Source organism: Amaranthus tricolor, chromosome 7 (assembly GCF_026212465.1).
Source record: "Amaranthus tricolor cultivar Red isolate AtriRed21 chromosome 7, ASM2621246v1, whole genome shotgun sequence".
In the NCBI taxonomy this organism is placed as follows: Eukaryota; Viridiplantae; Streptophyta; class Magnoliopsida; order Caryophyllales; family Amaranthaceae; genus Amaranthus; species Amaranthus tricolor.
Window position 1 is genome coordinate 19,998,099 of NC_080053.1, and position 144,179 is coordinate 20,142,277.

The 144,179-nt window shown below is 33.1% G+C and overlaps 8 protein-coding genes, 2 long non-coding RNA genes and 1 pseudogene across 18 annotated transcripts in view; 8 read left to right on the forward strand and 3 right to left on the reverse strand.

Annotated features, from left to right (window-relative positions):
- The first annotated feature begins 3,280 nt into the window (after positions 1 to 3,280).
- LOC130818951 (cyclin-L1-1) lies at positions 3,281 to 12,746 on the forward strand. 2 transcript variants are annotated; one of them, XM_057685236.1, is made up of 9 exons: positions 3,281 to 3,579; positions 3,821 to 3,975; positions 4,075 to 4,156; positions 4,309 to 4,449; positions 4,658 to 4,827; positions 8,477 to 8,750; positions 8,918 to 9,335; positions 9,761 to 9,799; positions 12,445 to 12,746. In XM_057685236.1, the coding sequence occupies exons 2-9, from the start codon at positions 3,824 to 3,826 to the stop codon at positions 12,513 to 12,515; spliced, it is 1,347 nt and encodes a 448-aa protein (XP_057541219.1). In that variant the 5' UTR covers positions 3,281 to 3,579; positions 3,821 to 3,823; the 3' UTR covers positions 12,516 to 12,746. The 2 variants fall into 2 exon arrangements, with proteins under 2 accessions (XP_057541219.1, XP_057541218.1); XM_057685235.1 differs by having other exon boundaries at positions 3,288 to 3,579; positions 8,918 to 9,347.
- A 1,105-nt stretch (positions 12,747 to 13,851) lies between these two features.
- LOC130818608 (protein BONZAI 3-like) lies at positions 13,852 to 22,416 on the reverse strand (annotated as a pseudogene).
- Positions 22,417 to 24,280: 1,864 nt separating this feature from the next.
- Positions 24,281 to 34,761, reverse strand: LOC130818952 (protein BONZAI 3-like). The gene is made up of 16 exons (XM_057685237.1): positions 34,456 to 34,761; positions 30,317 to 30,364; positions 29,717 to 29,865; positions 29,590 to 29,638; positions 29,330 to 29,386; positions 29,048 to 29,215; positions 28,828 to 28,962; positions 28,673 to 28,734; positions 28,472 to 28,562; positions 28,257 to 28,371; positions 28,099 to 28,175; positions 27,081 to 27,215; positions 26,789 to 26,953; positions 26,477 to 26,590; positions 25,980 to 26,073; positions 24,281 to 25,780 (listed from the first exon to the last, which is right to left on the reverse strand). Exons 1-16 carry the CDS (start codon positions 34,594 to 34,596, stop codon positions 25,635 to 25,637), a joined length of 1,746 nt encoding a protein of 581 aa, XP_057541220.1. The 5' UTR covers positions 34,597 to 34,761; the 3' UTR covers positions 24,281 to 25,634.
- A 9,137-nt stretch (positions 34,762 to 43,898) lies between these two features.
- LOC130818954 (uncharacterized) lies at positions 43,899 to 46,718 on the forward strand. Of its 2 annotated transcripts, XR_009044038.1 has the most exons (4): positions 43,899 to 44,328; positions 44,403 to 44,539; positions 45,222 to 45,294; positions 45,715 to 46,718. It is a non-coding gene; the product is annotated as an uncharacterized LOC130818954 (long non-coding RNA). The 2 variants fall into 2 exon arrangements; XR_009044039.1 differs by lacking the exon at positions 45,222 to 45,294 and having other exon boundaries at positions 45,715 to 46,711.
- Positions 46,719 to 48,348: 1,630 nt separating this feature from the next.
- Positions 48,349 to 69,323, forward strand: LOC130818955 (uncharacterized). 4 transcript variants are annotated; one of them, XM_057685238.1, is made up of 9 exons: positions 48,349 to 48,688; positions 49,699 to 49,772; positions 55,422 to 55,556; positions 55,753 to 55,835; positions 64,559 to 64,752; positions 66,240 to 66,561; positions 67,182 to 68,219; positions 68,342 to 68,491; positions 68,610 to 69,323. In XM_057685238.1, the coding sequence occupies exons 4-9, from the start codon at positions 55,809 to 55,811 to the stop codon at positions 69,042 to 69,044; spliced, it is 2,166 nt and encodes a 721-aa protein (XP_057541221.1). In that variant the 5' UTR covers positions 48,349 to 48,688; positions 49,699 to 49,772; positions 55,422 to 55,556; positions 55,753 to 55,808; the 3' UTR covers positions 69,045 to 69,323. The 4 variants fall into 4 exon arrangements, with proteins under 4 accessions (XP_057541221.1, XP_057541222.1, XP_057541223.1 ...); XM_057685239.1 differs by having other exon boundaries at positions 55,435 to 55,556; XM_057685240.1 differs by lacking the exon at positions 49,699 to 49,772.
- Positions 69,324 to 79,196: 9,873 nt separating this feature from the next.
- Positions 79,197 to 85,825, forward strand: LOC130818956 (probable xyloglucan endotransglucosylase/hydrolase protein 28). 2 transcript variants are annotated; one of them, XR_009044040.1, is made up of 6 exons: positions 79,197 to 79,736; positions 79,841 to 79,941; positions 80,723 to 80,931; positions 82,670 to 83,245; positions 84,348 to 85,616; positions 85,688 to 85,825. XR_009044040.1 is itself a non-coding variant. In XM_057685243.1 (4 exons), exons 1-4 carry the CDS (start codon positions 79,535 to 79,537, stop codon positions 83,160 to 83,162), a joined length of 1,005 nt encoding a protein of 334 aa, XP_057541226.1. In that variant the 5' UTR covers positions 79,197 to 79,534; the 3' UTR covers positions 83,163 to 83,393. The 2 variants fall into 2 exon arrangements, 1 of the variants encoding a protein (XP_057541226.1); XM_057685243.1 differs by lacking the exons at positions 84,348 to 85,616; positions 85,688 to 85,825 and having other exon boundaries at positions 82,670 to 83,393.
- A 31,908-nt stretch (positions 85,826 to 117,733) lies between these two features.
- Positions 117,734 to 118,786, forward strand: LOC130818609 (uncharacterized). Its single transcript, XM_057684772.1, has 3 exons — positions 117,734 to 118,132; positions 118,226 to 118,320; positions 118,378 to 118,786. Exons 1-3 carry the CDS (start codon positions 117,734 to 117,736, stop codon positions 118,784 to 118,786), a joined length of 903 nt encoding a protein of 300 aa, XP_057540755.1.
- A 12,440-nt stretch (positions 118,787 to 131,226) lies between these two features.
- Positions 131,227 to 133,644, forward strand: LOC130818958 (uncharacterized). Of its 2 annotated transcripts, none has more exons than XR_009044042.1 (3): positions 131,227 to 131,418; positions 132,684 to 132,792; positions 133,430 to 133,644. It is a non-coding gene; the product is annotated as an uncharacterized LOC130818958 (long non-coding RNA). The 2 variants fall into 2 exon arrangements; XR_009044041.1 differs by having other exon boundaries at positions 133,440 to 133,644.
- A 627-nt stretch (positions 133,645 to 134,271) lies between these two features.
- On the forward strand, positions 134,272 to 138,544 carry LOC130818957 (superoxide dismutase [Cu-Zn]). Of its 2 annotated transcripts, none has more exons than XM_057685244.1 (8): positions 134,272 to 134,576; positions 135,378 to 135,466; positions 135,555 to 135,656; positions 135,762 to 135,857; positions 136,750 to 136,781; positions 136,890 to 136,965; positions 138,115 to 138,168; positions 138,287 to 138,544. In XM_057685244.1, the coding sequence occupies exons 2-8, from the start codon at positions 135,391 to 135,393 to the stop codon at positions 138,307 to 138,309; spliced, it is 459 nt and encodes a 152-aa protein (XP_057541227.1). In that variant the 5' UTR covers positions 134,272 to 134,576; positions 135,378 to 135,390; the 3' UTR covers positions 138,310 to 138,544. The 2 variants fall into 2 exon arrangements, with proteins under 2 accessions (XP_057541227.1, XP_057541228.1); XM_057685245.1 differs by having other exon boundaries at positions 134,408 to 134,709.
- Positions 138,545 to 139,385: 841 nt separating this feature from the next.
- LOC130818610 (protein MAIN-LIKE 1-like) lies at positions 139,386 to 143,145 on the reverse strand. The gene is made up of 3 exons (XM_057684773.1): positions 142,922 to 143,145; positions 141,827 to 142,385; positions 139,386 to 139,551 (listed from the first exon to the last, which is right to left on the reverse strand). Exons 2-3 carry the CDS (start codon positions 142,378 to 142,380, stop codon positions 139,386 to 139,388), a joined length of 720 nt encoding a protein of 239 aa, XP_057540756.1. The 5' UTR covers positions 142,381 to 142,385; positions 142,922 to 143,145.
- Positions 143,146 to 143,321: 176 nt separating this feature from the next.
- Positions 143,322 to 144,179, forward strand: part of LOC130818959 (uncharacterized) — a 5,481-nt gene continuing 4,623 nt past the window's right edge. The window contains exon 1 of the mRNA XM_057685246.1: positions 143,322 to 143,711. Within this exon, the coding sequence (XP_057541229.1) occupies positions 143,560 to 143,711 (152 nt within the window). The 5' untranslated portion in view covers positions 143,322 to 143,559. The remainder of the gene's footprint in view (positions 143,712 to 144,179) is intronic.

The following is a 144,179-nucleotide window of genomic DNA, read 5'->3' on the forward strand; positions in this document are numbered from 1 at the left end:
ATAATAATAATAATAATAATAATAATAATAATAATAATAATAATAATAATAACATAATAATAGTAATAATAATAATAATAATAATAATAATAATAATAATAATAATAATAATAATAATAGTAATAATAATAATAATAATAATAATAATAATAATAATAATGGTATGGTTTGATCTGATCTGGTCTGGTCTGATCTGGTCTGGTCTGATCTGGTCTGGTCTGATCTGATCTGATCTGGTCTGGTCTGATCTGAAACTTTCTGATCTGATCTGAATAGTTCTGATCTGATCTGATCTGATCTGATCTGGTCTGATCTGATCTGATCTGATTCCAATAAGAATAAATAATAAGTCAAAAAAATAAGTTGAAGAGAACACCTTCTAAGGGAGTATACGGAAAACTAACACTAACTTCTTTTCAACACGAACCTCATATTTATGTAACCTCTTCTTAAATGATTTAATTGTGTTTATTGTGTTTGTTTATTTGTTCAATGATCCATTTGTTTCTTTTACGGGCATTACCTTAAATAAAATTCAGCCGCTGTTATAAGAGACGATCTCTTAAACAGACGTCTCTTAAGTTTTGTCCAAATGTAATTTATTTATAAACACGTGCTTTTTAAATTGTTTTAATTCATTAAAGTTGGTGTTTTAACCTATCAAAGTTGGTATTTCAACCTATTGGAGTTGGTATTTAAACCTATTAAAGTTGGTATTAGAAATTGACATTTTAACCTGTTAATTGTTGCTTTAACCTATTAAGTTGGTATTTTAATCTATTAAAGTTCGTATTTTAACTTATAGAAGTTGATGTTTTAACCTGTTCTAGTTTGTTAAAACACTAACTTTAAAATCCAACTTCAACAGCTTAAAATACCAATTTCACCAAGTTAAACACCAACTTTGATAGGTTAAATAACCAACTTCACTAGGTTTAGATACTAACTTAAATAAGTCAAAATACCAACTGAAGCATCATAAAAAACCAACTTAAACAAGTTAAAATATCAACTTCAACACGTAAAAATACCAATTTAATATTTTAAAATACCAACTTCATAGATTAAAAACTTAACAGCTTAAAACATCAACTCCAAATAGGTTAAAACGTCAACTTTATTAGATTAAAAACCAATTCGAATAAAAGGTTAATAACCAATTTTAATAATTTAAAACACCAACTTCAATAAATTAAAACATGTTAAGAAGCGTGTGTATATTTAAAAAAAAAAATCTAATAAAATATTAAGCAGATCCAAAAGACTTTTCTCAAAGATATTGTCTCTTTCAATAATTTGCGATTAAAATTAGAAGACATAATCTTCTCTTTACTAACAAATTATTGTTTTTGCTCTGATTTTTGGTCAAGACACAATATTCAGGATGGAACTTACTCAAAACATTCTCTAGCCTAGCAATATGTTTTTGACGAATTAAATTGTGTATTAAAATAAAGACAACCCATTTAAAGCTTGCCCCAATTCCATAATTTTTTTGGCCCCACCCATTAAAAGGCCAATCCATTTAGAAAATTAAGAAAACTTGAAAAAAAAATAACTTTTTAACAAAGTTTGTCAAAAATTAAGCATCGGAAAAAATTTTTATCCCAAAATAAACGTGCTTCGCTCTAAAGCTAGATTTGGTATATACTCATTGTTACTAACAGCGAATTAAGAGAATTGGTTAAAAAAATAGTCAAGTCTGTGTTCGCTGTGCGAATAAAAGCAAACTTGATCAAAGTAGGTTAAACCTTTGTTCTCTGTTACTAACAGCGAATAAAGGCTTGACCTGCTTTAACCAGGTTTGCTTTTGTTCGCTGTTAGTAACAACGAACATATGTTTGACTTTTGTTGACTTTTTTTCTATGCTTTGAACTAGGGAGAAGGAGAGCTACTGTATTTAGGGCCGTGCCAGTTTGCCATTACTAACAACGAACAGAGACTTGGTCAAAAAAGTCAACATCTCTGTTCGCTGTTAGTAACAGCGAACACATAATTTGACATTTTTTTACCATAGCTCTGTTTGCTGTTAATAATAGCGAACTAACACCTGACTTAGATTTTAGCACTCTCTTAGTTTGCTGTTAATAACAACGATTAGATACCGAACCTAGCTTTGGAGGCAAGCACACTTATTTTGAGATAAAAGTTTGGCTGAATTTTTTTTTTGACTAGTTTTGTTAAAAACTCATATTTTTTCAAATTTTCAAAAATTAACATGCTTGATCTTTTTAAAATGGGTTTGGGTCATATGCTTTTAATAATGTCCAGTTCGGTGCTAAAACGCTTATTAAACTTTTTTAAAAATTTTTTATAAAGTTTGCACTGAACCGATGTTGACTTTTTTGACCAAGTCTCTGTTCGTTGTTAGTAACGGCGAACTTACACAGCCCTAAATACAACAACTCTCCTTCTCCCTAGTTCAAAGCATAGATAAAAGTCAACAAAAGTCAAACATATGTTTGCTGTTACTAACAGCGAACAAAAGCAAACCTGGTTAAAGCAGATCAAGTCTTTGTTTGCTGTTAGTAACAGAGAACAAAGGTTTAACCTACTTTGACCAAGTTTGCTTTTGTTCGCACAGCGAACACAGACTTGACTATTTTTTGACCAGTTCTCTTAATTCGCTGTTAGTAACAATGAGTATATACCAATCTAGCGTTTTAGCATCGAACCTAAGGTCAGTTTGTGTAAACCCCGGCCCCTCGAACCGCCGGAACTACTCATGGAGACTATAGACTGGCCTCACAGACCAACACAAGTCTTTCCAGCGCATTTTGGCCTCACTCGTGCGCGCCCGGGAAAACTTTCCAAAAGGTCACCCATCCTAAGATTGCTCACCATCAAGCGTGCTTAACTGTGGAGTTCTTAGCAAATGGGCTCCCATGAAAAGTAGATGCACCTTGTTGATATGAGTAGTCTATCAATCCCCTAAATCTGGAGTATTACAGTTTGTCGTTGTTTGATCAGTGAACAATATAAATTTTTGTAAAAGATTTTGTTTGTTGTTAATAACAATGAACATAACAGGCAACAACAAATAAAAAAGAGCAATTTTGAAGGGGCAAAAAACAACAAATAATTTGTTTGCCCTGAAAGATTGTTTTTATTTTTTTGTCTCATCAAACGTTATGACATTGTCTCTATTTTATTTCGTTGTTAGTAATAACTTTAACGTTATTAGTGAGTATTTTAAAACAAAAGATAAATATTGGGCCAGCACAATAGAAATCATATCATCTCAGAATTAGTTTTTTTTTTTTCGCTTAAGCTTTGATTCTTTCAAACCGTTCCCAACCATACGATGGCGGATGGCCAAGACTTCTTTTTTATGAGTATCATTTTACCATACTAGGATCTACTTGGAAGTTGTAAAACCTAATCTCCCTTGTTTCCCTAATTATCTTAATTCTTAACCAAGTTCCCAATCCTGCTCATTGAACTCACCGAAGTCTAAAATCGAAAACCTTTTTCCATCGTTGCTAGAAATTGGTACTGGATCAAAATTCTGCAAAAATTGAATTTCCGTGGTAATTTGTAAAGTCATTATTTCATCTGAGTTGTGTTGAAGCCTTGAAGGTAAGCTTGCCTAACTCTTTATTGCGCAGATATCGAGGGTGATTGAATTTATGTTTGAATTCAATTTTCTGTGAAACCCTAACTGTTTGTACTACTTGTTAAATTGTATTGATTGCTAATTTGCTATATGCCTTTTGCTTGAATGTCAATTATCTGTGAAACCCTAACAACTTTAGTTGATTTTCGCTAGCAATTCGCAAAATTAATATATTGTGTTCGTTATTTAATGGGTATATTTCAGAAGATGATTTACACAGCATTAGACACATTTTACTTGAGTGATGAGCAGCTTCAAAACTCACCTTCAAGGAAAGATAAACTCGACGAGGAAACCGAAACTACTCTCAGAATATATGGCTGTGATCTCATCCAAGAAAGCGGCATTCTTCTTAAATTGTATACTTATTCACTCATCATTTTCTGCAAGTTTTTTCTTATGTGGGTTTTTTTCCCCAGTTTTTATTGATTTTGATGTCTTTAATTGTTGTATTGTAGACCACAAGCTGTAATGGCGACTGGCCAGGTTTTATTGCATCGATTTTACTGCAAGAAATCATTTGTTCGCTTTAATGTGAAGGTTCGTCAGATTTTTCCTTGTTTTGCTGTTTTTGGTTTTTATTCAGTGGATTTTTAGTCTTGGTTGATTGATTTATGCTGCCGATCCCTTTATTTGACATTGTTTTTATTTTGGTTGAGGGGACTTTAAAATATAGTTTTACTAATTTTCAGAGAGTGGCAGCGAGTTGTGTTTGGCTGGCATCAAAACTCGAGGAGAGTCCGAGGAAGGCCAGACAAGTCCTTATTGTCTTCCATCGAATGGAATGTCGAAGGGAAAATTTGCCTATTGAGCATTTGGATCTTTGTTCTAAAGTACGACTTGGGTCACAACTACTAGTTCCTATTTCTCTTTGCCCTTTTGTTTTACACACCTTGTAGATTTGCTATCAGTTAATCCAAAATGAATTGCTTATGAACGTTACTTGAACTTCTGCATCTCTTCTGTAGGAAATTGGATTACTAGTATCTTTGTCGTCTTGAGTTGCACTGATAAGTTGCTTTTTTACATATGTTGTTACAGAAATATTCTGAGTTAAAGATGGACTTGATAAGGACAGAAAGACATCTCCTGAAAGAGATGGGTTTCATTTGTCATGTTGAGCATCCTCATAAATTCATATCAAACTACCTAGCTACCCTCGGGACACCTCCGGAGCTTAGACAAGAGGCATGGAATCTTGCAAATGACAGGTATCTCATGAATTTATTAATGCCATTTATTCTTATGCTCTCCCTGTATGCTATGGTTTCTTTTCCTTTGTTGGGGTGGCACTTGTTGTATCTATATTTTTCCTATCCCAAATTTGTGCTTCTGTATTTTTTTTTAAAATTTATTTGATGTTTTTCTTAGTGTTGTACTAGTTTAAGAGTCTCATAGGTTTGTATAATAATGTTTCATTTTTCACCTAATATTTCTCACGGATTCATAATTCGTTATGTGCTAAAAAAAATATCTAAGATAGGGTCAGTGGTGTATATTTTTAAATACTTTTGCGCGTATTCTATTTCAGATGATGCTATGTTATATGTTGATGTCCCTTTCTGATTGCTCACTTACACATAATATGTCATTCAATTGAGAGAATTGGAGAATGAGTTTTCAGTCCACGTGTGACATGGTCACTTACACATAAGAGTCATGTAGTTTGCACATGTTAGCATCAACTCATAACTCAGAAGGGGAGCTTGAATCGGAGAGTTGTGATACTCATTTATTTGCTTTTTCTTGTTATAACATTATAGTCTTTTTTGTAGATATGCATAAATGCATAACATATAGATGTATTCATTTCTATGTTGTGCGGAAATCGTGAATAAAACGTAAAAATGGGCAAATGGAGAAACACAGGGAATCATATAAACCATCAAGAATGGTATTGAGATAGGTGCTTCTTTCAAACAAATCAAATCTGGCATTATTCGAAAAAAGGATCTCCTGTGTGATGCGTTAGTGTCCTTCGGATCTCCACTAATAGGCAATCTGCCATAATAGACCCAATAAGATGGGAAAAAAACAAACAGTAAACAGATTGGCAGCTGAAAGACTGTGAAGTAGTACAAAGAAACATGAAGGAGGATGGCAAAGAGGAGGATTTTAGCATTTTGCTAGAGATCATAGGTCTTTTCATGTTTCAGCTGAACAGATTTGGAGACTTGAGAGCAGTTGCTAAGTTGATGAGAGCAGGATCAAAGGTGGTAGTTTTCCTGAGATTTTGGCAGCAATTCTGATATTTGGCTGCAGGATTTGAATAGGGAGGCATGTTTCAGTTGAGAGTTAGTTGTCAGTCAAAAGAGCTTTTTGTTTGCTAGTGAAATGGGATTTTTGAGGCATAAAGAAACTTATTTCGTTCTAGATGCAAAATTTTTAATTGTTTCATTTAATCTTTTATCATGCAAATCTGTTTACATACGGGTTCTATAGATGTGTACATCTGCCTAGATGAGTGTTATGCATTAGAGATTAGCTATATACTTTGTTATGGTGGGCTGGGCCTTGTCAAGCCCATGGCCAATTGGTGTGTTGTTTTGGAAGAAGCTTGAAGTCTTTTGAGCTTTTAGAAATGAGCATGCATAGCTTTTTTGTATGATGGTGAAGTCTTTGGAACTTGACATTGTAAAAAGTTGTGATGATCGTTATGCTAAGTTTTACATGAGATTCGTATGAAAATAAGGCAACTTCAACTGAATCAATAATCTCATTTAAGTCTCCTAGAATGTTGTATGTTTGCTTGAGACCCAAGGGAACACGCAAGACTAACTAGTTTCAAAGGATTGAAAGATGAAACAAAGGTGTTTTGTATGAGTTTAATGTATTTTGTGATGGAAGGTTTGATGGTTTGATAGCTATTTTGAGATGGAATGAATGAATGTCATATGGTAATGAATGAAGGTGAGATATTATGTTTTAGGAAATAATATGTTAATGAAATGTGAAGATTACGAAGAGGAACAAATATGGAAATAAGTGTTTGTTGATACAACACCACCACTAAAAGGAATTAGGAAATGTTGTGCTGAGTGAAAGAAGATAACAAATACACCACTATAACTTCTATGAGTTTTATAACTTCCAATTGGGAGTGAAAGTCTTCCTTTGAATGCTTTTTTTGGACATACTACTTAAAATACTTCTTGAAGTTATTCTTGAGAGTAAAAAAAGAGAGTGGAGATAATATGTTAGGAGGAAAAATGAAAGTGGAAGCTATGTAACATCCTTTGTTCTTTTGAATGGTGTTTGTAGTCATCAGAAGCATATATGGTTCTTCTATATCTGTATTGGATGTGTGTGCTAATGCAGGTTCTTTATTTTCCAAACCTTGGAAATCAATCTCTTAGGTATCTACATGTTTTTTGTTTCCATTTATTTGACTTAAAGTAGGGAGGGCGATTTGATTAGATTTGGAAAGATGTTTAGACTAAAGTACAAACTTTCATGTCTCTTTTTCGTAGACTATATCAATTATCCACTAAAGATGATGCGCCTATTTGTGATTCTATTCTTGTATGGAGGGCGATAATCAAGTAGCATGGTCTTTTCTCTTTAAGCACCATTCATTGGAAAGTGACCTTCAATTCATTGTTGATTTGTAATGCATTCAGAATTTTTCCCTATTTTTAGATTTTAGTTCTTGGAGTCCAGATATTTTAGAGCATTCTTTTGTGTTTCTTTTTACTCTTGCTTAGTACGATCTTTTTCCTATTTTAATCTCCTTTTTGTGGCCAAATTAATTTGGAAATCGAAAGTTCCCTGTAAGATTAGAGCTTTGTGTGGTTGGTGGTTTTAGGGAAGATCAATACTATGGAGAATCTTCAAATTAGAATAGCTGACATGTGTCATGTGCTTGTTAGATGTTGAGGATAATGACTATCTTTTCTTGCATGAGTTTCATGAGAGAACGATGAGGCCTACTTTTTTCTTATAAGTGGCAGTCAATGGATAGCTCCGGGGAAAATTAAAGACTTTCTATTTTTTGAATGATCGAGGCTTTAAAAATAAAAGGGAGCCCAAAAGTTTGTGGAGATGTTGCTGCTATGCAATTTTGTGGTCCTTTTGCTTGGAGAGGAATAGGCGAATTTTTAATGATCGTTTCCTACTGTTCGAAATCATATGGGAAAAAGCTAAATTTTTAGCGTCACTATAGGCAAAAGCAAATGGTCTTTTTGAACGCGCTACTCTAAATGGTCTTTGTTGGAGTAATTGGGAGATTGTTTTAGATGTTCTCATTTGGGATTTCTCATCCCTAATCTGTACTTTGTTCGACTGTTTCTGATAAATATAGATTTTCTTTATAAAATAAAGTTCACTTAGTGATGTTGCTACACGAGTCGTAATACAGCGAGGCGCCGCGTCCACGCATAAGGAAATTGACTAACTTGTATTGTAGGTGTCATGAGGATGTGGTGGTATTGTTGTCTTGTTACAATCGAAAATATATTGGAATTTCATCAGAACCAGGCTTGATTTTTACGTATCAGATTTTAACCTAGACAAATGCTTTCCTACCATGTGGCATGTGATGGATCCGCAATCTCTCAACCAACACTAGATCACTTTTTTAATTCCTGTTAGGCATGCATAGAACCAATAGTCCTACCCTACTGCTTCTATCGCCCTATCTATTTATTCATCTCAGCAGGCTGTATTATGCAAGTGCTAAATTTCTTTTTTCTATCATGTGTAAGTAACGGCTATTGTATTACTATTTATATCTTAAAAATTTTATGTTAGAATGTTAATGCCTTAATGATCATGATTAGGCTCTTTGTGATAATTGAATTCTTGTATAATATATTTATAATATATAGTGTTGTAAATTTTTGTTTTATGTTGCCTTCTCAGTTTGCGCACTACTCTTTGTGTTCAATTTAAAAGTGAGGTGGTTGCATGTGGTGTTGTCTATGCTGCTGCTAGAAGGTTTGGAGTGCCCCTTCCGGAGAATCCACCATGGTGGAAGGTTTTCGATGCGGACAAAGTTGGGATAGATGAAGTCTGTAAGGTTCTGGCTCATCTTTATAGTCGTCCCAAAGCTCAGTATATACCTGTCTGTAAGGAGGAGGTTTCTTTCACATCATCCAACAAGAGTTGGGATTCACAGACTACAGCAGTTCCTAATGTAAGTACCTTTGTCATTGGCCTTAGGTCGGTTTCTTCTCCATTTTGTTGCTTTGTTCAGTCGGTTTTATTTGCCTACTTATGCAACTTCAAGTCTTCAAAAACTAGAATATGCGAATACCTTTTTTAATTGCCTTGCTTGTTCATAGTTGTTTCATTGTTTTCCAGGAAGGTACGCTAAATACACCATTGACTAGCGGTGATGCTAGTGTCACAAGGATGGGTTCCAGTGTTGCAAATGTGGACTCTGGTGGATCCAAAGACACACTTGTAATACAAGCTGTAGACAAGCTAAAGGAGTCTAAGAAAAGTGATGAAGAGTCCAAGGATACGGCGACAGATGTGGAGAAGGAGGATTCCATGGCTAAGTCGAAACCTGAACTCAAAATAGAAACAAATGACCGTAGCAGAAATAGGGACAGGGAAAAGGATAGGGTTAGGGATAGGGAACGAGCAAGAGATAGAGACAGGGAAAAGCACAAGTCCAGGGATCGTGAGAGGGCAAGGGATTCTGACAGGGAAAGGGAACGAGATGATTCTGAATGGGAGATGGGGAAGGAGAGAAGCCATCGTTCCAGGGATAAAGGTAAGGATTCAGGTTAGTCATCGGTGCTAATCTTTTCTTTCTACTCCCTTTGTTTGGAATTTTGTAAAGGAGGAGAGAACATAAATGACGGTATTTTTGTTAGCCCCCCTCTATTTTACCAAGTTGGCATCCAAGATCCACTTGTATAAATGAAGCTTTAATATACTTCTACTTGGAAAACATACACCATACATATCAAATAATAATAATAATAATAATAATAATAATGTAAGAACAGAAAAGGTACTTTATGTCGAGCACATCTTGTAATAACTAGGACATATGACATCTAACTTAAAATGGATGAGTTTTTTTTTTTTTTTTTTTTTTTTTTTTTTTTTTTTTTTGTAGACTTTGATCATGTACTTTATATCAAGCACATTTTGTTTTTGGCTTAGCTTTGATCACATGCTTTATCATTGTAGGAGGGCATTCAGACAAAACAAGGCGGCATTCTTCTCGAGGTATTGATCTAAAATATTGCATAAATGTTTTCTTTAGTTTTTTGGTAAATTTTTTTGATTACCAATAAGCTTGCATCCTTACAAAACCATAAGGGGAGGGAGACAAACCATCTGGCATGGACCCCTCCCAAAGCCCTTATGGGAAAGAACCAATACAACATCACAAGGGGATGGACCCTGTCTAAATCCTTATGGAGAAAAATATTCCAAAGGAAATATTTATTCTAGGTACAAAATAACATGGCTAAAAGGAAGCCAAAAAACAAGTAAAAAAAAAAACCTAACTAAGAAGACTAGAAATCCAAGTAAAACTGTTTTCATGCTACTGAAAATGTCAACACTAGTTCTTATAACATTTTAACAAAACCAAGTACCATTTGAGATGGAACTTTATGCTGCCACACGGTCTTATTCCTGCTTTCTCATATCCTATATAGTATTAGCATTCAAACAAGCAACAACATATTTATGAAACTCAGAAAAGGAGCTTTCTACTCTTGAATCACTGCAACACAAACTCAAGTCATTAGTTACCATGGAAAGAAGGTGAGAATTAGTTTCTTGATACTGTTCGCATAATGGAGTTTCCTCAAAAGTATCAACACCAAATTTAACCTACCTATCTCTTGTTCTAAGCCTACCAAGGAAAGCCATCCAACTAACAAACTTATGCTTAGGGACAACACAGCTTGCCAAACACTCCTACACCATTGAGGAGAATCTTCATTAGGCAGAAGCTTTCTATCAACTAAGGCAATATTGTATTCCTAACTGGTTTGCCAAATATGCATATCCAGACTCATCAAAGAGTCCTTAACTTTATGAATATGTTTCATAACCCAGCTAGATTTCACGGTGAGCACTTTTGATATAGTGAGTATGGGACCTGATTTATAATGATTGCTTGTTACAAGTAATACGCCAAATCATTTTTCGAACCGAGCAATGTTATATAAAAGGATATTTCCTGTACCTAGTTACCTACCCCCACTTTTCTCCGGACAACAAACCTTATTCAGATAAACAGGGCATACTTATAGCTAGAAGAAGAGCCAGCATGCATATTGCAATAATCTTTGTAAGGAGCTTGTTAGAGGAGCATAATTTGGGATCACTGATTATTATAGTTATGTTAGTGAGCACAAAGTTCCCCGACTCAAGCGTAGCAATGTAAAAGAGATTTCTACTTGACCAAACTTTTATTCATAGGGTACATATTGAGGCACTACCTCTCTAAATTTGTTCAAGTTATTAATTGAACTAGGAAAAGCATAATCAACATCCATATCAACCAAGATACGAGCACACATTACCGTAGCTTTCAAAGTCATGGAATGATCCAAACTTATTAGCTTACGCAGAGGATAATCTTTGCCATAGTTTTTTCACCCCAATACTTGATTCCAAGATGTGCGAGATGAATCCAAATAGGAAAAATCTTTAGACTTTTCTTATGGTAAGACACATTAGCATCCCACTTTTTTTACCACTAAAGGTTTCCTGTCAAACATCATAGCTAATTCATTCAAAACCAAATCTCTCTAATCAAGAGTGTAAACGAACTAAAAAAAACCCTTCCTCATTTAACATATACATATGATGTAAAATCTTTCCAAAAATTCGTTTAAGAAACCCTTCTATGACCGTCAATGGGCCCAAGAACATAGCAAAGCACAAATAGTCCAATGTCCATCTCTTCTTTGAAATCTTTAAACTTAAGCAGCTCCAAATCATCGATAGAAGCTCTAGGGTTAGGAGGGTTATTAATTCCTGAAACATTGGGGCTTCCAAAAACACGAGGAATTGAATCCGAAGGAATACCACCAAAATTGCATTTCTAAAACCTGAAGCAACACCCTCCCCGCACCCTTACACTGTGTTTGGATAGCAAATAGGAGAGAAAAGAAAGGAAAGGAAGGGAAAGAAGGGAAGGTAAAGGGAAGGAAATAAGTGTTTTCCCTTCAAATCTTTCCACCTTAGGAGAGATTGTATTCCTAACAAAAATTTTCCATAGTTTCCTTCAAAATCCCTCCCCTCCAAATCTCTTTCCTCTCATTTTGTTATCCAAACAAGAGATTTTTCATCCCTCGAAATCCCTCCCCTTCGTTTTCCTCCATTTCCTTCAATTCAAACACACTCTTAATCACATTCAACCATTCAGAAAATTTTCTTCTCTTGGTAATTGACCTTAAAAATCATAAAAGATCATCATCTTCTTAAATCTCCATTGACTTTACTGCCAAATCAGCATTATTTTTCGATTCTTTCATAGATCGAGTCTCCCCCACATCCAAAGCGCACAACTAATTCTTCCTAGTTTACCCCTTCCCCTTGCCATGGCTGATGCACTGAAAGAATGCAAGGTAAACGATGAAGCAAAACCAAGAGGACCCTAACCCACACCCAGGTCATGATGGGAAAGCCAGGGGAAAGTTTTTGAGAGAAACTGGATAGAGAGCACCATTATTATTATTATTATTACTATTATTAATTATTATTATTATTATTATTATTGTTATTGTTATTGTTATTATTATTACTACTACTACTATTATTATTGTGTTTATTTTTATTATTATTAGCGTAAATGTTTTCACCAATGGACAAACTGAAAATTTTCTCTAATGTTTGGTTTACTATTGCAGAACTAGACCGCGACTATCACGATTATGCAGTCCGAGATAAAGATCGCTACAGACATCACATGAAACAATAGTTTCGAGCTCTCCAATTTTGTATTATCAACCTGTATAACGGAAATTTAATGCTAAATTTAGGGTTGATATTTGTAAAAAATAGATAGAATATGACCTATTTAAACCTTTCATACATGAGGATATGCCTTATACGATAATTTTTTTTTTGTCGACACTTTTAGAAATACTCTCATTATTTGGATCAATTTTTCTAAAAGTATATATTATAGACTTGAATATTACTCCCTCCATTTAATTGAAAATTTGAAATAGATAAGATTATTTATCAAAAAAAAAACACGTAAGAAGACACGGATGAATTTATTTCCATTTATAAGCGCGTCCAGTCCTAGAGCTCAGGTTTGATGCAGTTCGTAGTTACTAACTGCGAACAAAGAGAAACTGGTCAAAAAAATCAACACCTTGTTTTCACTTACTAACTACAAATAGAGGAAACCTGGTTAAATAAGGTCGACTCTCTGTTCGCAGTTACTAATTGCGAAGAAAGGATTGATCCTGTTTGACTAGATTTTCTTTGTTCGCAGTTAGTAAATGAGAATAGGCGGTTTGACTTTTTTTAATTTGTTCCTTTTATATTTAGGGACGATGTTATTCGTACTTACAAACTAAAAATTTGGCATATGAAAATAATAATAATATGCCAACTTTTTATCAGCAAACCTGTATGAGGTCAATTTAGCTTCTAAGTGCACACCCAATTAGTGAGCATTGTGCATCCGAGGAAAAAGTCATTGCTTCATAATTCGACTTATAAGCCAGGTTTAATATCATAACCTCCTAGCTTTTTAGCCCTGTACAACCCATAGACACATCAGTGAGGGGGTGAAACCTTCTTTCTTCTAAATATATAAAAAGCAAAAATATTGGAAATACTTCACATATGAGAAAAATCGAACATCGCTAAAAAAGTGAGTTGTAGACTTATATGTAATACTTGATGGGTGTATCTCCTAATACCATATAGTTTTGGGAAAAAGTGAAACTCATCATGTGTTGTATGCAAGTCAACGCTGATTACCCGTGGGTTGGCCCGAGCCTACGAGTGCCCCATAGTGTTATCCACACGAATGGGCCCATTGAGTGATTGTGTGACAAATTGTCACGGCTTGACAAATTACTTCATTTTCTCTAAATAAGTTTGATAATTTATTATAGAGAATATTCACGCCTCTAGATATCAAGAGTGACAGTTTCCTTTGCTACAAAGTTACTGATCTACCGAATACCCCAAGGCTAAGTTAGCTCATTTTGCAGATTGAATACCAACTTTGGAACCAAACAGTCATTTAACAAACCCCACACATCATATCCAGCAAGAAGACTTTTGAGTCAAATCCAAAGACTAATTGTTTCCTACCACATCATCCATACACAAACAAAACCAAGGCTAAATAATAATGAAGGTTGTATCCATTGGCATGTGACCTTTATACAAGAGGATAATTTTCAAGACACCTATTTACACCTTTCATCAACAAACCATCAATAAACAATCCATCTGTACAGTTTTGTACAAATACTACCTAAAAATCTTGAATGTGAGCACGATTCTAGTAACGGTTGCAAGACTAGTCAATGCAAAGGAATTTGCAGTTACCAGAATCTCCAAAAACCTTTACAATGTGGTGGCGATGCAGAAATGTGAACGACATATTACTTGCACATCCATATATCAACATATCCAATAAGCACCATTATTTGTATACACTAAATCGGATGATTCGAAATGGGCGTTTGGGGCCAAGTTGTATTGATGTTCATATTGAGTGGTTTGATGTCTTTACTGCGTATGTAACTCATAAATTGTCCAGGTAATTCTTCCAAAAGCTCTTGAGCCATGGATTTTTGTCCCGCTGCACCGGAAAACAAAAATGCCATTTTAAGCGTAGGAATTTTTTTTTTTTTTTAAATTACTTTGAAATAGTACGATTTTTAAATTTCCAACTTTTACTTCATATTAAAAATAAATTTTTTTTAATCATCTCTTTTAACTGAAAATCTTTTAGACAAGTACTTGTAAAAGAGGCTATACATGGTAAATGAATACGATTACTAAATAAGTTCAATGTAGATGATTTGAACGAAGTCACGAACCTTGAACCTCACCGTGTCGCTATTCACCCTGTAGAGCTCTCCAATTGCTTCTTATCAGCATCAAGTATCTGTCAGGATTTTTAAATTGAACCCACATTTACATCATAGTATTAGATACATCTATATGCTCAATGCATCATGAAAGTAAAGTTATCTTTTCAAATTTTCCCGCCCACATGAAGAGCTAAATAAGAGGGAAGATGGACACCAATGACTTCCGTTGGTCGGGTTTCAAGTATGATATAATTCAGATCAAACAATTTTCTGTTTTTATGTGCATAATCAATATACTAATTCTGTTTCATTTGAAGAAAAATATATTTTGGACCCGGGTCAAGTCATATATGTTGGATCCAGTTTTCTTTTACTCTTTCCACTGTCAAGATTCACATCAGGTCCATTCCAGAATGAAAATTTTTTAGTTCATACAAAAAAATAATTCTTACCTCCATCTGTGTGAAATCAGCAGAACCCACCCCAACAATAAGGATTGATAGAGGCAAGTCAGATGCCTTCACCAAAGCATCTATAGTTTCATGAGTCTCTGTCAGAACTCCATCCTGAGAGAAACGCAACATCGTATCCCAAGTTAACATTTATTAAGGGCTGAAAATTTTCGACAGCAGTCTCGTTCCATACACTTACCGTAATGATTAGCAATACATAATACTTGCTCCTATTATACATAAGGGACTGACTAGCGATTTCTGCGGCTCTGTTGACTACATTACCAAATAAAGTAGGTCCAGAAAGTGCAACAGTTTGGAGAGCCGAATTATAGGCAGCCATGATCCCATCTACTCCTTCCACCTTCATAAAACAAAGAAATTTGTAAGAAAAGACATTTTCTTCGAATCTTTAATTTGTTAAGGCATCATGAGGTGGTAACGAGAGATTGAGATTTTAAGACTTGTAAACAAATTTTTTTAAGATGAATACTTCAAAAAAAGTTTAGTCTGACACAAAGTAATGACTAAACTATGTTGGTGAATGACTAAACTATGGAATGTGAACTTTAGAAAGAAATATACAACCATTTAGGTTCATGATATAAGGCTACCTCAATCTGTTTTTCACTATAGCTTAGGCAATTACACTTGAAAAGTAAGGGAAAAGTTGAAGATTTCATATTACTTCATCTGAGCTTGAACTCAAGTTAAAGAAATGGGAAATACAACCGTCCATCATCCTTCCTCCAAATTCCCATGACGGAATCCGATTAGAGTCATAAAATTGTATAACCTGTCCAACCTCCATTATGGCCTGCACGAAATCCACTTGTTAGTATGTTAACTAGCTAATATTGAATAACTATATGGTGCCAAATGTTGAAGCCATATGGTATTTATGAGAAAATATTGCATGACAGAACAAAATTGATGACACCGTAGTTGCTGTATGAAGTTCACATTTTACACACTTCACTTTAAACCAAAATGTGACAAAGGGCTAGTGGTTGCGGGTACCACCTCCTGATCATCTAGGTTGAGTCGATCAGCTCTCGGCTGGTTTAACCGTTCGTGGTTCTTTGCCGGTTAGGGTCACGTACCGGGGGTTCACCCAATGTGCACACTGCGAAGGGCTAGTGACTGCGGGTTCCACCGACACGAAAAAAATGTGACAGACGTTATGAGTTATAACTAGCCTACACTTTGTAAATGTCTAAAAGTGAACAAGTCTGTCAATGAAAACAATGTGCCTTAATCCCAACAAAAGTATCAGGCAAATAACATGACTTCTTTTTCTTTTTTTTTTGGTGGGGTAGGGTTGGGGGTGGGGGATGTGGACAAGATATGACTTTATACAAAGAGGTTGGTATAATTTCTTTTTTCTTTTGTTTTTTGGAAGTATTACATTAGTCAAACTAGACAATGATGGCTTACCTGCTGGTAAGCATTCAATCTACCAGAAGGGTCTATATAGTGCAACGATTTTGAGTTTCTAGGATTTCCATTTGAAGCTGTCCAAAAACACAGAGAAGAATGACCATTCAGAATTCAGTGTTATAAAAGTTACTTATCAAGCATCAACAGGTTTACATACCACTTACCAGTAAAATCAACAGCAACCATGAAGTTGAGCTTAAAACCACTAGAAATGTAGTCAAGAAAGCTGTACACCTGCTTTTCATGGAATGATTCTACAAGTAGCTGACCTTTAAGGACCTACAGCAACAATCACAGCACCATTATGAGTAATGTATCACAAAAACAGGGGAAAGGTTTAGAAGCAATTAATTCTGAGTTTTTCTCAACACAAGCACCTTATCATGGCCCCGTAGTGGTTTAACATAGTTGATGCCAGTCTTTTCCCTGTGCAGATTTTCTAATGCTGACACAGATATTTGAAGTTTTCTGTTCAAGGCATATTGAACTTGTTAATAGTTTATATGAGAGTGCACTCAAAGTCTCAAATCAAGAAAGCAACAACGGAAAGTAGAAACGGGAAAGAAAAATATTAATTACCCAATAAAAGTATGACTTCCATTGCTGTTAAAATCCAAACACTCGATAATCAATGGATTATCCTGAAAGTAAACAGAATAGTAGATTGACATATAAGATCAACCATACAAACCTTAATGACGGCTTCGTAAATAGTGACATTATAGAAGAGAAGCTCCTAACTTACCTTGCTTCCAAACTGTTGGGTAGTCAGACAAACAGGCTTCCAAACAGGATTTAAGTTGTTGTTAACCACCTCAGTCTTGCATATTGGAACAGCATGCCCTGTCTCAACTATCTTGGATATACGCAGAAAAGGGTCCTAAAGAAGGGATGAAGTTCAGTGAAAATATAAAAAAGTGTACCACAAAAACCACATCATGCTAACTTACACTTTTAGATAAAATATCTTTGTTATCCAGATTGGCACAGCGGAATACAATCAAGGCAGCATCTTTTACTTCACTAGTCTCTTTTGCATGTACACTTAACATGCCTGCACTTTTCTTCGTTTTGCTTAGCAACTTCAAAGTCAAAGTCTTTTCCCGCTTGGTAAAAATCTGCCAAAGAACAACATAAGAAAAATTATGTTGCAGCGTGAGACGATGCCCGACCTCCATCACAGTTGCAAAGCTCATATCTAATGCACAAAGTAACATATTTTGCAAGAAAAACAACTTATTTTTCAAACAAAATAGGAGTACCTCTGACAAGGCGCAATTAGCTTCTCCAATAAAGTCCTGATCCGACAACTTGAGTGCCTAAAGGAAGCATTTGAAGATTTTGTGAGCGTTTGTAGGCAGATCATCACCTAAAACTATGTAATTACCAAAGAAAACTGGAAAAGGGTAAAAACCCATAAAGAGGGAATTTCAGTTTCATGTAGCAGTTTCCTTCGAAGTAGCAAGTTTGACAAAAAAAAACTACCTAGCCATCATTTAAACAGCCTTCCATTACCAAAATGTCACTAAGTGGATCCCGCGTAGGCGGCATTTTTTAATAGATAAAATTTTTAATATAGAAACATGGGATCACACCCTAAAAAAGTACCTTTGTGGGTACATTGTGATGATGTGTATCAATGTCATATAGGTGAACCTGATATTTGAAATGAACAAGCAAATAAGTGAAACAAACTAAATCTGTCTGAGGTTGTACTGGTAGCTGAACTCAAGAAGCATATAATTAATAAATAAAGTCGGAATTGCTTACACTAGTGGCTGAACAATCTCAAATTAGTACGCAATCGATATTTTTTCAATCCAGGCAGGATTCAAGGTGTTCAAGATAACCTCTGTGCGACCAATTTCTTGAACAGTCCCATCTTGTTTCTTCATGTATACTATAGCCATCGGATCACTCTACAGAAAACCGAAGTAACAAGTTTATAAAGATATAAAACAAGCAATCTTTTACAAAAGGTTGTTAGAAGGTTGATATTATGTGCAGAAGTAGTCTCAGTCTATAATATCAAGCATTATTCTCCAACCCAATTCCCCATTAGTAACTACAGAATTTAAAGCCAACAGGTTCTTGTGTATTTTGAGATACTCTCTCTCCCTCTCAATTTGCACCACTTTTCATATTAGTCTGTCCCACTCATTTTACACCCTTTCTTTTATTTGGTTATGGTCTCACTCTCTTTCTTTAATCTCGTTCACAAATTTATTATCTCTCTTCGTCTTAACCATTCATTTCTATCATCTAATTGTTTTTTGTCTTATTCTCCAACCCAATTCCCCATTCCACTTAATTTCACCCAAAAAGTGTTAGGTGCAGGACTGCATTCTTATAGGGACAAAGGGAGTATCAAATCAGCTAATTGAAATTAGTTGTAACTTGTAAAGCAAGAGAAGACAATCAATGACTAATATGAGATGTACCTTTGAGTAGCTTTGAAGCAGACAGAGATAACTGCAAAAAAATTGCAATGTGTTTAGTCCTGGAAGCAAGAATCTAGACATCTTGAACCTAAGAAGGCACTCATGCGTACCCACAAAACAAGACTAATTACGTGCAGCATAGGATGAATAACAAACAAAAAATCAAAATGGAAATAAGGCCATAGCAAAACACTTAGCAAGATTTTAAAAAGGTGTACTTTTGTTTGTCATTTCCCGCTTAGGATGAATAACTTAGATCAAAATGGAAATAACTCAAAGTTTCCAAATTAGTGCAATTTTTATCTTCCTTATACATAAACAAATAAACAAAAATTGTTTTCTCTAGTGTTGTCTCCAATACTTTCGATTCCAATGTCATTTTTTATTTCTTCATTTCAAATATATCGTTTAGGGTATGTTCACACATCCATCTTAAAATACACAACTCAACTACCCCTATCTTCCTACGATCTAACATTGTTTGTTCAATGGTAGTTCAATATATTGCCCTTTAATGGCTCACTACGATCACATAATATCCGGTCGCAACTTTTCCTTTGAGCCATTTGCATTGAATCATATAACTTACATCTGATCAATATTATACTTATGAAAAACTAATCCGACACACTTGAAACACTCACTTAAAAAGACTTCTTTCATATCAATACTTACAATACCACAGATGGTAACAAGTCCTTGGTTGAATCCACCAAAACTCAATTTTAATTTAAGGATTTATGTTCTATTACTTAAGACCCAGGGATATGGGTAAGGTATAGATCAATGAGAAATCAGATTTAAGTTTTGGATATTAATGTGTTAAAGACCCTAACTCAACCTATTAATCACCAATAGATCTGACCCAAATCCAATATAAATTTGATACATGACCCATTTTAGATTGTGGTGTAAATGTCATTTCGATTGTGCTCACTTAGCTATCAATGTGAATGGTTTTACGAACGTTTCACCGTTAGTTGCAATAAGCTCAAAAACTTTTGCAGTATGCAATTGTAGTACAATGATATTGGCAATAATTTATACTACGTAAGTCTTTAAATTCATTCACAATTCATTTTTGACCCATTTTACACTACACCCGATCCATACACCCTTTTTACCCTTAAATCCTAAAAATAGTGGAGTAAGAACAAAAAAGAAATGACATCCACTAATACAATGCCATCAATAACCAACATGCATTATGAAATTTGTAATTCGATGCAAACAAAAACGGTTTATAGCACAGCCTTGATGTAGACTAATCATAATTAGTCTAAGGACTAACACTGATATACTTACATGAAATACCTTTATTTATCATAGCCTTTAAAGTACTTTATTTTACGCTTTGCACTTATCAATGGAAATCATGTCTTTTTTCTTAATAAATAAAATAAGATACTAGGGGAAAAAACATAAAAAAAATGTTATGTAAATTGATAATTCAATGACAGTTATGTAAATTTTGTAATGAGACATTTTATTAGAGTAGGATGGGTAATAAAGCGTGGAAACTTCCTTGAGCTAAGAAGATTAAAAAGATACAAAAGCTATACACTACAATAATGATAAGTCACATCAAGTTTCCAAATAGAATCTAAGCATGCAATACTAGTCATCACTTAATCTCACTTCTCATAATGTCAGATCCTTTTAGACAACACACAAAGTCTACTCAGCTTACAAAAGTACCATAATGCGCAAAAATGTTCTTTTAAGAGGAGTTAGCATCCCTTCTCAAGTTGCCCAAAATTTGAATTAAATAAGTAATTTAATATAAAAGATTTTAAAAAAAGCAATATATAAATTTAATTTTCAAAATAAGCACTTTTTTTCCAGAGTTGAGGTTTGAGTTGTTCACTGTTACAAACAGCGATCAAAGAAAGTTGTTTCTTGTTCGTCGTTAATAACAGCGAACAAGACGTTTGATTTTTTTACCAGGTCTTTGTAGTAAAAGCGAACAAAAAAGACTTAGTCAAACAAGATCAAGCCTTTGTTGGCTCTTAATAACAGGGAACAAAGATTTGACCAGATCTTTATTCGCTGTTAACAACAGCAAACAAAGACATTGATTTTTTTTACCAACCTTCTTTGTGAACAACAAACAACTAAAACCTCACCTCTGAAAAAAAATGTTTATATACATTACTTATTTTTTAAATTTTTTATATAAATTACATAATTAGTTCAAATTTTCCAAGTTCCCAACAACAATGTTTTATGAATTCCATAACACTAGCCTTTGTTTTCTACTTGGACTTTTTGAACTATTTATCCCCAATTCAAACACCATCTCAATAAGACTAAAGAAATGATTCGGAAAATTTAGATTTAGTTGGGGACGATATATAATTAAAATATTTGAAAAAAATAATTAATGTGCATGATAACTAAAAGTGTCTTGATTTCTTATGTAGGTCAAATCAATTTTTGATGGATGTAATTTACAAAATGACTATTTTTTCCGTTCCTTAAAGAAGTTTCCACTTTTTATTTGGAGGTGCTTTATTTGTTGTTTTTATAAAGAATTTTTTCATTTTTAATACAAATTTGGACAAAAATAATCTTACTTATCCTCATTTTAATATTTTAATAATGTTTATGGTCCCTATATATTTTCCACTAACTTTATTTTAACATTTTATTATTTTTTATGGTCCCACATCTTTCCCACTAACTTTATAAAAATATTATTTTATTAGTTGTGATCTCCGTATTTTTCCACTTAACTTTCTTTTAATATTTTTTTAATATTTATGGTCCCTAATTTTCCTCCATTAAATTTATTATTTAATAAAACAATATCTCCATTATCTAAAATATTTTATTTTTCTTAATTCCCGTGAACATTCCTTATAGAACTTCATTAAGGAACGGAAGGAGTACTCCTATTTACTTTACTTTAACCCATTTGTATTTTCAATACTATTTATCAATCACTCTTATTATGTACTTTGTTCTTAATCTATAAATTACAACATAATTATGTGGAATTTTATTTGATTCGTCTTATTGTAAATTTTATGAATATTAACTTTTTATAATTTTTACTCAAGCACAATAAGAGATATTTAAAATTGAAAACATGCATTGATAAGCGTGCCAAAATTAAATAGAACATAACAAGAGATATTTAAAATAAAAAACATACAATAATAAACGTGCCAAAATTAAATAGACATTTAAAATAAATAGGGAGGAGTACTATAAACTCATTTCACCTATTCATTTTTTTAGTCTTTTTCTCCCTTGACATCCAACCACTATATAGTGCTCATACTCATTGACAAATTCTAACATTCTAGTCCCTACAATGACAAAAGTTTAATATAAAAGTAATCATTGACTTAATCAAAATTGTCAAAATAAAAAAAAAAATTTAAAAAGTACCTATGGCCACCACCATCTTCTCCGCTGACCCCACCAACACCCGACTGTCCTTCATTTTCCCATTTTGATATGCAACCACCCATTTCATCTTTTTAAGTTATCCTCTTCAAAAAATTTCCCCCTAATTTTCACAGATTGATAGTTCGACTGATTTATTGATTCAATGAAACTCACTCCAATTCTCGAGAAAAGGGTCTTATGGAGTTATCGATAAGAAACTTTTAGGAAAGTAACTCATAATTTCACAGCCATCAAAAGGCGAGAAAAGTTTAATCTTCTACTCGTCAGAGACTTTTGTTTAGAGGTGATCTCTAAATTGGTTAGTTCATTATTAATTTTTTTTGGTTTGATTAAATTTTAATAGGTTGTACATCTTTCTTTCCAAATTAGTTATAATATTGGCAATAATTGTATTATTCACTCGTCATTCTTAATTTGTAATTTTTTAATTAATTCTTGATTTATAAGTTAAAACATAGTATAGTAAGATCTTGTTTGATTTGTCTTAAAATGAAGATTACTAATATCAAATTTTATAATTTTTTATTGTACATAATTAGAGATATTAAGAAATAAATTAGTGCATTAAACTACGTAAAAAACACAAATATTGCAAGTAATTTGGAACAAGAAAGTATATGAGAGATTGATGTGATTATGCGTGCTAATCTGATGAATTCAATCGCACAAATCGAAACGTGACTCAAACCGGGATATTCCAAGACTGACAAGCAGCTTCTTGATAAGAGCTGGACTGCCAGGCCTCTTTTCAAGACAACCCCGATGAATTCCTTTGATTAATCAATGGAATGATCGAAGTTCTTGGATAGATTGAAGTGCAATCTTGAAGGCTGATCAAGAGGATGCACAATCAATGGAGGACAAACTGGCCCAAGTAACCCAATTGCAAGCAATTGAAGAGAAAATTCAAACACTTGAAATTTTCTGAAATTTGGAATTTTATTCAACAATCAACGTCCATTACAATGCATGAATCAACTATATATAGAGCTAGGAATGAGAGGTAGGCTATTTACATGGATGCCTAACGGTTATTAACGGTCATATCTACACACGTGCCTATACACACGCTTAAGCTTAAAACAGAATACTCAAGACTGTGCAGTAGCTGTTGGCTTGATCTGTTGACTAAGCGACCTTGTGCTCTGATTTCAATGCCTTTCCGTTGACTTTCAAGAGGGCTCTTGGACCATGGTGGCTAGACCCTTGTGCAAAGATTCCAACCCTACCCTCCACGTCAGCATACGGGTTCAGGTCGTGTCTGGATGGGCTTGCCAAGTTGGCCTGGTCAGTGGTCAGAAGCTGTTGCATGTTTGAGCTTACTGACCATGTTGACTGTGTGACCTTTGCCTCACTTTTCCACATGCTTCCAATGATCATGCGTAGAACCTTTGGACCATGGTGGCTAGGTTCCAGTGTGGAGATTCCAATTATGTCCTTCACGTCATCAAATGGGCTTAGGGTTCGTCTGGGTAGGCCCGCCAAGGTGGCTTGGTCAATGGAATTGGTCAGAGGCTGCTGATGTCTCTGATCTTGGGTTGCTGCAGGTCTTCTGTATTCATTTGATGCTTCAAACTCTTGGCCTTGTTTTCCCATAATTAGTTCATGATCTTCCTTATTATTTTGATTTATCTTGATCTCCTTGTAATGTGCATAAAATCAGAAGCTATACAAACTCCATCAAAATCAACATGGTGGTGTTTGTTGCTCTTGTTGTTGTTGAATTCCATTCTTCTTGGGTTGCTTCTTGAGTCTTTGCTGCTATCTCCATTTGAGCCTAGCTGATATGGTTCAGAGATGTCCTTTTAGAGAAACGATTTCTTAGGAGACTGACGGATTTTTATTGTAATTGCTATAAAATAGTGGAAAACACCATTAATTTTGAAAAAATTACTGAAAATAATACAATATTTTCTTAATTTCTCTACAATTATATTAACTTTAGATAAACTATGAACAACATTAACTTTGGGGTTTTTATAATGTTAACTTTAGTTTATTAATTAATTATCAATTTTTTTTTATCATATAATCTCATATACTTTGATTTTTAATATGTTAGAGTTATTCAAGGAAAATACCTACTTCATTATTCATGGTTGATAAAAAATTATTATTATTGTAGAAAATTAGCCAAAAGTTATATTATTTCTAGTAATTTTTCCTTTAATTTTTTTGTTAAAGTTTTAAAAATAATTTAGCTTAATATATGTTCAAAACTAACTTCTTAAATCGTGATAGGGCTTAAATTTAATGTAATTAAATAGCTCAATAAGATGTTTAAGATCAATAAGTTTTTAATCTTGTGATGATTGAGCTAGCTGTTAAAGTTCAAGGTAAATGTTTGAGAGCTCTAGATTTTAGTTATATGAAAAGGCACGTTATATTTACGTATTTAGAAACTATTTGTGTGAGTTTGAATTTTACCCACCATAAAAAGTCAGGGTAAGATTTATGATTTTGAAATGATGACTAATGAAAGATACGAATTTGTGATATTTATTTTAGTGTGATTTGTCTTTATGTAGTAATGTATATTTAATTTAAATGGAGATTATATTTATAATTACTTCTGAAGTATGGTTGACTAATTATGGGTTTAACTCATGAACTGAATTTTATGCATGAAATGAACATTTGGTAGTAAGATTGCAATTAGTTATAAATGAGTGTTTGTGATAGTCTTAGTAGTATAAAAGGGAACATAAGACCAAAAAGTGTATTAGAATTTATGAAATAAAATGAAATAAAACAGTATTCTCCTCCTCTTCACAATTTCTTCTCTTCTTTCTCTTTTTTCTATTTTCATGGTTGTTTGAAATTCAACAATCATAATATAATATTAAATGAGTAAGCATTGTTAAGTTTTTAGAGTAATTCCTTGTCATTTAGTAGATTGATTTGAGTTTATTATAGGAATTAGAAAACTGATCAACATAAGTCAATTTGTGCATGCATATTTATAACCTTAAATCATACTCTACAATTTGAACAAATTGAGGATTTATTTGGTAATCCCCAACAAATATAGACTATACAATATAGAATGAGAATGATTGGAAGTAAAAGAATGAAGGAAATATGGAATCATATCACACCTCTCAATTCTCATATTTAACCACCATTGTAACACCCCTCATCAACAAACCAATGAATAACTTTGACATCAACACACCCTACAAAAGAATATCTATGACAAATATTTGCACTTGCTCAAACCTAAACCATTCTTCTAACCTTGATCTAACTTCAAATTCCAGCATTAATATTTGCTTAAACATTAAAGATGATGGTTCACAAGGGGTGCTTGGTGCAATGTAGTTTCCGTGTTCACGTTTAGTGGCTTGATATCTCTGCTCTGCATGTACGCCACGAATTGTCCAGGCAACTCTTCCAAGACCTCTTGAACCATGGATCGTTGTCCTGCTGCATCAAAAGTACGTCTCTTTTTAAAGTGTACGTGAGTTAAAAATAAACATAGTAGGTAAATCACATATATCCAGTCTAAAAATTGTCCATACCACAGGATTATTGTCCATTTTGTATTAAATTTGGAACCGATGAGTAGAAATGTAAAATGGGAAAAGCATCAAAGATCGGTTGAGTATATGTGACATTAACAAACCTTGAACTTCACGCATAGCGACGAATTGGACAATGTCTCGTGTAGCTATTCGACCTGTAGTGCTTTCCAATCTCTTGGTATCAGCATCAAGAATCTGTCACAAATCACAATGTAAAATTTTTCCATTCACTACAGGTAGAGGTGTTCATTCGGGTCATCGGGTTGATTTTGAGCCGGTATTTAGGGTCAGTTCAAAATCGGATTTTGCGTCCACATTGATTCTTACATTATTTTAAATTCATTTTAAAGTCGAGTTTGGTTATAGGTCGGGTAAATATCGGGTTGAACACCTCTAACTACAGGTTACCAAGAAAACGTAGTGTACGTAGGTGTAGCCATTTCACTTCTTTCTGCATATCTCACCAAGTGAGAATCTAGCAAGACTAGCACCGTTTGCTTGATACAAGATCCAAAAACGATTGCACAAGAGAGATCTGTTGCTCTTTATAAATCGGTGAATTTCAATATGTACAAATTACGCAGATAGTTAGTTTTACCTCCATTTGCGTAAAATCAGCAGCACCCACTCCAACAATTAGTATTGATAGAGGTAAATCAGATGCCTTTACCACAGCATCTATAGTTTCTTTTATATCTGTGAGAACTCCATCCTGAAAGAAAAGCAAGAATTTTGAAGGGAAGAAAAAGCCACATTAAACCCACCCAAAGTAGACATTTCTGACATGCACCCTCTGTTTCGTTCTAGCTCGAGAAAATATGTGAGCCTTTTGGTCAAACTATTAACAACAAAAAAACTCAAGGGATTCGTAATTATAAATTGTATCTGCAGTTTCATTTCATGTATTTACCGTAATGATTAGCAATACGTAGTACTTGTTTCTAGTATGTAGAAGGGACTGGACAGCAATTTCTGCTGCTTTGTTGACTACATTGCCAAATAAAGTAGGCCCACTAAGTGCAACAGATTGTAGAGCAGCGTTGTAGGCAGCCATAATCCCTGCAATGCCTTCAACCTAAATGAGATGCGAAGATGTATAAGAAAACAGATACATCTATATTTCATGTTTTGGTACATCATGAACATGTGTAGCAAAAAATTAGCTCCAAGGCTAGAAGTAAATGTTGCACAAACCAAAATACCTCATCATAAGGGCTTCCATTCAAGTTAAAGCAATGGGAAACACTGCGGTCCATTAACATTCCTCCAAAACCCCAAGCAGGAAAACGCCGGTCAGAGTCGTAAAATTGTAAAACCTCTCCAACCTCCATTATAGCCTGTAAAAAATCCAATTGTGAATAAGTTGTGCTTCTATTCCTTTAGAGTAGTAAGGACATCCGACAAGATAAGACTCATAAAATGAAGTGTGGGTGGCAAAAATGAAGCGCGAATATTAGAATATTATGTAATCGAGGTGTTCTCTTAAAGTTGAAGGGAAAATTTTATCGAACAACTATTAAACCAGCGCAACTTTATTGATCAAATGTTGGCTTTTAGAAAGGAATATAATTGAAAGATGGGAGTAGCAAAAATTCGACTGCTTCAATGGATAAGTGGACATACTTTCAGGGATAAATTTCGAAACGAAGATATAAGAACGGATTTAGGAGTTGCAAATATTGAGGAAAAGATGAAAGATAATTGTTTAAGATGATTTGGGCATGTGAAAAGATGTGGTATTAGTGAACTGGTATGGAAGATAGAAAGTTAGAGCTTAGGAGAAGAAGGAGAGGAAGACTGAAGATAACTTAGAGGATAGGAGCAGAAAATGATATGAAGGATCTAGATTTACAAATTGAGATGGTAGAAAATCAAATTAATGGAGAAGAAGAATTCACATGGACGACCATTGGAACTGAATCAACTGAAAGATTGGTTCATGTACCCGATCCCAATCTTTTGGGCATTGTCTTTGTTGTTGTCTATTGTTCTAAGTATGCAACCATGGAAGCAAATTTATACCTTCACCCTCGACAAAATGAGAAATTCAAGGCAGAGTATGCAGCATAAATCGACATTTTGGACACTTGACTTTGAACCGAAAAGTGGAAGCGGTGATTGACTTCCATTGCCTACATTTAACTAAATAAACACCTTAAAGTCTGACTACCTATATAATTAGTGACTTCATAGATTTTCATGGTCTTGAAAAGTCCTTACTTGCTGGTAAGCATTCAATCTGCCAGAGGGGTCAATATAGTGCAACGACTCCGAACTTCTCGGATTTCCATTTGAAGCTGCCCAAAACACAACGAAGAATATGAATACGCATAATCAGCTGGTAATTCAGATCTAAGGCATTTATGAAGATTACATACCTGTAAAGTCAATGGCAACCATAAAGTTGAGCTCAAAACCACTAGAAATGTAATCAAGAAAGCTGTACACCTGCTTTTCACTGAATGCATCTACAAATAGCTTACCATTAAGAACCTGCAGTCATCATTACTCAACAATATTAGTAAAACTGTACAAATAGCTGCACATTATGAATAAGCATAGTATAATTCTTTTAGCTTTTTAACACAAGTACCTTATCTTTACCATGGTGTGTCTTAACAAAGTTGAGACACGTCTTTTCTCTGTACAGATTTTCTAAGGCTGACATTGATGTGTGAAGTTTTCTGTTTCAAGTGTATTCATTTGTTATAACTTTTAAGTATAGCACACAGAGCTAGAGAGCACAAGTTGATATGCAGATAAGTAGAAAAAAGAAGGAACCAAGGAAGATTACCCAATTAGAGTATGACTACCATTACTGTTAAAATCAAAACACTCAATAATCATTGGATTATCCTGCAATAGAATCAACAAGAACATTATAAGGATGAACAATAAAATTCTTCAATTCGCTTAATGAGAATGTCAAAGTATTACTTATAAACTTGCCTTGCTTCCAAACTGTTGTGTAGTCAAACAAAGAGGCCTCCAAACAGGATTCAGGTTGTTGTTAATCACCTCTGTCTTGCAGATTGGAATAGCATCTCCAGTCTCAACTTTCCTGGATATGCGCAAGAAGGGATCCTAAAAATAATGTGGAAATTAGTATTGACAAATTAAATACTAGAAAGTACGAGATGAACCATAAAAGCTACACAAGTTTACATACACTTTTGGAAAAGCTATCTTTGTTATCCAGATGGGTACAACGGAATACAAGGTCTACAGCATGTTTAGTAGCAAGAGTTTCTTCTGCATGAACAGTTACCATGCCTGCATTTTTCCTTCTTTGGTTGTGCAACTTTAAAGTCAAAGTCTTATCACGTTTAGTGAAAATCTGCCAAAGAAGAACATAGAAATACTATGTCACAGCTTGTAAAACCCTCAAAAAGGCGCAGTGCCCATATCTGGTGCAAAAAGAAAGACAAGTTTGTTTTCCAACTGAAAGTACCTCTGACAAGACACAGCTAGCTTCTCCAAGAAATTCTTGATCCTGTAACTTGAGTGCCTGAACAAATAATTGTAGTTTTTGTCAAGTCAGAATTTGGTAGAACATTGTTCTATTAAACATATTCTTCTATCTAGCTAGGGTTGGAAAACGTTTTATGAAGCAGTTTTTTTTTAATTAATACTTATATTATTTTTCAAACTAACTGACGGGGAACTAACTAACAATTACACAGACTAGCTAACACCCTGTAATGAACTTACCTTAACTGGCACATTGTTAAATTTTGTATCAACATCATATAGCTGAAACCTAGTATAGACAAAGAATGAATAAATAAATAAATTGCACTAACAAATATGTAGAAGGTCCATCTGGAAGAATGCTTACACGAGTGACTGAACAATTTCAAACTGGTAGGCAACAGGTATTTTCTGAATAAAAACAGGATTCAAGTTGTTTAAGATGACCTCTGTACGACCAATTTCCAGAAGAGTCCCATTCTGCTTCTTCATGTAAACAACAGCCATGGGATCACTCTGCATATTGAAGCAAAATAGTCATTAAAAAAGTTTAAACAAATTGTCTATTATAATAAATTGCAGACTTTAGAAAAAAGGAATATGTCATAAGTGTGCAGCTAGTTGCAGCGTGTTAGGCTAGCTTTACTTCAAATGACTTGATCAATACACCAATACAACTTCCAGAGTTGCAGTAGTTGTTTAACTAAGCGTTTCCAATGATGAAGGAAGTCGGACTTTCAGGGTGAAAAATCAAAAGCTAAACAACTACTTCAACACCTACCTCAGTAACTAGACCCAATTATTAAGGGGTTCATGTGAATTGAGCTACCAATATTTGTCGAGTTTTCTACATCTCGGGAAGTTATAACTTCCGATGTAAGTTGATGTAACTTAATGCCTGCAAACAAACATTCAAAATGGCTCTGACAAAGGATCATACATTTGATAAAAGGTTAAGATAATATACCTTTGACATAATGTCAAGATCAAGCAGCCCTGAAGCAGACAGAGATAACTGCAGAACAAAGTGCCATGAATCAATTTCTCTAAGTAGTAAAAGAGATAGATCATCAAAACACTCAAAAAAGCCAAATGATCACTAGTATTGAACATGGACACACCATAAAATAAACTTCTCAAACAAGAAATCAAATTTTGTATATTCTCCTGAAATTCTGATGCACGGAAATTATTAACTCACAGCTCAAGAGTAAATAGCAAACGCTATAAATCCTTCCTCTATTAACCTGCCTGTCCTCTTGATTTCATTATAAAGGTTGTCCAAAACTCATTGCAACACTACCGACCAGTTGAAAAGGACGGGGAATGTAAAAGTGCTTTTCAATTAGCATTTCGTGTATGCCATTAAAGCATAAGAGCATTATAGGTCAATAGTCACTACCACTTGAAACAAACTTACTTAATTGTATATAATACCAGAAATATTTGAGAATGCATTGAAACTCAAAGCTATGATCGGAGATTTTAAAACAGTAACCATGTCAAGTTTCGGACAGTCTGCTATGACACCTCCATACTTCATTTTGCACAAAAAACATTCAATCAACCCAATGTCTAAACCTCAAGCGTGAGACATAGTGTGTCTCGTTTCGCAAAATCAAAACATCCATCCCATATTGCCAACGAAACACAGCCCAAATTGACAAAGGTGTTGTATTGGTTCAGCGAACATCTGACCAATATTGTAATAAGTTTCATGGCCTCCATACATTTACAAATTAAAGGAGAGAGATTTAAAGCCAAGAAAACTAAAAAAAAAGTGTGCTTAAAAACACATCCAACGCACGAAAATTAATTTAATTTCCTTTTATTAAATTTTTTCTGCATATATAATGTATCTCATACGGAATCAGAGTCACTCTAGATTGTGTTTCACAATCTTGTTCTCGTTCCCTATACTAGACCAGATTCCATTCTAGATAACAATGCGCCTAAGTTTCCATCTAGGCGGGGTTTAAAGGGTTAGATGTACCTAATAGTCTCGTTCAACAAAGATATTATTTTCGATTGAACTTTAATATCAAACAAATATAGTGAACATAATATAACGAATGATTTCACTATAAACTATTATAATAAATAACCAAATAACTAAGAAACTTTGGCTCCCTTGAACAAAAATCATGAATTTCTTTTACAAATTTTTGAGTCTGATACTGACAAATAAGTGAATCATACACAAGGACTTAACTTCGAGTAACATAGATTATTAGATTCATTAAAGAGGAAAAACGAATTGGAAGAGCATTCTCCAAATTATTTAGGCAAGAGTAAATCCCAAAGATCATTAACTTAAAACTAGAAAAGAAAACAAAAGAGGCAAGCAATTTGCAAATTAATGTCAAAAATTGTAAGAGAATACAAGTTTTCTAATCAATAATGATAAACCCAGAAAATTAATTAACTTATGACTAGGAAAATTATCTTACACATAGGCTGCACACCAGATTGCATGCTAAGAAATCTGGATATACTTTACACAACTTCTATTTAATAATCGCAAAATGAGTTCCTTAATAAAGATTTATTCTACCATCAATTCAAGGTCTTTCCATTAGTAGGTTATGTCTATGTCCTTGTTGGCTTGCACTTAAGGTTTATGGAAAAATCATGACAAGAACTATAATTCGTGCGCCATAGAAAAATATAATGATTTAAAGCGCAAATTATAAGTTTTTATTACTCGTATAACAAAAAAGTTTCTTCTATTAATTTCGTAAAAATGCTGTAAAGCATACTTTTTGTGTCATGAATCTTAAATAATCAAGAAACTTACCTCTACAAGTTCCCAACTCAAACCCAATTTGCACACATCAATCGCGGTATATTATTATCTTTAACAAGTACTCATAAATATAGAAATAAAGTCAAAAACACAACAAATAAAAACACATTGACGCAAAGATAATTCTTTTAGTTGATTGGACAAAATTAAAAAAAAAATCCTTTAGATGAATGCAATACATGGTTGAGACTGCAAGATACATAAAAGAAAGATTAAAAAAATCAATTAAAATTTATCTTTTGGGAACAATCTATGTAATCCAATTATGTGCAATTCAAAGAAAAATAAAAATCATATTGTTCTCTTGGCAAATTGGTCGAGTTTGTATAAAGGTCCATATTAAAAGGTTGACAATGTTCCATCCAAATCTAAACTATTTCTTAAACAGGTTGAAAAACACAATTCTAACCCAACTCATTTATCAAATATGTTACCTATTCAATCCTTAAAACCATTAATTGTTGATTACAACAACAAGAACAATGACAGACCTTTAACTCCAAAAAATCGGGGTCGGCTAGATGATCAATATATCGGCATCAATAGTCATCCACTTAGATTCTTCTCCAATTATTTTGATTTTTACCTCAATTTGTAAATCTAAATCCTTCATATATTTTTTTACACTCTTGCCTGCAAGTTCCTCGCCCTCTTTTTAAGTCTCCCAAGCTCCAAATTTCAATCTTCCATCTTAAACGATTCTCTTTCATCTTTTCCTCAATATTTGCAACTCCTAAACTCCTTATATCTTCGTTATGAATTTTATTTCTCAACGTATGCCCAATCATTTATCGAAGTATTAATTATAGATTATTTAAACTTTTTACTCTAATTATTTTTAATGATTAAAAAATATCTATCAATTAAGTGAAGCAATTTGAATTCAACTATGCTAGTAATTATCATATTTCGATCTATCAATAGAGTTTATTAAATTTCTTGTCCCTTATCAACATTTATTAAAAAAGTTGAGATTTTTATACATAAACAAGTCAAAAGTAGTCTATGCTTGAGTTGAAAATATGAAGTTCATCAATTAAACCTGTTTAGTTACAACTAGTCTCTTAAGAGACCGTCTCTTTGAGAGACGTATTTCAAGCCCAGCCCATTTAATATTAATGCCTACTTAGCGTATTCTTAATGCAACTTATGTTATCCTTAATGCTTACTTAACGTATCCTTAATGCCTACTTACAATATTTTAAAAAATATATAATGGGTCAACCCAATTAGAGATGGTCTCTCAAAAAGACCGTCTCTCACAAGAATTTGTGGTCTAGTTAAACAAGTTGAAAAACTCAACCGAAACCCACTTCTTATAGATCAAGTTTATACTAAGAGGGTGTTTGGCACAAGGAAATAGGACTTTAATATGAGCCTTTTAAGATGAGATTTTTAAGATAAAAAAGTCTTATTCCTTGTTTGTTATGTTAGGAACTTAGATGTAAGTGATAAGAATCAAAGTCTCAACTCAAATACCATCCTCCCCCAACACATTTATCTTGGGAACTTTAGAATTTTTAATCCCATTCCCTATTTTCATTCCCTTTAAACAAACAAAGACTTGAGACTCTTTTTACCCCAAAGTCCCATTCCCTCCTTGAAATTCCATGTGCCAAACACCCCCAAGTTATCTAAACGGGTCAACTTTTATACTTCCTCTGTTCCAAAATACTTGCAACGTTTGCTTTCTTACGCAGTCCAATGCACTAATTCAATCCTTAATATCTATAATTATGTACAATAAAAAATCATAAAAATTTAATATTAATAATCTTTGCATCGAGACAAATCAAACAAGATTTCACTTGACTATATTTTAACTTATAGATTACAAATTAATCACGAATTAAGGTAAATAAGTGAATAGTGCTTATATTTTAAATGTTGGGACTATATTGGAACAGATGAAGGAAGTCTAATAATTTACTACTAAAACCTAATCTCAAGTACTACAAAATTATAAATTATGAAGAACCCTAAAAGTAAAAAATTCCAAATCTACAAAACCTCAAACCCTAATTGGCTAATGTTAATATGGGCCCCAGAAATCCACAATTGTATATAAAAAACCTAGATTGAGCCGTCAACATAATATATCAACATCATGAAAAGTATCTTTTACTTTTATAAGATGTATATATGTCGAACCATCGCAACCAATTTGAACTAAAACAACATGCAATTGTAAATTACCAAGCATTTCATATCGATTCTTAACAAAATCAAAAGGTTTATCGTATTAAATTTTGCTACAATTTAATATTAATTGAAATTCAAATAATCAAATTAAGTAATACCTCAATTTGAGTGAATAATGGCTGATAACCTTTTTTACGATAAAAGTGATCAACGGCATCGTTATGTCCGGCAGCAAGCATCGGTAATGGTCCACCAACAGCGGCTTGTCCAGCCTTCAAATCTGAAAAACATCCACCCATTTTTTTTTTTTGTATGATTGATCTCTACACAATCTGCAAATTCTGTGTCCTGAATCCTGATCAACTATACTTACGAACCCTTAAAACTTTTGCTAAATTAGTATTACTACTTCAACAATAAACTAAATCCAACATATACAACTTACGTAATTCTCAGCTAACTTGATTTTTATATCAATGATTTTGGTAAATTTCTTTGAAACTTTCTAAAACGTGTAGTGTAACTTTTTTCTCAAAATAAACTATAATTTGGTATAATTTTAAATTTCTTTCAAAGTTTTTAGAGTAGTTTTATGTATCGGTTAAATAGCTATTTAATATTATTTTATTTTTTTAATATTTTTTTCGTTTAGAATATTTTATTTTTGTGGAAAAAATTTGATTAAGATTTTTAAGACATACGCTAAAATATATCCAAGTGAGATCTCGTTAGATTCGTCTTAATGTATATCTTTTTACTCTATATTTTTTATAATTTTTTATGACGCATAAGTAGAGATATTAAAATTTAAAATTTACTTTAAAAATTGTGCAAAAACTAAAAAAAAAAAGGAATATATAATATGAGAAATGAACTTTGTGTTTTGAGTTCGTCTCTCCCGAGAGCCTTTCTCTTCCATAAGTAGTTTATTTTATTTTACAATATTATAAAATAAAAATGCTATTATATTACATAGTGCTTTTATCATTTTCAGTAAATTATTATGTTACAAATGGTTCAATTATTACATTAAAAAGAAACAAATTTTATACAAATTATTATTGTTGTGTTATTTTTAGTGGTTTATGATGTGTTTTATAGGAATAGATAAAATAAATTGTTGTAGAGATTTGAACACTTATTTCTATATTTGCTAATGGAATGCATTATCCAACTAACTTTATCATGAGGGTCTTAAACATGTGATCTTTGTAAAGCTTTGCCAACTAAGCTACCATAATTAATAAGGAACTCATTTGACCTTTTATATATAAAATAAAATATGTTTGTTAATTGTTTATTTGAAACCATTAGCAATTTATATTTATATTTTTTTTGTTTATTAAAATTTTCATATTTAAATTAATGTACAAATAAATAGCTTAGTTATTTATATTTAAATTAAGGAACTCATTAATTTGCAATTTTTTTGTTTATTTTATTTTATTTTTTTTGTTTATATTTTTAAAAGCAAAATACTGATAAATTATTAAGTCATGATAATTTATTTTACCTAAGTGACGTGGAGATTTACATTTTAAAAAAGTTAAAAATAATCTGAATATTGTACAACTTGAACTATACTAACAAAAATAAATTATTCCTTTTATGTTAATCTCATACATAAGTGTGTCTTTCCCAAATTAATAGGATTAGAGCTAATCATGTGGGGACTATTTGTCAAGCGGGCCTAGCCCTCTCGACTCGAAAAATAGGCGAGTTAGGACAACAAGCTTTAAAAAGGTTCAAAGTATATATATAAGAAAAAAGGTGCAAATAAAAAACGAAAGAAGTATAATTTGGTAGCTTTTGACATATAAATATCTTATTCCTTTCATTTTCTAATGTTTTTTACGTTTAGAATATACTATTTTGGAGAAAAAAATTTAATTAAGATTTTTAAGACACTAGTTGTGGGGTCGCGTGCGTATTACACTATCGAATTTAATTATGATATTTTACACATTTGTATTGACAATAATACGAATGAAAATATTAAAATGTCAATATGTTGCAAAGGTGTGGCCGATACAAGTATTGAAAGTGTATAAAATAAGTAAATTATGCAACAGTTGAATGAAATAAAAAAAAATTTGGAAGACTTGCTTACAGTACCAATGACTATCCAACACGCTAAAATGCAATAGATAGTAGGAATTAATATAAAATGTGCTCATGGAACATCTTGCACCAACCTTTTTGAGTAGTTTTTTTATTTGTTTATATTTATCATCTATTTAAGTGAGAATTCCTTAACAAAGAGTAGCATCAACTATACATTCTACGAGTACTACTCATCTCCCTGCCTAACTATGGCTTCTCTTCACTATACTCCTTCAAATCTGACAAAAGCAATTATAAATTACACAGCTTCTAAATTAGAAAGAAAATAACGAAAACCCTAAATTTTCATTCAAAAATAATAATAAAAAAAACCCTAATGTTCATCCAAAAATTTAATGAAAATCCCCATTTTTTCATCCCAAAAACTAAATGATAATAACCCTGATTTTTCATTCCAAAAAAACAAAAAACCTATATTTCTATTCAAAAATAAAACAAAAACCTAGTCTTCATTCCAAAAACCAAATTAAAAAGAAAACTTAAATGTTCATCATTAAAATTAAATACCTATATAAATTGCGATGAATGTATAAAAATTCAAAATTATCAACCCAAAAAGTTGATGAATGAAGAAATATACATAAATCATAAGAATTCAAACAACAAAACGAAACTAACCTTGAGAAAATAGAGTAGAATTAACGGTGATCTAAAAAAAATCTAAAAATTAACCCACAAAATTAAATAATTATTGAAGAAAAAAGAATAAAACAAATATATGTAACCCAACACAAAATACATAGCCAACATTGTAAAACACAGGGGCGGTTGTTAGGGCATTTAAGGTAGCCAACCGCCTAGGCCCCCAGAAATAAGGGGCCTCAAATATCAAATAGTGTTATTCAGGCCCGATTTTGAGCAACATATTTTAAGTGATTTTTTGTAAACCTTTTTTATATTTTTAATTAATATAATATTACAATATATTTTATCCTGAATAATTTTTCTTAAAATGGAAAATATTTTTATCTTTAATATATTACATACCCCATTTTAAAAAATATCGTAAAAATAAATAAAACTTCCAAATTTTTTGCTCTGCCCCGTGTGAGTCAAAGGGAGAGTAAGCAAGATCCTTTTAGTATTCAGTTGATACATGATTTTATTAATTTAATTTATTATAACTTTAATTATATATAAGTAAAAATATTAGCAATTAAATTTATATTTAGAAAAAATTAAATAATTATTTTTGTGAAAGGAGATAAGCTCTTAACTCATAAGCATCAATCAATTATTATATTATATTATATATTATATTACTTGTCTACTATAATAAAAGGTGTAGTTAACGATATATTCTGGTCTTAAACGTGTAACGTGTTTACCAAAGATTCTTCCTTAACAAGTCTTTCAAAATTTCCCGTAAAAAGATTAGTTGTTTACTAATTCCCCACCATGATCAACTTAAGATATTAAAAGTTGAATATTGTCATTAAAGCTAAGTCCACATTTTTTTATAAAATATGATATTGATTTTTAACAAAATTAATGTATAAGCATTTTTAAGAAAAATAATAGTATTTATCATCAAGATATATATCACTAGCTTTAAATTTTTTTAATTATGTCGTGTAAAACTTTTTATCATCAATAATACATTATTAGAGTGATGATTGTTATTAAAGGAAATATGGCTTGAGCAAGAGAATAAAAATAGAAAATTTAAAGATATAAACTTTTCTATTTTAATTAAATGTCTTATTTATTTTTTGACTTTATTTATAGATCACTTTGGTTTGTATCATATTCTCGATCTATTATAAGTTAAAACATAGTTAAATAAAATCTTATTTGATTCGTTTCAATGTAAATTTTATCAATATATCAACTTTTATAACATTTAAACCAGTACAATTACGACCCGTTTGATTAGTGGTATTAAATTGTGGTAATGGGAATGATTTATAGTGTAAATTTTATCAAAATTTTCACATCATTCCCATGGTAATGAAACTTTGATCACAAAAAAGTTTTTTTATTTACAATTTTTCATTACCACCTCTCCCAATAGTAATGCAATGGAATGAATTTGATGAAGAAAATGAGATGATTAAAGTTAGATAAGTATGGACAATGGTCATCAAGGTAGCCAAAATATTTTAAATCAAAATTACACTAATTATTTATTCTTATTACCACCGTTTATTATTACCTACAAATAAGCTGTTAGTGATATTTAAAAATTAAAATTATACGTCTATAAGTATATAAAACTAAATAGGATATTTGATTAAGAGTGAAAAAAATTAAGGACACATAAGCAATCATCTAGAACTACACTAACGTCGGTGCATGAAGTATGAGTTATGACGATTGCATGGAATCGTCACATGACAATCACATATGCAATATATTCTCATACGCTAATATTAATTGACCAAAATAAAAGGTTTTTTTTTTATAAAAAAAAAAAAAAAAATTCCTCTGTGTCATATTACTTGTTGTATTTTAAGATAATGCAATATTTATTTATCACTTTTAATTTGTGATTAATTTTAATCTATAAATTAAAACATCACAAAGTTGAATTTTGTTTGATTTGTCTCAATGTAAAGATAATTAATATCAAATTTTTATAGTTTTTTACTATACATAATTAAAGATATTAAAGATTAAATTAACACATTGAACTGCATGAAAAGTCAAAAGATGCAAGTATTCTAGAACAGAAGAAGTACTAAATTAGGGAGATTGGAGACCTAAACAATGCATATCCCATTTGTTTGGTAACCAATTATAATATGAATTTTACAATACGCGATCAGTAATTGATCAATTTAAGGCTATAATAAATACCTTTAAAGCCCAAATTGATTTTTTTTTAAAAAAGTTATAATTAAATGATCAGTTTATATATAAATGATCACTTTATATATAAATGATCACTTTAAGGTTTGAATTGATCATTTTAACGTTTAAATTGAAGACTTTAAAAAGATCATAATCGATCCATTTAAGTTTATAAACTTGTAAGTTGAAATTGATTACTTTAATGTTAGAATTTATCACTTTAGGTCATAATTGAAATTTTTTATTTTACATGATCCATTTAAGATATACTTTAAGTTGAAATTGATTTTGTTTTTTTATTTTTGATTTTGGGCCAGCCCATTAGTACCCGCCTCATAATGAGGTGGACTCTTGTGAATGTTTGCGTTCTTAGTAATAAATCTGTCAAAATTTGATCCGACTTGAAATTGATATGAAATTCGATTGGAAATGAGTGGGTAGTAACCTAAAAATTTAACATGTAACCAGATTATACTGGAAAATTTTGTTCAAATTGATATGATCATGGGTCTTGGATCCTAAGGGTCTAGCTAGACCCAATCCGACCTGACCCTAATTTAAGGGAAAATTTTGAAAAGAATAAGTAAAATAATATAAAAAAAAGTCAAAAAATAAGTAACTTTTAAACTTTACTCCCAAAATAACCACTTTTTGCCCAATCTAGAGATTTGGCATTCATTGTTCGTTGTTAATAACAGCGAACAAAGAAATTTGCTAAAAAAAAGTCAAGATATTTGTTCGCTGTAACTAACAGCGAACAAAGACTTTGACCATTTTTGATCAGTTCTCTTTATTCTTAAAATAGCATTAAGTAACTGTTCTCTGTTATTAATAACAAACAAAGAGAACTGGTAAAAAATGGTCAAAATATTTGCTCGCTGTTAGTAATAGCGAACAAAGATCTTGACTTTTTTTTGTACCAAACCTCTTTGTTCACTGTTATTGGCAGCGAGCAGTGCCGAACTTCTAGACTGGGCAAAAAGTGCTTATTTTGGGAATAAAGTTCAAAAGTTACTTATTTTTTGACTTTTTTATATTATTTTACTTATTCTTTTCAAATTTTAATTTAAGGGTCTGGATCCACTTATTTTAGCACCCTAAGGGTCTTGGTCAGATTTAGGTCCATGAGCTTAGAGTTCAAATTCGGGTTTAGGTTCACTTTTGAGACCCAAATTCGATCCATATAACCTTTTGCATTTTTAAAAAATATTTAAAAACTACTCCATTATGTGTATTTGTTTTGTTTGTTTGATTTGAACTTTTTATATTTTGGAAATTGAGTGAGTTGAATTAAAACTTTGTTCATTTATGTAATCTGAAATGTGGTCACTGTATTTGTACTATAAAAATTGAAAAACTTGATGAATATTTCGTTTTAAGAACAAATTGAATGTTGAAAAACATGGAATTGATGAAAATTGCATGATATATTATTTATAGTTTTTTAGATGAAAAACAAAAAATAGTTTTGATCCAAATCTAAACCCTAATAGAGAGAGACTACATCTTGTTTGTTTGAAAGAGAAAAAAGAAAAAACCAAAAAAGAAAGAAAAATAAGTGTTTTCTCAAATTTTTCACTTTACGAGAAATTGTATTTTTAACAAAATTTGTCTATATTTTTTCCTTCAAACCTATTACCTTCAAATCTCTTCCTTCTATTTTTGTTACCAAGGGTTCTCCTTTCTTCTAAATCTCTTCATTTCCTTTCTTTCAATATCTCTGCAATAGTCTCCATCCAAATACAGTATTAGAGTCTGCGATTTATTATTTTCCAATAAAAAATATAAAATATAATTTACTGTCGAAAGCAAACTAAATTAAAAATAGTTAAACCAAATGAGTATTTTAGGCAATCAAGCAATATTTAGGCAATCAATCAAGCAATCACATATTAAAGAATTTTAACAGGAATATATTATTCCTATATTTGCTTGATTTCCTTTATTTCCTTCCTAGTTTACATATCTTCCTCTTGTATTTATATCCTCCTTTTTATGTATTGAATAATAATTTTCATAAACCTTCTATAGAAATATATAAGACGTTGTCATATATGTGAGTTGCCTTATATTTTCAGTGTCCTAAATACAATCAGTTCGTTTTGTATAAGACTGTCTCACTATGAGACGGGCCCATATCTTAGCTTATTTTTTAGTTGATTACTTTAAAATCGTAAAAATGATCGTTTTAGAGTTATGAGTAATCATTCTAAACCTATAAAATATAATCATTTAAAATCGTAAGTGATCACTTTATCGTTATAAGTGATCAGTTTAAGACAAAAAATGTATATTAGGCCAACTCAATATCTCATTTAAGAATTAGTGAAATACAATTACAAATTTATAACCTATTAACCTTCACTATGATCGATGTTTTATAAAAGTGTAGTTTGTTTAACATTAAATGACTGTTTAGAACTTAATCTATACCAAGTAGAACTGTCAAGGGTGGGTGAATTAATGACCGGATTAATTTTAGATTGGGTTATTTTAGATTAGATCAGTTCCAAATTAGATCTTTTCGGATTTGAAACGGGTGTGTGCAAAGGATTATAAAAAAAATATATTTTATCATTATTTCTTATCAAACATATACATATAATAATTTTTTATTTTTAAAGAATTTTTCTTGAAAAAAAGACAATACACCTAGGGATAGTCATGGGGCGGGTCTGGCCAAACCCGGACCCGGACCCTTTTTTTTGGATCTAGACTCGGATCCGGACCCTAAGGGTCCAAAATTTTCAGACCCAGACCCGGACCCTACGGATCTGACAGGGTTTAGGGTCCTTAATTGGTCTTATACAAAGCCGCTTTGATTTGTCAAAATTGAACCTTTTTCGAGTCTTTTTGTATTTTTGTAAGCAACTTATTATCGTATTACAAACACTTGTTCGAGTACATGAAATTCAAATACAAAATAATTACTAGAACGTAAAAACAGTTGTCTAAATACATAATTAAAAATTAAATAGAAAAGACTAAATGAGAAACATTATATTATAAATAAATTAAGAAATAAATTAAGAAATCAGAAATTTAGTCTTTAGTCTTTACTGCTTTAGGCTTTAGGAAAAAACGGGTTTTCAACTTTTCATTATATTATAAATAAATTAAGAAATCAGAAATTTAAAATATAAAATTTAAAAGTTTAGGGTTCGGGTCCGGGTCCTCACCTTAGGACCCGGACCCGGACCCGTCAAATTTTTTTAAGACCCAGACCCTTAAAAAGGGGCGGGTCCAACAGGGTCCTGGACCTATGACCATCCCTAAATACACCTTTCGAAGGCTACAATAAAAAATATTGACTAAAAATATAAAAACTGACTAAAAATATAGCGGTTACGACTAAAAATGATGATGTGGAACCAAAAAAGAAGTTGTGTAACTGAAAATGAGGACATGGAACTAGGGTTGAACTTGGGTCGAGTCTTCCTAAACCCATATCTCAACCTTTACACTATGTTTGGATGGAAGGAAATTAAGGCAAAGTAAGATGAAGGATTTGAAAGGATGGGCATGGGTGTTGGACCTTAAGGGTCTAAACCCCACCTGACTCTAATTTAAGAGTTTGGATCCACCTATTTTTAGACCCTATGGATCCGGTTCGGATATAGGTCCATGACCTTAGGGTCCGAGTCCACATGTTTGAGACCCGGATTCGGCCCATGGACACATTTATGTCCTTTTTTTTTCAAAAGTATATCTTAGCTATCATGTATAGGGTATTGGATAAATGGTCATTTAAAGCTTTCTGTAATATTTGAGAAATTAATAATTAAGATGAGTGAATTTAAGAGAATTACTAGTATGAGAATGACCTTAAATATACATAATATAAATATATTCTAAACTTAATTTCTTCTCTCTTTTCCTTTTCTTTTAATTGGATTATAATACCCAAAACCCTTCTCCTCCTTTCCATTCGTATGGACTAGAGCTGTTCATGGGCGGGCTACCCGCCAGGCCCGGTTTGCCCGGCTCGAAAAACGGGCGGGCATGGACAGCTTTTTTTAAAAAAAATTTAAGTTTGGGCGGGTAATACCCGCCCGCCAAGCTAATTGGGCGGGTAGCGACACGTAAAAAATACCCGCGGGTATACCCGCCCGCCCGCTTACTTTAATATATATTAAATATTTAATAATCAATTTAATTTTTAAATTTTAAGTAACCGAAAAGAGAAAAAAAAAAAGAAAAAATAAAAAGGAAGTAAGCGGTTAAGCGCCTCTTTTAATGTCACTTCACTTTCACTTTTCCAGTAACCCTAAAATTTCACTTGCCTCTTGCCCTATTTTCCAGTACGCCGTCTTGCCTCTTGCCCTCTTCATTTCTTCACATTTCCAATTCCATTCTCCATTCTCCAATCTCCATTAAAGCTTCCCGGCGGTACTCCTCCAGATTCCAGTAACCCAACTTTATATTTTCAATTATATTTTTGATATTTATGTAATAAATACCCGCCTACCCGCGGGTACCGCCCGCTTAAAAAATGGGCGGGTAGCGACAAAAAATTATGCCCGCAAATGCGGGCGCGGTTTTGTAAATTTTTGCCCGCGGGTAGATTTTATGGCAAATACCCGCGGGTATACCCGCCCATGAACACCTCTAGTATGGACCAGAAATCAGAAAAAAATAAAAATATCTTTTAAATAAAAAAAAAAATCACACTCCTTCATTTGAACACATCAAAACCTAAGAACCAAGAGCATCTTCTTCCTTCTCGCCATTTTCAGAGAAAATGGTTGATTTCTTGCTTGGACTCTGCTACAATTGATTAATCTTCTTCCTCATTCAATCCATTGATTTTCGAGTGCAATCCTTGTAATCTTGATATGAAGTTCCAAAGAATTCAGCCCTAGCATAGCCTCCTCCTTTGAAGCTTTCCTTCGAAAAATAGCAATGGCGGGATTCGCACCTTCTTCCTCTTCTTCTTCCTCCAGAAATTTCGAAATCTAGGGCATAAACCCTTTCCTTTTTCGCACAATAGGGCAAAGCAAGCCTTAATCATCTTCTACATTTGGTTTTCGCAGGAGACACCGCAAATCTTGCTTGCCTTCATTTCATTGAACGAATCAATGGGTTTCCCTTTCGATTGTTTGTGTCAAATTAAGGTTCGAATCCTCTTTTTTTTTTGTGTTATTGTTTTGATTCCTTCTCCTTATTCATTCTGATTTTTCCTTTCAAGAATCAAGCCATGGCCGTCACAGACCTGATCTTTCTGAGAAACAAGACGGTGATGGTCATTCTTCTTTCCTCTGACTAATTCTTCAAGCAAACAATAGCAAGCTTCTTGTTCTTGGTCTCTAGAACCGTAAATCAAGGGTACAATATATAACTTAATTATTATGCCCCTTAATATTTATTCTTTGAAATTGCAGTAAGATCTCTTACTTTTGCACTACATCAATATTTTGTTGCTAATCATCAAGTATCAACACTAACGTAAGATTATTAGTGGATTTCATGATTTAGTAGATAAATAAATAGACTTGTGTTCATTAAAGTAGATAGAACTTTAGCTGTTTGATATTAAATTAGTGGATATTGAGAATTAAGGATTTTGGAAAAAAGTTTGTTATGGGTAAAATTATTGAATAATTTGATATTCTTGAAGGGATTATTTGATTCTTTGAGGATTTTCAATGTTGAGTTTGAATGTATATATTGGTGTTTAATTGGAAATACTTGTCAAGTTAGGGGAATTATGAGTCTTTATGAGTATGGTCAATAACGGGCTTGGATGACTACTTTTGTGCTTGATAAAATGTATAAATGGAAGTTTTTGGATGTGGTGAGCATGAGAGTTTGAACAATCTAGATTTGGTCATAAACTTTATTTTATAATGGTGAATTAAAGATCAAAGTTTTACTATTTTATGATGATTAGAAATGCTAAAACAAGAGTTTTGGTTAAGCTTGAGTTTAGGAGGAGATGTAATAAGTTATGTGTTAGTAAAGTTGTACCGAACGGTCTTGAGTGATGATATGATCTTGTTTTCTTCAGGAAACGATTTCTCTGCGCGCTCTTTCTAGTTGGTAGCCGCGAATCAATCACGGCTCTTTGAAGCGTCTTGTTGGTGAGTAGTAGCAGTCCCTTAAAGGGTCTGGCCATACTACTTTTCGTGTAAAATAGTTTTATCAAAGTTCTTTTGAAATTGGCAATTGATTGAGACAAATGTTGTTGTGACTGCTTATGTTGATATTATGATATGGTCAATGGATCGAGCTTGCGAGCTGGTCATTGACGGAGTTGAGGAACATTGTTTCCTGCTCCCTGTTTTGAAGCGAATTGTCATTCAGATATTGACTAGCTTCACCCGAGAACGACATAGCCTTAGAGCTATGGGGCACCTCTCAAACTAGACGCCCTGTGCGCACATAGATCTAGGGAACTGATGTTGCTTTTAAACCTATGATTTGAATTACGGTGTTTTGTTGTTTTGGATTGTTACTTCTCATTCAGTTTAATCTGACCCTCTGTTGTTTCCATCTTTTAGTTTGATTACAGATCGGAACCAGTCGAGAACGATGGGTTAGCGGTGTTTAATAGCGTTCCAAGGATGCATATTGAGCTGAGCACGTGGAAATTTGTAGTTTTGTATTAGGTTTTTGGATAAATGTATATTAGTCTTGGTAGTGTTGGTTATATGGGAATCGAAGTGAATTGTATGATTACTTGTGTTTTAGTTAGATGTTTGGTTTGAGAATTAGCTGAGTTAGTTACGTTGAAAAGCTGGTGTCCCCTTTGCTCAAGTTTTGAAAGTGTGATTTAAGTTTCTTGGGAAATGAACCCAGTGATGACCCTGTTTACTCAGTCAACGGTAAGTCGGGTTGTTACACTTTCTCCAACAACTATTTTTTCATTCATGAAGTATTTTAATTCTATTAAAATACATTTATGCTCTTTGACTAAGTTTGTGATGGTTGAATTAGAGTTGTTGGAACGTGCCTATATAAAGTTGGTGTTTCATCATTTTGAAAATATACAATTTCTCATCTCTTTTTCTATTCACTTGTGCAAGAGTGGAATTTGCTCCACACCTCAAGTAGTAGGTGTACATTACTTTTGCTGGGTGTGTTGACCTTGGGAAAGTCCCCTCTTTTTACACTTGGGATCGTCAGAATTAACATTCTTAATGCAACGACAAGTTCGTGTCACACCATACATTTCGTTATCAAACACATGCTAAACACAACTCTAAGCACATTTTTCATATACAAATGTTATGCGTATCATTATTAATAATATGGATTAACAATTGTAGTCATAAGAAGATTTTGAGAAGACTTTGAATTGGTCTATATTTCCAACAATTTAATAAAATTATTATTATTTTATGGCTTATCTAGTATATAATTTGAGTAATTTGCAAAGAGGAAAGATAAATTATTGGTGCAATTGAGCAGGGGCGTATCTATATATGGGCACCCCTGGCACGTGCCGGGGGAAAATTTTAAAAAAAATCGAAAATCAGGATTGAATGGGCGCGTGATTTTTCAGAATTTCTCAATACTATACTCCTCTCTCTATAAGATAAAACCCTAAAAGGAAAAAAAACCCTAAAACTGACGCCACACTCCCTTCCGCCGCCGGCCCCAGCCACTACCATTGTCGCCGCCTGCCCTAGACCTGCCGTCAGGAAGCCACCTGTTCGGCTGGCTTTATCGCTGCCTGTTAATGAGCTTTCCCACAAAATCATAATTTAGGTTTTTCCCCTCTTAAATCTTAATCTTTATGTTTTGATCTTAAGTTCTTATACTTGATGTTTGTTTTTTGTTTTTTTTTTTTAAATTTTGATCTTAATCTTAAAAATTTGTTAAAGTTTCTTATAAAGAATGGATTACACGTTTAAAAAATTAAAATAATTGATTAATTTTGCCCCATTTCGATTCTTTGTGATTTTGAATTTATTGATTTTTTGGAATGCGTTGAATAACTTGATTTTAGATATATGTGCCTCGAGCCATATACAGGAGATAATTTGAAATTTATTAAGAATAATGAAATTAAGTTTTACCAATTAAGAATTTCTAAACCATTGTTGTTATTGTTGTTTCTTAATTGAAGAAGATCATATAATTTTTTTTAAGTGGAAGATCATATGCTTAAGTATAATAAATGTAAGGAGTGCTTGATAATTTGAGAAGTTGGAGTGCTTGATAATCAAGATAAAAATCATTCACAATCAAATTAATAATTAATAATTTACAATCAAGCACTCCTTACATTTATAATCAAGACAGAATTTCTAACCATTATCTTGATTTATGATTTCCAAATGCTCAATTCTCTTTTCGTTAATTTAATTTTAGATTGGATATTCATACGCTAATGGTGATACGAATACTTATAAGTTCAAATATTTTTATTAACTAAATAAGTTTTATTTATAATTTTGTTATTTATAAATATTCGATAGATTGAGTAGCCTTTTGTTAATAGTGTCAATAAAGTCACGATCCTTGAGTTAATTCTTGAGCTTAAAATAGTTAAAACACCTTGAGTTATTAGAAATACAATTTTTCATGAATTGTACTCTTGTTACTCCAATTTCTGGGACAAAACTCCTTTTAAGGGGTAGTTTGTAACCCCAAGATTTTTTAACGTCATTAATTAATATTTGAATAATTTTTGGGGATTTTATAATTATGTTAAATTAATTTAAAAGTAGTTTTAATTAATTCCTTTCACATATGAATTTAAATATTAACATATATTTATATTAAAAATATAGTTACGACTTCTAAAATGAAGAGATTCAAATCAAAATTATTATTTTATTAAAATGTGTGAGCATACATGGGTGAATTCTTATTTGGGCCTCACAATAAATAAATAAATAAATAAATAAATAAAATACTCCCTCCGAACCATTTTAGTTGTTCCATTTCCTTATTTGGTAAAGTCATTTTAGTTGTCACATTTCTATTTTTGTCAATCTTTTTTTACCTAAATATCCTTAGTTCACACACGTAATTACGAATATATTCCCATATACCTTACTTACCCAACTACCCTTCACTACTTACCTTTTTTAATGGACCCCACACCATCCTTAATAAGCGTGCCCAAGCAAATGAGACAACTAAATTGGTTCAGAGGGAGAATATAGAATGGGTTAAGGTTTAAGATGAATCCTTGTTCCATTCAAAAACATCACGCCTCCTCCTCCTCTCTTCTCTCCCCTCTCCCCTCTCGCTGAGCCACGAAACCACCAACCAGCAGCCTAGCCGCGGCAGCAACCGGTCACCCACACCACCACCGGTCTTCCCTCTCTCCTCCCTGTGACGCAGCTGCTTCTTTCCCCTTCAAACAGCCACGACAGCAGCAGCCTAGGGTACTGCATTTGCTGCGCGTGCCGCCAGCCACGGTGGCCAGTTTTGGGGTCCTCTCTCCAACCGGTTTGGTCCCGTGCCACCACTACCACAACCTTAACTTACCTCATTCCCCTTTTTGCTAGTTTTAACTTTGTAAGTCATCTCCTCTTCTTCTATTTGATTCTTGTTGTTTTCAATTAAAAGTTTTATAAAGTTTATGAGTGTGATGTTGATTTTTGTGTTATTTTCATTGAATCTTTTGTGAGTAAGATTTTGATTGATGAATTGAACATATTCATGATTTAGGAGTTTGATTGATGAATTGAACATATTCATGATTTAGGGTTTGAAGTGTGATTAGAAATTATGGGATATGTGTTGATTGTGTATTAGTTTGGTTTAATCTTATCATAGGTAATAGAAATAGTGTTATCTTTGAATATGAAATAATTAGAGTTTGATTTAGAAATGAGATTACTAGTAGTGTGTGTTGTATGGTACTTTGGTGGTGTGGTGATTAATTGAATAACCTTAAAAGTTGTTTTAAGACTTGGTTGATTATGGTTGTGATAATTAGTAATGATTTTGATTGTAGTTGACTATAGTTATGGTTAGGTTGTTAATTGGGAGTAATAGTTGCTAATTGTTGTGACTTGATTGTTGTGAATTGCAAGTACTCTTAGTAGGTCGTCATTGAAGTTATACATGCATAATTTTAGTAAAGCCAAGAGCATAATGTCAACTTATCGTCGAGGATTGCCAAAGTTACTCGTCATGTTGTTTTGATTATAGTTCTCTCTAGCTTGGAGAACGTAACAAATGATATCGCGATTCGATAACTATGATTTGCCTTATCGTTATATTAGTGTTATATTAAAAGTTGTAAGACTTAGTTGTGATTAGTTACTTTTTTAGTAACGCGAACCAATATACTCAAAATTAATTGATGAAAAGGAACGATTCACATATAATTTTACTTTTAAATTGATGAAAAGACTTATGTTGTATTGAGTTAATGATTTTAGCTTGTATTGAATGAGTTGTGTACGTGCTAGAGTAATCGAATGACTCATGTTGAATAGGTGATAGTGGTTACTTTGATATTTAATTGGTATGACAAAGTAGTTAAGGGGATTTATTAGTTTTATTCCTAATTTGTATAGGTTTCCAGTTCATAAGAGGAAAGTAGAACCTTAGTTGGGTGAATTAACTTTTGGTCGTACAGTGACGCTTACAGGTACGTACACGCAATAATTAACCCTTATATACAATTTTTCTTCAAGAGATCATTGTTTATTATTTATTGTGATAATATGCATTTTATCGAAACTATGAGGTACTAGTGAATAGACTTTATATGAAGAGCTATCGACTATGAAATCCTTGCGCTTAGAATAGTTTAGAGAATGAGTGTTAGTAGAAGGTGGGGACCACCCCCTTATTTATTTAAGAATTGGATTATGCCTTACTTGGAGTTAGAATAACTCCTTTGTAGGTGAATTTCATATTTTGTTTAAGTTGCTCAGTGGGTTTCAACGTTCTGCTATCCCAGGGTACTCATTAATAGTCGAAAGTGGGAGTTATTCCCATTTGATAAGTATTAGATTATGATTAGCTGGCGTGACTCAACTAGATTATGTCCGGTTGATTTAATAGTCCCCTAGGTGAGATCCGACGGGATCACCGTATGGGGAGTATGAGCATACTTTTGTCATTAGGCGGCAGGTGTTACCATGCGGGCCTTGCAAACCCCAATATGGTGGCCTCTTCACTGGAGGGTGTATGAGCTCATACTTTGCCATGGGCGTCGGGTGGCTGATAACGCCCTTGGCCGTGTCACTATGCCATGAAGTGGAGAAAAGATCCACTGATAGAAAGTTATTCAATGATAGAAAGTTTATTCATTGCTCGAAAGTTATTTAATGATAGAAGGTTCATTCATTGATAGAACATTCACTCATTGGTAGAAAATTTACTCATTGATAGAATAGTTTATGCTAGTGAGAAATGTGCCTAAGTTAAGTTACCTCAAGGGTATTACCAATTCCCAAAGATAGACTATGATCACACTTACCTTAAGATAGACAAGCTCTATAAGGTCATGTGTTAGGTAGTCTGTTAATGCCTTGGTTGAGTTGACACTACGCGTGTTTTACAAGAGTTTATGTTTTGAGAAGAGGAGTGTGAAGACCTGTATTCTACCCAAGAACACATGGTTTGGGTTGGAAAGGACGTAATGAGATTAAGAAGTATAGGTGGACAATAAACGGTTACTATCTGTGCTTATGTCTTATGAAATCATCTTATGTTGTTGTATAACCTAATGTCACCTAACAGTTGGCCTTATTATATTTGATGCTAGTTACTGACGTGTACGTGTTTGTGTTTATATTTGATTGTTTGATGACTTTTTATGATTGTACTGCTATGACACATTGACCTTTGGTCTGATGTCGAGCAGCAGGAGGATCATAGACAGGCATGGCAGGTATTGGAGCTTCTTTTGCATTGTATTGAATTAGGGGAGAGTAATGAGGGCGAAGCATAACCCATGTCATATCGTTATCTTTCGATTTTGTAGCTCTTGTTTATCTTTTGTAAACTTTGGTTGTATATGTTTTGTTATGAGACTTGGTGTACTCCTTTGTGTATTTGTCTTTCCACTGTGTAGTTTTGTAGGTTTTAGTTTAAAAGTTTTGTCATTTGAAAATCAAGCGTTTACATTGGAACCACGATTCATGCTTGACATGAGAAGTTGGCGATGAATCATTCCACCATGACATAGTGTTGATAGGCCGCTGATGCCTTTACTTTATTAGATTCTAAATAACTTTTGTTTTTCTATAAAAGTACACAGTTTTAGGGCAGATGCTGCTGAAATTTCCACTGACATTTTATTTTAATGTAACACCCGAATTTCCTCCCGTCCTTTACGGTTTTGGTTTCGTATAAGGGGTCGGAAATTCAGGGGTGTTACAGGTGTTTACCAGAGCCAATGGTTCCTAAACTAAACGTCTGGGTATACATTTGAAATGAATTTCGAAATCGATTTGGAAATAAAACTATTTGTTGAGAGCATGGGGGTAGACATGGGTATATTGGAGACTTAATTGATTTGGTATGTCTCATGTTCATGAGAGTTACTATTTTGAGTCGACCTTAATTATTATTATATGAATATTGATTTAATTAAATATATAGATAACATTTCTGCATCATTGAGCATTAGTGATAGCCATTGAAACATTCGATAAGTTTACAAGAATTTTATAATAGATCGTAAATTTTTAGATACTAGTTTAGGACGACATAGTAAACATAAACCAAACGATCTTTTGTGATCATATTTGATTTTGATGCCAATATGAAATCTAGACTTGTATGTATTGTCACGCATTCTAGTTTATGCATCAATATGTCGCATTAATCAGTAAGTATTTCGATATGGATTAAGTATATGCTCAAGTCTTTCTTGGTTTAGTTATTACTCAAACATATCAATTAGTCAAGCCTATTAGTTCTTCACGGCATAAAAAGTTTTGATCAAAAGCTTCTTAATATGGTTAATAAGCATCCAAGGAAGAGTGTAAGTAGTTTGAACCAGAATAAGGACAAGAGCTAAAGTGTAATAAGAATTCAATATATCGTAAATGAAAGAAAGGGTTCTTGTATGCGATACCTTGTAAATAAAGTTTTAATCACTAGTTGATGATAATAATGCTGTCATAGCTAAAGTATAGATGCGTTAAAACCTAAATATTAAGGAGAAGTTCGAGAGCGTGTTAAGAGTTTATAGTTTGAGAATTCAACCCTCAATTTCGGGCCATGATCTATAAAAGTATTATTGATATATTCTTTATATAATGATGAGTTGAAGTTAAGAGATTGTTTTCAACGTCTTTAAGTGTTTAAAGATAATGCTATATTAGTTGAACCAAATTATCACATTAGTATTGTTGTTCAAACTAGAATCGCCTTAATATTTTCATTTGAAGTTATAATTCTTACTAGATTGAGGCTCTCGACCTTTGTAATTAGCTATAGTAACATTGGTGTTGAGTTTTGGTGTGGCATAATCGTCTACCAATAAACGTTTTCAATCTCATACGGTGATTGAGACTGATGCTTTAAATTGGTTAATGTAATATATATAATTGTTAGTTCTAAGCCCAACATCTTATGCTTGTTGTGAGACCTTAAGAATCAGTTGAGAGTAAAAACTATAGTCAACCTATTAGCCTGAGTTAATCACTTTATTATACTTTGATGAATTATATACTATGAGGGTCCCCTGTCATTGATTTTGATTTTTGTAAGCATCCAACTCTCATCATAATGAATATAGTATTTCATGTTTGTCGAGTGATAATGACCTTTAAATCACTATTTGCTTGTCAAAAAAAAAAACTACTTGAAGTGGTTCTTTGGATAAAATATGGGTGATTTTTTTTCCTTAAAGACACATGAGTGAGTATCAAAGGAGAAAAATTATTATTCGCAAGTCCTTTGAGTTTTATATTTCGTTGAGACATGATATATCATTCATACATAAGTCGGCAACTTTATATTAAAGTGGATAGTTAAAGAATAATCATCATAAACAAATTTGCATGTTAAGGGCCTAAGGATTGATTCGAGGGAGCACTATTGATTTAAGACTGATAATTTTGTCTTATTAAATGCTTATATGGAGTGATGAATGTTTAAATCGGATGATAATGTGAAGAAATTGTGACGGTTTTAAAGCGTTAGCTAGATAGAATGATATTTGAAATTAAAAGGGAATCAGTGATATTATAATTTGTTTTCTCATGGCCTTCTGGGCAGTTACAAGACATAAGAATAAAATAATCTGATGATGAGGTGAAATAAGCGTCTTTGTGCACATAAGATACAGTTAAATGTTTTAAGTATTTTAGAGTATCTCATTGATCACCAATATTATAGTCCTGCTAGTGTATTGAAATGATAAGACTTAGATGAGATTCCAAATGAAGTTGACTTTACATAGGTTATTGTTTTTTTAATGATTGATGTGATACGTGGTAAATTAAGTTAGGAGAGTTACCGAAGATAATGTGGTCCTAATAAAAGTCAAGAGGTGTTTTAAAATCTAAACATTGAAGAAACGACAATGAGTATGCGAATAGTTATAATTTGAGAGATGAATCGAGATAATGGATTATGTCTTAAACGATTATTATACAAAATCATTATTATGCGATAAATATGTTAAGAAGAGTTTTAATTTGATGTTACTAAATCACTAGATCATTATAAGTATTTGATGAAAAGAGTTTTGAAATTTTGACGTGTTTTGATACAAACATTTATGTTATAGTTGTTAGTTCTAAGTTTCGCATCTTAGGTCGAAGGGTGATTGAATCCCACTTGTTTGCGAAGGAAAATTGTGACGCGTAATTTCAAGTGTTGCGTTGTTTTGTTAGCTTTGTGTTGTACTTTAGTATAGTGTTAGGATTGTTAATGTAAAAGTCATATGGTTGCGATAACGATGTTATAGTTAGTTAGAGGTAGTGTTGTGATGGAAATGTTATGGTGTAGATCGATCTTTAATCTCTAATAACTCGATTGTTACCTTTCATTTTTACCGGGTATACATTCCACTCCTATCTTTTACTATTTCTTTATATATTATTCTTCCTACTTAGGGTTTTTATTATTTGAATTTTTATTTATTTTCCCCAAATGTAATTTGTTTTAAGCTTATTTATTTTCTTTAATTTTGTCTCTGTATTCATCCATATTTGGTGTTTTTTGTGGGTTGGGATTTATGTGTATCTTGTTGATTAGATTTTGAAAAGTCAGTAAATTTGATGAAGTATGATGAGCTATTACTATTGTTTATCACTTAATTTAATTCCTATATACCAAATATCTAGTTAGTAGTTACGTAGCATAGAATATTACAGTTGTAGTTCGTTGTTCTTTTATTACTTTGTATTTCATTTTGTTGAACTTTGTTTTCATTGTGAATATGAACTTCATTATGTGAGGATGACGCCGGAGTGGAGCAAACAATTATGAGGTTAAGGAGAGATTTTCTTAAACTAAAATAAAAATTCAATACAATTTAATTTTTAAGTAGTTGAATTAAATAAAAGCTCAACACAATTTCTAATTAATAATTTTGATTTTATAAAAATACCTTAAATTAAGCTTTTAAAAAATTAAAACTGTCATCTCTAATGCTAAAATGGAAGAGAAAAAATAAAGTAATAGATTGGTGACTAATAATAAAAAAACTTAAGGTTTGATGGGTTGAAAAATTAAGAAATAAATTATTGATTATTTTTACAAATTAAGTTAGTGATAAATCATGTTTGATAAGTGTGTAAAAATTAAATAATGTAAGAGAAAATATTTAAAAGTTAAACTTGTTTTGGAAAAAGATATAAAGGAAAAGAAAAAATGTTATTAATAAGATTTGAAGACTATTACCAACTAATGTGATAATTGATTTGTTAAGTAAGACTATAACCAACTACTTTATCTCAATAGTATGTTGTTTCAATATGTTTTTTTTAATTTTTTTATATGAGGTCCTTTAGGTTTAGGGCCCTGTGCGGTTGGGCACCTCACACAGCCCACTGCCCTTGTGTTGCCAACATTTGTGGTGATGATGTTAATTGATTGCTTTTGTATTATTTTGGCTTTAGTTTGAGATTATTGCTTTTCTATATGTATTTTGGCATAAATAAATAAAATTTGGTTGTTAATTTTACGAACGAAACTCAACTAAACTTTCATTTTCCTCATCATTACTTGGATTCAATCTCTAGTTCGTGCGTTTTCATCTTTTTATTTTCGGTTACGAAGTCGCCTTAGTTCTTTCAGATTCTTCATTCTGAAGAACTACAACTTGCAGTTTTGTTTTACAGACTACTGGATATTGCCGCGTTGCTGTTGCCAAAAATATGCTTTCGTTTGAGATTCGTGGGGATATAAATTACTGGCTTTCTATTGCCTAAAATTCTGGACTATATCAGGCTAGAGCTTTGAGGTATTTGAATTATTTTATCCTAAAATGAGCTCTACATTTTGGGTGCAAGTTTATGAAATTAATAAAAAAAACTCACCTTCAAATGTTTGGACTTAGTTGATAAATTTTTAGTTTCAAATTCCCAAATATAATCTTTCCCTGATTGCTTTATTTATTTTATGAATGAAATTTCATTGAACTAAATGTTTTGTTATAGGTTTTGCTATTCATCGGCCTGTTTATTACTTGGGACATTGCCTGAAATACATTTGAATGGCTTGGAGGGTTTCTACCAGAAAGGTTTTGTCTTTTTCCCAATTTTTTACAATTTTTTTTTTCTAAAAATGATGATTTTTGGAGTATTATTTACCTTTTATCTTGAATTCTGTATGTTGGTGTTGATGATTGGTGACTCGAATCGAGTCTTGTTCGTGGTTGTAGATGATTTTAAGAACGAGTGAAGATATGGGTCAGAGGCTAGGCGACGAGTCGTCTCTTCCTCTCTGAATTCACATATTTGGGTCAGAAAGTTTGCCACGAGTCGTGGCTTTTTGGGGACGATCCGTCGCTTTTTGCCACGAGTCGTTGCTCACTGGAGACGACTCGTCGCTTTTGATGGTTATGCGTTTTGTCTTTTTTCTCGTGGGTTTTTGACGGTTATTTGAGTTTCTTGGAGCCCAAGTATCTTTTAATTAGATTTTAGTATATATATCTCCTTCTATTAGTGCTAGGGTTCCATTATTCACAAATAGAGAGATCACAAGAGAGCCATTGTAATTTGTGAGTGAAATTCTTGATTAATCTTGTAAATTCTTTGCGATTATAGTGAAATTATTTGATCTCAGTGCCGATGGACGTAGCTATCACATTGATAGTGAACCACGTTAAATCTCTTGTGTCATTTTCTTATTGTTTGCATTGAATTTCTTTATTGTTTCATTATTGTTCATCGATCTTGCTTCCGCTGTCGCACAACAGTTGGGTTCTTGGTCTAAGATTAGTTTGTGTTATTTGATGGAATTCAGTTTCATTTAAGTGTTGTTTTTTCATCTGCTAAATTTAATTAGATACTTCATTTTTGGGTCTGTAGTAATCTCATTTAAGTTTCATATGGCATTCATCATGTCTTACAAGTGATCACTTGATCATTTTTCAGTTTTCTCCTTGTGATTGCTAAAACTATTGACGATCATTTAAAAAAAAAAAAAACGAATTCTAGAGTTATATGGAGGGCTGGGACTGACAAAAGGATAGGAAAGCCTTACACTACGTTTGAATAAGATTTTTGGAAGGAAAGGAAAGGTAAGGAGGGGAAAGAAAAGGAAGGGGAGGGGAGGGGAAAAAAGGGAAGATTGAGTTGAGATCACTACTAGTAGAATTTTGCTATTCTTAGCCTTTTATTCGCTTCAATGGTCGACAAAATAAACAACAATATGTTAGGTCATATATTATTTATCTTTCTCCCTTGATTCCTATTTCTCTCTCCTCTACTACTGTTCTCTTCTCCTTCATTCTCCATTCTTCTACATTTCTGCCTAATAATTTATGTCCTAAAATCACTTGTAAAAAACCCAGGATTACTTTTCCCAAATTATCAAGATTTAAGTCATTGCTCTCATTCGTTGAAATTTACCTGGAAGTCTCTGATCATCCCAATTTTGTTACGATTGAAAAGTACATATATTACTTTTTTTAACATTGTTAGTGATTGAAAATTGTGGGTTTGAGAAGAGAGATATTAGAAGAATGTGATTCAGGAAGACGGTAGAGATAGATAAATAGCATTGTATTTTGGTAGAGAGAGGAAGATGGTGTTCTAAAAGAGAGGTCAAAGTGTGACTTGGTTTTATAGTATGGAGTGTTTTTAGCTTGGTTGTTCATTAGGTTAAGCTGATGGAGTGGAGAAATTTAGTGAGATTGATCTCAATTTCCTTGAAATTAAGTGTGGCACATTTCACTGGTTATGAAGTGTCTAGAGCTGCTTGGCTGATAAGCAAAATGTCAAAGTAAAAGTTAAAAGTCACAATAACACAATCACATTAGCACTAAATAGGTGTGGGACTTCAATTATGAACTGGTTTAACATTTTTATAAGTATTCATCTCATTATTTTAAAGGCCATTTGCGCAGATGTTTCCCCTTGTCCCCCTCCTAAGAGCTTTTGTCCGTTTTAAAAGGTAATGGGGTGATGCCATGGCACCCTTTTTTTAACACAATATACCATTTTAGCTGGGTGCAAAGTCACTTTTTGGCCTTGAGGAGCCATTTAACTTGTGTGTTTGAAATTGAAATGAAAGCCTCAAAGAGGTTCAACAATGAGAAACAAAATGAAAAATATAAGCAAACATGAACACAAGTGTTTATGAGGTATCTTGGATACCTCCCCCTCAAATGTAGTTTTATTATAAATGATTCAACAATACAATTATAATAAACCTCCCCTATTTTGAGAACAATCCTCTCAAGCTCACAAAATGCTAGAACAATGGTGAACACTCTCAAGTTTCAATCAAAGTAATAGCTTTCTCTCAAAGTGTGTTTGTGGTGCTTTGTTCTATGAATGATGCTCTCTTTTGTAGAGAAAGGAAAGCATCATTCTTAGAACCACTCTCAATGCACCATCAAAACACAATTAACACCCTACATCTAACATACATTAATCTTAGCAATGAAACACCCTTTTAATGCATATTAAACATCAACAATAAACCTAGCAATAAACATAGAAATAATGCCCACCATCATTCCTAGATTAATTGCCCTACAATACACCCTTTCAATCCCTTAAACTGGGCATTAAACAGTCCAAAGTAGCATCCTAGGCAAAGTGCTCGTTCAAGGCACTAAAGTGCTCGAACAAGCACATAGATCAAAAAGCTTCTGTTGGCTGATTTCACATGTGCTCGAACAAACACTTATTATGCTCGAACGAGCACCCTCCTTTGGTGCATTTTGACTTGATTTTACTTGTTTCCTTGAGCGACCAACCTCATTCCCATGCCTTGCCTCGTTCAAGGCATGGTTCCTACACACTTAGTAAAGCCTCAAACGTTCCACGTTTATCACTTCATGAATCGTTCCAAACCTTAATCTAACACAACTCGACACATCTTCACCATCCTCCTCCAATTTACATGATAGAGCATGCTCGATAATATGGTTACAGTTAACGTCATTCATATGAATATTGACACTTCTTTTAACAGAAATTAATAGGACAAGGATAAGAATTAGGATAAGGATAGGGACATCTTATGGTCTCGACCAATGTTAACAAAATTTATATTAGTCCGGTTTAAGGTATGTCTCATGGTCTTGGCGAGATATTTGATGGTACAACAATCGCATCACCTTTTTTAACGTATCATTGTGATCGTTACCACAATCGTGACGAAACCCCATATCTATACTATTAATCAAACTCACTAAACACCAAGATATGTGCCAAAGTAGTCAAATCCCGTTGTCTCAAATTGGAGATGATTAAAACTTTTGAATTTCATTACACAATTTAGATCTCGAATCTCTAAATCAAGAGCGTTAAATAACTTGTATTGAGTTACAATAATATAGACTACCATCATTTCAAAAATAAAAAAGATTACACCATATATATTTGCAATAGTGGGCTTGGATGAGTTAAGCCACATAACAATGAATGACATTACGACCTACACTATATGTATTTACTACCATTACACAATAGTTTCAAAACCTTAACCCTAACAATTCAGAGTTTGCTACTTAAAGTAAAAGAAATTAGCATGCAAAATCAATCCTATATGTATTATTGGGCCTCCCTATATATACATATATAGTCAATAATGACAAGGTAAGAAAAACTATGCGGTTTGCATCTTGGGCTTGTAGCTTAAGGATGGTGGGGTTTATGGTTTAGAAGTTATACAATGTAATTTTTGTACTAAAAGTGGAACTGTTTTGGACACAAATGCAAGCTGTTTCTAATTTGTTTTGGGTCATTCAAGATGAGTGAGACATATCTCATAGGTTTTAAACACCAGGTTTTGAGATCTTCTTACTAGGCCTTATAAGGAAAACAATAATAAGGTTAGCAATTTTTTTGTGAATTGAACTATGATATATTAGAAGATGTGTTCTTTCTTTTCAGGATTTCATAGGCAACAAATCTAAAAATGTGCTTAGTGCTATTTGTTATTTTTGACACTCTTATCTAAGTTTGATATATGATGGGATTAGGCCTTTTTTTTGTAAGAGATTATAAAGAAACACTTTGATTTAGACAGCTCAACAAAAATCATATTCTTTTATTTCTTTTGTTAGACTGGTATCATGTATTGCTAACATCGACACTTAGAAATATTTTTGATTGTTCCTTATGTAACTCTTTGAGGTTGTGTTTAGCCCTCAAGATGTAGAATCTTGATACCAATATCTCATGATTCACTCATCACCCAATTAAACTCTAATTGGATTCAATCGTTGCCAACCAAAGTTCGTTTGTGAGTCAAATTGTTCTGGTTCGTGATGTAATGTATGATTGATGATTCAGTTTCCATGCAGAACAATGGGGGAGAAAAGAGGTGAAGAGTGATATCATTTTTCCCCTTTGTTATCACCTTTTCCCTTTAGTAATATAATTTTTTTAGATATGTTAAAAGAATAAGTGGAATTTGGAGCTTCTTTTCTTTTTATTTGTCTTTTTTCATTCTCTTTTCTTACTTCTTTTAGGCACTTTATTTTTTTGTCCATTTTAAAAAAGTGTTCCTTTTTTCTTTTGAAGATTTTTGTTGTTTCATTTTTATAGCAACTTTTTCCTTGTAACTGGTAATTGATGACAATATTAAAAAAATTGTAAGTGATATTAAATGAAACAAACCATTATGGCTACCTGTGTTTTAAAAAGCGTGCCCAAAGCCATGCATCCTTGAGCGCAACGCGATACAAAAGACTCTTCAAAGGCGCGCCTTTTTGCGCCTCGCGTGCCTCGTGTATGCCAGTTGTAAGTTTTCATAAATAACATGTCTTTGCCTAATATTACTGAAATAGCTCTCAATTTTTAGTTGTTTGTTGAATAGAAAGAAAAAATATATTCTTTTTCTTTTCCTAAATCAAAAAATATAGTGGGACACTCAAGAGAAAAATAACCTTGAAGTGTTGTCTTCTTCACTGGTCGACATATGATTCTGATTCAGATTTTAAGTGTTTGTTTAAGTGTGTCACAAAACATTTTAAGCATCAAGAACCATTGTTTTTTCTTTCCCTTTGTCTTTGTTTTAGTTTTTATTTTTTTGTTAACTCAAGGCTATGGTATTGACTTATCAAGTTATAGTATGACTTTATGTGCTAAAGTAGTTTTTAGCTTATGTATATGGTATTATGATATGATTATCATGTTATTTTTACTTTTAAGTATTAAATATGTTTTAAAATTGATTTTGTAGTTTTTTAGGAAATTGTGCGCCTCGCATACAAAATGCATGCTCCTTTGCCTTGTGCCTCTAGAAAAAGGACCTTTTGCGCCTCGGTGCCCCTTTACGCCTCCTAAAACTAAGATATCTACACAATATCGTGAATACAAATTCTTACTCTAAATCAAAGCAAATTGTGATATATGTGACACTGTTTGATACCCTTTTGATACCGTTTTCTCCTCTTTGAAAACTGATTTCAGATGAACCTTATACAACACTTCAGAACAACTTGTTTGCTTGTTTGTAAAGGAGGTGTTTGTAGAAAGAAAAATCAAACTATTTTTCAGTGGAATGCGTTGCTTCAACCTCAGAAACATTTGTGTTTTAGACGAATGTTATTAACCTATTCTTGTCTACTTGCCTTCCATAGTTTCTCCTAAATTGAGATGAGGATCTACACTGAATGATGGATCTAAGTGAATAATGTAAAGCGTCTTTATTGGTATTCTTGGAATTATTGAGATAAAACAAAAAGGCGCAAAATGTTATCCAAAAATGTAATTAAGATGAACTTGTGGAATGAGGATGTAGTCTTGGTCGTTGGCACATATTTAGGCTGCAAGCATTTGATGATCACAATATATGCTACTTATGTCTATATTGCTGGTAGTAATGTGACCTTGTGGGCTTGGACTTTTTTTTAAGGGAACCTAGAGCATGTTTTAAGATAAATCAAGATCCACCAAGGCCTGATGGTCAAGGAGAAAAAGTTCCGTACGAATCTTTTCCAAAGCATTATCGGTATCCCATCTAGCTATCATTTGGGCTACGGTATTGCCATCTCTATGAATGAAACTACATTTAAAATCAACAAAGGAAGATCTAATATCATTTATACTATCGAATAGTAAGTGAATATGAGTAACTACTTTCTCATTCTTATCAATTGCATTTATCACTATCATCAAATCACCTTCCAAGTGACAACATCATACCCCATTCTCCAAGCAATATCCAGAGCAAAATGGGTGGCAACTGCTTAAGAGATTGATACATTTCGATTCTCCTTGACTGTTTGAGTCCCAGTAAGCAACACTCTACCTTCCTCTTGATTATTTCTTGAACCTCCTCTAAATCCCTTTTTCCTTGAAATGAGAGTTTTAAGCCTGAAACCGTGTTATATTATATATTAATTAAATTATTCTAATAGATTATTGAAACACACTTTTCTAACTAAACCATTGGTACAAGTACATGGAGCTTGTTACCCTCGACTGAAGAGGAAAGGCGAAAAGGCCAACTGTAGAGTTCTTCTTCCTATTATTCAAAATTTGCATAAATAGGTTTTGGTTGCAGCTTGACACATAAGATTTGCATCTTTACTATCATGATCAAACATATTTTATAGTTTTTTGTTAATGTGAAAAAGGATATGCTTCGACAAGCAATTCAAGCTGACCCTCTACTTACAATAAGGCTATTCAATACTCATTCTCACGACTGTTCAAATAATTCATAATTATAGATCCTGTATCTCCTTTCTATGTTGGACCAAGTGGGCATTCTCTAGTATATGCACTTGCCTTTGCCCTGGCGAATTGTTGGAACAAAGAAAAAGCTCGAGTATAGCAATACCTATTATTAGTTTATTTCATTATCGTGGGCTGATATGTGAGCATCATTTTTGACTGCATGAAGGTATATGCAAGTATGTTATTAAGTATTTAAAGGTCTATAATGTTGCATTCCAAAATTAAGAAAGGATGAATTTGTCTTATACAAGTTGGTTATTAGCTTTTCACATTGTGCACAATTTAAATTTTATATCTTCTAGTTACATTGTTAAATATCATTTACATCATCCTTAGTTTTGAAAACCATTAGGTGCCGTAAGGTGCTAAGGGTCCCTAAAGGCTAGGGTATAGGCGCAGGTTGAAGACGTTGCCTTTGGGTGTGAGGCACCCTAAAAATGAAAATTTAAACCCTATGTCACTTGTGCATTATTAATAATATAAATACATTATTAATAAAATAGTGCAAAATAAAAAATTTTAAAAAAAATTTTTTGATAAGAAAATTTTTTTATTGATGAGGAAATACCTTAAACATCAACGGGATGCAGAATTACACAAAGTAAATAAAGATAGTTACATTATCACATTCCAATTACATTTACAATTACATCTATATATCTTCAAGAGAGCTATGGTTGAATAATCCATGTACGTTTACCCATAGTGATGGCAAAAAGACCACCTTATCTTATAGCACTTCTACCTGTAGAATTTGGTCATTGAAAATTCTCCTATTTCTTTTTAAGATCATTATCCTGTTCTTTTTAAGATCATTATAGAACTTCTACCTGTACATTTACCCACATCTTTTTAAGATCATTATCCTGTTCTTTACCACCATGGTTAATCAAAAGAAATTCTCTAATCTTTCTCATAGCAACCCATTCTTCATCCCTGATCTCAAAAAACCTTTGCCATAGTTCTCTCGCTGTCTTGCAATGGAAAAATAAATGATCATTATTTTATCCATTCTCACAACATAAAATACACCAATGTGAATTTTATGTCTTATAAGGTCTCCTTAACTGAAGGTTCCCCATCGTGTTCAATCTCCTTGGGCTACTGGGCACACAAAAGCCTTGATCTTTTTGGGAACTTTGGCTTTCCAAATTCGTAGCTAATAGAAAAGAAACAGGTTTATTGGGATGGGAAACCAAGTTTGCATAAAAAAAAGTCCACGAGAAGGATTTTGATGAATTAGGGATCTAAATTCTTGGAATTTTTTTTAAAAAGGTCAAAAATGTTACTTGGGAAGAATTGACATGAGAAAGCTCTTTCATTTTCTACCACACTTTCTTTTCTTTGTCTTTTCCTTACATTTTTCCTCTTATTATCTTCTTTCTTTGTAAATATAAACTAATGGTGTATGAAAAAAGCAAAACCTATCGCGTAATCACTTTAAAATGTCTCAATACTTTCATCTTTTCTAGTGTCTAGGTATTCTCTTTCTTTCCCCTTCTTCTACCTTATGTAATTCAATTTAATTGTGTCTTGCCTCAAGTGCCGTGCTTGCGTGCTTATGCCTTTGTCAAATCTGGATTCTGTGTTTGTGTCAGTGTCTTATCGTCATGGGTATCTCTGGGCAATCTGATGTGTTCGGGTAGCATAGTCATATTCCCCAAAAAACCTAGCAAAGGAAGCGAAAACATATGGTGGATGCACGTATTAAATGGGCTCATAAGGCTAATAGAAAAGCCGCTTTAAGGCAATCTGAGGCGCTTTCCTTTTAGATATTATATAAGGCATTTTGAGGCGTTCTTCTTAAGGAACTACCTCGCCTTGCCCTATCAAGGCACTCAAGTCATTGCCCGCCACTAGGTGTGCTTTCTAAAACTAGGGGATCACCGTGACGAAACCAAATTGTAAAGGATTTTGAGTTCACCCCAACTAAAATATAAGCTGTATGTAAAACCATCCACATTGACCACAGGAGCCTTTTTGTGCTCATTGCTGCAATCATGACTGAGTCTGTATCTTTGTCTCCTTATGCATGATTTGAGAATTATCATTTGATCATAAATTCAAAGTGTTTTTATGTTCTCTTTGCTTTTTATAGGTAGCTCATATTGTGAGTTTAGCAAATGGTTTGGCGGTTCATGTCCCAAGTGGTGCGTTGGTTTCAAAATCTTATTCAAAAGATATCATTCAGTCGATCATAGAATCAAAAACATTGATGCCAGGATCATTAGTCAAGCTGCAGTTTCTCTGTGCTCTCAATCACAAAGCTTTGACCAGAATGCCACTAATGCGGTAAGCTAGAACTTTTTTTTTGTCGTAGTATTCATGGTCTAATCTCACTGTTTTTTCCTTATGTTTGACTGTATGTATCATAGTGTATGTGTGTATTTATTGTCCTTATCATATCAAACATCTATTAGCTAGTCTTGTTTTAGTATAATCAATATTTTTCTAGTGCAGTTGCGTAAGTTCCTTTAGACTTAAATTAGTCTTGTTTAACAAGGTCAAGTGTATTAAATTTTATTTCCTTAAGACTGAAACTAGTCTTGTTTTACAAGGTAAAGGGTATTATATTTGATTTTCTCTAGTGCAGTGACGCTAGTCCTTAAGGCCGAAGGGTGTGTTGCCTTAACATGCCCCTTTCTCCCCGAAAATTTTCTGTATGTAATATATATTGGTTATATACACACACACACACATACATACATACATACATACATATAAAAACACCTTTTAAAATTATATAATAATAGTTGTTTTAGTGGTAAAGTTTGATAATTTTATTACTAAGAGATCTGTAGTTCAAACATTTTTCCCGCTTATTTTTCAACCCATGTTTATGGGTCAAAACTTTGCCTCATCTAATTTTTTCTCAAGTTTCGCCACTACCCAAGTGTACTGTGGTGGCTCAGTTTGAGTATTTAGTAGGGAATAGGGGTGTGGAGATGTCTTTGTGAGAAAAGTTTTTATTCTTGCAACTTCGATGCTGGCTTGTGCTTTATGAATATTTCCATCTCTTCAAAGAAGTCTGTTTGAAAAGGTAAAAAGAAAAGAATATGAGATGATGGCTTTCTCTATCATTGAGTAACTGTAGTGGACTCTGATTATTTATGTTTGTTAGGAGTCTTTGTGAGGATCATCTGTTTTTTAAAGTTGCTACATCCCTACCTTTTTCTCTTATAAAATAGTAGGGCCGTAGCAACTAAAAAAACGGAGGTACAATTGAAGTTTTTTTTTTTTTTTTTTTTTTTCATTATTTGGCAATCATATTCTTTTTGTTTTTTATTTGATGAATTGATCCTCCCCTTATATGAGCGCATATATTTTCAAATTTCCAAATTTGTTCATAATTAATAATTCACAATGGGAATTTTTTTTCCAACCAAATTTAGAACTAAACAATATTCCCAAATTTACTCGGTTTTAGTGTTTAATCATATTCATACTGCTGTGTAACATTGTGCTCTAATTTTATGCTTGATGAATCATGTTTCTTTGCCAGTAACCTGTTGAAAAGAGTGAAATCTTTTTCATTAAACGCATTTATATATTATCGACGGTCACTGTGAATGCTATGTATCGTCACTGTTTACTTAGAAACTATGTGAATACCTTTTTTTCTGGCTGTTGTATTGACTTTTAAGAATGGTTGCTTTCCTTCTTTGCATTTATTATAGGCAGCTTTAATTTGTTAAGTTTAATGAATAATTTGGTAGCAATCCTTGAGATTTATGTGTCATTTATACATTATCTTTTTTGTGAATTAAAATTTTTCCTAGATATTTTCATGCGAGCCTTGGATCATTAGCGAAAAGAAATGTTGGGTTTGCTTTGAAGACCCCCCGGAGGACGAAAAACTATGTGAAAAAAGATAGGACACAGCCTCCTACTGAAGTTCGTTATGTGCCTCCTGTAATGAAAAAAACCAAGCAAGTGCCAGCTAAAACAATTGATATTTTTGAAGGCATGACTGTTGCTGAGCTTTCCAAGCGCACTGGAAAATCGATAACTGATCTTCAGGGTATCCTTATAAATGTTGGAGAAAAGGCGTACTCGATGTTTGACACCCTTAGCATTGATGTCGCAGAACTGGTTGCAATGGTATGTGTGTTTGTCTGTTCTGGGTAGCACTGTGCATGGGATGGAAAATTGCATCCAAACAAAGTCAGATATGTTAATTATTGTATAGGATATACTGATAACTGGAAGTTTTTCATTGGCTAACTATTTTTATTTGAAAGAAAAAACGTGGAGTTTGGATATTTGACCAAATATGTGGTTTACGATATCTAAGATTCTAAAATCAAAATCTTAATAGACTATTTACTTTGATTCGGGAACTGATATTCAATATTAGTATGTGTCGAAGTGCCAACCTCAGCTAATTCTGGTGAAAAATCCATATTTTTTGGTCTTAGATGAAGTGTCCAAGTGTAAAGGATCCAACACATGTATATGAGGTAAATTAAGAGTTCGAGTAGCATAGCCAACAGGCAGCTGATACCAATTCTATGGAACAGATTAATGTAAAGACTAAATTGGATTTGTATCATTCCCCCTGTCCCTGCGATTTCTGAATTGCTTTACTATGCCCTAGTTTTGTTTTCTTCTTTCATCATACTACATTGGTATATTTTGGTCCTGGTCTGCCATAAATTTATGGCTTTCAGTTGTAACTGTGTTCTCTGAAGAAACTAATTGTGGCTGTTTATTTTGGCCAGGAAGTTGGTGTTAATGTGAAGAGGCTACACGCCAGTGAAGGTTCAAAAATATTGCCAAGGCCCCCCGTTGTTACAGTAATGGGTCATGTTGATCATGGTAAAACTTCCCTGTTGGATGCATTACGCCAAACGTCTTTGGCATCAAAAGAAGCTGGTGGTATAACACAACATTTAGGTGCCTTTGTTGTGAGCATGCAGTCAGGGGCATCCATCACATTTCTTGATACACCTGGCCATGCAGCTTTTACTGCTATGCGAGCTAGAGGTGCTGCAGTCACTGATATAGTTGTCTTGGTGGTAGCTGCTGATGATGGGGTGATGCCACAAACGTTAGAAGCCATGTCACACGCTAAATCTGCAAATGTTCCGATTGTTGTTGCTATAAATAAATGTGACAAGCCTGGTGCGAACCCAGACAGAGTTAAAGTTCAGCTTGCCTCAGAGGGTTTGGCTCTAGAAGAGATGGGTGGGGATATTCAGGTGGTTGAAGTATCGGCGGCTAAAAAGACTGGCTTGGACAGTTTAGAGGAAGCTTTACTTCTACAAGCTGAGATTATGGAGCTTAAAGCGCGCATTGATGGTCCTGCTCAAGCTTATGTGGTGGAAGCTAGACTTGATAAAGGACGTGGTCCACTGGCCACTGCTATAGTCAAGGCAGGGACATTAGTTTGTGGTAAGCATGTAGTTGTGGGTGCTGAGTGGGGTCGTATAAGAGCTATCAGGGATACGATGGGTAATTTATGTGAGAAAGCAAAGCCTGCAATGCCAGTTGAGATTGAAGGACTAAAGGGTCTTCCAATGGCTGGTGATGATATTGTCGTTGTGGAGTCTGAGGAAAGAGCGAGGATGCTTAGCTTTGGAAGAAAGAAAAAGCTGGAGACAGATCGGCTTCTGAAAATTGAACAAGAGCGGACGAAAACTGTATCTCCCACAGAAGAGGCTACTGAAAATGTTGAATTGCCTATCATTGTAAAAGCTGATGTCCAGGGTACTGTTCAGGCTGTCACAGATTCTTTGAGAAGTTTGACTTGCTCTCAGGTAAAAAGGGCGCTTCTGATCTCTTTTGTATTTTACTCCATTTATTTTAATTCGGACCTTTTAATTAAAATTTAAATGTTACAAAATTTTAAATTTACCCTGAAAATTAATTTTCTTGCCAGGTATCTGTGAATGTAGTTCATGTTGGAGTTGGTCCTATTTCTGAATCAGACTTGGCCTTGGCTAAAGCTTGTAAAGCTTGCATTGTTGGGTTCAATATCCGTAGTCCTTCTAATTCTGTCATTCAAGAAGCTGAACGAGATAGTATAAAGGTGCAGACCGTGGCTGTTGTAATATCTTGCACTTTTGTGCTGCGATGTGATTATCTGCTTCCATATGAACCTTCGTCATCTTGGTTTTGAAGTGATCTGAATACCTTTTCCATTGCAGATAATATTGCATCGTGTGATCTACCACCTCTTGAAGGACATCGGTGAATTGATTGTAGAAAAGGCCCCGGGAACATTGGAAACAAGGGTGGCAGGGGAAGCACAGGTGCTTGGTATATTCGAGATCAAAGGTAGAAGCAAGTCTAAAGGGCCTGATGTTAAGATTGCAGGTTGCAAGGTTGTAACGGGTCACGTATCCAAGACTTCATTGATGAAGGTTTTGAGAAGCGGAGAAGTCGTTTTTGAAGGCGTTTGTTCCTCTCTCAAGCAGGAACAACAAGATGTAGAAATGGTTTCTAAGGGGAAAGAATGTGGCCTTGTGATTCAAGATTGTCTAGATTTTCAGATCGGCGACGTAATCCAATGCTGGGAGGAAAACCGAAGGAAGCCCAAGTTTATCTCATCAGACAATGGCGTTGTTAGGATCGAGTGTTGAAGGTCAGTGCAGTCCCCTTAAATTTTTTCCTAGACTAGATTACAAAAATAATTGACAGGTTTTCACAAACAATGTTGTTTCCTGTGCCAATGAGCTAGTTCTTTTGTATTGGTTTAGTAGATCAAATTGTTATGGATTATTATGAGTTTTGACCTCAATATATCCTTAAATGTATGGATAATGTCCATTGAATCAAACTGTATATAGGCAAAATATGGGTATGCTAAACAGGGGAAGGGTTTTCAGGTTACTCCCTTATAATTAATGATTATTTATTAATTTATTTATATTATTGGTGTGTTTTCTTTATATATTTTCCTTTAGTTGCAAAATGTTTACTATTACACTTATCTATACTCTACTTTAACCATAGTCAATGTATGCAGCCATAGGTTACATCAAAGAATGCTCATACTCCTTCCTTCCTACTCATTTTGAATTAAAGAGAAATAGAATATTATATAAGAAAAAAGTGAATGTTGTTAATAAATGAACAGATAATAAATTGAGTAGATGAAATTAAAGAGTTAAAATGTATGAATGAGATTAAAAAAAAGTAATATTGTTTAAAAATAGAAATGATGCAAAGTGAATAAGATGGATCAAAAAGTAATTATTGCAAAATGAGTGGAATGGAGAAAATATTAAATAGATGTTCACAAGTACATTTGAGTTTGCAACTTGTCTAACATATGCCTCAACAATATGAAATTTTTTCAAATCATATATTGCAAATTTAAAGCTACAACGTGAGAATACGTTAAGAAAAACTCATATAGCTATCGAATTGAACTCATTTTTTTTTTCAATTATTGATGGTTATTAAATCAAACTCTTACTAAAAACTTAAATTTACTTTGCTATTATCATTATGTGCATGAGATCCCATAAGGCATATTGTATACAAGATTTGATCTCTGATTTTGGATATTGTATTATATAAGTAATAAATTTTACCAACTTAACTAGTTGACATTTAAATCTTTGACTAGATAGTACTGTGTTGACCCTCTCAATTTGCACTTAATGTAAAATGAGTGAAATTTAATAAAATTTGAAATTGGGTTGAAGAATAAGACAAAAAAATAAGTAAAGGTTATAAATAAAAGGTTAAGGTAGAGGGTGAGTATACGTTTGTGGATGAAATTAAAAGAATAAGAGTAAGATCATTGCGAAAAAAGAAAAGGGTGTAAAATCAGTAGGATCATCATCATCATCCTACTTAGTGTATTTCGCTCATAGAAAACTATGATCAGGGTTTATAGAGGGAAGGAAGACGACAACCTGTACTCATAAAGCAGAATACTGCCAAAGAGTCCTCGACTCGAGAAAGATCATTGGAAAAATCCTCAGAATAAGAGGATCCTGCAACGAAAAGGACTAAGTAAATCTAAATCCACAAGCCCGCAACTAACCACACAAATTTGACCTTTAATTGTAAAATTAAAAATAAATAAAAAATATATAAATAAAATAAAAATAATTAGGTAAAAATGAGTAAAAAATAATCTACAAAACGCAAAGAACAAGAACATCCACACATAATCAAGCGAGTATTAGTAGTCTAAGATATGAATAAGGCGTCTCCAACTACCCTTATCCCTGGTCAGGTCATCAAGGAGATGTAACTCGGGCAAGTTATTTTTTATTTGTTTCTCTTAAGTTCGCCTTAGTCTTCCTCGACTTCTCTTGCCCTCCTCCGTGATGCTTTCGATTCTCCTCACGAGGGCGTCAAAAGGCTTTCTGTGCACATGTCCAAATAATCTTAATTTATTTTCACGCATCTTTGCAGAAATAGGGGGTACCCCTAGTTTCTCTCTAAACTTCTGGTTCTTGATTCTATTCATCATTGTCTGATCGCACATCCACCTTAGCATACTCATTTCAAAATCAATACGATTAATAAAAGTATATAATTACACAAATTCTTGTGAGAGACGGTCTCTTTGAGAGACCATCTCTAATTGAACCGGCCCATTATATTTTTGTAAAATATTGTAAGTAGATATTAAAAATGTTCTAAGTAGATATTCACGATATTGAAATTAGGCATTAAGGATAAAGTAAGTAGGCATTAAAAATACGATAAGTAGACATAAATCTTTAATGGGTTGGATTTGAAACACGTCTCTCAAAGAGATGGTCCCTCAAGATACTAGATAAATTAATTATTGTTTCTAGAAATTCAAGAGAAAAGGACTTTAATTTTTCTTCTCATTGTGATCAATGCGTATCATAATCCGATATATGCAGCTTCCCCATAAATGGAGCAAGTGTGCAAGACTACCAATCTAAACGACAATTCTGTAAAATGGAAATCAAGTATGATCAGATATGACTCGAAATAACTTGTATTATAAAAATCAAATCAGATTGTCGATATATATATATATATTATATATATATATATATATATATATATATGTATATATATATATGTATATATATATATATATATATATATATATATATATATATATATATATATATATATATGTATATATATATATATGTATGTATATATATATATGTATGTATATATATATATGTATGTATGTATATATATGTATGTATGTATATATATGTATGTATGTATATATATGTATGTATGTATATATATATATGTATGTATATATATATATATATATATATGTATATATATATGTATATATATATATATATATGTATATATATATATATATATATGTATATATATATATATATGTATATATATATATATATATGTATATATATATATATATATGTATATATATATATATATATATATATATATATATATATATATATATATATATATATATATATATATATATATATATATATATATATATATATATATATATATATATATATATATATATAAAAGAACTAAAATTAATATGATTTGAAACGATAATATTCGAATGCGGCGGCCATTTGTATGCGACCGAGAATTTGAAAAAAATAAGATGATTTAATAACTTTATTCAAAAAAAAAGCTTTGTTCAAACTTTTTTCCCAAAATAAGCGTCTTTGGTTCCAAAGCTAGGCTTGGTATGTAATCGCTCTTACTAACAGCGAGTATAAAGAAATGGTCAAAATTTTAGTCAAGGCTTATGTCGCTGTTACTAACAGCGACCTAATGTTTGACTGGTCAACAAGGTCAAGTCGTTGTTAGTAACAACTATCTAATGCGTCTGTAAATACAGCAACTTCTTCCTCCTTCCTCATTTCACCAGATTTTGTATCAGCGAAATAACCCACAAAATCTTCCTCTTTTTTTCACCATTAAAATCAACTTCAATTCTTCAATTAATCTCATCAAATTTCAAGTTTCAACTACTAATTAGTTCTGTCATCTTTCTACATTCAATTAAGGTACTATTTTTTTTGTGTTTTGTTTTTCTTTTTTCGAAAATTAGGGTTCACAAATTCTTCATCAACTTTCACATAAATGCAGGTTCATAAACTTGCAATTTACTACTTCTTGTTGATCTACAGTTTAATAAGGTATGTTTTTATTATAAATTTTTTAGTTCTTGTTGATTTTAAAATGTATGTTATTTATAGTGGTCATTTACACTTAAACTCTATGAATATGTCAAATGTACTAGTTATTTGCCATGGTCTTCATAATGAGGTTGTTTGTTCATAAATTTAATGTAGAAAATATTTGAGTTTAATGTAGAGAATGTTTGAATGCAAACACTAAATTTGAGTTTAATTTAGAGAATGTTTGAATGCAAACCCTAAATTTAATCAATGTTGTTATATATGTATATATTTATGAACTTGATGGTGATGTTGACCTTGTACGTATTGTTGTAGAAATGGCTTCATTTCGTGTGATTGTTGTATGTTTTTGGAATGATTTAATTCGATCAAGTAGTAGCAATGTTAAGTATGTTGGGGGAAGACGTAAACTGTTTGCATGCAACTCAAACATGGACTTGAATGAATTTAAACATTTTATATGCTCTAAGATTGGCATTGACACTACAAGAAGTACTGTTGATGTAAGTTTTAAATACAATATGAGTGGAGAATTTTTAGCTCTTCCGGTTGAGGATAAAGAGGCTATAGATGCAATGTGGGAGTATTCAAAGACTACCCCTATTCCTTCTTTAGAGTTATATATAGAAGAGGTACCCTTAGGGAATCAAGATGTCAATTTTGTAGAAACAAATGCATTCCTGAATGTAACTTCTTCTGCTCCTTCTCCTATGCCCTTACCTACCCTAGAAACTCAAAATCCCATTATGCCATCTTCCTCTTTTCCTTCTAATGATGATACTTTTAACATAGAAGATACAAATGAGCCTTGGGATGATGTTAATAGTGAGAGTAATGAATTCGTTGAAGCTCCTTCTGAGGACGATGTGGGTGTTGATGAGGAGGCTCTAGCTAATGACATGACCTTAGGCAACATTTCAACAATTGTTGTTCCTACACCTTATGCACTAGTTCCCCCTCTAGATGAACACGCGGAGGACAACTCATAGAGGTCTTGGGCTTGTGATACAACCTACACCGATGAAGGAGAGTTTCAAAAGGGTATGATGTTTGATAACAAGGATGCCTTGTTGGACGCTGTTAGATTGTATCATATTCGTAGGAACGTTGAGTACCGAACTGAGACTTCAAATCAAACCGTGCTCACCTTGAAGTGTAATAGAGGGTGTGCTTGGAGGCTAAGGGCTAGGAAGAGCTCCTATTCACCTTCATGGGAGATTGTTAGGTATAAAGGGAAGCATGGGGGTTGTGTACTAAGTACTGAAAATGTATCAGCTGGACACATTCATTTGACATCTTCCGTGATTAACAATGTTATTAGAAATTGTGTTGCTGAAGACCCATCAATTAAGGTCTCTCTGGTGTGACAAATGGTGAAAGACCAATTTAGTGTCAAAGTGTCCTATAAGCGGGCATGGTGTGCTAAACAGCAAGCCCTTGTCTCCATCTATGGGACATGGGAAGATTCTTACCCTCTCCTTCCACGCTTATTGAAACCAATGCAAGTTTCTAACCTCGGGACTGTAGTTGAGTGTTTCTTTAAGGAAGATAATGATGTTGGTGTGTACGTTCTTCCTAGTATTAGAACTTTCCAACATGTGTTCTGGGCTTTTAAACCTAGTATTGAGGGGTTCAAGTATTGCAAACTCCTTATTGCCATTGACGGAACACACTTGTATGGTAAGTATCGCCATACATTGTTAACTGCGATTGCTCAAGATGGGTATAAGGGAATCTTCTCGCTTGCCTTTGCTTTGGTAGAGAAAGAATGCATAGCTATGTGGTCTTGGTTTATGGTGTGTGTTCGTAAGCATGTGATGCATAGTCCAGGTTTATGTGTTATTTCTGATAAACATGCGGGCATTCTAGCAACCATGGAGGAGTCGGAATGGCAACCTCCAAATGCCCATCATAGGTTTTGCTTGCGGCATTTGTTAAGTAACTTCAACCGTCAAATGGGTAATGTGAAGCTGAAGAAGATGTATGGAAGGACTGCAGAGCAAAGACAACCACATAAGGTAATCGAGCCACTATACCTTTCATATGCTTCGACATAGTCGAAGTGCATCTTCCTGGGCGCGTGCTGCGACAATTTGGGATGGTACAGGGCATCCCGCCGCCTTGTGACACAGTGGCGGATCTCCATCATAGCTCACGCAAGGGTCGGGAGCCCAAGAACTGGTTGGAGATCAATTGGCGCCATGTAGCTCGTTGGGATCACAGGTTAGAGCTGCTGGCCCAAGGTGCGTCGATCGAGGTTGTAGGCGCACCTACTTCGGCGGATTACATGCCGTGGTTCCTCTTCATCACTCGTCGATGGATGAAACCACGAGGTATCATCGCGGCCGCTCAGTACGCTCCCGTAGCACCAACGATGACACAGTTTGTAAGTATTCTTCAACGTTGATTATAATCTATAGAACTTACATGTTATACGTTTTATTAATACTTTAGGCTTAATGCAGGCACAGGGCATTGCAGCTGTCATCAGCTCCACCCAGGAGAAGCCTGTACGGGAGATTGCCCAAGGCATACTTCTAGGGACACATTTCTAGCACTTCATTCCAAAAGTCGCTGTGCCTGACACCACTATGGACGAGCAGGGGTCATCTCCTCATCATGTCAACGTTCATCTTGAGGAGGTAGACTTAATGTGCCCCGACTATGGTGCCGGGTCCTCACAGGGTGCTAGATCATCCCAGTATCAATCACCTCCCCTACCCGTGCGTCATGTGACGGCCTCTTACTATCGTAGGAGGCGTCGTAAACCGTCACAGTTAGACAGGGTACAGGAGGAGGATTAGCATTAGTATACCGTTTGTATATATTGAACATTCATTTTGTATATATTGAACATTTGTACATATTGAATATTTGTAAATTTGGACTTTTGTGTATAATTTGTAATATATATATAGATGTATATATTTTTATCGTATTATCACATGTTTATTATGAATGAAATGATGTTAATTACTCAGAGTTTTCGGCGATGAATCATTCCGCCAAGAATTAAGTATGAATTTAATCCAAATTAAACAGACAATCATATTCAAATAGGGGAAATGCTCTCGAAAATTCAACACAATTTCATTCATATTCAACGAATCCATATCAAATTACATACTTCATTCGTTAAGTTAAACCACCGCCGATAACTAAGATTGCTTCTTCAACTTTCTCATAATCCTTTCAGTCTCTTCTTTCCTATGTTCCATATCATGTATTTGTCTCTTGATATTAAATATCTCATCTTTAAGCTCTTGTTTTTCTTTTTCAAGCGATTTGGTACCTTTCGGAGCAACCCACCTAAAGTACGTGCATCCGAATCCTTCATCCAAGTAGAAAGGACAAGCAACAAAATCACGGTTAGGATCGACGTCGCTCCAATCTGTATTAATCTCAACTTCATAACCACAATCACAAAACTCTTCAATAGAATGCTCCCTTGACATCTACGGAACACATATGATATAGTAACATAAGTAAACATTAAAAATAATATTAACATTTATAAATTGAGAATAATACTAATATAATACTTTATGTTACCTTCAAAATCGATTAACTAGAACAAGAATGATGGAGTTTGGATACAATGAAGTAGGGAGATGATGGAATTATTTATAGAACATAGTAACAAAGGCTATTTTCAACTTCATTACGGCTATTTTTTAATTTTACAACGGCTAGTTTAAATCATACAAAAAGGTCAATAAAAGTCAAACCAGGTCAAGGGTCAAGTCGCTATTACTAACAGTGACTTTATAGTTGACCAGTCAACCATTAAGTCGCTGTTAGTAACAGCGACTTGACCCTTGACTAAACTTTTCACCATTTTTTTTAATTCGCTGTTAGTAAGAGCGATTTTACACCAAGCCTAGCTTCGAAGCCAAGGACGCTTATTTTGGGAATAAAGTTTGAACGAAGCTTGTTTTTTAAATAAAGTTATGAAATAATCTTATTTTTTTCAAATTTTCTATGCGACCTACATTAATATGGGCTTTGTAGCCCATTTAATTCAAAACAAAAGAAAAACAGCTAGTCAAGAGATCGTTTTTTTGAAAGACGTCTCTTAGGCCCAACCCATTCAAACTTAATGCCTACTTACCGTATTTTTAATGCCTACTTACATTATTATTCTTAATGCCTACTTATCATATCTTTAATGCCTACTTATAATATCTTAAACGTCTACTTATATTATTTTTAATGTCTGCTTACAATATTTCAAAAAATATATAATGAACTGACCCAATTAGAAACCGTCACTTACAAGAATTTGTAAAATAAAAAAACACCTTCCTTTGCCTACGTCTTTTTCTCACATTAGTTTCTTTCTCTATTCTCTCTCTTCTCTTCTACATCTAATGGCAAATTTAGACTTAATAATAATCTGTGGTTGGCTTAAAAAAAAACTAAAATTAAAACTATTAGCTTAACTATAATTGAAAGCGAGACTAACTCTAAACAAGTTACAACTAGCGGTTACAAATTATAGTTTAAGAGGATTTCACCGTGAGACGAGTTTTATACTTGAGTTAAATAGCCCAGTAATAGAAACGTTTTGTATAATAAACCTTTTGTTTGGACTCGTCTCATGGTGAGACAGTCTCATACAAGAGGGGCTGAATTATATTTTAGAAAAAATTATCTAGAATAATCAAATTTTATATTGATTTTCCTACAATAATTTTAACTTTTAATTAATCAATAATCACAATTTTAGAGTTACTTGCCCAAGAACATTGCCGACCAATTTTTACAAGTTAATTGCTAAAAAAAATAAAATAAAATTGAAAAATATTAAAAACTAAAAGTTAAAATCAAAAAATAAACTTAATTGATTTTTCTTTTTAGTTTATTTTAATTTTAATATTTCAACTTTTTTATTTAATTTTACAATTACTTTTTGGTGCATTCTTAGCGAATACTCATTATAGTTGGGATTGTTTATATTTGATTAAAAGTTGAGATTATTATAGAAAAATCAGTATAACGTTGCATCATGTAAGTTATTATTCGTTTATTTTATAGATTATCTTCGTATTCTACTTGCAATTTCTACTGCATGGTTTACAGTCTTGGTCTTAGGAACCGAGGCGTCATCCTCCACTGACTTTGCTCACTCTTAGTTGTTATTGTATCTACGCATCTTCATAAAAGGCAACGAGTCGTCGTCTCTCGAGTCGCCGAGCACTCTTATTGAGTTATCAAACATGATTGTCAAGTCGTGGAGCACGGAACCTTTAATATTTAACGATAATGATGTCACGTCTTTAAATTTACTTGTTACACTAAATTAACAAAAAACTTTCATATTATAATTATAATTAATGTTCAAAATACATGCGTGTTAACTTTTAAATTGCCAAACAAATTAAGTTTCAAAATACATAATCCAACAAATTATATCTCAAAATAATCAAAATTACATTTCAAATCAAACAAATAGTTTTCAAAGTAAACAAACAAATATAATGCACGTACAAAATACTACCTATCAATCAAATATTGTATTATATTCAATAATCCACCAAACAAATAATTATTAGCCTTCATTAAAGACATAGTTTTATGAGCATTGATCACTACTTGGTTTTATAGTTGTAGACTTGTAGTAGTGCAAATGTGCAATCAAATTATAATTTAATAATCAAGTTATGTGATCAATTTACTATCTCCATCCCTTAGAATTTGCCTTTTTAGATCATTTTTTATAAGTAGTTTTTATTAAATGGAATAAATTTAAGAGACGAAAGAGTATATTTCTAGTATGTTAGGGTCATGAGTTTATAAAATAAACTTAGAACCTAAATTCTAATATAATATTTATGTGTGACTCAAACCCAAATGGTCAAAAAGAACTTAAACCCTCAAATTAGGTCAAATCTAAGCTTAGACCAATGTGTCCACATCTATATTTATTTTTTTTAATTATATAGTAGATCGAAAGACGTAGGGGGTGTTTGACAAAATAAATTATTAGACAAATTTAGATTATTATGATATAAATAGAAAGTTGGGTGGTCAAACCATCCAATGCTGGTGTTTGGTAAATTAGTTAGTTTAAACAACTTATTGTTATGAATAAGCTATTTTTGAACAAATTGCTCATTGCAGCGAGTTTAATCAACAGGTCAAACCAGTCAATAAATCAATTGGTTAAAGCAGCAACTGTGATATAAAATCCTAATCTATCACTGTGATTTGTAAAACACAATAAAAGACAAAAAACACACTAATAAAATAAGAAAAATACAAAAGGATAAATTATAATTTTTAAAATGTCACCTTATCAAATCTCTCCACATGGATGTGATTTGCCAAGTTGGCAAATAACAGTTATTAACCTAAAGTTGCACTGTGATTAACCACCAACAATAAGCTATTTGCCAAATACCTCTTAAAAAGTACTTCCTCCGTTCCAAAACATTTGCAATGCTAGTTTTTTCACGCGGTCTAATGCACTAATTTAATCCTTAATATCTCTAATTATATATAACAAAAAAATTATGAAAATTTAATATTAATAATCTTTGTATTGAGATAAATCAAACAAAATTTCACTTAACTATATAATTAATTACAAATTAAGAAAAATAAGTAAATACTGTAAGTATTTATAATGTTGCAACTAAATTAGAAGAAAAAAAAAGTAGTAGTAGTTCAATTGAGGCAAGACATTCCCAATCTTATCATTGAAAATTGGTAAGAATATAAATTAAAAAACCTCAGTAGTGATTACCACCATCTTCCACCAATTAAACCACCCACATTGTGTCCCTTTCTTGGCCTTTTTGTTCCTTCTCTCATTCATTTTCTATCATTCTCTCTCTTTTGCTCAGGAATTGCCTGCTACAGGACTACAGGGTTTATCATTATAAATTCAAAGTAAAAAAGAATTTTTTAAACCAAAAAAGAGAAGTTTTGAACATCACATTGAAGAAAAAGAGAACCCATAAAGCAAACAAAAAATGGGATGTTTTGGAAAGAGATTTACTCTATCATTATTGCTATTTTTTTGTGTTTACAGGGAGATTATTGCTTATTCTGGAATTATTAATAAGTTGCCAATAATATCATTTGATGAAGGCTATTCTCATCTTTTTGGAGATGATAATCTTATGGTTCTTAAAGATGGAAAATCTGTTCTTCTTTCTCTTGATGAAAGAACTGGCAAGTTTTTATTATTTTTTTTGGATTTTTATTTGATTTTTAATTTATATTGAATTTGGTTTAATTTTCTTTCTTTTTTTTTTCACTTTTTATTTGTTACCCAGGTTCTGGATTCATGTCAAATGACCTTTACTTACATGGGTTTTTCAGTGCTTCAATTAAATTGCCTGCTGATTATACTGCTGGGGTTGTAGTAGCCTTTTATGTAAGTTCTAATATTTTAATTTTTATTTATTCCTTTATTTATTTATTTATTTGTTATTTATTATTTGTTTAGAAGGTATGTTCATTTTGGGTACTCTGTAATTTGAAATTTGTATTTGCTGGAGGATGATTTTCTTCATTACTAAGTTGTATTTGATGGAAAACTTTGCTTGTTTACTCTTATAAAGGTTTTTATTGGTTGATTATTTAGTGCAATGATTTAATAATCTTTGGGTTTGGATTATTTTTGATCGTATTAGAATGACTAATTAAATCACGTGTACTTTTTTTCGTAAAGGGTTAATGGGGAACGGCCATATCCCACCCTCCATACCTTACCTAGGTCATTGGGGTAACATAATGTAATATATTATGGTAAACTGTGAAATTACTTATGGAGGAGTGTTGATTATTGATTAATTATTTTATGTTGAATAATTTGTTTATCAAAATTACACCAAAAGGTTCTGATGATTGTGAACTCTGAAGTTTGAATTTATTGGTTATTAATGAATTTAATGTTTTCTTGATCAAAGGGTACTAAATTTTTACATGCTATGTGGTATTTCATCCCTGTCCAAACCCTCATCATATCTTTTATGAGTGAGATATATCGGATATAATGATTATGACGAAGAAAGGGTACTAAATTCTTATAGATGACATTGTTTTGTTTGGTAAATGTTATGTACATTTACATAATTAGTTGATTATTGAACTATCCATCCTTTAGATAATGGTTGGTGCACCAGTAATATTTTTGGGTTTACTTTCAATTGCAGATGTCTAATGGTGATATGTTTGAGAAAAATCACGATGAAATCGATTTTGAGTTCTTAGGGAACATCCGAGGCAAAGAATGGAGGGTTCAGACCAATGTGTATGGGAACGGTAGCACAAGTGTAGGAAGAGAAGAAAGATACACCTTATGGTTCGACCCTACGGAGGAATTTCATTGTTACAGCATTCTTTGGACTGAAGATCAAATCATGTAATTGCTCTTTACCATCAATCTTGATTCTTTGCTTTTCTTGCTTGTCTTTTATGCCTCTTTGATTCTCTTCTTGCTTGCTCCATGTGTGGTGCTGTAGAGTTCTTTTGGCTTTGATTTGATCTTTTTTGTTAATAGTTCTTATTGGGTGCCATACTTCCATCTATTTGTCTTAATAGTTGATGCTATTGCTCAAATTTGAGGATTGGCTTTGATTTGGAGTACAATGATTAAATTAGATGATTTTGATTGATAATTTCTTAGTTTGGATTTTCATATGTTAATATCTTACTACTAAGGTTTTCTTAGGAAAAAAAACTCATATTGGACTTGGGGATACTAGCGTCTAGATAAAAGTTGACCTGCTAACTCGACCTAAACTTGACCCGAAATAAATGGGTTTGGGTTGAGATTTTTAACTCTATTAATTAAATGGGTCGATCCGACCTAATTTGTTTATTAAATGAGTTAGGTTAAACCCAATTCTAAGTTAAATTAAGTATAATCTAAACTTAATTCATTTAATAATTTTATATTTTTCTAGTAAATACTAAATAAACAACTCATGAACACAAATTTTAAAATCGAGGCCTAAACGATAAGTAGTCAATGTAAATAAAAACCCTAAAATGAAAATAAAAACTTCAAATGGGTTAAGTGGATCGAAATCAGATCAATCGAATTTGTTACATCAGGCCAGAGTTAAGATTTTCGACCCAATAATTAAAAGAGTTAGGTTGGTTCAATGGGTTTCTAACCAGTTTATATATATACTAAATTTGAATTCGACCCAACTTGATCTGTTTGACTGTCTACTAGCACGTGACTTTGATAGATATACGTGTCTAAGTGTATGATTCGCTTGTATTTTTGAAATTTTCCATTTTTTATGTTTAAAAACTTGCATTAGTATATCACAAAATGTATACAATTGTACTCATTTTAGAGTGTCGATGATCCAACACGAAATAAAGTTCTAAACTTTCCGCTGCTATAAATTTTTCTGGTTTTAGAGGCCCAGGGATGACTGAAATTTATCATCTTTTTCAACATCATAATCTTAAAGGTGGAATTTCCAAGTCTTATTTTGGTGTGTTCTTTATGGATTTTTCATATTTTTAAATATTATTGATGTTATTTTTGATGTTTACTTAAAATTCTATCTAGTAGTGTATGATTGATTATCCCCACCTTTTGTTTTGGGGCTCTTCTCCAATAGTGTTTATGTGGTCTATATTGATTTCTTTTCAAGTTACCACTCTGGCAATTGTATCCTTCTGCAATATGGGCCTAGAGAATATTGGTCCCTCATCCAATTGCTGACCTTTAAATGCTTTCATATCCTATTCATTTAAATGTTTTACTAAATTCCAATTTATTACAGCTCAAAAAACAGCAAAAAATGGTTTAATTTCTGCACTATGTGTAACCCCATCTTTTTTGGGTATAAGGTAGGCTAAGGAGAGAGGGAGGGCCAAGGGGAAGCGAGAATCAAATCCGGGTACCATCCCCAGAAAAGTGATACATGTTCCAACTGAAATAAAAGTCAATTCTCATGTGTATGGGCGGATTCTCTATATAGCCATTGAGGTCAGATGACACCACTTAAATAAAAAATGAAATCAAATAATACGTATAAATTCACCTTAGATGAGTTGGATCCACCACTTCAGTCATGTATGAATCCTATTGTAATATTTAGATGTTTTATTATATTTCTTGAAACCCATTATTGCAGATTTTATGTGGATGATATCCCCATTAGGGAGATAAGGAGAAGAGCAGCAATGAAGCATGATTTTCCTTCCAAACCAATGTCAATATATTCAACTATATGGGATGCCTCAAATTGGGCCACCAATGGAGGCAAGTACAAAGTAGACTATAGATATGCCCCTTATGTATCCCAATTCTCCGACCTCGTTCTTCATGGTTGTGCTGTCGATCCTATCGAAAAATCTCGAAAATGTGATGATATCACATCCATTGATGGACAAATCACCTCATTACAAAGGATCAAAATGGCCAACTTTAGGAACAAATACTTGACTTACTCGTATTGCTACGACCAATCTCGATACAAGATTCCACCTAGTGAGTGTGTTATTGATTCTCGAGAGGCTAACCGTCTTAAGAGGTTCGATCCAGTCACATTCGGAGGAGAAAGTCGACGCCACCATGGTAGGCATCACCATCGGAGTACTAACAACGACGAGAAGGCCTCGATTTAAGTGCATTGGCACTCATTGTTAGCCAAAATTCTTCCTACTCTTCATTTATTGATTTTTGGCTCATAGATACATTGATGTGTTAGGTATGTATGATCATATATTCATTTGGGTATGTAAATAATTGTTAGATTGTTGTTGGATTTTGTTTGACTATATGCTCATTTATGGCTTTTGTTTCTTATTATTATTTTTTTGAATAAAATATTTGGATGGTAGGTCTTGTTTGGGTTTTATGTCTTGTGATTTCAATAAAATTTTAGCTCCTTTTGTGGATTCCTTTGGTCAATTAATACAATATTCTCAGATTTCAAAATATTTAAACTCTAGTATGTTTCTCTGTTTTATGCTTTGATTCATTTTTCAAAATTATTTTTATTCAGATATTCTTTTGTGAGACGGTTTTACCATGAAATTCTTTTTATACATGTACCTAATAATTTAGTTAATACAATTATTTTTATTTTGCTCTGATTGTTGATAAGGTTTAATTAATTAAATTTAATTTTTTGGTTGTACTGTTTTAAAACACATTTATATTAATTTATTGGAGATAACAAACACTAAGTATTTTATTTTCTCTATTTTTATTAATTTGCTAAACTTTCTAAATTATTTACATATTTCTTCTGCTTTTTATCCTCTGTTCTTTTGGCTATGTTACAACTAGGGATGAACATTTAAGATATGGGTCTGGGCTCAACCATTATCTTACTCCTTTTTTGAAAATTTGAAAACATTAAGATAAAAATTAAAAAAATGAACGACATAATACAACTTTCAAACTTATTTCAAAAGTAAGCGTGAAAATCCCAAACCTGAGGTAAGGAGCTGTTCGCAGTTACTAATTGCGAATAGATCAAAAAAAGACAAAATAGCTGCGAACAGCCCTTTGACTTTTTTGACTTGTTCACAGTTAGTAACTGCGAACACATAGCTGCACAAATACGCAGCAGCTTCCTTCCCTTCTCATTTTTCTATTTCTCAAAACCCTAGCATAATACTACTCGACACTCCACAAATACACTTGCTTGAATCCATCAATTGTTGTGTTCCTCTTTCAATTTGGCACTTCAAAATTAGTTTGGGATACTCTAGATCGAACAAAGATAAATTTTATGCGTTTTTTTTAGTATATATATCTATTTTTAGGGTTTTGATGAAGTTTGGTTGTTTTGGCAAATGTAGGTTACTAGTTCTTTAAATCAACACTCTTCTTAATCATCCATAACTATTCAAGGTAATGTGTAATAGTTTTCATACCTCTATGTTGTTTTATGAAGTATTGTTGTTGATGAGCATATTGAATTAGTTACATTTGATGTACATTATGTGTTATAAGCAATATACGAGCTTTGAACTTAGACATGATCCCGATCAAATTCGTGGTAAAGGGAGGCTTAAGTTTAGGAGAATTGCCAACGAAATAGATGAGGGTAGAAAGAAACGAATTAATTGTCGTCGTTGTGGGAGCAAAGGTCACAACACTAGAACCTGTAACTCCAGGTAATATATTATATATATTATACTAGTATGATACTCTATAATACGTATAATAATGTTAAACTGACAACACAAATGTATTATACATAATTACATAATGGTAATATTAACTAAAGCTACTGCGAACACATTAGTAGAGGAGATGAATCCAGCAGCTCCAGGACCCCAAGACCCTAGTGTGTTGACTATACAGCATGAGCACAGGATTACTCCTCTTTGGAACGCCTAGGTTAGATGTACGATAGTTGTGATTTGCATTTTACTAGTGATAACATACAAGTAACTTATTTATATGTCAATATTCATAGGTGTCCGATACAGACACGTTAGGCACTAGGCATCTAGATTCCGTTCCATGGGTGATCGATGATAGGATCATCCCGTACCTAGAGCTCACGAGGTTGTATGACTTTCACCTCGTTGCATACAATAGAGTTGACTGTGCCATTATCACAGCACTGGTTGAGAGATGGCGTCAGGAGACACACACATTTCATCTCCCTTTAGGTGAGGCTACCATCACACTGCTTAATGTAGCCTTACTAACACGGCTTCCCATCGAGGGACGTGCCGTGTGTACAGCCGGACGCCAGCTATCAAGCTGGCGTGACATGGTGCATCGCATTTAAGGAGTGCGCCCTCCAGCGGAAGTGATCAGGGGGAGCAGTTTGCGCTGCACATGGTTGGTTCAGACCTTTTCGCATCTCCCCGAAGATGCTGATGAAGGCACCATTGCGAGGTACGCCACTCTTATATTTGATAGGAGCTGTCTTGTTTGCCGATAAAACAAGCAACCAAATACAGCTCCTATATTTAACTTAAATTGACGAACCATGGGAGCGCATCGCCGAGTATAGCTGGGGCTCCACAGCTCTAGGATACTTGTACAGGAGGCTATGTGGTGCTGCCCACAAGAACGTCAAGGAGATTGCGGGACCACTAGTCTTATTATAGGTAATAACAATAACATTTAATTCTATTCCGTATTTGTTGAATTACATACTAATTACATTTGCAATGTTAAGCTGTGGGCGTGGGAGCATATTCTTATCGACCAACCTTACAGAACCGTTGTTCGTGGTGATGCCGCTTCTCCGCAACAACCCCCACCAGATGCTGCGTATGGTTCAAGGTGGAATTTTGCACACCGGACTGGCAAGCAAGCCGGGATCGGTCTCGGATTCTACCGAGATCAGTTAGACCTGCTACGACCCAACCAGGTAAATATTTCATTGCTCATTAACATTACTGCAATATAATTAACACATCACTTACATTTTCATAACATGTATTTTAGTTTTGTTGGGACCCGTACCCTGCGGAAGCGTGCGCAGCAGTTCCTGAGCACTCGGGGATTCAATTAGGCGCGTGGAGGGCTTCTGTGCCACTCATATGCTTCGACATTGTCGAAGTTCATCTACCTGAGCGCGTACTGCGCCAATATGGGTTGGTACAAGGCATTCCACCGCCTTGTGACACTGAACCCGAGCTGCACCTGATTTCGCGCAAGAATCAGGGTACGGCGAACTGGATGGAGATCAACTGGCACCACATTGCTCGTTGGGATCGTAGACTTGAGCTGTTGACCCAAGGTGCGCCAATTGATGTTCATGGCGCACCTACTACACCGGACTACATGTCGTGGTTCCTTTCCATCACTCGCCGATGGATGACACCACGTGGCATCATCGCAGCAGCACATTACGCACTTTGTAAGTCTTCATTTGCATTTAAATGATTATTATACATAATATAATATTAAATAACTAAATATTAATTGCAGGCGTAAGGTGCGGCAGCAGTGATGCGGTATAGCCACAAGGAGCCGGTGAGGCAGATTGTGCAAGGCATGCTTGTCGGCACGCAGTTTCAGCACTTCATACCGGAAGTCGCTGCATAGTCCTCACCGGCTACCACCCATACGCACGTCTCATCTTCTGCTTATCACTATCATTTGGAGGAAAGATGGACCTTTCATACCCCGTTGATGTTGCGGGGACCTCGCAGGCTGGGCATCGAAAATATCACAGTACTAGTCCCCTCCACTGCCAGAGCGACACCCGAACGCCTCTTACTACCGTAGGAGGTGTAGGACACCAACTCAGTTGGATAGGGTAGATGAAGGTCGTGAGCGTTAGTGTTTCGTTTTTGTGTATTTAGATCGACTATGTATATACATATATATATGTTTATTTAGTTGTATATTTCAAACATTTGTATGTATTTAGTTGTATATACATGTTTATCATAGCCTCCAAGCTTTGACTTACGAATGTTCGGAGTTTTGGCGATGAATCATCCCGCCTGAAACATACATTGACTTGTAATTAATAAATCTAATGTCACTAATGCAAATACAACAAATAACAACCCAAAAATTAGGAAAAAAAATATTATGTCAGCTATCTGTTCGCAGTTACTAACTGCGAACAGGTCAAAAAAGTCAAAGGATTGTTTGTAGTTCGTAACTGCGAACAACTATTTTGTCGTTTTTAATCTGTTCGCAGTTACTAACTGCGAACAGCTCCAAACCTCAGGTTTGAGATTTTCATGTTTACTTTTGGAATAAGTTTGAAAGTTGTATTATTTCGTTCATTTTTTTGATTTTTTATCTTAATGTTTTCAAATTTTCTCCTTTTTTATGGTTGGATTTAGACTTGGGCCCTAGTTTTAATATTGAACATGAATTTAAACCCAAACTTTAAAAGATTTTTAAGAAAATTTTAATTGTCTAATTTTAGACTCTAATCTAAATCCTTAGGTTCTTAAAAATTTCTAGAACTTGATCACTTGGACTCAAAACCTTAGTTTTCTATTATTACTAGACTTTTAGGATTTAAAAAAACAGTCGGTCTCCTGAGAGATGTCTCTCAAGCCTGTCCATTAAAGCTTAATGCCTAGTTACAATATCATTAATGTCTATTTGTATTATATTTAATACCTATTTACATTATCCTTAATGCCTACTTACCAAATCTTTAATACCTACTTACAATATCCTTAATGCTTACTTACGGTATCCTTAAATGCCTACTTACAGTATCCTTAATGTCTACTTACATCATCCTTAATGTCTACTTAGATCATCCTTAATGCCTATTTACCGTATTCTTAATGCCTACTTACAATATTTTTAATGCCCACCGAGTAAATGTGCAATACTTACAATATCTTAAAAGCCTATTTATAATATCTCTAATACTCACCGAGTAACTTACTCTACATTTTCTTTTATGAGTCGGCCCACTTAGAGATAATCTCTTAGAGAGACCGTCTTTTACAAGAATTTGTGTATAAAAAATCAATCCTTAACACAGAGTAGGATCTAACAAGGTTTGATATTAATTGATTTTGAACCCCTCCCTGAAGTCATAACAAGTACAAAAGGGTTTTTAATGAAATTTTGGAGTCGTAATAATTTAAAAAATATTAAGAAAAATTATCCTCTCTATTTTCATTTGTTCTTCCCATATACTTTACTTAAAAGTTAAATAATATTAATTGTGAGTTTTTAAAAATTCTAAAAAGTTGATATTTAGAAAATATATATATCTAGACGAATATATCAAGATCCTACATAAATATATTTTTTTTATCGATCGATAAGAAATCATAATCAAAATGAACACTAAAATCCGTAAAATGGTAGGGAGTAATATATATTATTAAGTGTAGTAAAATGGCCAATCAAGAGACTATGATGTTATCTAACTCAACCAACTAATTAATTGGGCATTAGTAGGCGAAGATTAATGATAATCAGGTCCTCTCTTGAGATACCGTCTTTTGTAAAGACGGCTCTCAAGAGCCTAGCCCACATCTCCTTTTAATTTCTTTTTTTTAAAAGACTGTTGGTTTCTTCCCACGCGCGCATAATATGTTTGAATATGAAAAGTCTTATTATTAACTGTCTCTTCCCCACGTTAACTTATCCCTCGAAAATGAATAAATTAGTTTTTCATACTACAATGGGAGATTTAATACTTGAATTTGATTGTAGATTTTTTTAATTAAGCTTCATTAATGGTGGAGAATAATGACGTTGAAGAAGACAACAGTATCTATTGTTGGGGAAAGGTAATAAAAGCAATTGAGGTTCTTTTGATTTTTTTATTAAATTAAGTTTCATCAATGGTGGAAAACAGTGATGTTGAAGAAGACAACAATGGCTAATTTTTGGAGAAGGGTAATAAAAGCATTTGTAGTTATAAATTCATATATATGGGGATATAACCAAATATAATTGGTAATTTAACTGTGAACATTTGACATAGGTTGATGTAGTTGAAACTTGAAAGTATAACATTGTGTATTATAATACCAATTGTGTAATTTAATAATATTAACGTTGTAGTATTATAATCCCAACTATATATTATTTTAATACCAATTTTATAAAATTATAAATCCAACTACTGTAATTTGACAATAATAGCAAAGAAAAATGTAAATCATTATAACTCCAATTACATACTATTACAATACCAATTATGTAATTATGTAATACAAATTTTGTCCTATTTAAATAACAATAGTCAAATATATCAATTTAATAATTTAATACTTAAGAAGTATTGAACTACAAACAGTAAAGGGTGTTAAAATATACATTAAAACTCGTATATATGTTCTTGTCAAAACTACAATATAAATCAAAGGCTTCATGATCTTGAGCATTCCTTCAAATTCAATGACCCTAACATCCTCGATTTGTTTGGGAGTTAGCTTCACAACCTCTTTTCCATTGGTGAGAAATAAATGAGGTTTGCAGTTTGTGTATATGTTCTTGTCAACACTACAATAAACAAACTGAAAATTTATTAGATAATCATATGTATAAAAAATGTATAACTAAGGGACGTAAAAAGAGGATCTAGAAATTTATGTTATGACCCCAAATATATTATGTTATAACCACAAATATATTATGTTATAACTCCAAATATATTAAGTTATAACTCCAAATATATTAAATTATAACCCCAAATATGTTATGTTATAACTGCAAATATGTTACTCCATGTTATAACACCAAATATATTAAGTTATAACTCCAAATATATGTTATTATAACCCCAAATATATTATGTTATAACTCCAAACTATACTATGTTTACAATCCAACATTAAAATGAAGTAATATATAACACCAATTATTTTGGTTATATCCCCAAACATCTGAACTTATAATCATAATTGCTTTTATTATCTTTCTCAAAAATTAGTCATTGTTGTCTTCTTTAACATCACTGTTTTCCACCATTTATGAAGCTTAGTTTCTAAAAAAAAAAATCAGAACAACCACAATTGTTTTTATTACCTTCCCCCAAACAATAGACATTGTTGTCTTTTTCACATTATTATTTTCCACCATTGATAAAGCTTAATATAAAAAAAAATTAGAAGATTGTAATTCCAACTAATACATAACACAATTAACCCCAAAAAAAATGAAAATGGAAGCTTTAATGGAACCATAAAATAAAAATATTGTAATTCCATCTTTGAGAGAAGAATGAATACATACCTTTGATGGAAGCGCAACTGTTGAAGACTTAAAATCAGAGGATGAAAGGAACGAGTTTGAGAAGCCTTGAACATGACAATGGAACCATAAGAAACCGTTAATGGAAGTTTGAATGGGAAGTAGTTTCAGAGATCAAGTTTGAGAGAGGAAGATATGTCAGGAAAGAGAGTAAAAAAGTGTAAATGAAAGTTGAAATGTTACTCAGAGTGATATGAAATTCGCGTGTTTTGAGAATCAGTTTTGTTTTTTATTTTTTTAAAAAAATTTAAAATTTGAGCTGGCCCAAAATTGAAGAATCTTTTTGAGAGACGGTCTCAAGTAAGAATTTGTGAATGATAATAGTCAATGTACATGTTTAATAAAAAGTAATTGTTGGGGCAATGTGGTGGACCCTTGCTAAGTTACTTTTGTCATCAAATCTTCTTATCATACTACTCTCTTAATTTTCTAATGAAATATTTTATTTTAAGGAGAGAAATTTGATTAATTTTTTTAAAGCATATTTAGAATATAAAATATATTTACGTGACATTTTGTTAGATACGTCTTAATGTATATATTTTTATCATGTACTTTTTATTATTTTTTATTACGCGTATTTAGAGATATTGAGATTTAAAATTTATTTTGAAATCTGTGTAAAAAATAAATAAGAAAAATAAAAAAGAACAGAGTGATTAATTCTTTAAAATCTTTATTACTCCCTCCCGCATACCCTATTTGTCGTATTTGGTGAGAATTAAAAAGTAGTGGATGAATACATATTTAATGGAAAAATAATACAAATATGTAAATGAGAAAAAATAAATAAATTAAATATATCAATGGAAATGAAAGAAAAAATAAATAAAAATTGAATATATTTAATAAACGAATTAGGAAAAACACTATGAATTAATTATTACAACACAAATTCTTATGGAAGACAGCCTCTTTGAGAGACTGCCTTCTATGGGCCGACCCATTTTTTTTAAAAAAAGGAAATAAAATAAAAACATGTAATTATGGTAGTTAAGGGTTAATTATGTAAGGTTAGGTCGTCATTGGAAACTGCAACCCATCATTGTTTTGTCCCTTGTAATATGCGTCATTTCCCCTCCCCCAAAACTGTTAAATCATCATTTTGAAAAAAAAAAAAAAACTTTTCATATTCAGAAACCTCCTATTTTCCCTTCGCCATTTCCCTTTCCTTTCTTCCTCTCGTTTCCTTTCTTCTGTGTGCATTTCACCATTTTTTTCAAGTGAAGTCATTGTCTAGTTTCTTCGTCTACAATCAGGTATGGTTAAATTATAGTATTTTTCTCTTTTTTTCACATGCAATTTTTGGTTATTTTTTGTTGTTAATTTTTTTTGCCATTTTTCGTGTGTTTTATTCATTATTAACCAAATTCTATTCTTTAATGAACTAAAAATCAAGTTTTTTTTTTGATTTTAGACATGGATGATGAACAAATCCTAGCATTTGCAATGAAAAATTTGAGAAGACTAGACAAAAATCCCGGAACGAGTGGTGATCTTCAAGGTTCTAGCCCAAAACCAAAAAGGAAGAAGGCTAAACTATGCAACGTCAAATTGGAAACAAATGAAGGATCGTAAGTAAAATTTTGTTTTATATTTAAATCGACCTTAGATCTCACTAAATTGGCATTAGATCTACTGTAAATGGAGGTTTTGTTTTGTAAATTGGGGGTTTTGTGTATATCTAAAAAAGCTCTTTTGGGATACATGGTGAAGTTTTAGATGATGGATTTTATTTTGTAAAATTGGGGTTTTTTGTTTTTTTTTTTCCCGTAAATTGGAACTTAATATGTTAGAAATTGGCTTTAGTGTTTTGTAAGTTGGCATTTAATTCAATATAATATGATAAAATTTTGCTTTTAATATTATATAAGTTGTCATTTAATATGTATTATTTGGCATCTAAAACAATATAAGTTGGCATTAGATCATGTTATTTTAAGTGATTTTTTAATCTATGTAAGTTGGGATTAGATTATTGTAAGTGATATTTTTATTCGTGCAAATTGGAATTAGGTTATTGTAAGTTAGGATTAGGTTATCTGTGCAAAATGGCATTAGATTATTGTAAGTTGGAATTAGGTTATTGTAAGTTGGGATTTATTGTAAGTTGGGATCAGGTTATTGTAAGTTAGGATCAGGTTATTGTAAATTGGCATTAGGTTATTGTAAGTTGGCATTAGATTGACATTTTATACGAAATAAATTGGCATTAGTTTGATGTAAATTGATATTTATTATATTCTAAATGCATGTTAAGTATGCTATAATTGTATGGTATATATTGTTACAAATATATTTTACATGCATGTTTAGTGAAACAGTCGTATTGTTAGAAGATTTCATTAGTCGTTTTTAGCGCCTAATTTTTTTTCTTATATATTTGTTCGTTACTAATTATAATTTAATTAGTGATGGTAGTAATTTGAAAAATCTCTACGATGATAAGAAACTTGTTAATTCGTAACATGATTATGAATCGTAACAAGTAACGTAAACTTTGGAGGTAAAACTTAAAGTTGAGCAACTACCCATAACAGTTCAAAAAAAATTTAATTATTACCCAAGCATATTATATAACCATGATGGGAGTAAATTAAATATTTCTCACATATACAAGTGATTTTTAAACATGAAGTACAAGTTACATAACTTGTTACATGTACAACAATTTTTACCCAAACTTTAAACTATCTTAGATAAACCTTTCTTATACCATAATAGACCAAATTGAGGACAAAAAACACTCCAAATCAGCCCCAAACAGCAGCTAATATAGCTGTCCCAAATCCCCTTAGTAGCTCCTTGTTCACTTACACACTCAAGCCAATCACACTACCCAAAACCCCTTTTGTTCTACCCAAAGCTTGTGCATCATTACAAGCATGCAAGAGGCAAATATTTGAAGCAAAAGCACTCAATTTTCTGAATTGTTATTCAGCCATAAATCCCAACACATTGCTCCCAAGTTCATCCATGAACAAACACTAGAATCCTCTAAACTTTCAATAACTAAAACACCTTCTTTTCTCATCAAATCTTCTTCAAAAACCCATCTAAAACTTCTGAAAATTTATGTTTATAAACTCAAATCTCCCATAAAAATAATCTTCATCTTAAGAGCTTTCCATAGACACCAAACTTGAAGAAATCCACCAAGTATAGAGTAAGTTATACTCATTTCTTTATTCCACTAGTTTTGTTAAAACTTGTTCATGTAAAACATTTTTTTTCATTTTTTTTTACATGAATCTTTCTATAAACTAAGATCATTATAAAATGAGTATTTTATCTCTAAACTAAGAAAATCATCACTTGTAAATCTATAAAAATCGGCCACAATAGAAAGTAAGAAGATGTTTTTCCACAAACATATAAATTTTGTTACTTAAAGGATTCAAGTAAATTATGGGACTTAACTAAGTATGTTGCTCAACATAATAAGTATACTCCAAATATGTTAAAATCATCACAAGTATTAGTCTAACAACTCTAACTAGGAAAAGTTAAGTGCATGTTAGAAATCCAAATTTATTATTGATTTTTGGATGAATGCAATATGTTTAGTTGAAGAGTTGGAGTTGAGACTTGAAGGGCAAGGACCCGAAGTTAGAACCGCTTCTAAGAACGTGTAGGAGCTTACGGAATAATTATATAGGCTTGGAGTCGAGGTATGTCACATGGGGTGATTTTTAAAGGATTTAAAAACATGTTGGGAAAGTTTGTGTATAAACTTTTTTAAAAAAAAAAAAAAAAAAAAATTCCCAAAGAGAAGTTCTTAAATCTTGAAAGATGATGTCAAAATGATAAATTTGAGTATGAAATAATTTATTACATGTATTATTATTGTGGGCATCATGCATGTTGATTTTATAAATTATTGTATGTTTAAAGGCATGTTTAACACTACTTTGTGAAAGTTATTGTGATGAAAATGATTATATGAATTTGAAAATATTTGAAATTCATTTTAAAAGAAATTTTCAGTAGCTATATGTTAAGAAAATTTCTTGGATATTTTTTTTTTGAGATTATTCGTTAAATTGATATTTTAATGGATTTTAAGGTGTTAAATACTCTTATTATAAAACATGGTATTAGATGAACTCTTCATCATCAAAAATAATTAATAAAAATATATTATAATGTCTCCAACAAGATTTGGCCAGAATATATTTAGTTTGGAATTTTTTTTTTAAATTTTTGAATAATCGTTAAATTGTTTAACGGTAAATTGTAAAATGGTAAAATATAAAATAATTACCAAACAATGACATATGGACTTGAAATTTTTATCACATACTCATATGGACAGTAGGTAAAATTGGTAAGAGTTTGGGAAGGTTTCGTTGACATTTAAGGACCTTAATAATTTTTACTCGGTTATTAATAATCGGTAAGTTTGAAAACGGTAAAATACAAAATAAATACTAAATGACGTCTTTTGGACATGAAAATTTTATGAGGCACTTATATAAGCAGTAAATACATGTTCAAAAATTTATATGGATTTTCGTGACCATATATGGACTTAAATAAATTTTATTCGATTTATCGGTAAAATAACGATATTAATTATTAAAAATATTCCACATGATTTTTAATGGTTATTTAAAATTTTATACCCCTTAAAATAGCTTCTGGAATATCATATAAGTTTTTATAATATTTTATTCGGACTCAAATAATTTTAAACCTATTTTATACTATTTATCGATAAAATGTCTATACAAAATAATAAAACATCATACATGAGTTTTATAAGTTCAAATGGCCTAATAAACATATTATATGACTTCTGGAACATTGGTATAATTTTATAAAATAAATTATTAATTATTTACTAATTTATCAAAATAATAGAAAATGTTTATTTATTAGAAAGTGTAATATTGTTAATTAAATTTGGGTAAAAATAAACCTATATAAAAAAAATTATAATTATATTAATAACCTACTGCCTCATAGTATAAATTAATTTTAAATGAGACGGTTTATAAATTTTACGAATTTAAGAGACCATTTAAATAACAGTAAATACCCAAATTGTCGAAAATAATTGTAAGATCGTTATAAATACGCATAACCCATTATAACTTGATGGGACAAACTTAAATTCATTTTAAATAAGGTATTATAATGACTTGATTAATTTGGGCCTTGTTGGAGAATTAGTATGTACTTTGTAAATCAATTATCGATTTTATTACCGGCAAAACTATCTCGTATTTAAGAAAATAGTGTTTTATGAAATCTTCTGTATTAATGATTTTATAGACTTATGAATCATATTCTAGTTGTTTTGAATGAATTTCAAAACCCTTTTAAGTTATATTTACTTTAAGAAGGATTGGAACAAAACATTTTAGTGGTTTCCTTAAAAAAAAATCGTATTGATCTTTAATCACTTTTTGTTACTATGAATTTCCATACATGCTAGTGATGCCCCAATATAATACAAAGGTTATGTTTAATGATATGATTATGCTAAGCATGTTTTACCCATGTGGGAAATATTATGATTTGATTTTGCTAAGTTGCAAATAAAGTATGTTTTGCTATGTGCAAATAAAAGATGTTTATCATATGGAGAAAGTTAATATTTTTGACTTTCAAATGCTATTAAAATTACAAGATATATATTATGTACAAAAAAAATGTTTTAGCCTAAATGGCGGGTACATATGCCACAGCAAATGTTGTGTGCATGATTAAACGGCTCACCAATGCTGAGCGCGTATTGTTCACAATACCATTGTGTTACACTTGCCGGACATGTCGCGGACGGTAGACCGACTACCAAACGAGTCACAGGATGACTCACAGAGTACCCATGTAAACTTATGATATGAGTTTGAAATTGATTTGGATCTATTGAGATCTTATGATTTATGATGAAAAATGAGAATTTGAAATTATTATAGAGCCATTGAACTGGATTTGAATCATAATATGATTTATCAAATGAAAAAGCATATTTCAAAATGAATTTACTCATAAAAAAAAAAGGATTCTAATAACTTGTTTGACGGACACCAGTGTGTTTATACTCAGCCTTTTTGCTGATACTATGCTTTGTATGTTTTTCCAATGGTTTTGTTTTTAGAGTAAACCCCTATGGCACCTCGACGGAGAATGGATATGCGAGCGGAAGTTGAACCCGAGTTGGAGTATGACTCCCCTTTTGTTTAGATCTCGTTATTTTATTTGAGAGACTATTAGTTTAGATTTAGACTAATTTAAGGATGTAATTTGAACTTTGGACTTATTTTGATTTGGTTGTAATTTTCCTATATTTTGGACAGTTAAGACTTCCGTTATATTGGTTGGATATTGGTTTGACCTTTAAGTAACCCCTTAATTGTGTTGGCAAAAGTAAGCTTCCGCTTGATTAATACTAAATTCCAGTTAGTGTTTGCCTTCATAATTCGAGGCGGTTACAGTTGGTATCAGAGCCAAGGCTTTGGAAGCTTGTCTAAAATATCAGGAAAATTAGAGAACGAGTTTAACTTAAAGAAGTTGAAGCTAACTAATGGAAGTAATTAAGAAATGAGCTTAAAATTTAGGGATTATTGGTAAAGAAAGGATTTAAGTAGTAAGTCTAAATTAAATCAGGATACTAACTAAGTACCATTAGTAAACTAGAAGTCTTAAAAGTTTCTTGTAAGCAAGTGATGATCCAATTATGTGGCTAAGTTGTCTATGCATGATGGTAAATTAAGTTGAGGAATGATCATTAAAAGTGTTGAAATTGCTAAACAAGTGATCCAATGGGATGGAAATTGATGAAGTTATTAAGCCATTAAATCAATAAAGTTAAGAAAGTGTGTTATGCAAGTGCATATCTATTTGTCTTAAAGGCATAATTATTAATTAGTTATTACCTCTTGGCAGGAACCTAGAGGAAATTGGGGAAAGAATGGATCCCCAAGCACAATTGAATCTCCTAACCGAGCAACTCAGAGTCATCCAAGAGACCAATGCTCAATTAGTCCAGTTCATAGCCAACCAACATGCCAGTGTGGATGACGAGACTAAGTTTTACAAAAGGCTTGCTACCCACAGGCCTAAGACCTACAATGGTGCTACAGATCCAGTTGTCCTTGAAGATTGGATCAATGAAACCGAGAAAATTCTTGAGGTGGTAAATTGTCCAGAAAATCTTAAGGTTAAACTTGCAGCATTCTATCTAGTGGGACCTGCAGAGCTTTGGTGGAGAGCCCTAAAAGGTGTCTTAGCTGCCTCCACATCTGCTGGTGGAGCAACACAACCCACCAGTTGGAGATGGGAAGATTTCTTGAAGAAACTAAGGGAGAGGTTTTACCCAGCAGCTCTACAGAGACAAAAAGACTCAGAATTTCTTTACCTGAGGCAGCATTCTCTTAGCGTTACCGAATATGCTAACAAGTTCTTGGAGTTGGCTCGATTTGCCCCAGATTATGTGCTTGATGAAAAGAAAAAGATGGATCGCTTCTACAATGGTCTCAACTTTAGCTACCAAAAGTTGATGGGTCAATATGAGTCTTTTCAAGCTATGTATGAACATGCTGTGGAGAAAGAAATGGTCTGCAAGAGAGAGGAAGATGTGAGGAAAAAGAGATCTGGAGGAGACCAGGGAGGTCAGAGCAAGAAGCCCAGAGCTGAGGGAAACTTCAAGGGGAATCAAAACCAAAACCTCAGAAACTATCAAAACCAAAACCGCTTCAACAGTAGTAGAAACCCACAAAACTCCAACCCGCTAAAAAGTCAACTGTGTGATAGATGCAAGAAATGGCACTCTAAGGGAGTCAACTGTGAAGGTAAGGCTGTGTGTCTGAATTGTGGAAAACCAGGTCATTTGGCTCGAGATTGTTGGGGCAAGAACCGGGGAAACCCCGGGAATGGTGGAGCACGATACTCAGGAAATCAAGGGAACCAGCGTAACAATAACTCTCAACTTCGCCTTGAATATAAAGGAGGCAATAAAGCCTCATCTTCTGGAGGCCAAGGAAACCAGCGCCTGGGAGGAGGAAAATTCTTTGCCATTACTACAGCAGAGGAACCTAGCACTTTGAGTCCTAAGACAGAAGGTAAAGTCATTTCCGGATTACTGTTATTGCTTGGTAAGTCCGCCCGTGTCTTATTTGATTTTGGGGCCGACAATTCTTATGTTTCTAAGTCATTTGTGAGATCCTTGGACTGTTCTGTTAATGTATGCCCTATAATGCATAGAGTTGACTTACCCGATGGATCAACGGTATCATGTAATACAAAGTTGATTGATTGCCCATTAGTAATCCAGGGTAAGGAGTTCCATGTAGACCTGATTGTATTTGACTTAGGAGGGTTTGATATCATTCTAGGAATGGACTGGCTAGGTAAACACAGGGCATTGATTGAGTGCTATGAGAGGATTGTAAAGGTTGGGAACAATCCAGGGGATCAAGTAGCTTTTAGTGATGGGACCATACCTAATATCGAGCCAGAGATGATTGAGAGACTTACAACCTTTCCAAAGAGAGGTGGGGAAGCCCAAGTCTACCACATGAGCGAGTCAACATACAAGGAGGTCGACTTAAGCCAGATCTTGATATTGCGAGAATTTTCTGATGTATTCCCTGATGATCTACCTGGGTTACCTCCAAAGAGAGAGATTGATTTTCACATTGACCTAGTTCCAGGGTCAAGCCCGATTTCAAAGGCACCATATAGAATGGCACCACTTGAGTTGGCTGAACTAAAAACCCAACTCGAGGAGTTACAAGATAAAGGGTTTATCAGACCAAGTGTATCACCATGGGGAGCTCCAGTGTTGTTTGTGAAGAAGAAAGATGGGTCTTTGAGGCTATGCATTGACTACCGGGAGCTGAACAAAATCACCATCAAGAACAAGTACCCACTTCCTAGAATTGATGATTTATTTGACCAGTTGAAAGGAGCCGGAGTTTTCTCTAAAATTGACTTGAGATCTGGTTACCATCAGTTGAGGATAGCGGAGGAAGACATTCCTAAAACTGCTTTTCGCACCAGATATGGGCACTATGAGTTTAGAGTGATGCCGTTTGGGTTAACCAATGCCCCTGCAGCATTCATGGACTTGATGAATCGAACATTCCATGACTATCTTGATAAATTTGTTGTGGTTTTCATTGATGATATCTTAGTGTACTCTAAGACAGAGAAAGATCATGAGGAGCACTTAAGATTGGTATTAACACGATTGAGGGAAAGAAGCTTTTATGGGAAGTTGAGCAAGAGTGAATTCTGGTTGGATCGAGTTGTCTTCCTAGGTCATGTAATCTCAAAAGATGGCATAACAGTGGACCCCGAGAAGATAAGGACTATCATTGATTGGCCAGCACCGACTAGTGTAACTGAGGTAAGAAGCTTTATGGGTTTGGCAGGTTAGTACCGAAGATATGTTGATGGGTTTTCTAAGATCGCACTACCGATCACCAGTTTGGTTCGAAAGAATACCGAGTTTGTGTGGTCACAAAAGTGCGAAGACGCTTTCCTAGAATTGAAGAAAAGGTTGACAACGGCTCCAGTGCTTGTATTGCCCGAGGATGGGAAAGAGTTCACGGTATACAGTGACGCATCTTTAGAGGGCTTGGGTTGTGTACTCATGCAAGAGGGGAAAGTGATTGCCTACGCATCGAGACAATTGAGGCCAAATGAGAAGAACTATCCAGTGCACGATTTAGAATTAGCTGGAGTCATATTTGCCTTAAAAATTTGGAGGCATTATCTCTACGGCACTACTTGCAAGATCTACACCGATCACAAGAGTTTGACTTATCTGTTTACACAGAAGGAGCTTAACATGAGGCAGAGAAGGTGGCTAGAATTGATGAAAGATTATGACCTCACTTTGGAGTATCATCCCGGAAAGGCAAACCGTGTAGCAGATGCCTTAAGCCGAAAACCGAGAATGGTCATTAATGGACTAATTTCAGTGCCCTACGAGATTTATGTGGAGATGAAGGAGCTAGAATTGATTGTGGTTAAGAAGGGATCATACGACAGCGTTCTCAATTCTATGAGTACAACACCGAGCCTACATGAGGAGATCCGTGAGCTACAACAGTATGATGACTTCTTGTCAGAGTTGAAGATTGGTATTGAAAAGGGTGCAGTTAAAGACTTCAGAATTGCTAAAGATGGGAGTATTCATCTAGAGGGAAGGTTATGCGTGCCTCGAGATCCTGAATTGATAGAGAAAATACTCAAGGAGGCACATTCGACTATGTATTCTGTCCACCCAGGACGGGATAAGATGCTAGCAGATTTAAAACAATACTTTTGGTGGATGAACATGAAGAAGGATGTCGAGGATTTCATAGCTCGATGTCTAGTATGTCAGCAAGTCAAGATTGACCACCAGCGCTCTCCGGGGGAGTTGCAACCACTTCCCGTGCCTAAGTGGAAGTGGGAATCAGTGAGTATGGACTTTGTTGTTGGATTGCCCCGTTCGAGAAGAGGAAATGATTCTATTTGGGTGATTGTTGATCGACTCACTAAGACTGCCAGATTTATTCCTGCTAAAGTAACTTGGAAAGCAAAACAATTAGCTGATTCTTATGTGAAAGAAGTACTTAGACTACATGGTATACCGATGACAATAGTTTCAGATCGAGATCCAAAATTTGTGGCTCGATTTTGGAATGAGCTACAAAGGGCATTCGGCACGACCCTTAATTACAGCACCGCTTTTCACCCAGCTACAGATGGGCAGACGGAGAGGACCATCCAGACTCTAGAGGATATGCTTCGGGCATGTGCCCTTGATTTTCAGTGTTCGTGGGAGGATATTTTACCATTAATAGAATTCTCCTACAACAATAGCTACCAGAGTAGTATTGGTATGGCTCCGTATGAGGCCTTGTATGGCCAAAGGTGTAGGACACCACTTTATTGGGATACCGGGAGGTCTGGTGTGCTAGTTGGACCAGAGATGATCAGAGAGACCGCTGAACAAGTCAGAATCATTAGAGACCGGATGAAGGCTGCCCAAGATCGACAGAAATCCTACGCAGACCGTAGGAGGAGGAAACTTGAGTTCCAAGTCGGTGAGAAGGTGTTCCTTAAAGTCTCGCCAACAAAGGGAATCAAGAGGTTCGGAATGCAGGGGAAGCTTGATCCTCGGTACATTGGACCCTATGAGATTTTACGTAGAGTTGGAGAGGTAGCTTATGAGTTAGCATTACCCCCACAATTAGCTAAGGTTCACAATGTGTTCCATGTGTCGCAATTGCGCCGGTATGTGTTTGATCCATCACATGTTCTCCAGTATGAGCCAATTCAGCTTGTTGAAAGCTTGCAGTATGAGGAAAAGCCCCTGAGGATCCTCGGTCGAGAGGTTAGAAAACTCCGTAGCCGCACGATTCCACTTGTGAAAGTGCTATGGAGTGGACAGGATGCCGACAGTGCTACTTGGGAAAAAGAGGACGACATGTTAATTAGATACCCTTACTTATTTGAGTGATGTATTTATAACTATTAGTTTGAGTTAGTTTCGAGGACGAAACTCTTGTAAGAAGGGAAGACTGAAACAGTCGTATTGTTAGAAGATTTCATTAGTCGTTTTTAGCGCCTAATTTTTTTTCTTATATATTTGTTCGTTACTAATTATAATTTAATTAGTGATGGTAGTAATTTGAAAAATCTCTACGATGATAAGAAACTTGTTAATTCGTAACATGATTATGAATCGTAACAAGTAACGTAAACTTTGGAGGTAAAACTTAAAGTTGAGCAACTACCCATAACAGTTCAAAAAAAATTTAATTATTACCCAAGCATATTATATAACCATGATGGGAGTAAATTAAATATTTCTCACATATACAAGTGATTTTTAAACATGAAGTACAAGTTACATAACTTGTTACATGTACAACAATTTTTACCCAAACTTTAAACTATCTTAGATAAACCTTTCTTATACCATAATAGACCAAATTGAGGACAAAAAACACTCCAAATCAGCCCCAAACAGCAGCTAATATAGCTGTCCCAAATCCCCTTAGTAGCTCCTTGTTCACTTACACACTCAAGCCAATCACACTACCCAAAACCCCTTTTGTTCTACCCAAAGCTTGTGCATCATTACAAGCATGCAAGAGGCAAATATTTGAAGCAAAAGCACTCAATTTTCTGAATTGTTATTCAGCCATAAATCCCAACACATTGCTCCCAAGTTCATCCATGAACAAACACTAGAATCCTCTAAACTTTCAATAACTAAAACACCTTCTTTTCTCATCAAATCTTCTTCAAAAACCCATCTAAAACTTCTGAAAATTTATGTTTATAAACTCAAATCTCCCATAAAAATAATCTTCATCTTAAGAGCTTTCCATAGACACCAAACTTGAAGAAATCCACCAAGTATAGAGTAAGTTATACTCATTTCTTTATTCCACTAGTTTTGTTAAAACTTGTTCATGTAAAACATTTTTTTTCATTTTTTTTTACATGAATCTTTCTATAAACTAAGATCATTATAAAATGAGTATTTTATCTCTAAACTAAGAAAATCATCACTTGTAAATCTATAAAAATCGGCCACAATAGAAAGTAAGAAGATGTTTTTCCACAAACATATAAATTTTGTTACTTAAAGGATTCAAGTAAATTATGGGACTTAACTAAGTATGTTGCTCAACATAATAAGTATACTCCAAATATGTTAAAATCATCACAAGTATTAGTCTAACAACTCTAACTAGGAAAAGTTAAGTGCATGTTAGAAATCCAAATTTATTATTGATTTTTGGATGAATGCAATATGTTTAGTTGAAGAGTTGGAGTTGAGACTTGAAGGGCAAGGACCCGAAGTTAGAACCGCTTCTAAGAACGCGTAGGAGCTTACGGAATAATTATATAGGCTTGGAGTCGAGGTATGTCACATGGGGTGATTTTTAAAGGATTTAAGAACAAGTTGGGAAAGTTTGTGTATAAACTTTTTTAAAAAAAAAAAAAAAAAAAAATTCCCAAAGAGAAGTTCTTAAATCTTGAAAGATGATGTCAAAATGATAAATTTGAGTATGAAATAATTTATTACATGTATTATTATTGTGGGCATCATGCATGTTGATTTTATAAATTATTGTATGTTTAAAGGCATGTTTAACACTACTTTGTGAAAGTTATTGTGATGAAAATGATTATATGAATTTGAAAATATTTGAAATTCATTTTAAAAGAAATTTTCAGTAGCTATATGTTAAGAAAATTTCTTGGATATTTTTTTTTTGAGATTATTCGTTAAATTGATATTTTAATGGATTTTAAGGTGTTAAATACTCTTATTATAAAACATGGTATTAGATGAACTCTTCATCATCAAAAATAATTAATAAAAATATATTATAATGTCTCCAACAAGATTTGGCCAGAATATATTTAGTTTGGAATTTTTTTTTTAAATTTTTGAATAATCGTTAAATTGTTTAACGGTAAATTGTAAAATGGTAAAATATAAAATAATTACCAAACAATGACATATGGACTTGAAATTTTTATCACATACTCATATGGACAGTAGGTAAAATTGGTAAGAGTTTGGGAAGGTTTCGTTGACATTTAAGGACCTTAATAATTTTTACTCGGTTATTAATAATCGGTAAGTTTGAAAACGGTAAAATACAAAATAAATACTAAATGACGTCTTTTGGACATGAAAATTTTATGAGGCACTTATATAAGCAGTAAATACATGTTCAAAAATTTATATGGATTTTCGTGACCATATATGGACTTAAATAAATTTTATTCGATTTATCGGTAAAATAACGATATTAATTATTAAAAATATTCCACATGATTTTTAATGGTTATTTAAAATTTTATACCCCTTAAAATAGCTTCTGGAATATCATATAAGTTTTTATAATATTTTATTCGGACTCAAATAATTTTAAACCTATTTTATACTATTTATCGATAAAATGTCTATACAAAATAATAAAACATCATACATGAGTTTTATAAGTTCAAATGGCCTAATAAACATATTATATGACTTCTGGAACATTGGTATAATTTTATAAAATAAATTATTAATTATTTACTAATTTATCAAAATAATAGAAAATGTTTATTTATTAGAAAGTGTAATATTGTTAATTAAATTTGGGTAAAAATAAACCTATATAAAAAAAATTATAATTATATTAATAACCTACTGCCTCATAGTATAAATTAATTTTAAATGAGACGGTTTATAAATTTTACGAATTTAAGAGACCATTTAAATAACAGTAAATACCCAAATTGTCGAAAATAATTGTAAGATCGTTATAAATACGCATAACCCATTATAACTTGATGGGACAAACTTAAATTCATTTTAAATAAGGTATTATAATGACTTGATTAATTTGGGCCTTGTTGGAGAATTAGTATGTACTTTGTAAATCAATTATCGATTTTATTACCGGCAAAACTATCTCGTATTTAAGAAAATAGTGTTTTATGAAATCTTCTGTATTAATGATTTTATAGACTTATGAATCATATTCTAGTTGTTTTGAATGAATTTCAAAACCCTTTTAAGTTATATTTACTTTAAGAAGGATTGGAACAAAACATTTTAGTGGTTTCCTTAAAAAAAAATCGTATTGATCTTTAATCACTTTTTGTTACTATGAATTTCCATACATGCTAGTGATGCCCCAATATAATACAAAGGTTATGTTTAATGATATGATTATGCTAAGCATGTTTTACCCATGTGGGAAATATTATGATTTGATTTTGCTAAGTTGCAAATAAAGTATGTTTTGCTATGTGCAAATAAAAGATGTTTATCATATGGAGAAAGTTAATATTTTTGACTTTCAAATGCTATTAAAATTACAAGATATATATTATGTACAAAAAAAATGTTTTAGCCTAAATGGCGGGTACATATGCCACAGCAAATGTTGTGTGCATGATTAAACGGCTCACCAATGCTGAGCGCGTATTGTTCACAATACCATTGTGTTACACTTGCCGGACATGTCGCGGACGGTAGACCGACTACCAAACGAGTCACAGGATGACTCACAGAGTACCCATGTAAACTTATGATATGAGTTTGAAATTGATTTGGATCTATTGAGATCTTATGATTTATGATGAAAAATGAGAATTTGAAATTATTATAGAGCCATTGAACTGGATTTGAATCATAATATGATTTATCAAATGAAAAAGCATATTTCAAAATGAATTTACTCATAAAAAAAAAAGGATTCTAATAACTTGTTTGACGGACACCAGTGTGTTTATACTCAGCCTTTTTGCTGATACTATGCTTTGTATGTTTTTCCAATGGTTTTGTTTTTAGAGTAAACCCCTATGGCACCTCGACGGAGAATGGATATGCGAGCGGAAGTTGAACCCGAGTTGGAGTATGACTCCCCTTTTGTTTAGATCTCGTTATTTTATTTGAGAGACTATTAGTTTAGATTTAGACTAATTTAAGGATGTAATTTGAACTTTGGACTTATTTTGATTTGGTTGTAATTTTCCTATATTTTGGACAGTTAAGACTTCCGTTATATTGGTTGGATATTGGTTTGACCTTTAAGTAACCCCTTAATTGTGTTGGCAAAAGTAAGCTTCCGCTTGATTAATACTAAATTCCAGTTAGTGTTTGCCTTCATAATTCGAGGCGGTTACATTTAGCGTGATATAAGTTGGCATTAGATCAGTGTAAATTGTCAATATATAACTAATAAATTGACATTAGTTTAATATAAATTGAGATTTAGTATGATACAAGGTTGACAAATTGAGATTTAATATAACTAATAAATTGACATTAGTTTTGTATACACAGGGTTGACAAAGACATCTATACTAATTGCAGACCACATCTCTTCTTGTGTAATGGTAAAGAAGAGATCAAGCTTACATTTGCTCACATTGTTGCTATGAATAGGCTTCAATGGTTATTAATGGTTTGAAGAAAATCAGAGCGAAAAAATGCATCTCAAAGAAGAAGTTGTGTGTAGGGGATTGAATAAAAAACAATTTAATTGCGTGTATTAAGAAAATTTATGATGTATTAAATTTTGTGAGATCGTTTATTGTTATTATTTGTATATGTTATGACAAAGATTTTGTGTATCTTAAATCGTTTTACATTTTAAGGATTTTGTGTTTTAATGCCTACTTATATCATCCGTAATGCTTACTTATACTATAGTTAATGCCTAATTAATCAAATTTAATGTCAACTTACATCAGACTTAATGCCAACTTACAACACACTTACTGCCTACTTACATTAGACTTAATGGACATGTATATCAGATTTAATTCCAACTTACAACACACTTAATGCCTACTTACATCAGACTTAATGCCAACTTATAGTACACTTAATACCTACTTATATCATTTCAATGTATATTTATATTATATTTACGTTTCATACTTAATACATACTTATATCATATTTAATACCAATTTACAGCACACTTATTGTCTACTTACATCAAACTGAATGCTAACTTACATCAGATTCATTGCCAACTTACAGCACACTTAATACCTACTTACATCAGACTTAATGCTAATTTACTTCATACCTAATGCCAATTTACATTAGACTTATTACCTACTTACATCAAACTTAATGCCAACTTACATCATACCTAATGCCAATTAACTCTGATATAATTTGGCACTAAGTCTAACTTAAGTTTGCACTGACCATAATATAAGTTGAGATTAATTATGCTTTAAGTTGGTATTTATTATTAAATTTAATGTGTTATCAGATATTCATAAAGAAGCCTTTAAAAAAAGTCAATATGAATAATATATTATATAAATTGGCATATAATATGATGTAAGTTGGGATTATATATAACATAAGTTGGCATTAAAAATGATGTAAGTTGGCATTAAAAGACGAATCCCGTTAAGCCCGTGTCACAAAATCTTCGAATTCTTACATGAAATCATCCATGTTGTTGAAGATGAAGAAAAACAAAATGGAGGGAAAATACCCATTTGAATATGATATTTTTACCTTTAATGGATCAAAAATTAGAAAAATTTTGTTAGTAATTACCTTACCTTACTTTCCAATGAGTTTTGCAATCATAGCCTTGGAATATATAAGGTTTTCTTGGGGACCGTTGTTGACTACTGAGACTGTTGTTGGGCCTGGACTTGAGGGACCGTCTCTCATAGAGTCGGTCTCTCAAGAGGGACCGTCTCTCATAGAGTCGGTCTCTCAAGAGAGTTACTGTTATTACAAAGAGTACTTGTAATATAGTACTAAACTACTAATTTATACTTTATATTTTCGGTGCAAAGTTTAATAGAGGGATCCGAGGTAGATTTGCCAAATATATTTTGAATCCATAAAATCTAAGAATATAGGATGTTTGTTAATAATTTTTGAGTTACTTATCATCAATCAAATACGTTGTTTCTTAAATGCTTATAGAACACAATCATCACCATTTTTTCCATTGTTGTTTACCCAAGATCGACCGAGATTGAATTATGCGTTGATGGATGAAAAAGAGAGCAAGAATGGTGTGTCATACTGTATTGTACTGCAATTAGATACAAGTGTACAATACTAATTACCTTCTTTTTGTAAATAGATTTTCAATAAATTTTTAGATTAATAATAAAATAATAATTTTAATTTTTTGTCCAAAAAAAAATTATAATTATAATTATAATAACAAGTGTTTTCCTTATATTTTTATACCAAACAACTAATAAGTACAACCCTTACCATTACCTTTACCCTTCTTTATCAATTCCCTTTCCATTACATTTTCTCTACTCATACCAAACACCCCCTAAAATATAAGTGATCACTTTAATAGACCAGCCTAATAAAGATGGTTTTACCATGAGACCATCTCATTTAAGAATTTTTGTTAAGGTTATAATTGATTACTTCTAGTTTATAATCAATCACTTTTGAATTATAAGTGATAACTAAGGTAATAAGTAATCACTTTAAGATTATAAAATGATCATTTTAAATCTGTAAGCAATCACTTAATGATATAATTGGTAACTTTAAAAATATAAATGATCACTTTGAGGTTATAAGTGATCATTTTAAGGTTATAATTGATCAATTTGAGATTGTAAGTGATCTCTAATGTTATAAATGAACACTTTAAGATTATAAATTGATCATTTTAAAACTATAAGTGATCATTTTAAGGTTATAATTTGTCACTTTAAGATTGTAACTGAACGCTTTAAGGTTATAAGTGATTACTTTATGATTGTAAGTGTACAATGAATCAACCCAATAAAAATCGTCTCACCGTAAAATCGACTCATTTTAGAATTTGTGATTTATGATTATGAGTAGTGGATAATTTCCATTTTTGTATTAGGGTCCACATTTAACAAGTTTAAATTTGGTTTATCAGGTCAAATTTCAAGTATTGTGTTCGTCAGGACGAACTTTAAACTTAATTTTCATCATTGATTTTTACCTGTTGGTGACCTAAGTATCATGTCACTTGTTGACATTGTTGTTACATTGACAAGTGTGTTACCATATGTACAACCAAATCAGATTAGGCTATCATGTGTATAACCAAGTTAAAAAATGAGCCTCGTGTATAACCATGTTAGAAAGTGACTTGATGTTCAAGTTATTAACATGTAAAAGTTTATTGGATGAAAATTAAGTTTAAAATTTGTCTCAATAAATATAATATTTAAAATTTGACCTGATTATCTATTTATGACCAAAATTAAACTTGTTAAATGTATTTTTCCAATGGATAATATTTTTTTCGTGTCTCGTACTGAAATCATGAGAAGCAATATGAGTTGTAATAAAATCACTTATGGTAAATAAAAAAATTTACAAGATAATTTTTGGTAACCATGTAAAACATGCGTAGAAACTAATATTCAAAAACAAATTATGCAAAAATGGCAAATTGAATATTTAGAATTCGGGAAACAAATATATACTTTTAATATAACAATCACGCATTTGAGATTTGTATATTAATTAAATTCTGTAAAAAATGGAATTTGGAAATTTTATGTAGTGTACGTGTACAGGGACAAAGCTAGGATTTTGAATTAGAGGGGCTAAATATTCGATATACCAGCAAACTATTTACTATATAAAAAACTAGTTAGATTATAAAATTTTTTCAATCACACAGATTGAAATAAACTTGAATCATAACAAAAATTATATTCAACAAATACAAATGAAGATTCCCTATAATTATCCCATTTGAAATAAAAATCTAGCGTTTTTCACTCAATTACTCGCCTAGTAAGTCTTCAAAAAATAAAAATACTATATTAAAATTAAAATAGCAAAAATATAAACACACTAAAAAGAAATAAAGGACAAATGTAAAATTATGGAAGATAAAAAGTAATGACATTATAATATAAATTTATTAGTTCATAATTTTTGGTCCTTTAACCTTAAGATTCATGAAACAAATGTCATACTCCAACCATTGAGCTATCATAATTTTATATTATAATTTTGCATTCTTCAAATTATATATCGTATATTGGTAAGGGGGCCAAAGCTAAAAATACAAAGAATCGCTTTTTCGGCAAGGATGATTGGGCCTCCCCCAGCCATAAGGTAGCTTTGCCCCTGTATGTGTATCTGAGATTTTTTCTTTAATACGTAGTGGATAAACATTTTGTTTATTCGTGTGGTGACCCTAGCTTGTAACTTTTTCATTAGGTAGACAAAATATTAAGTTTTTTTTGTTAAATTTACGTTATTTACCAACATAAAGAGCTTTTTTATAAATGAAAACGTCGCGATTACCATTGTTTTCCTTGAAACAGAATGATCAATTTGTATTTTCTTGAAATAGAATTGTCAATTTTAGAAATAGATTGAGCATTGATAGTTTTTACTACTATTAATCCATTTTGTTAGTTGTTGATATTAAATGGTAGGCATGATAATTGAAAATTGATGTTATTTTGGTCAGAAAATCTCTTGCTAAGTTTAATAGTCATGTCTGCAATCATTTCATTTTCTTCATAAAATTTATTCCAACACATAACCATTTAGAGAAAGAAATAGGTAATAATGAAAAATTATGGACAAAAAAATTTTTGTTGATCAAAATGTCATTACCATGAGAGTGACATTACACTATTAGAATGTTTTGGCTTGACATTTCTTATTATTTGATGTGCATATACAAAAACAAGGATGAGCTAAGTATAGTAACTACAATATACATACTCCCTTCTATTCAAGCTAGTAGTCTTATTTAGTTTTTCACGCTTGCCGTGGTTATTTTATAAAACTTAATATCTCTAATTGTTCTTAATTAAAAATTATAAAAAGTTGATATTAACAATCCTTGCATTGAGGTAAATCAAATAAGATTCCACATAACTATTTTATAACTTATAGATTAAAAATAAAATACAAAATAAGAGTAATAAGTGAATAATGCAAAACATAAATGGGACTACTAGCTTGAATAGGAGGGAGTATTACACAATATATTCTAGGAATATTAACATAATAAAATCTAAATATTTTATTCTATTAAATATTTAAATATCATATTCTATCATACATGTAATGAAAATTTACACTATAAAATTTTCTCATTACAACCATTTGGTATTAATTACTAAACAGGCCATAAAGCCATTCAATGACTATCATATACATGACCTTACCTTTGTAAAAATGAATGATTATTTCCAACTAACCTTTGATAGAAAATAATTGCTTATTCGCTTCAATTATAGTCTATTATGATATGAAACTAAGTCTTTAGCTTTATCTACAATGGAAACATATAAGTAATATAATCATTGTAGACATGATTGGTAGAGTTGTTTGTATAATAAAGAGGTATCTCTTCACAAGAGAATTTTTAACTTTTAGTTTCCATGAAAAATACTTGAATATAGTATTAGGCGGTGTAGAATTGTTTATATAATCCACATGTGATCCCACGTTGAAAAATTAGAGAGAGATTGACTAACTTATTTACTTAGTAAGTTACTTCTCCTAATACCAATTAGTTTTAAGATATAACTTCTTCGGGTTATACATTTTAAGTGATGCTTTTCTTGTAATAAATTGCTTTTCTTCTTGTTTCTTGCTTGCTCTTAGCTATGCTCTTATGTTTTAGGTGATGCTTTGGTGCAATTTAAGTTAGGAAAATTTGCTCAAAATAATCCTAACTATCACTCATTGGCAAAAATAATCCCAATAATCACTTATTTTTAATAATCCCAAATATTGATCACTACAGTTTGTTCATAGCATACCCATCCCCTTTTATTGTCGGTTACAACCGGTTAAAATTATATCGTTGGTATCCCACCCCTTCGCTCTTTTTAAATGCTTCTTCTTCCCCATTACTCCTCCCTCCATTGATGAACTTTAAAACCCAAAAAAAATTAAATTCAAAATTATAAATTTTGCTTAATCTGAAAATTTTCTAAATTCTTCCAAATTCTGAAAATCTTTCTTAAAAAAATGAATTCTACTTATTCTTCTAAGTTTTCAAACCTCAAATCTAGGGGTTCATTTTTATGGAGGAACCTTGACTTGCTACCATGGTTTTCCTTAATGTGAATTGCCAAACGAGATACTAGGCCGGGAGACAAATTCTATGGTTGTCCAAATTGGCCCGTAAGTGCTAAAAAAATTCTAAAAATTTTTCAATATAATTTTTTTTCATACATATAAATCATTAATGTTTGCTTGTGTAACTATTAAAGGATACCAACTGGAAATTTTTCAAGTAGGAAGATGATGTTGAAAAATCGGGAAATGAGATTGACAAGCATGAAAACTTGGAGGTTGAAATTGGAGCTTTACTTAACAAAATCCAGAATTAAAGCAAAAGAAGAATATTATGGAGGAGCTTGTTACATCACTCAAAGTTGAAAATGCAAAGCTAAATAGCACAGTGAAGGCCTTAGCTAGGGATTTTAATTGTTTTTTCCTGGTTCATCTTGTTTGTGCATGTAATTTTTTCTTAAATAGTATTGTAGAAGTTTGTTTGATGTAATTGCAATCAATGCACTACAATGCATTATCAAAACTGATGCACTACAAAGCTTCCATATATAAGCAAATATTTACAACAAAAATAATACTTAGACCAACATTTCATTACAATCACATATAAACTAACATAAACAAACGTATATGCTACCATAAGTCTTAGAAACACTTCTAAAGTACTACACATCCTTCTTTCCATTTGAAATTTGATTCTTAAGTACTGCAAATATTTAACATTGACCTTGTTCTTGTATTTGGTCCCTACAACAAAAAAAATGAAGCAAGTTAAAACAACTTAGGAACTATTGCCAAATATTCAACTTTTAAAGATTATTTACCTTGTTTGTGGTTGTGATAGTACTTCCTCTTCCTCCTCTGCCACTGATTTCACCCGTAACATTGACTGCAGCTCCAGCCCTTCCATCAATTCCACCCCTTCTTCCACCAGCAATACCCCTAATAGCACCCCTAACTCCTTGCCCTGCTCTGATTGTTTTCTCACCTCTACTAGTGGTTGAAGGTTGGGCAAACACTAAATGATGTAAAGGTTGCTTAGTGGGTGTTTCACAGGCAGTAGAATCACATTTTTTTGGTCTACCTCTTGGTTTTTAGGCTGTGGAGAGATGTCTTGCACCTTACCCTTGTCAGGGTATTTTCTGTTGTTGTGGTTAGTGCTTTTGCATAAGCTACAAGTCATTTGCACACCATGCTTGGTCAGCATGCCAGTATGTTAGGGGTCTTCATGGGCTGATTTAAACCAAGATTTCTTAGGTCTACCTGGACCTATTTTTATTGATGTGGGAGGGGGGTTGCATTGCATTGTTAAGCTAAGGCCAGTGACTTTCTCCTGCCAAGGGACTAATGCTACCACTATATGCAACTAAATAAGACTCTATTGTGTAGCTCTTGTCCACATAGGACTCAACATCCTTATGCAAATAAAACAGCGCAGCCATAGAATGACAACATGGTATACCCTTTAAGTTCCATTTTCCACAAGTGCACTCTTTTTTTTCAGTATCAGCTTCCAAGGTATTATAATAACAAGCTACCTGGAATCTGGTAGCAGATGCAGGAATCACTGAACACTTAGTGGCTTCCTCTTTCTCTTTATCTAACAAATCTTGTACATTAGGACAAAGTTCCCCATCCCACTTAGCAGCCTGTTTTTTTTTTTTTGTTACTAGTCTTTTCATCATCAATGTCCTAATTTTTCTAGCATGTTTATAAGATGTTTGACCTTGCATTCATGATGTAATTGTGTAACACCCCGATATTTTCCCCATTTTTTTTTCTCCGATATATTTAATAATATACTAGTAATATTATATATATATATATATATATATATATATATATATATATATATATATATATATATATATATATATATATATATATATATATATATATATATATAGGGTCGCGTTCAGGTGAAAACCAAGGTTCTGTGCGAACCGTGAGAACCAAAAAATGTGTTACCTTTTTACAGAAAATGTGCTACTTTCAGGTAAAAACTGTGTTACTTTTTTTTTAAAAAAAATCTGGCAGTTTTTCTGAAAAAACTGTAACTGTCTGGAAAAATCACACAAATCCAAAGTAACACGTTTTTCTGAAAAAAGTAACACCTTTTTGTATAAAAAGTAACACCTTTTTATGGTTTTCACGGTTCTCATATATTGATGGTTTTCACCTGAACTTCTCCCTATATATATATATATATATATATATATATATATATATATATATATATATATATATATATATATATATATATATATATATATATATATATATATATATATATATATATAGTTTATTTATTATTGGGCTTGGTCATGAGATTTGCAATCCCTTTTGGCAATTACAATTATTTGGGCCCAAACTTTTCCTTAACCCATCTTTTATTTTCAAAAAAAAAAAAATAAAAATAGGAGGGACTCTTGGTGGAGCTTGTAACTCCCTTAGGGTAATGAAGGATCAAGGCATTAATCCCATATAATTAACCCTTCCTAATTCTTTAATCATTTTCATTTTTACATCCTTTCATTTCTAAAGTTTCCAAGGACAAAAAAAAAACACATCATTTCAAAATTCCTCCTAATCCACATTCCTAACTCCATTACACTTGATCATTAGGTGTTTTCCTTTACAATTGTAAGTGTAATTCTTAATCTATGTTGATTCTTAAGTTTTAATTTAAAATTCTATGATTATTATATGTTTTATCTTATAATTCATGTTTAATTTAAGAATTTAAAATTTCATGTATGATTTTGGGATGTATTTTTCTATCTAAATTGATGAAGAATGTTTCTTTTTAGAGTTTTTAGATATGCATATATGTGAAGAATAAGATTGGTTTGTGTGATGGGTGATTTTGAAATTTATATATAAAAATGAATGTTAATGTAAAAAAAAATGTGTATAGTTAAAGAAATTATTGTTGAACAATGAATTTAATCTCAAAGATGGTTCAAAAGAATTATATAAATTTGGTCATTGATATTTAATAGGCAATGTAACATTTGGAATTCATTTGTTGATGAAATTTTGGTGAATCCCGTAGGGTTAGAAAAATGTTAAAAAAAAACTGTTTATGGGACACTTTTTGGCTTGAAAATAGGTTAAAAATACTTAGAGTACATTATGAATTATGAAAATTGATACCCGGGGGTTTTGACGCCTTCCGGACGCAACGGTGAAGTCGGATTTTCAGTTTGACAGTTTTAAATTCCGTTTCTGGACAGATTATGTATGCTGTCCTGTTTTGTGCGTTTACCATGTTATAGTATGTGATGGATGTTCATGATGTGTGTGGTATTCTAGGTGTGGTTGTAATTGTATGTGTGTGTTATGGTTGATTTGAGGAAAGTGTGTATGTGTGCTTATTTCCCGAATACAATTGAACCTTGTAGGAAGTCGATTCGAGACAGGGAATTGAATAGGACGCTTGAGAGTTGGTTATCTTGCTTAAGGTATGTACACGCAGCGAAGTTCGCATTTAGTCCGATGTATCATATAATAATGGTATACAAAAGTAAAGCATGGATATATATAGTATGAATAATGTTATCTTTCTGAATAAATAATTTTTTATACATTGTTTTGATAAGCAGAGGTAGTATGACCTCAATAACCTTAAAGTGGACGTAGTATGACGTCAATTGGTGGAAATGAATTACTCGCGGTATATGGGGGCATTATGAGCCACCGCGGGGGTATGCATACTTAACCATAGGCACCGAAGTAAGGCGAGTGTCTATGGTAGAGACTTGCTTAGGGGTTAGCTCCCCCTAATGTATTGTCTCACTTATGGAGATTGGAGTGTACCGGCAGTATGGCTGGATAGTACAGCAGTATGGCTGACTAATCTTTACATGAAAATAGTTATTCTTTATCAGCATGATCGAAGCGTACTTTTCTGTGAATTGACAGCTATTAAATTAAAACTTTCTCTTGTTGTTATTATTTATTTGGTATGCGACGATTGCTGACGTGTACTTTTGGTCTTAACGACCATGCGATGATGTTGTTTCCTATCTGGGCAATGACTAGTAGTAAGTTAAGTTGCAAGTTTAGGGAGTGAGGATTGTCCCTTGGAGAAATAAATCGTTAGGATACAGAAGTCTTGATAAGAACTTCTAATAAAGTTTAAAGAATATTTGGTTTTATGAGGCGATTTTTGTTCTAAAGTTGTAATAAGTAGATTTAACTTTTCGTTCTTATCCGCTGCTAAGAATTTCTTATATCTAGTAGTTCATAATAACACTAATAGAACTCGATCCGCAAGCTTTCCTTAATTTCAAATCCGTCTTTTAACTGCCTTCTAACATCCTGGTTTGACTCGGACGATATTTACTTGTTTTTAAAAGGTCATCTTCTCTTTTCGTACGATCCGAGTTATTCCGAGATGTTACAATTGGTATCAGAGCGGGAGTTTTATTTAGTGTTATTTATTAAAATTGATAGACTAACGCAAAAAAAAAAATGATGACGAGAGTAAAGGGGTAGACATTAAGGGGATATGATGTGTTTTGCTTGGTGTCTTTAAACATGATGTTATAGATAATTTTGTTGTGTGCTTGTTAGATATTTTGTTGATGAATTATGATATTATTTGATCTTGGAAATTGATTGTTCCTTTGCTCTTTCTTTCATTCGTGAGTCAAGGATTACGAACATTTTTTTTATCTGTCATGGATAAAGGAAAAAAAAACCTGCTGAAGGGGAAAGTAGTACCCTAGAAGAACCATGGAGAGCCTTAGTAAATGCAACAGTCTAGGCAGAGATAGAAACATTAAAAATTTGGGACAAGAAAGAAGGAGAGAGTGAGCTAGATTATAAGCGCAGGATGGTGATGATCTATAAAAAGTCTCAACAAGTTTATGAGGGAATAATAGCTGAGGAAATTGCTGAGTTGAATGAGAGAATTGCTCAATTGGAGCGAGAGTTTGATAAATGGGATAGAGGAATGGATGTTGTAGACAATGAGAGATGTAAGAATGCTGAGGCTAGTGGGGCAAGGGCTGAGATTGTTGAGGAGGATGTTCCAGTGGTCGACCCTAACTCAGTTCTGCAGATAGATTTTGAGAAGGAGGATCCTGAGGAGGATCTAGGAGAAGATCCCGAGGAAGTCCCCGAAGTAGGTCTGGAGGAAAATACTTGGGGAAATTCCGAGGAGGAGGCTGAAGAGTTTTATGAGGATAGTGCGGAAGGGGGATATAATGCTGATATGGAGGTAGAAGCAGCTGATAAGGAAGATATTATGAGCGAGAGGGATAATGATATTACAATGTGGGAAGAAATATTACCCGAACCAGAAATTATTGAGCTTTCAGATTCTGAGGAACAACTAGATATGAGTGACTCCCTACCCATAGAGACACCCACTAATTCTGATAGCACATATAGTGACGACTCCGGGGATGCTGATTTTGACCCTGACTTATATGAGGAAGATCAGGATCATATGGATGCATCGCCTTTTACTATATGATCTTGCTTTTGATTGTAGTTTTTATGCTTATGATTTTATATGACTATTTCCACGCTAATAATGATGTATGGATATTCTGTAGAGAAGTTTCTTCTGTTTTGTTTTGACAATATGGTTAAGAAGAACAATGATTATTTGGAATTTTGTACCCAAGTATTTTGGAATTTAATAATATGTTATGGCAGAGTATGCGGGTTGAATTATAATATCATCTTGATTTTCTGTTTAATTATTTATAACCTCTTCTCATTAGCTGAATTTGTGAATTTTGATATATTATGATACTGAAATTTTGTGAATATTGAGCATTAGTATAATTAATTAATATAATTGTTTTTTTTTTATTTGGCGGAAGCTTAGGAGCCGATTAACAGGCTCAACTTTTTAATTCTACCAACTATTAGGATAGACCTCGTTATCTCTAAGAAGTTATATTAGCCTAAGTTTTGTTTAACCTCGATGATGGAAATAGAATATTTATATATATACCTTGTTTATTAAAATGTTGTATACCTTCCATCATGCCTCCATTCTTGAGAAAGAACGAAAATAGAGGTGACTCTGACCGTATACTTCGGAACCTAGTGAAAGCCCTAGCTGGTGCAAGAAACCCCAGACAGAAATCCTTGGAAGAGAGGGCTTCATCGATTAGTAAGAGAATAGCCCAGAGTAAGCCCTCTACTTATGATGGGAAAGGACAACCTTTTACGCTGGAAAACTGGCTTCGAGAGTTTGACAAACTCTTTAGTGTAGTTCGATGTCCCGCAGAATTTATGGTCGACCAGGCTGCATTTTATCTGGTCGAAGATGCTGACTACTGGTGGACACATAGTAAGGCGAGGCTGATAGTGGAGAATGATGGTGAATTTAGCTGGGAACATTTTAAGGGAGCGTTAAGGAATCAATTCTACCCACCTCACGTGAGGACAGATAAGTCAAACGAGTTTGCTAGGTTTGAAATGGGGAATTTAACAGTGCATGAGTATTATCAGAAATTTATGGAATTTCTGAAGTTTTGCCCTGAGGACGTCCCGATTGAAACAAAGAAAATGCAACGCTTCGAATTGGGTTTATCGTACGAGATTCAAAAACACATTGAGACCGATAGGTACGATACTTTAGACCAGTTATATAAGAGGGCAACCTAGATACAAAATGTTATTAGGAAGGAGCAGGAGAAGTTGGCCCATAGTGGGGACAAGAGGAGGGAACCTATGTTCCAGAATGCAGAGAGCGGGAGTAATCATGCACAAAACCACTTTAAGAAACACAAAACCTATGGGGGTTATCAAGAAAAAGTGTACCAGCCAGGACAGTCAAGTAAAGGTGGGAGAGGATCGACATCTGAGGTCAGGGTACAGAAACCACTTTATGGCCGCAATGGAAAGGAAAGAATTTATAACTGTAGGAGATGCCAGAAAAATCATCCAGGGAGAGATTGTCGGGGAGCATTAGTAGACTGTTCTTACTGTGGTAAATCGGGTCATAGAATGTATGAGTGCTATGCTCGATTGGGACAACAAGAGCCTCAAGGGGGGGAATCACAGAGGTTTTCTACAACAACGCTTCGATAATGGTCGGAGTGGCAATGACACGAGAAGTGGGAATCAAAACGGTGGTTGTTTTGGTAGAAACCCTAAACCCTAGGGGTGTCTCAAACTTTAGGTTTCAGAGAAATTAATCCGGAATTCAGCAACTTCAAGGGAATGCTAGGAATGAGAAATTTCCTGGAAAACGAGGTAGTCAAGGAGGCGCTACCCCAGTCTCTCACAATAATGGCAAACTATCAGCAGTTAACGCTAGGGAAGCAGCACAAGTGTCCGATGTGGTCACAGGTACTTTTTGCATCAATTCAAAGTCTATTAAAGTTCTTTTTGATTCTGGTGCATCGTACTCGTTTATTTCTAAATCTAGAGTTAAAGACTGAGGATTGGAAAATCCCGAGAAAACATCTTTCTCAGTCGCTATTCCTTCCGGAGAGACCTTTCATTGTAGTATTTTGTTTTCGTGGGGTGTCAGTCAATATAGGAAAGACAAAATTCTCGAGTGATTTGTTTCTTTAGAAATGGAAGGTCTAGATGTAATCCTTGGGATGGATTGGTTGGGTAGATATAAGGCAGTAATAGATTGTGAGGGGCAATCTGTAACGCTAAGCGGACCCCGAGGAGAGAAAGTTAAATATAGAAAGCTTCCTAAGGACCCAAGGTAAAAATCGTATCGTCATTGAAGGTCAGGAAGTTAATCAAGCAAGGGCAACCGTGGTTTCTGTGTAGTATAAGTAAGGTGAAGGAGCGGGAGGTGCGACTTGAGAACATTCCGGTGGTCTGTGATTTTAAGGATGTTTTTCCAGAAGAACATCCTGGTATGCCGCCGAGAAGGGACGTGGACTTTTCGATTGACTTAATCCCTGGGATAGGGCCAATTTCAAAAGCTCCTTACCGAATGACCCAAAGGGAGATGGAAGAATTGAAAGTCCAATTGGAGGAGTTGTTGGAGAAGGGTTATATAAGACCCAGTGTGTCGCCCTAGGGAGCCCCGGTGTTTTTTGTAAGGAAAAAGTACGAAACGATGCGTCTCTGCATTGATTACAGAGAACTTAATAAGGTCACTGTTAAGAATAAGTACCCATTACCACGGATTGATGATCTTTTTGATCAGTTACAAGGGGCAGGAGTCTTTTCCAAGATTGATCTGCGGTCAGGGTATCATCAGTTACGTATTAAGGAGGAGGATATTAGTAAACCAGCTTTTAGAACCAGATATGGACACTTCGAATTCACCGTGATGCCTTTTGGGTTGACCAACGCACCGGCGCGTTTATGGGATTGATGAATCGGGTTTTCAACGCGTATCTCGATAAATGTGTGGTGGTGTTCATTGATGATATCTTGGTGTATTCTAAGAGCCCAGAAGAACATCGAGAACATTTAAGGATAGTCTTGGAGATTCTGCGAGAGAATCAGTTGTATGCTAAGTTTCCGAAGTGTGAATTTTGGTTAGAGCAAGTGGCTTTTCTAGGTCACATTGTTTCTAAGGAAGGAATTTCCGTTGATCCAGCAAAAGTAGCAGCTGTTAGGGACTGGTCTACACCCCGAAATGTTACGGATATTCGAAGTTTCTTAGGCTTGGTAGGGTATTATCGTCGTTTTGTGAAGGATTTTTTTTTCATGTCGGTCGTCCGCTAACATCCTTGATGAAGAAGGAGAAGAAGTTCGAATGGACCAAGGAGTGTGAGAAGGCATTTCAGTTGTTGAAGGAGAAGTTAACTACAGCTCCAGTGTTCACCTTACCTGATCAATCTTTGGAATATTCCGTCAACAGTGATGCTTCCAAACATGGATTAGGTTGTGTTTTAATGCAAATAGGAAAGTAGTGGCGTATGCTTCGCATCAGCTGAAGACTCATGAGGTGAATTATCCAACACATGACTTGGAATTAGCGGCTGTGGTTTTTGCATTAAAAATCTGGCGTTATTATCTCTATGGTGTCAAATGCAAGATCTTCACGGACCATAAAAGTTTGCAATTTTTGTTCACTCAATCCGAGTTGAATTTGCGCCAACGACGTTAGTTAGAACTTATCAGTGATTATGACTTGGAGATTTCTTATCATGAAGGCCGTGCGAATGTGGTCGCTGATGCTTTGAGCAGAAAATCGAGGCACTCAGTCTCAGCATTAATAACCTCTGAGGAATTGTGTAAGGAGTTTGAGAGAATGAGCTTAGAGATAATCCAAGAAGGGGAGTTGGAAGCCAAGTTGAGTGCATTGTCCATTCAACCTACATTTTTCGAAGAGATTATGGCTAAGCAACTGGAAGACCCCAAGTTCATTAAACTTCGGGAGCAGATCAGTGAAGGGAGAGCTGATGGTTTTACAATTCATGAGGATGGTAGTCTTCGTTTTAAAGGACGGTGGTGTGTACCAGATGGGTGTGACTCTTTGAAGGAAAAATTATTGAACGAAGCTCATAATTCTAGATACTCAGTTCGTCCTGGTGGAGACAAGATGTATCAAGATTTAAAATGCATGTTTTGGTGGTCGGGTATGAAAAAGAATATTGCAGAATTTGTTGCTAAGTGCTTAACGTGTCAAAAGGTCAAGAGTAAGCATAAGAGACCTGTCGGATTATTACAACCTCTAGAAATTCCGATATGGAAGTGGGACGACATTTCCATGGACTTTGTGTTGGGTTTGCCTCGAATAAGAGCCGGTAATGATACTCTTTGGGTTATCGTGGACAGACTTACTAAGTCGGCAAGGTTTATTCCAATGAATTGTAAGTGGGATATGGAACAACTTGCTTGTGCTTATATTAAGTACGTGATTCGCTATCATGGAATACCTCGTACTATTGTTTCTGATCGGGATACTCAATATTTGTCACATTTCTGGAAATCACTACAAAAAGCGTTGGGGACCACCCTTCTTCATAGTACGTCCTTCCACCCAATGACCGATGGTCAGACGGAACGCGTCAATCAAATTATGGAGGACATGTTGAGAGCGATAGCCATGGAATGGCAAGGTTCATGGGATGAACATTTGGATCTGGTAGAGTTCTCTTATAATAACAGTCACCAAGCTACGATTCAAATGGCTCCGTTTGAAGCACTTTATGGTCGTAAGTGCCGTAGTCCTGTATGCTGGGATGATTTTACTGAATCTGTCACCTTAGTTACTGATATGCTTGTTCAAATGACTGAACAAGTAAAGTTAATTCGCAAGAAAATGAAAGCAGCCCAAGATAGACAAAAATCGTACGTCGATCTCCGACGTTGGCCTGGTGAATTTGAAGTGGGTGACAAGGTTCTACTTCGTGTGTCTCCAATGAAAGGAGTAGTTTGCTTTGGTGCTCGTGGAAAGTTAAGTCAACGTTTCATAGGTCCTTATGACATTGTGGAGAAAGTAGGGAAGTTAGCCTATCGGTTAACATTGCCTAATGCTCTGGGTAAAGCGCACGACGTTTTTCACATTTCTCAGTTGAAACGTTACGTTGCATCTTCTTCTCATGTATTAGATCCAGAGGTGTTAGAACTTGATGAGAGCCTAACCTATGGGGAACATCCGGATATTGGATAAGAAGGTCCGTAGTACTCGTCGGAGGGATATCACCATGGTTAAAGTATTATGGTTCAATCACCGCTCACAAGAGGCAACCTGGGAGACGGAAGACTCCATGCGAGAGCAGTATCCTCACCTTTTCTCTCAGGTTAGTAAGTTACGGGGACGTAACTTCGTTAAGGGGGGTAGAAGGCGATAGAATTTTCGCGCGATTTATGTTTTGGGTTGCGTTGTGTATGTGTGTATAGTGATTAAGTTCGTTTTACTTGTTTTGTGGTTATGTATTATCATAAGTGTGGTTTTGGGGTCAAAACCTTTTTAAGGGGGGTAGTCTGTAACACCCCGATATTTTCCCGATTTTTTTTTCCCGATATATTTAATAATATACTAGTAATATTATATATATATATATATATATATATATATATATATATATATATATGTATATATATATATGTATATATATATATATATATGTATATATATATATATATATATATATATATATATATATATATATGTATATATATATATATATGTATATATATATATATATATATATATATATATATATATATATATATATGTATATATATATATATATATATATATATATATATATATATATATATATATATATATATATATATATATATGTATATATATATATATGTATATATATATATATGTATATATATATATATGTATATATATATATATATATATATATGTATATATATATATATATGTATATGTATATATATATATATATATATATATATATATATATATATATATATATATATATATATATATATATATATATATATATATATATATAGTTTATTTATTATTGGGCTTGGTCATGAGATTTGCAATCCCTTTTGGCAATTACAATTATTTGGGCCCAAACTTTTCCTTAACCCATCTTTTATTTTCAAAAAAAAAAAAACTAAAGATAGGAAGGACTCTTGGTGGAGCTTGTAACTCCCTTAGGGTAATGAAGGATCAAGGCATTAATCCCATATAATTAACCCTTCCTAATTCCTTAATCATTTTCATTTTTACATCCTTTCATTTCTAAAGTTTCCAAGGACAAAAAAAAAACACATCATTTCAAAATTCCTCCTAATCCACATTCCTAACTCCATTACACTTGATCATTAGGTGTTTTCCTCTACAATTGTAAGTGTAATTCTTAATCTATGTTGATTCTTAAGTTTTAATTTAAAATTCTATGATTATTATATGTTTTATCTTATAATTCATGTTTAATTTAAGAATTTAAAATTTCATGTATGATTTTGGGATGTATTTTTCTATCTGAATTGATGAAGAATGTTTCTTTTTAGAGTTTTTAGATATGCATATATGTGAAGAATAGGATTGGTTTGTGTGATGGGTGATTTTGAAATATATATATATAAATGAATGTTCATGTAAAAAAAATGTGTATATTTAAAGAAATTATTGTTGAACAATGAATTTAATCTCAAAGATGGTTCATAAGAATTATATAAATTTGGTCAATGATATTTAATAGGCAATGTACCATTTGGAATTCATTTGTTGATGAAATTTTGGTGAATCCCGTAGGGTTAGAAAAATGTTAAAAAAAATCTGTTTTTGGGACACTTTTTGGCTTGAAAATAGGTTAAAAATACTTAGAGTACATTATGAATTATGAAAATTGGTACCCGGGGGTTTTGACGCCTTCCGGACGCAACGGTGAAGTCGGATTTTCAGTTTGACAGTTTTAAATTCCGTTTCTGGACAGATTATGTATGCTGTCCTGTTTTGTGCGTTTACCATGTTATAGTATGTGATGGATGTTCATGATGTGTGTGGTATTCTAGGTGTGGTTGTAATTGTATGTGTGTGTTATGGTTGATTTGAGGAAAGTGTGTATGTGTGCTTATTTCCCGAATACGATTGAACCCTGTAGGAAGTCGATTCGTGACTGGGAATTGAATAGGACGCTTGAGAGTTGGTTATCTTGCTTAAGGTATGTACACGCAGCGAAGTTCGCATTTAGTCCGATGTATCATATAATAATGGTATACAAAAGTAAAGCATGGATATATATAGTATGAATAATGTTATCTTTCTGAATAAATAATTTTTTATACATTGTTTTGATAAGCAGAGGTAGTATGACCTCACTAACCTTAAAGTGGACGTAGTATGACGTCAATTGATGGAAATGAATTACTCGCGGTATATGGGGGCATTATGAGCCACCGCGGGGGTATGCATACTTAACCATAGGCACCGAAGTAAGACGAGTGTCTATGGTAGAGACTTGCTTAGGGGTTAGCTCCCCCTAATGTATTGTCTCACTTATGGAGATTGGAGTGTACCGGCAGTATGGCTGGATGGTACAGCAGTATGGCTGACTAATCTTTACATGAAAATAGTTATTCTTTATCAGCATGATCGAAGCGTACTTTTCTGTGAATTGACAGCTATTAAATTAAAACTTTCTCTTGTTGTTATTATTTATTTGGTATGCGACGATTGCTGACGTGTACTTTTGGTCTTAACGACCCTGCGATGATGTTGTTTCCTATCTGGGCAATGACTAGCAGTAAGTTAAGTTGCAGGTTTGGGGAGTGAGGATTGTCCCTTGGAGAAATAAATCGTTAGGATACAGAAGTCTTGATAAGAACTTCTAATAAAGTTTAAAGAATATTTGGTTTTATGAGGCGATATTCGTTCTCAAGTTGTAATAAGTAGATTTAACTTTTCGTTCTTATCCGCTGCTAAGAATTTCTTATATCTAGTAGTTCATAATAACACTAATAGAACTCGATCCGCAAGCTTTCCTTAATTTCAAATCCGTCTTTTAACTGCCTTCTAACATCCTGGTTTGACTCGGACGATATTTACTTGTTTTTAAAAGGTCATCTTCTCTTTTCGTACGATTCGAGTTATTCCGAGATGTTACAAATTGTTGAATGTTTCTACCATCTTGCTAACAATTACATCACACATACTTTCCTTTTTCACATATGTTCTATAAAAGACATTTGGATTAGCTTTTTTAAATGCATCAACAGCTTTATGGCTTACCTAATCCATATCCTTAACGCCGTCATAGAAATCAGGCTCATTGTAGGCCTTGGCACACTTGCAAGACAAAAATATTTAACTCCACTCCCTTAAAGTGCATGCTCCAGTTGGCATATATATGCCTTGCACATTGCCTATGTTCAGCCTTTCAAAGCTCAACACTTACTGCCCTCAGTATACTCTACATAAAACAAATTCATTACATATCAAAGACAATTGCATAAAAGACATTGCATAAAGGAATTAGGAAAAAAAAGAGTTATCTGATGCTCATCATAAATCAGAGTCCAACCTTCACCATTAATTGGGGTTAAACCCTTCTTCAACTCAAAAAGAAACTATTACCAAGATTCATTGTTTTCCCCCCTCTACTACTGCCCATGCTAAAGGAAACATGTGTTCATTTGGGTCCCTTCCAGTTGCTGATAATAGCATACCCCCTGAGAAAGTCTTGATGAAAAACCATCAATGCACAAGACTTTCCTATAACCATTATACCAACCATTCCCCAAAGCTTCATAGAAAACAAAAAATCTTTGGAACACGGATGGGTTAGTGTTAAGACTGTTAGATAGAATGCTAAACTTACTATGTGAACTACTATTTTTCAAAGCCTCAACATAGTTCATCACCTTATTTTAATGGTATTTCATTGAACCATGAAGCCTCTTATGAGCATTATATTTGACGTGGTATGTAAAATCCCTACTACAAATAACACTGTAATTGTTCTTCATCAAGTCCATAATCTCATTGGATGGAATATTTGGTCTTTTCTTGAACACTTTCAGCATTTGCTCAGCCACTCGTTTAGATTTTAGTCGAGTATTTCCCTCCGTGTTTCTCTGATAGGTATGTTTGTTCTTAACTGACTTCACTGGATACTCAACATTTTTTTTGTCCTAAGATGCATAAAGCCTAAAAGGATATCCCAAAAGACAAACAACACTAAACCTATTCTTATCACTCCCAGCTATTTTCAAAGCTTTCCCCTTGTGTTAGTGCATACTTTGTCACTCCATTCTTAAATATAGTTGGATTTGGGAAGCTAGTACCTACAATCCACTTGAATTTTTTCCGGCCAGTGTGCTCATTCACATCAACATGTAGTTGTTCTTCGTCATTATCCTCATAATCAGAAACACACTCATCATCCCTACCCAAATTCAAAGTGATAACAACATCATCCAATTGATCCAATTGTTCTTTTTCATTCACCCCTTCACTGTTTTTATAACTCTCTTGTTCACTTTAATCTACTTCATTGCTTACACAATAGCTCCCATCCTCACCATCACTTACCCCTTCATTACCATCACTTGACTCATTGCTATCATTTTCATCCAAATCTACACTTCCTTCATCCTTACATGCTTCACTGCCCTCACCCTCAAATGCTTCACTGCCCCCTCCCTTAGATGCTTGATTATCTTCACCCATAGATGCTTGATTATCCTCACCATCAGACTCCTAATTACCCTCTAATAGAAGGTTTTCTTCATGGCTCAGAAGGTTTTTTGGTGCACTATAAAGTCTAGGATTTGAGATAAAAGTGAACAAAGATTAGGGGTTGTGGTCATTTAAGGGATCTGAACTGTTTTGGAGACCACATGCCTGATTTTGTTTTTTATTATCCACTTTGCTTTTTGATGCCCATTTGAAAGTTAACTTTGGGACCCTTTTAGTTAATTCCTTCTCCAAAGCTACATTATCACCAACCTTTAGTATATACACAGCTATTGCCCTAAACTTAACCCCTATCCTTACCATTTCCCTTACACTTACTGTTTACCCTTTTCAAACCAACCTCAAATTGCATGCAAGCCAGATTTATAAAAAACAAAGAGTGTTCATATTTAACTTCAACCTCATTCACTACTATATCATCTAAATCAAACCAAGAAATCAGGTCTAAGTCAATTGATATGGTACAACCTTGACCACCAACATAATCTAAGCCATTGTTTGTGTAACACCTCAGCCCCTCGGACTGCCGGTGACTACTCATGAAGACTGTAGACTAGCCTCACAGACCAACACAAGTCTTTCCAGCGCACTTTGGCCTCACTCGTGCGCGCCCGGGAAAACTTCCCATGAGGTCATCCATCTTAAGATTGCTCCCTACCAAGCACGCTTAACTGTGGAGTTCTTAGCAAATGGGCTCCCATGAAAAGAAGATGCACCTTGTTGATATGAGTAGTCCATCAATCCTTTTTCAAGCTAAATCTGGGGTATTACAGTTTGTCCATTTGAATTTACCTCCAAACCAAAACTTAGCTGTAAACATATCACGTGCACATTACTAAACCAAAAAAAGGGAAAAAAACAACAACAGAAAAACCAATCAAGAACAACAAATTTAACAAAAACTAAACTAATTGGAAACAAATTAAAAAAGGAAAAACGAACATACCATTGAAGAACCTCAATCCAACAGAACGATTGTTCTTTTGTACTTCAATTGATCTTCTGTGCTTCTATTTAGGGTTAGAAATTTGATTCAGGGGATTAGATTTTGGACTATAGAAGAAATTAGGTGTGAAATTATGGAGGGAATTAATGGGAAAGTCGTTGAATACACAATTAATGAGGAAGTAGGATTAAAGACTATAACAGAACAAAAAAGGAAAAAAAATTAAACTCTTTTTTACCTGTTGTAACCGGTAATAAGGGGGAGGGGTATGCTATGAACAAACTATGGTGACAGTTGAGATTATCTAAAAATAAGTAATAGTAAGGATTATTTTTGGTCAATGAGTAATAATTGGGATTATTTTGAGTAAATTTTCCATTTAAATTATGATTTGATCTTGAATTTTTAAAAGTTGTATGTTTTAGTTCAATTAAGCATTCAACAACTTGTGCTAGACAAAATTTATGTGGAGTAGAGCGTAGACACATATGATTATTTTTAAAATTTTTAGTTAGAGATTTGAAGTGTTTTTTTTTCCACGTAAGATGGTTGCCTTGACAACGTTTAACTTCTTACAATATTATGAACAACTCTTTTTGTATAAGACCATCTTACAATGAGACGGACCCATAAAATTTGGCTATTACTCTAATTGATCACTTTGAAATTATAAATAATCACTGTAATACACTAAGGGGGTGTTTGATATGAACTTTTTGATATAAAGTAAGGGATTCAAATACCATTATTCCACATTTTTTCTTTGGTATAATGAAGTATTAGGTTAACTCAATCCCTTTCTTTAGGGTAGCGGATACCCTTGTTTTGTTACCACCCATTTATGTCAAGTAATAAATTCTTTTTCTTTATGTAGTTGATGTCTTCCTATATTGTTATACCAAATTACATATAACTACAACCCTTACCTTTACCCTTACTCCTATTTATTAGATTTGTTCCATTACATTTTATGTTCCCCATGCCAAACACCCCCTAAATATATATGGTAAATCTAATTGAGATAGTCCAACCATGAGATCGTCTTAATTAACAATATGTATATTACTAGTGTTGATGAACATATGGAGAAATGAAATGAAACCCTCAAAGAGTTTTAACAATGAAAAACAAAATGAAAAATATAGTGCGAAGATGAACACAAGTGTTTATGAGGCTTCTTGGATACCCCCCCCCCCCCCCCCCCCAAATGTAGTTTTATTATAAATGATTCAACAATACAATTATAATAAACCTCTCTTATCTTGAGAACAATCTCTCCAGATCACAAATACTAGAGCAATGTAAGAACACTCTTAAGTTTCTAATAATGCACTACTCAATATGTGTTTTTTTGGTGAATATTTCTATGAGTGATGAATCCTATTTATAGGCAAGGTATTCATCACTCTTAGAATTCTCTCATAAATCACCATAAACCACATATAACACCCCTATTAACTATGATAATTAACTATAGTAATAAACATCACAATAAACATTACATTAAACAAGGAAGTAATGCACTTATTCAATGACTACACAAAAAATTCTGACCAAAACGAAATCCTATGTAGTCTGCTCGATTACCACTCGATCGAGACACTACCTCGCTCGGTCGAGCGAGCCTTCAGTGAAGCTACTGTCTCATTCTGCACCACTCGCTCGACCGGTCGAGCAACCCACATTTGGTCGAGCGAGCGTCATACTTCTACTCCTTTCTTGTTGCTTCGATCAAAAAATCCTCATCAATTGTTCCAAACTTCAAACCATTCACATACAACACATCTTTATCGACCCTTTCCAAAGTATAAGACAAAGCATGTTCGATTAAGTGTTCAAAGTTAAAGTCAGTATTAAGATTATTGGTGTAACACCCTCAGAATAGGTCGAACTTTTGAAAACACCTTTAGTGAAAAACATGAGCCAAAACCTACTCATGTGAGTGTTACCGCCACATATATCTCTAATAAAATAAATGTAAGGCTTAACGACTAAGAAATAAATTAATAACTTTAAATCCAACGAAGGGTCTTACAACATAAGAAAAGACTGAAACGCAATCTATGTCCATATAAAATTTAAACAACTTAAGGTAAAATTTAAACTGAAATACGACCCTAATAAAAGCTATGTTTCTAGGTGATCCTCACTCCACGATTCCGATGCAATCAATAACCTGCAACATAAGAATGCAAGAAAAGCAAGGGAAAAACTCCCAAAATCATGAAATTGAGTAATTTCAACTCCATCCCATAAAACGATTAAGTTTGAAAATGATTTAAGAAAATAAAATATAATCAAATTGAAATAATTTTAGAAAATAATATATAGCTGAGTTTAAAAAAAACAATTTTTGAAAACAATATATATAATATCACATAAACCAATTTATTAATTTGATACTTAATAATGACAAAAACATAATCAATTTTTAATTTGAGGGAACGAGAACGCTAGTAGGCCGAGGCTTTAGCCCTATACCTACTTCATCAAGAGTCGTCACCCCAAATAATTCAAGGCCAGCAGAGTAGTCTCAGGGAACCCTAGTGTGCACACCCCTTCTACTTGGATCACAACAAATAGAAGGATGACTAAACATCGTATCAAGTATCTAAAATAATAAAACCTGTCGGCAGCTATACTAACCAAATAGGACAACCTGTTCATCATCCTTATACTTGGATTACAACAAATATAAGAGTTTCATTTCCCTCGTGTTACACTTTACGTGATTTAATATATTTTAATAATTAGTCGCGAGCACACAAACATATAATCAATCATACATTATACATTTTATTTTACGATCATAGGTTTTCCCAAGAAAAATGTATCTCAAGAATATTCAATTGCAATATTAATATCATAATATTTTTCTCCCAAATTCAATCGCATTTAAAATTATTATTAAAATAATAATATAACTTTCATAAAAATAATAATATTATAAGTATTTCTCTTTCAAATTAAACCGTATCTAATTTCGTTATCAAAATAATAATATAAATTTTATCAAAATAGTAATTATAAATTCAAGTTTGACAAAAATAATAGTAGATATAATTTGAGAATATATAAAATATAATATCATACAAAATAATGTCATATAAAATCATGCATTCTATTTAAACACATTAATTATCATTTAGCACATAATATTAACGGAATAGTCGTAATTAGATGGACATTGAGAATTACCTTGTCACGCGATCCTAGACAAACGTACGCTCCTAATAATCTTTGTCTAAGAATCCGCTGTCTACACGATAAAATAATATATCTCAAATTAATACCCCAATCAACCAATAATAAATTAAAAGACTCTCGTTTTATATATATTTAAAATGGCAGTTTCAAAAAAAGTGATTAGAAATTTTAAGAGTAGTACATAAAGAAAAGGGGAAAGGTTAAAACAATAATATGATTAAAAGAATTTAAAAAGAAAAGAAGAAAAATAAGAAAAGAAAAGTAAAAAGAAAAGCTAAACTTAGGAAAAATAGAATTGGGTTATACAGAACCCAACCCACGAAAAGAAAGGGAAAGAAGAGAGAGGAGGAAGGAAGAAGGAAGAAGGGCTGGCTGCCAGCCGGCGGTGGCTTTGGTGGCCGCCGTCGCACCCCGGTGGTATCCCGATGACTGCCGTATCGCCGGAAAACTAAGGTCAGAAAAAATTATATGTATATATATATATATATATATATATATATATATATATATATATATATATATATATATATATATATATATATATATATATATATATATATATTCATTATTCAAATAAAAAAGATGGGTGTTTTTCAATTAATAGCATAAATTTTTTTTTGGGTTTTGAATAAAAAAAAATTTCTAACAAATAGATGAAATTCATACCTTTAATATTAAAATATTGTCTTTTCTTGATTAAATTTTAAGCAATTGGAAGATGGACGAAGTGGTTTGTAAGAGAAAAAGGAAGTGTGAGTAATAATGTGAATGAATTAAGGGTAATTGGTTTAATTTATAGTGGGTAAATGAGGATAGTTATTAGATTGGAGAAGTGAGAAGTTATTTGTTAATGGGGAGTTATTTTTTTTTTTTAATTTCTGAAGTTTTTTTTATAGATTTATTATTACTATTTTATTTATTATTATTATTATTATTATTATTATTATTATTATTATTTTGAAAAAAAAAAGCGGATGTTAGAATTGGCACTTGCTTTAACAAGAAAAGTATTGGTAAAAAAATTATAATGAGGTCCGAAAGATAACACTGCACATAATAGCACTAAATTAAAAATACTTAGCTTATAATAGATATGGAAAGTTGACATAAAGCTTTTTAGACTAATGATAACATGAATATTTATTCATTCTACATCAGAGACATCATAATCAATATGCCAGCATATCCCGCTCATATAAGCTAATTCTACATTAGAGTATCTGACTCTTTTTGTCTATAGTCAGTAGATAAATTCACCACGAGTATCAGGCTTGGTAAATCTCATTTGTGCATTTTTCATGTTTGTCTGTTAAATGTATTGCATTCGAGATTGTAATCTAGCAAATTTGATCAAGCTGTAAGGGTATGTTTGGATAGAAAGAAATAGATGGAAAAGAAGATGAGGAATTTGAAGGGATTTGGAGGGGAGGAATTTAAAGGATTCAATTGATGAGTTTTGCTAAGTTATCAATCTTTCCAAAGTTGGAAAATTTTAAAGGGAAAACTTTATCTCCCTTTCTTTCTGTTTTTTTTTCTGTTCTAAACAAATAAGAGTTACTTTTCTTTAATTTATCTTTTCTTCTTTTCTCTTTCCTTTCCTCCCTTCATCTTTCTTTCATTTATTTTCTCTCCAAAGTAGTTATTCAAACATAGTCTAAATATTATTATTTCTTAAACTTGACAACTTTATTTTGATCAACTATATCTTTCCTTGGCAGAGGCGGTTCTGGAGCTATCCAGGGTGCCCAACCGCACAGGACCCAAAACTTAAAGGCCTTATATTAAAAAATCATATTGGAATAACATACTATTGTGATATAATAGCGGGTAAGAGTTCTACTTAACATATCATATGTCATATGTTCAAAACTTATTAATTAAATTTTTCTCTCCTTGTTTATCTCTTTCCAAAGCAACTGTTTAATTTTCAAATATTTTCTCTTAACATGATTTAATTTTCCCAAATTCATCAAACTTCGATTATCACTAACTTAATTTATATAAATAATCAACAATTTATTTAATTCTAGTACTTAAAATTAAAATTGTGTTGAATTTTCATTTTAGTTTATGAAAATCTTTTTTAATTATTAAAGGGCCCCAATTTTAGAAAGTTGTGAAAAATAAACAGGATCTCGAAATTGTTTGCTCCGTCCCTGTTCTTTGGTTTTTGCAGTTGAACGAGGGATTTTGGAGCTCATAAAGAAACCAATTGTGGGAAGAAAGCCGAAAATGGACTGAACAAGACTTTTGAGTTCTAAAACTTTGTTTCGATATAACATTAACATATAAAGATTGTGGTTAACGAGTGATTTTCGCACCAATAATAATGATTTTCGCATTTATGTGTAAAGAGCAAAATTCAGAAAAAAGGAGGGTGAAAATGCAGATTTAGAGTGTTGAAATCATTAGTCGTTGTGGTAGCCATGATTAAATCTATTTTGACATTGATAAATGTGGTAAGAACAAATTAGGAAGGACTTGGGTGAGTTACACCTTTTGGAGGACTTGACTTGGGATAAGGATAGTTGAAGACGCCAGATTTACGTGAGTGTAATTAATTTTTTTTTTGTTGTGTGTTAATCATTTTTGTTTGCTTGCAATTTGGTTGGTTTTGCCTTCTTGGATGGTGCTATATTTGTATGTTCTGTCATATGTGTTTTTTGCCTTCTGTTTTCGATTTTCTTTTGTAGGTTTTCCCTTTGCAAGGATTTCATATGTTAAATGATACTCGAGTTGAGAGGTTTCCTTTTATCGCGACCACCTTGTGATGAAGATATTGGTCTGCCTTCTTTCCCATCCTCTTCAGACCCTGCCTTTGGCAGGATTCATTAGGATGATGATGATAAAAACCAAATTTGTTCTTCCATCATCATCACATGTGTAGCAGTTCGTTTTTTATGTGTAATTAGTTAATAGCTCTTTCACTAAAATCTCGACTAATGTGCAAAACATTAAAGTATGTAGTTGTAGAAGAATAGATATCAAGTCGAATTGAAAATGTAAGAGAAAACAAAGAACTAAGCCAATGAAGAAAACCCTTATGTGATACTGATAATGAAAACATCTTGTTTGAAAGTCCAAGAGGAACATGGGAAAGGTATTGCGAAGCATAAGTATAGCTAGTTCATCTAAATCGTAGTTCAAAAACATGAGATACAAAAAGAATTACTTGAGCTTTAATTAATGTATTACTATTTCTAATCAATAATCAATAAATACATAAAGTTTTAAAAATACATTTCTATTTAAAAAAGTATTTTTTTTAAAAAAAAATATAAGACTTCTTCCTTCTAGTTATCTTCTCTATGTTTTTTCCTTTTTTTTTTTATTTTTTTTTATTTTACCATATAAAAAGTAAGAAAAATTTCATTCCTCTAGTGGACTGGTGTAATGTTTGAATGTTAAAATGTGGTGTAGTAGACTCGTAGTAGGTAGGAAATGTGCCATTATTGACTTTACAATTAGTCACCCATCTTCATAAATACGAATAACTTCCGTCCCTTACCTCGCCGCATTTCATTTCAATATTCCAATTTACATTTCTCATCTTCGTCCAGAATCTTCGTCTCTTCCTTCGTTCCTTCTCTCTTCTCCAGGGGTAATCTGAGGTATACTACTCTCTCCTCTTTTTCTCATTTCGGTGCTGCTGTGGGTTGCTCGAAGCCTCGATTCGAACACAGTCGAACTCGAAGGTTTTCAAACCCTAATCCCTAAAAATTGAAATTTTTGATTTTGTTTAAGGTATTTTCACTCTTTATCCTAAATCCTAATATTAATCTTGTTCTAATCTTTAATCTTAGTGTTAATCTTAAATTCTTAATCTTAATTTCTTGTAATGTGCTCTTTCGACCATTGAATTCGATTACTGTCTTCATCTTTGATTTTACAATCGAAGTAATATGGAGCCATTTATTTGTTTGAAAAACCCTGGAATTTTCTAGTTTGATGAACAAATTGGGTTTAAAAATCTACATGAATTAATGTTTTGTTTTGGTAAAAAACTGGAAACATTATTTGATTTTTTTTTTGATTGAAGAAAGTGCAACTGATGTATGGGCTTAAATTTACCTATTTATTTGGTTTTCTATGATTTGGTTTGTATGATTTTTTTAAATACTTATGATGTTTATTTGGTACTTATTTGCAGTTTTATGTTTTTAAAGTGTTAATTTACATATATCAAATGAAAGATTGTAAAATTATCTTTAATTTGATATATTTATTATATTACCATTTTCGTGTCCCCGTGTCCGCCATTTTTAAGTTGGCGTTTTCCCGTACCCGTGCCGTGTCCGTGTCCGTTTTAGTGCAACTTAGTTTATGTTTATATTTTCCATCATTTTATGCTATAATCATGTAATTATTGTATGAACATATTATATATACTTATACCAGTGTTGATCTTCCAGAATACACATAATCATGGGCAAGGCCGTGGCTGTTTTGAACAGTAGCGAGGGTGTTACTGGTACTATCTACTTCGCCCAGGAAGGAGATGGTAAATTTTGAGTTTCTGTCTTGTGGTTGGTCAAAGAATCTATTAAATATTGTGGAGTTTTCTCTTGTCTAATTATGTTCTCTTTTAGGTCCCACTACTGTGACCGGAAATATCTCAGGCCTCAAGCCTGGGCTCCATGGATTCCATGTTCATGCCCTTGGTGACACCACAAATGGCTGCATGTCAACTGGTATAACTTTAATTTTGTAATGTTGTATTCATGAAATGATCTTCTGCTATGGAAGTGAAGATTTTTCTCAGTCGAGGTTTAAGTTTCTTATGAACCTGTCTGCAGGACCACACTTTAATCCTGCTGGAAAAGAGCATGGTTCCCCAGAAGATGATGTTCGCCATGCTGGTGATCTTGGGAACATTACAGTTGGAGATGATGGTAAGTATTCTCCCCCTTTTGGAGGTGATTTCATTCAATTATTTCTTTGGACATTAATCAATGACCATTAGGCATCAAGTATGTTGGCAGATTATGTTCATATGTTAAAGCAGTCTAGGATTATCAAAAAATTTAACTAGGATAATATGGTACATGGCATCCAACAATTGCACTGAGCTTGAGTTTACAATGTCAACATTGCTACAATATTACGCCCCCACGACTAGTAGCAAAACGATTTCAAATCCAAATACGTAGTGGATTAAAAGTTCAAAACCAAAGGGATAGAACCAGTATATAACTAAAGCCCTTGGGAACTTATTTACCTTGTCATGTTAATTTTCTTAATTTTTGACTAATCAAGGGGTGAGATTAGAAGTTACACGTGCCGTCCCACTTTAATGTCCCTTACTTGATGAAGTGGGAATGCCTCTAGTTGAGTATTAGTGAGATAAAATGCCTTGTTATTGAAAGTTAGATTCTCGTGGTAATATTTTGTATCTTTTGTTCCGTTCATGATAACTTGGGTAAGCAGATTGGATACAAACTAGTAGCTGGATGCATTCATTTTCTCTCTGGGTTAAATTGTGTTATGTAAGCACATAATTTGAAGTACATAATTAGAACTTTCAGCTTTAGACATGTGTTGACCGATAATTGGCATTTGGTCACATGAGCTATGAGAAAAAGGTGCGGAGTGTGCTTAGGTATTTTGTAAGTCTCACATTTCATCTCCTCCTCTTGTTGCTGAAAAGCCATAAGACTTCTGGATTCTGTTGCTTTCTGTCATGTGTAGGCTGAGGATTCCCAAACATATTTGTTTTTGTTTATGTAAACGAATAGCCTCTTTAATCTTTATGAATTCCTAACGCTAATCTTGGTTATTTCTCAGGTAATGCTACCTTTACAATTATTGATAGCCAGGTAATCTTTGTGTTCTTTTGTAATTGACGATCACTCTTCTTGACAACAAAAGTATCAACATACATAAAGAGGAAATTTATGTGACTTACTGCTATTCTTGTTTTTTAGATTCCTCTTTCAGGAGCCAATTCTATTGTGGGGAGGGCTGTTGTTGTCCATGCTGATCCTGATGATCTTGGAAGGGGTATGTTTTATATGTCACGTAAATGATGGTCTCAACTTTGAAGTATTCATTTGTATTCTGTTTAATGGTCTGACTTGTTGATTGAATATGTTTTGCGTTGAAATTAAAATCGTCATCACTCTTTGGACTAACCTGTACTAAATTTCAAATTTTAATTGGGTAGAGAGACATTGGAGTGGTTTGAATTAGTTTTAAGTGATCTTCTCACACATTCAAGGTAGCTTTTTGCTGATACAAATGAGGGAAATCATACATTTGGTCTAATAAGGGAAGGCTTAGAAGATGATTGAGGAGATAACTAGTCAAATGCATATGTTTGCATCAAGATAACTCCTATTATGTTGCTTTTCTTTGAACTTCTCACATCTCGCCATGTCTACAAAGCCGAAACACATTAGGGGAACCAAATAAAAGAGGGGACAAAAAAAGTGAATCATCATCTAATAGATTTACAGTTAATTAGCGTGCTAAAAGATCGAAGAAAATGAGCATTGCTATAGCTTTGAGCTAAAATTGCTACTATATCAATTTGTTTCGGCTTGCTGATTTACTGGATTGAGATGAATGTTATGATTACTGGTTTGAGGTTGAACGTATCAGATTTTGGACTAGACTCTGGACTATGACTTTAAGATCTATGTCATGCTGTTTGATTTCTGCATTCTTGTGTGGTACTAGTCTTCTTGTAGCCCGTAGGACATAGTTTTAATATGTTTAATTTTTCCACCAACATAGGGATTGATACTACAATGGTCTTGATATGACTTATGTTATTAGACATATGCTTTACCACTTTAGTCTGGAAAGGGAGGTTTTATTCCCTAGTGTCATGAAAGCCTGAACGGAGACATATGCTTGGGAGGTTTTATTTCTTGAGTAATAAAGCATTATATCATCTGATTATAAAACTTTGGCCACTTTTATTTTTCACATTGCATTTACCGAAGAAAAGTATATTAAGGATGCTACTTCTGATTGCACTATCTTCATGCTTCCCGAGTTGAAATGTATAAAAGTTGACATTGAACGTCAGGATTTAAAACTTGCATACTTGTTCTGTTTCTGATTGTGGATAATACTATCTTACCATGAACATCATGTTGCAACATGCAAATCCGTCAAGTTAAACTATGGGATATTTTTTCTCAGGAGGACATGAGCTCAGCAAGACCACTGGCAATGCAGGCGGAAGAATTGCTTGCGGTAAGCTTTGTAAACCTTAGTTACGTTTCGTATGCGTTGAGTTGCACTATCTGAAGGTTGTCGATGATGTTTGAATTTTTTCGCGTTCAGTCATCATTAATAGGTTGTATTGATACAGGTATTATTGGTCTTCAAGGTTAAGCTTATCTTTTTCGACTTTCAAAGAGAGAGATTGAAGTAGAGATTACAGTTTTCTTCTCTCCCATATGAGAATGATGGTGGAAAAAACAAGAAAAAAATGATGTTCTCTAAATAAACCCAGCATTACTTTTGCTGGAATTGTTAGATGTGTCCATGAAGATTCGGTATTATGCATGGATTTGTATGAACTGAAACAAAGTTGATTCTAATTGGTTGTCTTTATGTGATTGTGCAATTTTTTTGTATTTACGGTTGATTGTGAGTCCAGTTTTTTAAGATTTAGATTAGATTCAAACTTTGAAACTTTATTTGCACGGCTTTTAAAGTCTAAAAATGGATCCTTGATCAAGTCTCACACCCTTGGTTGTCAAAGGCTTGGTATTTAAAAATTTTGTTTGGTAAGAAGTTTTAAGCCAATTCAAAAACTAGCTTTTAAGTTAAATAACTAATAATTAATTTTTTGTCAAACTTCTCATTTAACATTTAACTTTTATAATTGGCTTAATGATAAACAAAAAAGTACATGCTACTAGTTAATTAAATTGAGCTAAGTAAACCAGTCAAAAACAATTGTTAAGCAACTCTATAGTTTTATCTTTTATTTTCCATATCGACTTCATGAAGTTTTATATTTCATTTGTTTTTCAATGACTATACTCGAGTATTATATCTTTTCATCAATCAAATATTATTTACAAGTTATTATAAGAAAATTATTAATATAGTGGAATCTTGTTTGATTTCTCTTAACATCCAACTATGTTGAGAATACAACATCAATATAATTTAAGTCTAGTGGGCGTTAAGAGGAGCAAGAATAGCCTGTGCCCAAGTTCTATCCAAAAATTAGAAAATTGACGCTTTAATATATAATAGTTAGAGACTTATAATAGTATACTTGGTAATTAAGGACCTATAAATAATTCGCCTCGAACTTCTCAAATCTCAGGACCTACCCTATGCATTTGGAAGTGCATCACCAAAGCAGCCATTTCTCACAACCCATTGATCAACCATTCCTAACATGGGTATATTTCATTCCATCATCCAATTCATTATACAAAATGACAACTTTGTCAATCATTTAAAGGAACACCCAACTTTTTAGCAGTGTTAAAATAATCCAAGAGTGTATCTTTCTGATTGAATTTACAAGAAACAAGCTTAAAAACAGCTTGAAATGCTAAAGAACGCAAATTAGCATCTAGTTTAGGACAAACGGATTTAGGACATTTGTTAAGTCTACATTGAAGAGGTAAAATTTAGCTGGAATAAACTATATTTCCTTATAATTATTGGAAATTTCACGTTATAATTCTAAATATTTTATTTTTGCAAAGATAAATATTTTTTTAAATTTAGTGGTGATTTTAACCTTTCAACTTTTTTGTATAGTAGCCAAAAAATTAAGATTTTTTGTTATATCAAATACTCATTTCGAACAAATTTTTGAAAAACGTGTCTCATAAGAATGATTGTGATATTTGAGTTTAAGAAAAAAGAGTTGTTATAATGGGTAATAATAACATAAATTTAGCAAAAATCTTAACCTTCTGCCTACAAAATTAAAAAGTTAAAAACTTAAGTCATCAAACAAATTAAAACAAATATTGACCATCGTGTAAAAAAGCTAAAAATAAAATAAAATTATCACGGGTAATTATTCTCTCATGTAAAAAAGAGACTCCAAGTGCCCAACCAAAAAAAAGAGAGTCATTTCCCAGAATAATGTTTAAAAAAAAAAATTTCCCACTTTACCTAATTTGGGAAAGAATTTCCCAGAATACCGTCCACGTGGAAAAGTCTTTTTTTTTTTTTTAGACCAAACCGCCACTTGAAATGGCGGTTTACATAAAGCACAAAAACGCCACATGAAGTGGCGGTTTGGTCAAGGCAAACCGCCATCTCATGTGGCGGTTTGATCCCTGGTAAACCGCCACTTCATGTGGCGGTTTGCTGGTGGCCTGCAACAATTTTTTTTTTTCTTTCATTTCCCCTAAATAGTGAACGTAACCTGCATTAAACTAGTTCAATACCATCTATTCCATATTAATCAATTACGAACCAGCTTGATTTGAAAAAATTAATTATGAAAATAATGCGAAGATATATTACAATCATGAACATACAAAGTTAAAATCATACAAGAATATACAAGAAGTTAAAATAATATAAGAATATACAAAGTTTGTTAAACTACAACCCCCGGCCCCTTTTGTTTTGCGCACCGGTGGATGATGATGGTGTGAACTCGTCAACCTCCGCAATGACATTAAGAGTAGGAGCTCGTCGTTGACTAGCACGCTGATATGTGATAATCCTTTACGGAGGCGATGGATGTGGCGGAGGAGTGTTGATGGAAGACGGGGGAACGAACGGCGACATAGTAGCGGATGTCGATGGCGATCTGGAAGACCGACCCTGAGTAGATGAACGATGGCGGCCTCTTGTGGACCGAGAACTGGATCCTCCGGAAGAGCTACCTCGATGGGCTGAACTCCTTGGAGAAGGAGTGTGGAATGTGTCATCTACGTCGCCAATGACGGGTGGAGTCGGTATGAGGTACTCATAACCCGCTTGACTCAATGCATCGGTCAACGACGCATTAATGGAGCCTAAGGTCTGAGAACATAGCCGATAGCCCACGTCAACTGGCGATGTAGCGGCCCCTTGAATCGTGTCATTACATTGTATCAACACTGATCGGATGCGCTCAGCCTGTTTGTTATCATTATATTGTTAAAACAGTTACTTAAAACTATTACTATTTGTTATGAGTGTTGAAAGAAAACGTACCAGTAACGTAGATGTCGGATGGTAATGTGATCCTGGCTGCGCAAATGCGGTGTTCGTTAGGCGTAATATGGAGATGCGCCTGTACCAACTCATGTACATAGCAGAGCTATGACCTGTGAAGTTATCTCCTCCAACCAATGTAGATGCTCGGTCGTTCCACGCATCTACATGCGATCTATGTCGTACGAGGTAGTTCTTGTCCCCAGTCCTCCGATCGATCGCATGTAGTTGACGTTGGGTGTCACAGGCTTGCGGAATTACCTGCTCCAAACCGAATTGACGCATGACACGATCCGGGAGATGTAGCTCGACGATGTCAAAGCAAATAAGAGGACAACGCGATCTCCAAATCTCGTGGCCCGATGTACATATGTGCGGTAGAGCTTCCATCTTAGCCGCTGTGTAAGGCTGCCATGTCATCTGTAATAGAAATGAATATGCTTAGTAATGTATACAATTTATTCATAACTAATACAAATAGTAAATGTTACTAACCTGCTCGTCCCGTTGTCGATCTAGTGCGTCCCTGTAGTAGACGAGAGTATGTGGGGAGTGAGATCTCGAAAGATATACGCGAAGCCAGCTGCAAACAAATAAACATTGATTAACATTTTCATCTATCATAAAATAGTGAAATTATGAATTTGAATAGTGAATTGAGTGTTGCTACCTTACCGAGTCGCCGCTCTTGTCCGGAAACAAGATGCATCCAAACAGGTACAAAATGTAAGCTCGGGCATGTCTGTCAACCGTCACATCATCTGCATCATCCTCAAACGCGCTAAAATGCTGTCGAAGCCAAGTCAGCTTCAATGACGATCCAACGATGATCTTCGGCTGGGTGGGGTCTTGAGGGTTTTCCGGCCAAACCCCTAGCAGCTCATGTACTAATGCTGGCCAATTTCCCTCCCCATGGCCAATGACTGCTTGTCCTTCAACCGGCAGTCCCATGATAACTGCCACATCTTGCAACGTGATCGTTGCCTCGCCAACTGTGAGGTGGAAGGTATGTGTCTCCGGCCTCCACCTCTCCACCAATGCAGTGATAAGAGCTCGATCGAGCTCTAAGCCCCCGCCCAACAACCGGTGAATGTATCTGAAACCAGCTAGCTCGACTACGTCTAATACCCTGTCATCCACCTCCCACCGTAACGTACTCGCCTGGTAGTGCTGACGAGTAACCAATTGGGCAGTGGAGCCCTCCCACGCAGCTACGCTCCTGTGTGTCGCCTGAAGCGTAAGCACTGATGGATCAACTGGGCCCGGCATCGCCATGATCGCTGTTACGTGTTTTTCATCGCCATAAGTGTTATAAAAATCATAAAAATATCATGACTTCCCTCGCATTATCCAAATTTGCAACCAATTCAACATGTTTTTCAATGGGATAATGATCTTTCATGTGATATCTCCACCAATTTGCTACCAATTTGCAACCAATATCATGACTTCCTCACCCCAATACACTATAACAGGAAGTGTAAATTTGAATACAAGAATTTGTGATACTAAGGTATTAGAACACTTATTATAAGGTTCATTTCAAATATAAAAGCTAAAAATACCATGAATATATACAAAAACCATTAAACTAACCCTACAAAGTAATAAACTTTCATTGAAGCATTTCATCAAACACTTTATATGCATACAAAACAAATCCTAAAATTCAACTACAAATGTGTAAAACGTAAGCTTAAATCATGAAAACAATAGAATGTAACAAACAATTAACGTTTTTATAACTTCAATTCAAACAATAATTAACAAAAAAAACAATTTGCATATTGAACAAAAATTAGGGTTTTATTCATACCTTAAATGAGGATGAAAATGAACTAGTACACAAGGAGAAGATGGGAATGTAGTTGATTAGCTTAGTTGAATGAGAGGAATTGTAAATTTGAAGTAAATGAGAGTGAAGAATTTTTTTTTTTTAGCAAAACCGGCAGCAAGTTGAATGAAGAGCAAAATGGAATGCAGTGAACAACATCTCACGACATTCTGGAGATTTGTACTAATACCAAACCGCCAAATCAAGTGGCGGTTTACTCCACTTTACTTTTTTTTTTTTTTTTTTTTTTAAAAAATTTACCTTAACCAAACCGCCATCTCAGATGGCGTTTTACTCCAAATGCCTGAATAAAACCGCCATTTCATGTTAGCGGTTTCATTAAAAAAAAAAAAAAAATTTTCGAAGCAATCCTACGCGGACGGTAAACTTGAAAATACTTTCCCATTTTAAGGAAAGTGGGAATTTTTTTTTAATTTGGCCATAGATCGGGAATAGACTCAAAAAAAGATGACAAATATGAGAACCGCTGATGAAAATGAGGTTAGATGTTGGACCGGTAACTGATTCGGCTTGTCATTATTCTTGTAGACTGTAGTCTTGTAGATCGAAGAAACCATTGCTAACGATTCACAAAGGTCTGAAGCAGAGCGAGAGAGAAAATGGTGAAAGAGGTAGCAGAAAGCTGTATTGACAGTTTACTGATCGAAATGGTGTCTTCTTACTGCGATCGTTTCTACGCTAACAAGCCTGAACTCGCTGCTCGTCGTATAGAAGCCATTGGCTACCAGGTCGGCCATCAACTCTCTGAGAGGTACTTGCCTTTTTCATCTCTCTCTCCTTTTTGTGTAACCCTTATTTCATCAATCATCATGGATCATTCATTTTCGCTAATTTTATGAAGTTACGGATTTTTGATTGTACTGGATTTGATTCTGATAGTTTAGGGGAAGTATGGGGATTTTTTGCTGGTCATCATGATTTGATGCCGAATTTTTGAAATCTTATAGTTGTCGAAGTAGTTTTGAGGTTGTCGCCTGGTGAACCTGCGTAATTGTTTGACAATTTAGGATTAAGACTATTGGAAACAAGTAAGATCCACTATGTTAGATGCTTGTTTTAGAGCTTCTCTGCCAGTTTGAAAAGCTTAAATTGTTCACTAGATGTAGCTTTTTTCATCAATAATAAAGCTGGCTATTATCTACTGTTTTTTCATCAATGATAATGATAACCAATCTTACTTTGTTAACGATCAGGAATCAATTGACACTTTGACTGATGG

Excerpts from the sequence above, each read along its gene's own strand:
- LOC130818956 (XM_057685243.1), top strand. The coding sequence starts at position 79,535 with ATGGGATGTTTTGGAAAGAGATTTACTCTATCATTATTGCTATTTTTT. Across the intron at positions 79,737-79,840 it reads TTCTCTTGATGAAAGAACTG|GTTCTGGATTCATGTCAAAT; the intron begins GCAAGTTTTTAT and ends TTTGTTACCCAG. Across the intron at positions 79,942-80,722 it reads GGGTTGTAGTAGCCTTTTAT|ATGTCTAATGGTGATATGTT; the intron begins GTAAGTTCTAAT and ends TTTCAATTGCAG.
- LOC130818952 (XM_057685237.1), bottom strand. The coding sequence starts at position 34,596 with ATGGGTGGATGTTTTTCAGATTTGAAGGCTGGACAAGCCGCTGTTGGT. Across the intron at positions 29,387-29,589 it reads TTAACAATGTGCCAGTTAAG|GCACTCAAGTTACAGGATCA; the intron begins GTAAGTTCATTA and ends TTATTTGTTCAG. Across the intron at positions 28,563-28,672 it reads GGTAGTCATACTCTAATTGG|AAAACTTCACACATCAATGT; the intron begins GTAATCTTCCTT and ends CACTTGAAACAG.
- LOC130818610 (XM_057684773.1), bottom strand. The coding sequence starts at position 142,380 with ATGGCGATGCCGGGCCCAGTTGATCCATCAGTGCTTACGCTTCAGGCG. Across the intron at positions 139,552-141,826 it reads CATGCCCGAGCTTACATTTT|ACTTAACAAATGTCCTAAAT; the intron begins GTACCTGTTTGG and ends TCTTCAATGTAG.
- LOC130818609 (XM_057684772.1), top strand. The coding sequence starts at position 117,734 with ATGCCTCCATTCTTGAGAAAGAACGAAAATAGAGGTGACTCTGACCGT. Across the intron at positions 118,133-118,225 it reads ATCAATTCTACCCACCTCAC|TTTTGCCCTGAGGACGTCCC; the intron begins GTGAGGACAGAT and ends GAATTTCTGAAG. Across the intron at positions 118,321-118,377 it reads AAACACATTGAGACCGATAG|GAAGGAGCAGGAGAAGTTGG; the intron begins GTACGATACTTT and ends AAATGTTATTAG.
- LOC130818951 (XM_057685235.1), top strand. The coding sequence starts at position 3,824 with ATGATTTACACAGCATTAGACACATTTTACTTGAGTGATGAGCAGCTT. Across the intron at positions 4,157-4,308 it reads TTGTTCGCTTTAATGTGAAG|AGAGTGGCAGCGAGTTGTGT; the intron begins GTTCGTCAGATT and ends ACTAATTTTCAG. Across the intron at positions 9,800-12,444 it reads AAGGCGGCATTCTTCTCGAG|AACTAGACCGCGACTATCAC; the intron begins GTATTGATCTAA and ends TTACTATTGCAG.
- LOC130818955 (XM_057685238.1), top strand. The coding sequence starts at position 55,809 with ATGGCTTGGAGGGTTTCTACCAGAAAG. Across the intron at positions 55,836-64,558 it reads GGAGGGTTTCTACCAGAAAG|GTAGCTCATATTGTGAGTTT; the intron begins GTTTTGTCTTTT and ends TGCTTTTTATAG. Across the intron at positions 64,753-66,239 it reads ACCAGAATGCCACTAATGCG|ATATTTTCATGCGAGCCTTG; the intron begins GTAAGCTAGAAC and ends AATTTTTCCTAG.
- LOC130818957 (XM_057685244.1), top strand. The coding sequence starts at position 135,391 with ATGGGCAAGGCCGTGGCTGTTTTGAACAGTAGCGAGGGTGTTACTGGT. Across the intron at positions 136,966-138,114 it reads TCCTGATGATCTTGGAAGGG|GAGGACATGAGCTCAGCAAG; the intron begins GTATGTTTTATA and ends ATTTTTTCTCAG. Across the intron at positions 138,169-138,286 it reads AGGCGGAAGAATTGCTTGCG|GTATTATTGGTCTTCAAGGT; the intron begins GTAAGCTTTGTA and ends GTATTGATACAG.